The sequence below is a fragment of the Pleuronectes platessa genome, chromosome 11 (genome assembly GCF_947347685.1).
Source record: "Pleuronectes platessa chromosome 11, fPlePla1.1, whole genome shotgun sequence".
NCBI lineage: Eukaryota > Metazoa > Chordata > Actinopteri > Pleuronectiformes > Pleuronectidae > Pleuronectes > Pleuronectes platessa.
Genome location: NC_070636.1, coordinates 12524995 through 12669173, shown reverse-complemented (window position 1 = coordinate 12669173; position 144179 = coordinate 12524995). Strand labels below are relative to the sequence as shown.

General features: G+C 43.8%; 2 protein-coding genes across 2 annotated transcripts; one reads left to right on the top strand and one right to left on the bottom strand.

The window, feature by feature from the left end:
• Positions 1 to 19482: 19482 nt before the first annotated feature.
• Positions 19483 to 39093, top strand: clic4 (chloride intracellular channel 4). Its single transcript, XM_053434712.1, has 6 exons — positions 19483 to 19943; positions 32526 to 32635; positions 34882 to 35007; positions 35870 to 35976; positions 37035 to 37216; positions 38253 to 39093. Exons 1-6 carry the CDS (start codon positions 19875 to 19877, stop codon positions 38415 to 38417), a joined length of 759 nt encoding a protein of 252 aa, XP_053290687.1. The 5' UTR covers positions 19483 to 19874; the 3' UTR covers positions 38418 to 39093.
• A 21580-nt stretch (positions 39094 to 60673) lies between these two features.
• runx3 (RUNX family transcription factor 3) lies at positions 60674 to 109126 on the bottom strand. The gene is made up of 7 exons (XM_053434086.1): positions 108737 to 109126; positions 90468 to 90709; positions 89565 to 89721; positions 88093 to 88197; positions 75042 to 75188; positions 69136 to 69210; positions 60674 to 63835 (listed from the first exon to the last, which is right to left on the bottom strand). The coding sequence occupies exons 1-7, from the start codon at positions 108792 to 108794 to the stop codon at positions 63354 to 63356; spliced, it is 1266 nt and encodes a 421-aa protein (XP_053290061.1). The 5' UTR covers positions 108795 to 109126; the 3' UTR covers positions 60674 to 63353.
• Positions 109127 to 144179: the final 35053 nt, after the last annotated feature.

Genomic DNA, 144179 nt, shown 5'->3' with positions numbered 1-144179 from the left:
ATCGCTAAAGGAATGAGAAAGATCAATAGGCTTTTCATAAAGACTTTTGCCACAGCAGGGACGCTCCAAATCCTGTCACAGGTCGCGAAAAAATTCAATGAGAATCCCAAAGTCACTAGCAGGAAGGCGATACAGTCATTGATTGCTAGTATTGACGCTGTGCTTCTGGAGAAGGAGAAGCCAGGAGGTGGAAATGAAAGTTCTGCATTCCAAACACTGAAAAAGCCTCCATCTAAAAAGGTTATTGTATTAACAAAACGGCTTTCAGATGTCATCTTTTCGCAAATCACACCTGGCAAGAAGTCAGACAAGGGTTCAGGTCCAGTGAAAAAGGGTTTTATTCCTACTTCACAAATGGACATATACGCAGACATTCAGACCAGGGTGTTTTGTTTTCTGTCCTTGATAAGCTGGTGGCTGAACAACCAAGTTAACCGCCACACAACCAGGGTGTCCGACGCTTTAATGACCATCGACTCATCAAAGTCATCATCATTAGAGGTCAACAGCATTGAGGAGAAAAGATCAGAGCAGATTTCATCATCAGAGGTCAGCAGCGGAGGGACGAAAAGATCGAAGCAGTCAACACCCGCAGTGTTCAGCAGCATTGTGGAGAATAGATCGACCAGTGGGAAGAAAAGATCGAAGCAGTCAACACCGGCCGTGGTCAGCAGCATTGAAGAAAAAAGAGTGACGCAGACATCATCAAAGGTCAACAGCATTGAGGAGAAAAGATCAAAGCAGTCAACACCAGCAGTGGTCAGCACCAGAGGGAAGAAAAGATCGGAGCAGACTTCATCATCAGAGGTCAGCAGCGGAGGGAAGAAAAGATCGAAGCAGTCAACACCGGCAGTGGTCAGCAGCATTGAGGAAAAAAGATTGAAGCAGATTTCATCAAAGATCACCAGCATTGAGGTGAAAAGATCGAAGCAGTCAACACCAGCAGTGGTCAGCAGCAGAGGGAAGAAAAGATCAGAGCAGTCAACACCAAAAGTGGTCAGCAGCATTGAGGAAAAAAGATTGAAGCAGATTTCATCAAAGGTCACCAGCATTGAGGTGAAAAGATCGAAGCAGTCAACACCGGCAGTGGTCAGCAGCATTGAGGAAAAAAGATTGAAGCAGATTTCATCAAAGGTCACCAGCATTGAGGTGAAAAGATCGAAGCAGTCAACACCAGCAGTGGTCAACAGCAGAGGGAAGAAAAGATCAGAGCAGTCAACACCAAAAGTGGTCAGCAGCATTGAGGAAAAAAGATTGAAGCAGACATCATTAAAGGTCACCAACATTGAGGAGAAAAGATCGAAGCAGTCAACACCAGCAGTGGTCAGCAGCAGAGGGATCAAAAGTTCTAAGCAGACTTCATCATCAGAAGTCCGCAAAGAACGTGAGAACTCGGCATCATCAGGCAGGAGCGCCAGGGAGAAAACTGAAAAGATCCAGGCAGGGGTCAAATATAAAACGTATGTCAGTGTTCTCTTGGACAAGCTCATCACACAAATCTATAAAAAGGCAAAGGTGACCTGTGCTGATGATGACACAAGGCGGCATTTGCTGGAGAGAATATGGGCCGAGGTCAAAGACATTGACTCAACTTTTATCCCGAAAAGAAGCCCTTACGAGGCCATTTTAAAGGACTTCTGTAAGAAGTGGCCTTGTCCAGATATGCTAATGTGTTCCCTTCTTGGAAAAGATCCAGCACTTGATATATCATTAAGCTCCATTTTGAGAAGACACCTGTGCAAAAAGCCTGGCTTCTTCTCCTCTTTCAGAGCAGGCATCTCGTCCTTCTTCAAGAGAAAATAGGTGGATGATGTTACTCCAATAGCTTCACTTTCAAATGTCAGTGTGGCAGTGGTGCTTGCCACGGGGCTCTCCCAGCCGAAGCCAGAAACAGAATAATTGATTGTGACAGCTCTCACCTGAGCCGATTGATCCTCTGTGGTGCAGGTGAGGGTGCTCTCCCAGCCCCCTCACCTCCACATACCCCCTTCCCCACGGACCAGGAGAGGAAGCCAGCCCGCCCCCCAGAGGCTCTCCGGAGGCCGGGCAGGTGGGCTGCTGTCTACAATTGATATCACATGTTAAAATAATTAGTGCAAATGGAAGTTATCTCAATAAATCTCAAGTTGCCAGTAAAAAGTCCTCAGGAATTCATATATTATTATGTCCTTGTTGGGCATTATTTCCATGTCTGATGTGGAACTGTTTATATTTCACGTTATAAACATGGATGGTCTTGACTTTCAGCTGATCTGAAAGAGACATTATTCTGGTGATTCACACACACACACACACACACACACACACACACACACACACACACACACACACACACACACACACACACACACACACACACACACACACACACACACACACACACACACACACACACACACACACACACACACACACACACACTCCTGAGATGAACTGGACCAACCATTACATTTGCATTACATTACATTTAGCTCGTACAAACCCAGAACAACAAGAATCAAGAAAGTACAATTTCTTCAAAAAATGAAGCAAAACTACAAAGTGCTATAAGTAAATGCCATTTAAGTGCTACTAAATTGTTAGTTTCAAAAATTGTTGGTAAATATTTGTTTTATTCAAGATGTAGAAGGAAGAGGTATGTTGTTAGTTTGCGGCGGAAGATGTGTAAACTTTCTGATGTCCGGATGTCGATGGGGAGCTCATTCCATTATTTAGGAGCAAGGACAGCAAACAGTCGTGATTTTGAAGAGTGTTTAGCTTGCAGTGAAGGAGCAAAGAGTCGATTAGCCGAAGCAGAGCGGAGTGAACGGACTGGGGTGTAACGTTTAACCATGTCCTGGATGTACAGTGCCTTGCATACGTATTCACCCCCATTGGACTTTTTCCCATTATGTACTGTTACTAACTGGAATTCAAATAGACTTAAATAAACTTTTTCCCGTTTGATCAACAAAACATGCTTAGTACTTTGGAGGTGCAAAATAAATTTTATTGTGACACAAACAATAATGAGAACAAAAAAGTTGACATCTGTTGGGTGCATAAGTATTCACCCCCCTGTGTCAATACTTGGTAGAACCCCCTTTCGCTGCAATTACAGCTGCAAGTCTTTTGGGGTATGTCTCTGCCAGCTTTGCACATCTAGAGATGGAAAGGTTTGTCCATTTTTCTTGGCAAAAAAGATGAAGCTCAGTCAGATTGGATGGAGACCGTCTATGAACCGCAATCTTCAAGTCTTGCCATAGATTCTCTATTGGATTGAGGTCTGGGCTTTGACTGGGCCATTTTAAGACATCAACATTCTTTAATCCAAACCATTCCTTTGTAGCTCTGGCTGTATGTTTAGGGTCATTGTCCTGCTGGAAGATGAACCTCCGCCCCGGTCTCAAGTCTTTTGCAGACTGCATCAGATTTTCTTTAAGGATTTCCCTGTATTTGGCTCCATCCATCTTTGCCTCTATTCTGACCAGTTTCCCTGTACCTGCTGAAGAGAAGCATCCCCACACCATGTTTCACTGTTGGGATGGTGTGCTCAGGGTGATGGACAGTGTTGGGTTTTCGCCACACATAGCGTTTTGCATTGAGGCCAAAAAGTTCAATTTTGGTCTCATCTGACCAGAGCACCTTCTTCCACATGTTTGCTGTGTCTCCCACATGGCTTCTGGCAAACTCCAAACGGGATTTTTTATGGATCCCTTTCAACAATGGCTTTCTTCTTGCCACTCTTCCATAAAGGCCAGATTTGTGGAGTAGACGACTAATAGTTGTCCTGTGGACAGATTCTCCCACCTCAGCTGTGGATCTCTGCAACTCCTCCAGAGTAACCATGGGCCTCCTGGTTGCTTCTCTGATTAATTTTCTCCTTGTCCGACTCTTCAGTTTGGGTGGACGGCCTCCTCTTGGTAGGTTTGCGGTTTTGCCATATTCTTTCCATTTTCTTATGATGGATTTGATGGTGCTCAGAGAGATGTTCAAAGCTCTGGATATTTTTTTATAACCTAACCCTGCTTCATATTTCTCCACAACTTTATCCCTGACCTGTTTGGTGAGCTCCTTGGTCTTCATGATGCTGTTTGTTCAGTAATGATCTCCAACAAACTCTGAGTCCGTCACAGAACAGGTGTATTTATACTGAGATTAAATTGCAGACAGGTGGACCCTATTTACTAATTATGTGACTTGCAAATGTGACTTGTGAATGCAATTGGTCGCACCAGATCTTTGTTAGGTGTTTCACAGTAAAGGGGGTGAATACATATGCACTCAACACTTTTCAGATTTTCATTTGTAAATAATTGTGAAATCCATGTAATATTTCCCCCCACTTCCAAATGATGCACTATTTTGTGTTGGTCCATTACATAAACTCATGATGAAATAAATTTTAATCTGTGGTTATACCATGACAAAACGTAGAAAAGTCCAAAGGGGGTGAATACTTATGCAAGGCACTGTAGACTGGACCTGATCCGTTCACAGCATGTTACGCAAGTACTCATATTTTGTAGCGGATGCGGGGCAGCCACTGGTAGCCAGTGAAGGGAGCGGAGGAGCGGAGTAGTGTGAGTGAATTTAGGTTGGTTATGTAATGTAACATGTAAACAAAACTGTAGCCTCACTGTACAAAAATGAATTTGCCTGAAGTTTTCTGTGTGTTTACTATTAAAGCACTTTGAAAAAGCACAACTTTTCAATGACCAAACTATAAAATAACAGTTAAAACGTTTTAAAGATAGATTTTGACACAAGGGTACAAATGTACACAAATTACAGATTTGTAATTATTCAACACAGTAAATATAACTGTAAATTTGGGCCTTTAGCAAACCCAGGCCGGTTGGTGACTTTGCAGAGAGTACGTGTCTGATCAGTCTGACCTCTGACCCTTAGGGTTTTCACATGGACAACTTCTCTGCCTTAAGGTTGTTCTGATGTAAACAGATCTGTTATTTAGTACTGAAATCTTAACGTTTCACTTCTAAAAAACTTCTTAAAACACAATTTTATAGACTTGCTTTCGGACACATCCCCCGAGCTGCTGCCGCTGCTGTAACTCAGGAGGGTCCAGACCAGAGCAGCTCACAACTCAAGAGACAAAGTTCACCTCTTCACTAGAGAGCACATGTCCAGTTATATAACTTCAGAATACACCGATGTCTGAGAGCAGGTATCATGAAGGGAGACCTGTGTTCCTCACTTTGCATCAGACCACCAGGCTGGTGTCGAGTTAGAAAACACAGTTTTACAACGTGTCAGCAGAAGCTGCAGTCGACAAAAGCACATGGACAAAACCTCTGGACAGACAAACGTGTGCGGTAAGGATGGGTTTACTCCAAAGAGAGAATGGCGCTACCTTGTGTTCAGACTAAGTAACTAAAGACACCGATCATCTGGTTTAAAGGATTCGTTCACCTAATGTGATCCATGGCCATGCGTAGACGTCTCTGGCCCTTTCTTCCTCCACTAAGAAGGCCCTATTGTACCCCACATATGTGTCAACACAACAATAAATCATAATCCATAGAAGAAATGATCAGTTTCTTAATCAATCAATTGATTGAAAAAAATGAAGTTGTCAATTGATTTTTAAGCAAACAATTCCCTGGTACCAAAGGCCATTTACCAAATGTGAATATTTGCTAGTTTTGGGGTTTTCTTTGACAGTTAACTCAACAACTTAGTAGTTTTGACTGTTGGTCAGATACTTGTCTCTGTGTTCACTGGGGTTTCAGGGAACGTTGATAGCCATTTATCACTATTTTCTGAGTCATAAGTATAACGTAAATAGTTATGGTACTTGCATTAGAATTTTGTACTAATGTAATTATTTGTCCATCTTTAAATCTAAATTTGGATACTTAGGATACTGAATACCTGGCCAATAGAATGTCAAAAACCATAAAGGTTTATTGTTTAGAATGTACAGGCAGCATAACGTTCCACATGTGTGCAGTGTGAACCTGCTCTTCAGCTTATAGTCGGCTACTGTTTGGTACATTTGCCACTACTGATATTTCTGTGAAGAGCTCATATTGTTAAGGTTTTAACTTCTTGGCGTGTGTGCTGGTGCGCAACTTGCAACACAATCAGAATCAAATTTAGTGTCACTTCTATAATATTCACTCAGCATACACAGGAATGATAAAGAAGAAAATGCCTTTCAGTCATACATAGTAAAAACTGACATTTGGAAAAAAGCAAGAGAAAACAGGACTCAGAGGCCATTTGTTTTTGAAGTTGACAAAGTGCTTTGTTTAATACATGCTTAATACAAACTATAAAACCAAATTGCACATCCCAACATGGTGCCGACACAGATCAGACATTCATCACTTCTCCGAATGAAAAATATGTGAATTTTATCCACAATTTATCTCGAGTCATATGTTTCTCTACTGCAGAACAAATCCCTGACAATGCACAATGTATTATACAATGGACACGAAGGGTAACGTATTACATAAGGAGCTAAGTGAAGCACTTTATTAGGTACACCAAGCTAAAACTCAACACAAACAGCCCTAAAGCAAATCCTACCTTCGTGAAATGTACAATATTTATATAATATATGGCATTTTGTATGGGACTGCATTAGTTCCACTCAGTGTACCTAGGCATTGGTTATTATGAATTGGAATTGAAGATCTCTCACTTAAGATGGAGTACAAAAATAAGGGAGCATCTAAATTCTATGAGTTGGAGGGCCTCAAAATATGTTGAGAAAGGACAATTTGCTTCAATTCCTTTAAACTCCTTGCTTCTATTCCTTTAAACTCCTTTGCTTCAATTCCTTTAAACTCCTTTGCTTCAATTCCTTTAACCCCCTTTGCTTCAATTACTTTAACCCCTTTTGCTTCTATTCCTTTAAACTCCTTTGCTTCAATTCCTTTAAACTCCTTTGCTCCAATTCCTTTAACCCCCTTTGCTTCAATTACTTTAACCCCTTTTGCTTCTATTCCTTTAACCCCCTTTGCTTCAATTCCTTTAATAAGAACTGAAGTGTCAGTCTGCACCAACCAGCCAACTGCTAGAACAAAGCAGATTGTTTCAACACACATTGAAACAAAGAACAGTCGCAATGGAATTCACTCAGAAAGTTAAAGAAATGGACATAAATGCAGAGACTGTCCGCCCGTACTTTAACAACTTTTTTACGAAGCTCACTGCAGAGCAGTGGGAGCTGTTGAAGTCATGCAAACCGGATGAAGCTACAACATTTATGTTGGCAGAACTTCTGCTGAACTTAATGACGTGTGTTTCAAATGCCATTGTAAAGCGACGTCCCCGTTCACCCGTGTCTGAGGATAAAGTTCGGTCCATTCTGGGCGACACTCTCAGCAACAGTCTTTCACCAGGCAGCAAAAGAACGTCTGAGAGTTTGGATAAGCTCACAGACTTGGTTGTAGAGGAGGTGACGGAGACTGTCAACTCCACCTTGTCTGCAAGCTCCATCTGTGTGAGCTCTGACAAGCCCATACCAACCCGCCTCATTAGCCCCGCTAAAGTCCAGAAGATGATCTGTTATGCCTGCGAGTCGTTAAAGACAGACGAACGAATCAAACAATTGGTCAAGTGTCAACCGCGCAAGCAAAGTCGGGCCATTTCCTCAGAGGAACAGGACAATTCAGATGATCCAATTCTGGTGTCTAGGACTTCTTCAAACTCCTCCTTTTCACGATTTAGCACCAAGTCAGGTAGTTCCTCAGAGGGAGGTTCAACAACAAGCAGTGTGGACAGTGTGAAGAGGCTTGTCCAGGAAACAATCAACAAAAGTTTGACTGACATCACAGACTTCTTTAATGAGTTTAATGACAGCCTCTCTCTCAATACATCGTTTTCTCCAGAGATTGATTTGGCTTTAGATGAAATAATTGAGTCAATCAGTGAGGAAGGCACACATGGAAATGAATCTCCAGACACAAACATCCCAATCGCTAAAGGAATGAGAAAGATCAATAGGCTTTTCATAAAGACTTTTGCCACAGCAGGGACGCTCCAAATCCTGTCACAGGTCGCGAAAAAATTCAATGAGAATCCCAAAGTCACTAGCAGGAAGGCGATACAGTCATTGATTGCTAGTATTGACGCTGTGCTTCTGGAGAAGGAGAAGCCAGGAGGTGGAAATGAAAGTTCTGCATTCCAAACACTGAAAAAGCCTCCATCTAAAAAGGTTATTGTATTAACAAAACGGCTTTCAGATGTCATCTTTTCGCAAATCGCACCTGGCAAGAAGTCAGACAAGGGTTCAGGTCCAGTGAAAAAGGGTTTTATTCCTACTTCACAAATGGACATATACGCAGACATTCAGACCAGGGTGTTTTGTTTTCTGTCCTTGATAAGCTGGTGGTTGAACAACCAAGTTAACCGCCACACAACCAGGGTGTCCGACGCTTTAATGACCATCGACTCATCAAAGTCATCATCATTAGAGGTCAACAGCATTGAGGAGAAAAGATCAGAGCAGATTTCATCATCAGAGGTCAGCAGCGGAGGGACGAAAAGATCGAAGCAGTCAACACCCGCAGTGTTCAGCAGCATTGTGGAGAATAGATGGAACAGTGGGAAGAAAAGATCGAAGCAGTCAACACCGGCCGTGGTCAGCAGCATTGAAGAAAAAAGAGTGACGCAGACATCATCAAAGGTCAACAGCATTGAGGAGAAAAGATCAAAGCAGTCAACACCAGCAGTGGTCAGCACCAGAGGGAAGAAAAGATCGGAGCAGACTTCATCATCAGAGGTCAGCAGCGGAGGGAAGAAAAGATCGAAGCAGTCAACACCGGCAGTGGTCAGCAGCATTGAGGAAAAAAGATTGAAGCAGATTTCATCAAAGGTCACCAGCATTGAGGTGAAAAGATCGAAGCAGTCAACACCAGCAGTGGTCAGCAGCAGAGGGAAGAAAAGATCAGAGCAGTCAACACCAAAAGTGGTCAGCAGCATTGAGGAAAAAAGATTGAAGCAGATTTCATCAAAGGTCACCAGCATTGAGGTGAAAAGATCGAAGCAGTCAACACCGGCAGTGGTCAGCAGCATTGAGGAAAAAAGATTGAAGCAGATTTCATCAAAGGTCACCAGCATTGAGGTGAAAAGATCGAAGCAGTCAACACCGGCAGTGGTCAGCAGCATTGAGGAAAAAAGATTGAAGCAGATTTCATCAAAGGTCACCAGCATTGAGGTGAAAAGATCGAAGCAGTCAACACCGGCAGTGGTCAGCAGCATTGAGGAAAAAAGATTGAAGCAGACATCATTAAAGGTCACCAACATTGAGGAGAAAAGATCGAAGCAGTCAACACCAGCAGTGGTCAGCAGCAGAGGGATCAAAAGTTCTAAGCAGACTTCATCATCAGAAGTCCGCAAAGAACGTGAGAACTCGGCATCATCAGGCAGGAGCGCCAGGGAGAAAACTGAAAAGATCCAGGCAGGGGTCAAATATAAAACATATGTCAGTGTTCTCTTGGACAAGCTCATCACACAAATCTATAAAAAGGCAAAGGTGACCTGTGCTGATGATGACACAAGGCGGCATTTGCTGGAGAGAATATGGGCCGAGGTCAAAGACATTGACTCATCTTTTATCCCGAAAAGAAGCCCTTACGAGGCCATTTTAAAGGACTTCTGTAAGAAGTGGCCTTGTCCAGATATGCTAATGTGTTCCCTTCTTGGAAAAGATCCAGCACTTGATATATCATTAAGCTCCATTTTGAGAAGACACCTGTGCAAAAAGCCTGGCTTCTTCTCCTCTTTCAGAGCAGGCATCTCGTCCTTCTTCAAGAGAAAATAGGTGGATGATGTTACTCCAATAGCTTCACTTTCAAATGTCAGTGTGGCAGTGGGGCTTGCCACGGGGCTCTCCCAGCCGAAGCCAGAAACGGAATGATTGATTGTGACAGCTCTCACCTGAGCTGATTGATCCTCTGTGGTGCAGGTGAGGGTGCTCTCCCAGCCCCCTCACCTCCACATACCCCTTTCCCCACGGACCAGGAGAGGAAGCCAGCCCGCCCCCCCGAGGCTCTCCGGAGGCCGGGCAGGTGGGCTGCTGTCTACAATTGATATCACATGTTAAAATAATTAGTGCAAATGGAAGTTATCACAATAAATCTCAAGTTGCAAGTAAAAAGTCCTCAGGAATTCATATATTATTAAGTCCTTGTTGGGCATTATTTCCATGTGTGATGTGGAACTGTTTATGTTTCACGTTATAAACACGGATGGTCTTGACTTTCAGCTGATCTGAAAGAGACCTTATTCTGGTGATTTAAACACACACACACAGACACACACAGACACATACACACAGACACACACATATACTCACACACCCACTGACCCACTTTCCTTAGATGAACTGGACCAACCATTACATTTGCATTACATTACATTACATTTCATTTAGCTCGTACAAACCCAGAACAACAAGAATCAAGAAAGTACAATTTCTTCAAAAAATGAAGCAAAACTACAAAGTGCTATAAGTAAGTGCCATTTAAGTGCTACTAAATTGTTAGTTTCAAAAATTGTTGGTAAATATTTGTTTTATTCAAGATGTAGAAGGAATAGGTATGTTGTTAGTTTGCGGCGGAAGATGTGTAAACTTTCTGATGTCCGGATGTCGATGGGGAGCTCATTCCATCATTTAGGAGCAAGGACAGCAAACAGTCGTGATTTTGAAGAGTGTTTAGCTTGCAGTGAAGGAGCAAAGAGTCGATTAGCCGAAGCAGAGCGGAGTGAACGGACTGGGGTGTAACGTTTAACCATGTCCTGGATGTAGACTGGACCTGATCCGTTCACAGCATGTTACGCAAGTACTCATATTATGCAGGGCAGCCACTGGTAGCCAGTGAAGGGAGCGGAGGAGCGGAGTAGTGTGAGTGAATTTAGGTTGGTTATGTAATGTAACATGTAAACAAAACTGTAGCCTCACTGTACAAAAATGAATTTGCCTGAAGTTTTCTGTGTGTTTACTATTAAAGCCCTTTGAAAAAGCACAACTTTTCAATGACCAAACTATAAAATAACAGTTAAAACGTTTTAAAGATAGATTTTGACACAAGGGTACAAATGTACACAAATTACAGATTTGTAATTATTCAACACAGTAAATATAACTGTAAATTTGGGCCTTTAAAAAACCCAGGCCGGTTGGTGACTTTGCAGAGAGTACGTGTCTGATCAGTCTGACCTCTGACCCTTAGGGTTTTCACATGGACAACTTCTCTGCCTTAAGGTTGTTCTGATGTAAACAGATCTGTTATTTAGGTTATTTATTTAGTACTGAAATCTTAACGGATTTAGAATCTGTGCCCATAGTTCCTCTCACTTTAGACCTCTGTAATTCCTGTTGATGAACTAGGAGCCGTAAGACCGCCTGGTTACCATACTCAGTCAGATCTTGAGGCCAGTGCTTAGGGTCCAGTTTACAAATGGCCATGAGGATTGTGTCTGTTTGATACCTTTCATCAAGGCAGGCCACAATGTCATGGATGAGAGATTCTCTGGAACTCTTCAATCTCTCCTCAGCATCTGCATAAGTGTCATAAAGCTCTACACCTCTGTAGCTACTATACCTACACTCAGTATATTCCCAGAGTCGGGATCGAACCACCAACCTTCTTGCTGGAAAACGTCCACTCCACCAACCAGGCCAATCCTATATTAACAAGTATTGGATTACCCGATAATATCCATGAGAAACTAAAAACAGGAAGAAGATGGACAAATTATTGTGTGAGTGTGTTTGTGTCTATGCTGCTTTTGATATACATTTCAGAGAAAATCATTGTATTTTCTACTTTACTACATATATTTGACAGCCTTACTTAAAATTAACTTTTATATTTTTGGATTTTAGATACTGGATGATTTAACATGCTTTCAAAAACTATAGTTAGAGAATAACCCAGTAGTTTTTCCGGCCTTGGCTTATGACGCCTTACAAGATTCACAGTGTGGGAAACATTTAATTTAATATAATTCAGAAAATTCATGCAAAACCTTCTAGTTTATATTCGGTGATCAAATAAATAACATATTGTTCCCATCAGCTAGCACAAGGAGTAAGGGCACTCATTACTCATTAATCAAATCAAACCTCCGGCCTCCTGAACTTTTACTTTATTTATAATTCTTCAAGTTGATTATTAATTTATAAATGTTTTTAAATGTTGGCAGTTACCGTCCTCCATACATAAAATACAGCTCAGGTCTGTCCCACCATGAAACACAGGAACATATCTGCAGACCTCGCCAAATATAATCCCCCAAAGCTCAGAGCGTTGTGACGTGAGCACACAAACATGGGAGGAGAAACCAATTTCCGAAATTTACCTTACAAAAAACACACACAGCTCCGTGCGGATACATCATGTGATGTGCACCCAAATATATATGTCCTGACCCATACTACATCCTTTTTTCAAAATGTTGTTTTAATGAGTCCAGTAGTTTTGTGTAATCCCGCAGACTAACAAATTAGTTTATATCTGTATTTATTTTTGTAAACCCAACTATAGTGTGAGTAGAAGAACTTCCAGCTCTTTATTACAGATAGAGGATTGTATGGCGAATTCATGTAACTGTACGTAGAGATGACAGAGAGAGAGACGTCCTCATACTCACCCAGGATTCTCTCTTCAGTCCGTCCTCTCCTCTCACTCTCCCTGCCTGCAGCTCTGAAACAGTCACAGCAGCAAAGCAAAACATCGTTCTCATAAACATGGTTAATATCACTGTAGTGTGTTTGGGTTCGTTTCATTGAACATTTGCCTAAAGAAATCGAATGTGGACGAATTTCCACTTCGTCATCCCTTCTTAAATAATATCCTTTATGAGAGAAAGAGAAAACTAGATGATGAGGACAAATAAACGAACCTGGCAGTACAGACAGTACACAAGTTTAGCTTTTATTTCAAGTTATTTATGACGTTTTATAGATTTATATTGTGCCAGCTAATGTCTGCTGAGGTTGACACCTTTAAGGCTTTTATTGTTCTTTACATTTTGAAAATTGGAAGGTTTTAATGTGCTTTATTTAAATGTATCAGGTAGGTGAAACATTTTAATTTAAAAACACTTCCCACCCGAGATTATTCACAACATAACATTGAGTAGGCTAATGCTGTTTGAGGGGGCCCCCTGGGAGATTGTGCTTGGGGCCCCCAAGAACAGCCAAGAAAAACTTCCACAAAGATACTTTATAGTTATTAAATGTTTCACAGCTCCTGGTTTGTGTTTAGGAAGCCGTGTTGTGTTGTGAAATTGATGATGTTTTTTTACTTTGCTGGTGTTTTGTCAACTTGCATGTGTTTTCTTAAGTTGCCGTTCGTTGAGCTTTCAGGGCCACCGTAGAGAACACCTATTTGGGCCCCCGTCTCAAGTCACATGGGTGAAGGGCTGCAGTGGAGGAGCCAAGGCCATTGACTCAGGTGAGGTCACACCACATGACTTTTAAAGCTGTCGGATCACTGTGCAGTTCACACTACATGACCTGCTGCCTTGTGATTGGGAGTCTTGTAGCTGATTAGAGTTAGGATTAAGATTCCTATTAATTAGGATTTGTGATATGTCAAACTTCAGCTCCATGTGTGTTTCCTGCAACCAAATCAGCACAATCAATTGAATTAAGATCTGTGACTGTGTGGCCCAGTAGTACGATGATTTTGCATGATATGACCCAATTGTAAAAATGTAACATTAGCCCCTTTAGAATAAGTTGAATATTATTTTACTGCTGTGTCATTGCCTCCAATGCCAGACCATGTCATCTTTGGAGCAGCCACGTTTTCCCCAGAACTTGTTTCACTGTTCAGTGTGCAGCAGGGCTCCTTGAACAGGGTTCCAGGGCTCCTTGAACTTAGGATGAACCTTTCTATTCTTTTATGTTACGGTCTTCCTGCGGCAGTTTCACACTCGCAACCTCCACAAAAATGTTGACGTAAAAGAAAAAAGTCCCTGTCTGGCTTGTTGAACCTGAAGTTGTCACAGTCACAAAATGTCACAGCTTTTAAACAGATTTATATTTTTTTATTACATTACTTATATGTGAAGAACTGTTAAGTGTAGTTAGTGATACAAATATTACCTTTTGCTGATTGAATTCTGAAGACTGTACTTTTCCTTCTTCCAGATGATGCGCCAGAAGTGCAGCCAGTTGGTGAGATGTCTTCCTCACCTGGGCTTGTGCAGCCTGAAGCCCCCGTGGAGAGACTGGAAGCTCAGCCCACTCCTCCCACAAGTGAACCGGAGCTTCCCCTCCCCTCCAGTCAATGCAGGACAGGCAGACAGAGCAGAAAAGGCAGAAAGCGCAGCGACAAGCCGCGGATCTCTTCGCCGACAACGTCTCTGCATGGTCCATTCACCAGGGGAAAAGGTTCAGAGGAGCTGCTGGAGAGTCCAACCCCACAGAGTGTCACCCAGGACCCACCTGAGCCAGAGCTCAGGTGGGTCCCAGAGCCTGGTGAGACGCAGCTCGCTGCCCAACACCGGACAGACAGGACGATAATACTGACACATTCACTCTCTGCCATTCATCACACTGTTGTGACTGTGTTTGTTTATTTCTCATGTTAAAGGAGATATGACCAGTCAAAGTCACAGTACCCCAAAATAATGAACTTGGAAAGCCCATATCGCCATTAATTAGGAGGCTTGTTGAACTTGAAGTTGTCACAGTCACAAAATCTCACAGCTTGTAAACAGATTTATATTTTTTATTACATTACATTTATATGTGAAGAACTGTTAAGTGTAGTTTGTGATACAAATATTACCTTTTGCTGATTGAATTCTGAAGACATGTATTCATCTGTACTTTTCCTTCTTCCAGATGAAGCGCCCGAAGTGCAGCCATGGTGATAAGTCTTCCTCACCTGGGCTTGTGCAGCCTGAAGCCCCCGTGGAGAGACCGGAAGCTCAGACCACTCCTCCCACAAGGGAACCGGAGCTTCACCTCCCCACCAGTCAATGCAGGACAGGCAGAAAGAGCAGATATCGCAGAAAGCGCAGTGACAAGCCGCGGATCTCTTCGCCGACATCGTCTCCTCCTGGTCCGTTCACCACGGGAAACAGTTCAGAGGAGCTGCTGGAGAGTCCAACCCCACATAGTGTCACCCAGGACCCACCAGAGCCAGAGACTAGCAGAGCTCCAGAGCCTGGTGAGACGCAGCTCGCTGCCAGACACCGGACAGACAGGACGATAATACTGACACATTCACTCTCTGCCATTCATCACACTGTTGTGACTGTGATTGTTTATTTGCATCAACAGTGAAACCTGAGCCTGTTGTCCAGATGACAGAGAAACCTGCTCGGTCTGCTGAGATGATCAAAAGGAAGTCCATCCTCGAGGAGTTCCTGCACATGAACAATTCAAAGGTGCTGAGATCCAGTCAACTGATAACTGATTTTTCATTTCAATTCCATAGAGTAAACCTTCTAAAAGGGAAGAATCAAAGTATTAGTCTTGTTTTCTAATGAATGAACTTTCTAATGTTTTTTTTATTGTTTCCACGCCATCCTTCTCTTTAGTCGGACGCCTGCAGCTCTGAGGCGACTCTGTCCAACAGAAGCTGGTCTCCCGGGGGGCTGACACATCAGATGGAGAGACTCCTGCTGGAGGACATGGCCAGTGAAAAGGAGACCTTCAACTGTGTGAAGGTACGAAAAGTGACATCAATCAGTCTCTGCGAGTTACTTGAGTGCAGTAAAAATCCTGAGGGGCAGACGGAGTGGGGCTGAGTTACACCTCGTTGTAAAGTAACGGAATGTACTTATATTTCGGACCTTGAAGCTAATGTTGGTCCACGACTGTTGGTAAGATCTCATCAATAGAATTCCTGGATCCACCTGGGCTCCAAAACTTTACGGTTTCCTCCGTGGGTCCACAAACGTTCATGGAAATCACTTAAGTAGTTTTTGATGAATCCTGCTGACAAACTAACTAAACAAATTCAAACATAAGCTCCAGTTTAAGACCTGAAATAGGTTCATTGCACATCTACATACTTTGAACTTGCACCAATATCAGGTAATATAAATAATAAATAAAACCAGAAGCACTCAGTAGAGCACGTACCTCCTCCGAGGCCCAACAGTCTCCCTAAATTCAATCAAGCTCAATCAAATTACACATATTTTAACAAACAAACTGATTCTTGTGAATTTGACAGACGCTGTGTTTTTACTCCTCCTCCTCTTTTCTCCGTTTCTCAGGAGAAGCTGGATAGATCCCAGATGAGCTCCTCTCCCTACCTGAGGGAGTTGATGACGGCTGTGTGTAAGGCAGCAGCGAAAGGTAAACTCTCCACCAGCCGGAGCATGACTCCTCTGCTCGGCTCAAATCGCACCGCTGATTACAATATTTACTCTCTGCCGAGCAAATTAATTTACTCTGCCTCCTGCTTCACTGTGCAGAAAACACCAACTGTCGCGTGCACACGGCCCTCATTCAGAAGAGAATGCCTTTATATCTCAACTACTGTAACTCAGAGAGGGAGCGACAGCGGCATGCTCTTCAGGAACTTCAGGCGCTGATGGTCAACCTCGATCAGCCTCCAAGTAAGTTCTGCGTCAGAGTTCACTCCAAATGAAACTCACACATGATCCTTTTTCTTCGTTTCTTAAGAATAAACTGTGTAACAAGTTCTCAGTTGTGATCAAACCAGTTCAATCTCACTACAAGGTCCATTTAGTAGCTTCTCTGGAGCTTTGCTTCTTGTCACATGATTCTCATCAGCAGAAGAACTTCGCCTTGTTATATGGAATTGTAGATTTTCATATTTCCGTTTATATTTTAAGCCCTTTAAGGACATTTGGAACAATTTGGATTTAAACTTTGAATCTCAAATTTGTTCTCATCTCACATTAACTTGATTTGTTCATTTGAGGAACCTCACTCCGAATCCAAATCACTTTTGCAGAACACAATGCCGTCTTCAGTAATTTCAAATCCAACAATTTTTTGTTTCTTATCTAGATACAAATCGCATTAATTGAATTGATAACGTTAGGAATTGGTCTCACCTCCGTTTTGTCACAGCTGAAAAGATGACTGACATGTATTTGTTCTCCAGACCTCCTCCGGATTTTCTTTAACTGTCTGAAACACCAGGACGTCATCTCCGAGGACGCGTCCTGCAAGTGGGGGACGAGCAAAGACCCGGCCGAGCAGCTGGGTACGGGCGTGGCCCTGAAGACCGTCACGGCCTTCTTCACCTGGCTGCGGGAGGTGGAGTCCGAAGATAATTGACGAGTTTGGATTCCAAAAGTGGAAGCACCAAATACCTGTATCAGACATAGAAAATATTTTTGTTTTAAATTTCAACTTTATAAGATGAAACTTAAAAGATACATGGGTTCCGGACTCTTTAATTTATTATTTTTTTAAGGAATGCAAATATTGTTACCGAAAAACATTAAAGACAATACAAATTATTTAAAAATGCTGGTTCTCATGATTTGTTCTTTCAAATGGTTTGGTGCTTAAAGGGGATACGACTCAGTGTGTGTGTGTGTGTCTGTGTGTGATTAACTGAGACAGCTGTGTTGTGTTGGAAGTTGCCATAGCATCGTCAGAAGACCTGTGTGATCAGAGGAGCAGCTGAGAGATGAGCTGCCGTCGCCTCAGGATCAACGACATAGGTTCCACTCGTTTGGTCTGTTTAGTCGAAGCCCAAACAATCAAACAGCACTGTGTCATTAAAAGTGTCTCAGCAGCTTGTCGCCTCATATATTTCTTATTTGTACCATGTTTTGTATGTGTGTATCTAGATTGTGTGTTTATGAAGCTATGACACGTTTGAGTGTTGTCCGGCCCAAAACACACCCACTGTGAACATGGATACCGGAGATGTATTGATTAACTGATGATTCAGTTTATTGGCAATTATTTAGGTCATGTCCAAGCAGTAATATAACTTTATATAATTGTTTGACAGGTATATTCCAGAACTGAAGATTAGACCCAAACCCTGAAATATTCACTTTACAATTAAATACGGCATTGATCAACGTGGATTTAAATAAGCTGAGCCTGTGGATAAGACATTAAACGAACTGATGATGAGACACCTTTATGTGTTCCACCTCCTCCTGTCTCCTTCCTCCAATGCTTTCCTAAATAAAAAATCTCTTTGTTCTGTAGAGTTTCTTATTAAAATCACAGTGACATAAAAAGAGCAGTTTTTATTTGCAACATGTCCCGTTGTATTATTTCCAGCTGTGAGACATGTGATTATCTCTGCCATGAAAGGATGACTCAGCTGATTTCCATGAGATTGCAATATGCAAAAACTAGTTGATGTGCAAAATGGAGGCAGAAAGAAGAGATTTAGTTTTAGCGATTTCTAATTAAGAGATGACAAAAAAATAAAAGATTTGATATGAAATCTGGTACTCAAGAGCTTAGCTTCCTGGTTTCACATTCATCGAAGCTTTATATATATATTTAATCAGGTGATTTAAATAAGCATCTGTTGAATGACACATACACTTTGAGTTGAGTAAAGAAGCATAAATATCAGTATGATATTGTAAAATGGCTCCTCACACTCGCAACGTGTTTTTGAATATATTTTAAACGCTTGAGGGGAAACAGCGCCTCCCGGCGGCCGGCCGGCGCCACGACATTGGCAATCCTGCGACGTGACGTGAAACGCAGCGACGTCACCAACGGTCGTAATGGGGGGGGGCCGCTGGCCAGGAATCTAAATAAAAAGTCGTGTAGACAGTGTTGCCCTGGTGTTGCCAACTTTGCGACTTTGTCGCTAAATCTGGCGACTTTCCAAATCCTCATGGCGACCAAAACATCCAATGGCATAACAACATTCAACATGTCAGAAGTCAGCCCAAAATGTTAAAGGCAAACCCTTTGTATCAGTCAATATAAGTGTCACATTATTTATTTTAGTTTTAAAGAAGGATTAATGCTTGAGGTTGTGTTTTGAAACTTTGAGCAGAGACACACTTACAAAAGATTTTACAAACCTGATGCAGATCAATTGTGTTATACCTCACTGTGCTTGCACAATGCATTATCAATATATATTGAATTTATATTGATGAACATTATATTGCGATTATATGATATTGTTTATTGATCAGTTCTAATCAGCCGAAATTAATACTGATAACATGTCTATTAGAAATAATTTTTCCTCCTGAGAGAAGGTTGAGGTTTAAACACTGATAAACAAAAAACCATTTTACAAATCAGAGGAAGATTCCATTATGTATTGTGTTTATATTAATGAACATTATATTTAGATAATTATTAATATATAATTTGATAACCCAATATCTGAACAAACATGTCCCAGGACTTCCAGAGGAGACACCCGGAGCACTGCTTCAGTGCAGCCGCTGAGTGGCTCCCTGGCCCGGCGTCCTCCTCCTCACCCTCCTCCCAGCACTGCAGCCAGTCTCTCCCTCCTCACACCCTCCCACTCCCACATTCTTCTGTGTTTGCGCTGCGGATGACATCACGGCTTTAAATATTCCCGTCCCTTCTTTTTCCAGCCACAGTTCCTCTCAGTCAGCCCCGCACACAGAGCCTCCTCCCCGGCCTCCCCGCCATGCCCCTGTGGTAGCTGCACGTTTCCACATTAGCGCTGTATAACGGACACACTCTGCCTCCGCATCCCGCTCTGCTAACGACACTCCCGGGCGTCCGACACCGGCTCCTCCACGAGGGAAGAGAAAAGGCGCCTCAGGGGGCTTCAGTGCGGAGAGGAAAGACAGAAAGAAGCGAGAGAGACAGAGAGAGAGAGAGAGAGAGAGAGAGAGGAGGGGAGCTGGAGAAGAAGTGGACCGAGCTGAGTCGGGCGTGGTAGCGAAGGAAAAGCTCTTCTGTGTCAGCTAAAGTTTCAAAAGAAGCAGCATCCACGATGTCTCTGTCGGTGCCGCAGAACGGAGTGAAGGCGGACAACGAGCCCGTTATCGAGCTCTTCGTGAAGGTAAGAGCGCAGGAGAAGTTTCTATTTCTCACCGAACCTCGTTAAACTTTGAATGTAACCGCTTTATTTCTGCTTTGGACACCGGGGATACGCGCTTGTTCTGTTCTCCCTACAAACAAGGGGTTCGTTTGGCTGAAAGCTACTTGAGCTAGCGGGGCGCTAGCTCTCCACTCAACCACAGAGTGGGTCTGATATTTAAATGAAACGCTGTGAGCAGATGTGCTGTGATGTCAGTGAGAAAACCAGGTTCTAGATTGTGGAACCTTCTCTGCCATCGTGGCCGTGTGGAGCCTGCAGTGTCACCCGCAGGGCGGACGCAGCCTCCTCCTTCTTCTCCGTCTCCCATCCCTCCTTCATGCGAAAAGCTGGCCGCTAACTGGTTAACAAAAGCCCGGTAGTGGTCCTCCTCAGCAGCCCATACAGCCACATGACACTAGATCCTCTGCTGCAAATGTAGTGTTATGGCTCTTAATGGAATGATGCAACATGGATTACGGTGGGGGTGCAAACGTCCATTCATTGATGGTCATTTGAGTGCATGTTTGGTGTTTGGGTCATAACTCAGTGTGGCAGCAAAGATCTCTGAGGGATGGACTGGTGTGGTGATGACCTTGAGGGAGACAGATTACCTTCAAGACAAAGACTTGGGGCCTATTGTCCGTGCATGTTGCCGGCATGTGTCAACAGGGATTCCTTACATTGGCTGATATTTATCACAGCATTGTGCTGTCTTTGGGGAATCCATCCCATTGGTATCTATAGACACACCAGGGATCATCATCACACTATGAACACCTCTGCCTACCCTACATCTATACCCGTGCATCAGATTGTCTCTGCCCCAGTGATGACAGCCATGAGGATGATGATGGTTTGTGCTGGTGGTGAAGGAGGCTTGTGAATTTCTTTTCTTCAGCCTGATGCCTTGCCGGGCGGGAAAATGGCAGAGGAGAGAAAAGGGGGAGAATAGGGGGCCAGCAGGGGGAGGGGTGGGAGGTTCTGCATGGCTGAGGGGAGTGTGCGTGTGGTGGTGCTGCAGTGGGGTCTCTCTGACCTGAAACACCTACAAGTGATGGTGGCTGCTAGCACCCCGAGAGACGTTTTGATGACAATGCAATTTAAAAACCTCAGATCTGGTGAAGGGACTTGGGGAGGTGTGCCCTCTGCTGAGTGCCATTCCAGTATGACTTGAATCTGATCATGCATTTGTAACCTGGCCACTGTTGTTGTATATCTTGGGATGCGTCTTTGGACATTTGAATTTGTGGTCTTGAGCTTCGGTAGTTTGAGTTCTGGTGATTCAAACAGAGATCCTGCACTTTACTTGTATTGCTCCCACTTTACTTGTATTGTTCTGTTTGACTCTGTTGAAGAGATTCTTTGTTTTGTGAGGGCGAGGGGAACAAACTTCTCAGAATAACTTCTAGAAGTGTATTTCACAGCCGTCAGGAGTGGTTACATCATCCCCAGGCCTGGACATATGTGTCCAGGCCTGGACACCCCCCCCCCCCCCCCCCAGACCCTCCCTCTTTGGACTGCAAAGCTCGCTGGGTACAGCAGTTTCTTCCATTGTGTGTTTTCTCGATGTGTCTGCGTTGGTGCCATGCTGGCCTGGTCGCTTCTATCCCTCCAGCACGTCTCTGTGTTGGGCACATCTGACATCGTCGTCTGACATGTCCACATCTATTATTGATGCCGTTGTTCTTACTGTTCAGTGTAAAACACGGCCATGGGAGACAATGGCAGGCATGCAGGTTGCTATAGGCACGGGCCTGTGGGAACAGCTGATAAGGAACTGTGTGTGTGCTCTCCTGGCTCAGCAGTGTCAGATCTGTTAGGGCAATGCCACATATCAAGTAGACTAATTATACTCCTGAGTGCATGAGCTGCCTCACTGTCCGTCTGTATTGATTGGTCAGCGACGACCATGTTTACCTACCAACAGAAGCTGACAGACGCAGTTTAGAGACACTCTGATGATTTTGCACTTTTCTATCCGCTGTGTTTACAGCAACAGTTGTCGCACTGCTATGGGAACGCTTTACATAGTCTTCGTCTGTGTGGGCGGTGAGGTGAAGCGCGGAATGGCCACTGTTTATTGCGCCTCGTTGCAAATGAGCACAATATAATGACTGTTTAATGGAGGGCCGACCCATGACCACGTCACACGACAGCAGATTAGATATTGTTTTACACACGAGCAGTGATCAGTGTTGGAGAGCTGGTGTGAATCTCTCATCAGAGCACCCCCTCTGTTTTACTTGGCACTTCCAAACATCATATTGTTAATTTGGCAATATGAAACCATAACTCTGATTTGACTGTGACAATTGTGAGACAAACAACTCTGACATGAAGCGTAAAAAGGATAAAACCATCGCTGTTTATTATTTTGTTGAAACATCATAATGTAAGATGCACTTTGAAATCTCTTCTAAACCAAGGTCCCTGATCACTGCATTGATCATAGCACATCCTGATTCATGTGATTTTTCTTGAAAGCTGTTCTGACTCAACTTAGCTTGTTGTCTTGTGTTAAGTGAGAAATGTGTATAATTCTTGTCAACATAAGACCTTGTCTGCACCACTGATAGATGTTTGAACGTATATTCTCTCAACCTGACCTTTTTAAAAAAAGAAAAAAGATCTCATCCAGACATGATCACAAAAACGACTACAAACGCAAAATCAGGCATGCAGGGCCAGTGGGGGTAATAAGACCTAGCATCGCTAACCAAATGAAGAAAAACAGTATATAGCTGCCATTGTTGTTGTTGTTTTTGGCGCCTTCCCATTACACAAAGAAGTGGGCATGTGCAAAGAAAGCTGTCATTTCCACCATCATCTGACCGTATGGCAGTGAACTGAATATGCATGTGTTACGAGAAACAGCTTGGCTTTATCTGTTTGTGAATGCGTCTCTTGGCTGCTGCTCAGGTCATGCTGTGGCCTGCAAAGCCTTTTGTTGCTTCCGAACCTCGATGTTTTTGCCAGCAGGGATTGCACAGCCAGTGAACGTTTTTGAGAAGTGCTTTTAAGTCTGGCCGGCAGAAGAGCCCATCTGCGTTTGTCCCTCAGGACAGTCCCATAGGAATAGTAGGGTCGGTCTTATTTAAACAGCACTTCTGTCACGACGATGATCAGAATGAATAATGTGAGCCCCCTCGGTGGAAGCAATTAGTAGTCCACACACACTGCACTGTTTACTCAGATTTACCTTATTTTTCAATGCACATTAGAAACAACAATGGCACTGAGTAGAGGGCATATCTCTGCCAAAGCCCAAAAGTCCCCTTAAATTCTGTCGAGCTGCACCATATTGTGCACACACATGGATATCAATCCCCTAAATATTAGGTTTTTTTAATCAAAATCCGTGAACTATTCTCATGTAAATTAATAAAAAAACAATATGCTATCCCACAATACTTGAGAAGTAAATAAAATCCTGGATTCGCCTACTGATCCGGATCCGCACCTAAAGTTATTTCTTGGCCAATCCATTGCTGACAAACAAATGAACCAATCAATAAATAAACTAACAGACGAGGGCCACAACATGACATCTTTGGCGGAGGTTATGCAGTGGTTAATGATCAATACATATCAGCCACGAGGAGTCTGTTCTGCTGAGGTTTACTGAAAAGGCCCAGTTAAGAGCTGCTCATGTCTTATTGTTCTGTCAGTTACACCATGTGACAATCAGAGTTACTCCTCGTGATCTCCTGTTTTTATGGAAACACAATGAGCTTTTTCAGCAGTAACTTTGCTAAATGCAGTTGCATAAAATGGCATGCAAGGCCAAGTGTTACATTTTTGTTTTACTAGTGCACAGTAAACTATAGGCAACCTTTGCTGGATGATGGTAATAATTCTGAGTCTTAAACCGGCTTGGATTACAGAGAGAATATTTGTACTGTTTGCACGGCCCTTTTCAGCTATAACTAGAAGGGCAATCTGAGAGTCTATACCTCTGCCAAGGATAAATGGCCACTTGCATACTTGTATTGAGATCTGGATTCTCACCAAATTGCTTCTGTTTATAGATATTAGCACTCTCTACATGCTTCAGTCTTTCATAGAGATCTTTAATTTTTTGAGAAATTCACAAATGTTTTTCAAGAAGCCATATTTTGCCAGATTAAAGAATGAAAATGTATCAAATCTGATCTAAAAGTTAATGACTTTTTCCTTGACCACCCTTCCACCAAGTTTTGCAAAAATTATTTCACTTGTCTACACAAACCTGCAAAAAGACAAAACTGGATTGGAAATATAACATCCTTTGCCATATAAGTAACAAAGCCTTTCTGTCTCTTGTTTCTAATCCTGGCCACTGAAATGAGTGCTGCTTCTTTTTTCATAGTAAAATCAATAGAACAGTTTATTTTCCCCATGTACAGCAGTGTGCAGTCAGAATCATGAGATAGGGGACAAGAATGAATTGCCTGCTGCTGTTGTAGAGTGCTGTGCTGTGCTGTTACTGTGTTTTTGCTTTTTGCAGCCCCCCTGCCTGTCACCTTTTCTTCTTTGTAACGATGAGATTGACGGACTCTCTGGAAACCGGCCTAATCGGTCTGGCAGTGTGTTATTACACCAATTCCAGGAGGTGCTGTGCAATTACTCTTTGCCTTTTTTATGGAAGATAATTCATGTTCATGTCTAAAAAATTATAGGCTGGCTCATCGCTGCACTTGTGGACATGAACCTAGTTGTGCCTAATTTACTGTCTCCTCTATTATATCATGTTGTGCCGATGCATCCAGAGGAAAAGCTTAATTCAGTCTATTAGAGCAAGAGCTGGTCTCATCTGTGCTGGGAGACCAGGAAGCCTACAACTAATTTATCCTACAAGCTCAAAGACAGGAAGTGAGGTCAACCCCGAAGAACACAGATCTGAGACATTGAGGATTGAATACCAACAGGCACTTGCCAGTTCATGGATTGGTGTGTTTCACTTGTTAGCGAATACGACAGCACGGGTCACTGCAGCAGCTTTAACTTGCAGGGTCAGGGGAGGAAACACAATCCTCTGACTCCACGTCTGCCTCTCTATAACATCATCTTCACTGTAAGAAGAGGTGTGTGTGCGTGAGACCCCTGTAAATAAGAGGAATCCGTCCTGCTCACTACACATGTAACTCATCCAGTCTTAACATGATCCAGACTGCTTGTGTTTCACGTGCAACGTTCTTCATGGCAGAGCCAACTGACATAAATGTAACCCAAAGTGCAGTACCTCTTCCTGGAGGATAGGGTGACAGGGGGAAGATTCTTGGTTGGTTTCTCCCTCCATCAAGGCACAGTGGCAGGTAGCCCAAATCCAATTTGTCATTACAACCCTGAGAGGATACGACTTATGGAGCTCTTTAATAGTTAATGTTACAATTCCAGTCAGCACTACTACACAAACCGCTAATATTAATCATTTCACTCTATGATTATTGGTGAAATGACTTCCAGGTTTGCACGTGAGCTGTTCCTCAACTGCTTTGCTTGTTTGATTTTCCCAATGTGAAAAAAAGATTGTTACTGAAAGACAACTCAGTGGGTCAGAGTGAACTCAACCAGTGAGTTGCGAGAGACAAGAAAAACCGTCTGCTCAGAATTCCAGATGAGGCCAGTGCTTGGTGGCTGTGGTGCAGGCTTTGCTGGCATGTGTGATACTGGCATGCTGGCACTGTGTTTGTGCCCAAGGGTGGTTCACAGCTGCCATTCAAGACATTTATCCGGAGGAAATGGCTACGGAATTTATCTGGGCTTAAATCAAAGTGTTGCAGCCCTGTGCAGGGACATTCATTTTTAAAAGTCTTATTTTTACTATTTCATAGTCAGAGCACACAATTGTGTGCACGATTGCGTTGTAGTCTGGATTGGTGGAAGCAAAGACTTTTAAAAGATGAAGCAGACACCCATGTGTGTCTCTAACAGTCCCACTTTGTCCTCTGTCAATGCAAATATATCCCTGGTCTTCCTTATCGCCTATCACTCATTTGGCGTATTTTCGTCAACCAAATGCAAATTGACAATCTGCCCCTTGTTTACACTGGAATGTACATGACCAGTTGAATGTGTGCCCTCAGGTGTGTTAATGTGGACGGACATTATTTCGTAAATTGGAGCTAAAAAACTGGTCTGAACAGAAGTTGTTTTAAATAATTTAAAAGATTAGGGTGAACGTAGCCAAAGACAAAAGTGGGTTTTATGTGTGGGATTGTATAACCTAGTCTTCAGTCTTTGGTCTACAATGAGTTGGGGCTGACTTCAGTCTGCTGCTTGTTGCTTGTGTGAGACCCTTGAAACAACAAAGCAAGGATGACTGATGTTTCACGCTGATCTCCTACACGGCTGTCTGTTTATTTTTCCATCATGTCGGATCCGTTTTACTCATCAACAGACACTCATCCTGTGTGTAACTCAGTTTGTCTTATACAGGGAGGTCAAATACAGTGGTTCTAACATCACTGGCTTGACTTACATCGTTGCCATAGCATGGATATGCAGCAAACCTTTTTTTAGACCCTTTTCCACATAACCGATGGTGCTTAAGACGGCACTCATGTGCTTGGGCCTCAAGCACAGTAGCCCTGTGTCTGACTGGCCCTGAGGTTTCCACTGAGTGATGTCAGCCTGAGTCAGAGCCACACCAAGGATGTGATGGTGTTTCCATGTTCCTGCAGAGTCTGACTCCTCTGTACACTCATCTCTCTCAGGACTCGGCTCTCATCACCACCCCCCCCTCCAGCCCTAGCCATTCAGACATGAGGGCAAACTTCAACAAAATCGGCCTGTACCACATGTTTAAACTGATTAAGCCGGAGTTTCCATCGATGATTTGATAAACTTAAAGGTCTCACACCCTTTTTTCAGTTGATCTATTGAAAAACATAGTGAAGCTGCAAGTAGAGGATTGGTTGAATTTTTTGCTTTGAATGTTTTTCCAGCGATCACGTTTCCAATTATTTATTTCATGAATGGATTAGTCAAGTTCTGTTTCAGTGCTTTACTCCAACTTCTGTATCCTGGTGGATTTTCTTAAGCCTGATATCATGAATACTTGTTTCTTAAGGCATGTAAATTCTGTAAATAATAGACACTTGACTTTAAATACTCAATCTAGTACTTAATTTAAGCCTAGCACTAAAATATATTATCCAGATTATCCAGTCACCGACAAGTTTCGGAAGTCACAGTTTTAAGCCCTAGATCAGAGCCAAAACTCCATTCAGCAGTCTGCAGTGGTTATGTGAACTCTTAAAAAAATGTGACTTTAAACAGTCTGTAGTTCATGCAAATTACCTGTGTTTTTAACCTCTGTATTTGCAAGAACCTACCCCGCTGACTTGCCCTTAATCTCTGCTGCTGGTCCTGACCTCTGACCCCCTTTTGGAATTGGATGTATGACACAGGGTGTAGATGTCAGGGACCTAATTTACTTTATTCCCCCAACCTGGCTCAGTTTAGCAAGATAATCCTGTCTGAGACAGACAGATTTCGGTCCAGCTCCTCAGTGTAGTCACAGCTCTAACCTCAGCCCAGCGTTTTTTTCTCGTCCAGCTAACGGGGCGAGGCGTTGCCATGACGTTGCTAGGGCTGCCCACTCTCAAACAGACATTCCTGCTGTGTGTCGGAGCAGGAGGAGGAACGCTCGTTGCATCGTCAGTCAATTCCTTATTCGGTCAAAGTGTGGCTGGAAATTGCTGAGCAGCCCACCTAATTTAGAATATGAACTGTGCCGGGGAGGGGAAGGCACAGCCCGTCCATGTTACTAAAATTAAGCCATGAGCAGAGACTGGGAGGACCGTTCCTTGGATGAACAGCATCCATTGTCCCTGACGGCCGGCTGCCGTGACTGTGATCTCACATCAGATGAGTAGAAGTGTCAGAGGGAGAAGTGGAAGAATAAAAGAGGAAGAGTAGTTGAGTTTAACAGCTCTTGAGTTATGGGACTTGTGACTTTTTTCAAAGTGCACATACCTTAAAGTGCATACATGGCCATACTAGTTATGGCCTTGCATCATCCTTATTACTCTTAAGTCAGAGGAAGTGATAAGAGGAGTGATCTCACCATGTTACGGAACATATTGTGTGTTTCAAAGAGAAGACTGTGCCCCTGTCTGACTGAGGCTTATTGTGTTGCTGTGGGGCCACGCTGTCCTCTGCACTGCCTCCGAGATAACATCCGACTTGAGCCCGATTAACAGCCGCCGCTGGGCAGCTGTTTGTTTGGTATTAAATAAGCAAGTGTCTGTTGACTCACGCCCCATCCATTGAGCCTAAATAAAACATACGAGTCAGTTAGCAGTTGTCAGCTTGGGCCAGATGTTGCTGTAGCAGTTCAACATCAGGGGGGACATTTCATTGCCGCTGCTGTGAGGACGGTTCTGGACTTTCTCCGGAGTTTTTCCTGCCATCCTCCTAGTAAAAACTGTGGATAATGTCGAAGTGAACCCATGAGAGAATACTGCAGGAGATTATCTGGAGGATTCACTGAGTGTGGGCATTTTGATGACATCTCGCAACAGACGCAAAATTGAAAAAAAAAGAAAAAAAAGGGGGCATACACGTCAACTTTACAACAAAGATGTTGGCTTGGAAAGGCAATGAGATTCAAGAGCTGTTGTTGATGAGGGCTGCTCTAAAACAAAAACAAGAAATCTCAGCAATAAGTTTTGTTCTCCTGGCTCCTGAAAGCTGCGCCACCCTGAACACTGACTGGATAATCTCCTGCTTAGCTCTCTATTAGGGAAAGATAAACTCTTTGCATCCCATTATCCACACATTTTCCAGAGTTCACAGCTTATGAATCTCAATGTGTCTCCAAGATGTGAGTCATTTTGCCAGACAGGTGGTAGAACAGCAGGCTCCACACAGGGCGCCGCTCTGTGTTCCTGGGAGTGCTGCTTGTATTTGGAACCGATCACTGGTTCACGTCTTGGAAAAAGCTCATCTCTTTCAACTAATGTGCTTTTCCTTAAAAGGGCCTGTTTGAAACAATTTCTTGCCTGGCCTGTGTGTTTTTCATAGGGGTGTTTTTTTTAGCACTTGCTAACTGGCGACTTTCCCAAAACTCTACAAACAAAAACTGCTTTGTGTTGGTTGTGTATAGGATTTTCTCCAGAAGCCCTTTTTCTGAATGTTACGCTATAATAGTTGCTCTGTGGAAAGTGTTAGTCGGGTAGAGGAGACCAATGTTTTCAGGGGTGTCCTCACCTTCTTCAACTTGGGTTTAGACCATAAGCCTCGAATAAAAATCTAGTTTCTAATTTTCATTCATCAGCTGAGGTCATTCTTTTGGTGTTACTCAATTTTGGTTCACCTAAAATGTAGGGCAGCTCTTCCTTAACAACACAGCAGTTTATATGATGGTGGCAGCGGAAATGCAGGCCCCACAGGCATTATCACTTAAACTAAACAAAGCTCCCTCTTTCGCGGGAGTAACAGAACATTTCTGGAATAGTTTGTCTCTCCTCCTCCAAATGCCCAACCCCCTCGGCTGACGCCACAGAGGGGCCCAGGAAAAGGGGACAGGGATAAAGGGGGGGAAAGGGAAGAAGAAAGACGCATGCCAAAGAGTAAAGAGCCACCGAAGCTTGCTGTCTTCCGTCTACCTTTCACTTAAAGCATCTATTATTGCTTATTCTCCCTCATGTCGGTTAGCACTACCCATGATCTGGAATTTCCTCCCTATTTCCTGTAATATCTCTGTCTCTCTTGCTGCATCCCGGCTCTCAGTGTCTTCTGCAGAGTGCTGCAGTCTGCTCTGCTGCAGACTCCGGAGGGTCGGAGCCTTGCAGGACTGAGAGAGAATAGAAAAGTGTCAAATGCTGTGGCCTTCTTCTTCTTCTTCTTGGACACTTGAGACACAGAACATGCATAACGGCTTCAAAGCAGCTCCTTCTGTTCATGTTCCGTAAATATATTTTGATTTAAAAGTATAATTGCATCATGTGGTTTGAATTTTCTATCTGAAAAGAGGGCTCACTCCAGACGGTTTACCTGTGAACTGGTAATCCCCTTAACGCTGTGTGCTCTACTCTCCATGTCATATGTGTCTGGCCATTGCCATGGGAACAGTTGCTGTGCTGCATTGCCACCCTCGATCCAGAACTGAATGGTTCTCACTGGGAGCAGCGCTTTGGGGAAAATCGAGTAATCATCCCATTGATGTGTCCCTGGTCTCCTAAGGATCAGCTAATACTAGTGTTAGTGTGGTGACGGCCGTGAACCATGATACCCCCCAAACACTTCACGGCCAAAGCTTTATATTGGAATTGAATCATGTAAAGTGAAAGAGGACTTTCATTTGCCGAACAAAGGCAGTGATCTAATCCATGCTTTTCAGATATTGAATTCAGAGGGGGGGGAAGAGGCGGCGGGAGTGGACAGCCGCCGTACAATGGGAGCAAGCAGGCAGATCAAAGAGAGCCATCCCACTGGGTGTCACACAGGGGACAACAGCAGCCGGCCTGTCCGCACTAGTAAGGAGCGGCCAGACTGACTCAATGCTCCAAAACAACTCTGCTGTTGAGGACAGTTCAGAACCTGCGTTTCAAATAGGAAACAAATATTCTTCATTCATAGTTGTTAAGCCCAAACTGGTGTGTTTGTCTTATCTTTGTAAATCTGTCGGCAAATTTAGCTGCTTACAGACATGCACTGATGTCGGGATATGTTACTCAAATTTTCTGGAGAGGCTGTTTGTGAGGACACAAACCAGTTGCGCCGGACACTTTCCGGTCCTTCTCCTGCCAGCACCCTAGTAAAGGTGAGCCCATGTGAGAATACAGCAGGGAAAGTTCCAGAAGATTTGCAGCAAGGGAGTGGGTTTGCTCATGGAATTTCTAACATGCAACAGACATGAAACTGTAACAATACATATAGCTGGGGAGGAAAAAGAGGGGTCATGTACCAAATACAAAAACAAAGACATGAACTTGGAAAGATGAGATCTGAGAGCAAAAACACTGCCTCCTACATGCTGTGTCCAGACGTCACACTCCGTCAAGATGATCTCTGAAAACAGTGTTTGTTAATAATTTGCAAAAACACAGTTTATTTGTGTTCGTCCTTTGCATTACACATACACTTGCACCTCTGCAGTTGTAAAATAGCAGGAAATATTCTGGTGAGAATTGAAATGATTGACGACACACGGACGCAGAGAAAGAAGCCATATTCAGTGGTGTCCCACCAAGGCTCTGCTACAGTATCATGCTGAATGAAGAGGTGCATTCCTCAGCGCGGATACTTGAATGACCTCCAAGCATGTCCTTGTGAATAGATGAATACGGTGCATTCTTTCTAGTCTTGCCATGCCTGGAGAATGACATACCTACACAGGCTTGTTATCCGCAGAGCGACGTAACTCTACACCAATCTTCAGTAAAGGCTCTGGTTGTGGTATTTAAGAAGTGAAAGGAAAAAGATTTTACTCTGGGAGCAAATGAGAACAATATCTGATTTCAGTGTCAAAGTGATGGCCCTCAATTTTACCAGTATGCGGTTTAACTGAAAATTGAATAGGACGTCTTGGAAGGGAGAATAACTCTGCCAGTCAGCATGGCAGATCTCATTTAGATACTGGGCAAAGCTAAGTTAATCAAATGAAATGCTTTTTCTGCCCTCTGATGTAGAAGCCAAACCATATTTGTCCCTTTTTACGCTCCCTCCCTACATGGCTGTGACATGAGAATAGAAGTGCTAATGAGGAGAAATGGAGAAGGGCTAGAGTGCATGTCAGAAGAGGTGGATGGATGGTGAGATGAGACGGAGATATCGCAGTTTGCAGCATCCTCCCATAGATTTTCTGATTATTGCTTTGTGTGTGTGTGTGTGTGAAAGGGCAATATAAATCACTGCTATTGCTGCTCTGATCCTGTCAGAATTTCAGCCATCCAAAAAATAATTCAGTTACAATTCTGATTTTAATGCTAAAATGAAATCTCATCTCAAATCTGAGTCCTGTCTGTTGCTTATGGCTTTGGTCATAAATCAGGAGGGCACACGCCGCTCCCATGGCTCTCAGTCCCACCACCACCGGCACTCTTTCTTGTCTTTGTGCAGTCAAGCAAAAAAGGAAACAAGAGGCCATCTTAGTCACTCCGCCACTCCAGAAGGTTCCTCTTACTCTTATTAGACATCAGTTTGGCAGATTAATGGAGGGGAAGTCTGCCGGAGCAGCTGAGACAAGAGGATGGTCCTCATATAGTCTTTTCCCTTCTACTAAAGTGTTTTCAGGGGCCGCCCTTGATGTGTATGAAAGAGTGATTGTCTGAAATGGGCCCTCCTCTGGGTGAAGGCAGTAAAACGCCCCCAGGGCCATAAAGGTTGTGCAACAGAGATGTGATTTTCACCACAGATAATCAGGACCCTTTCTTCAGTTTCAGCCCAAGTTATGAGCCAAGTGCTATCAGTCGAAACTTGTTACAGATGTTTTTTAAGATCTTTGTCTATTGCCTAGTGTTTTTATGTGTGTAATCATTAAACCCAGTACGTCTTGGTTTGTGTACTCGCTGATTCTTCAGAATGATACCTATGACATTGATCTCCTATTCTAACGATAGTTTCTATTTATTTAAGGCGGGAAGTGATGGAGAGAGCATCGGGAACTGCCCCTTCTCCCAGAGGCTCTTCATGATCCTGTGGCTGAAAGGAGTCGTCTTCAATGTCACCACAGTAGATCTCAAGAGGTGAGTCTTGTCCCTCTTCCTCCTGGTCTTATCTTATTCCTCTTGTTCATTTATGCCCAACATAAGATACGTATACAGAAACGTACAGAGCCATCTGTCTGCACTATGCCTTTGTTAGGTGGTTGCCATATTTGTTGTTGTCACAACCCCTCAACTCTGTGCTGCCGTCCAGTGGATGTTTTGCTTAAAATCTGTAGTAGTGAAGTAATTGATCCATGGAAATATGTGGGGAAATTGAGGTTATATCATTTGTAAACATATGTCATTTCATACGTAGAGGCAGAATAAATTAGAGTTTACTCTGTATGATAGCCTCATACCCATTTTTTGGGCATTTCCATGGAAGGCTCAACAGCTCCGTAACACTTTGATCGCACCCCACCGCTCGACACACTCGGCTCCTCGGCTTCCCGGCTACTTATTTGGTTTTCCCATGACCCTTTCCCAGGATGGAGAGAGTCAGAGAAAACAAACACACAGACTCTGGAGGGGCTATTTGAGGTTCTTCGCTCTGCTCGCTTCCTGCCTAGATTTTGGTCGGCAACATGTTATTTTTCATGCCTGGAATCAGAAAACCCTGTGATCCTCTGCATTTTTCCTCCCAGCTGCTGGGGAACGTGCTTTCATATGTGGATTCCAGCCCCAACAAAGTTCATTAAAATGAACCCCACCATGTTCTGTCTGTGTGATTCATCTAAATGGTCTCCTCAATGTTTTTCCACATGCTAAGCCAGGACGGGCGAGTTCCAGATTATGTTCAGCCAAGGCTGTTGGTCAGATGGATGTCTGGTTTCTATGGTTTTTCTTCCTCATGTATGTTTGACTCAGAGAATCAATATTTCTGACATTTTATACCAGAGGCTCCTCCTGTGACACATGTAGATCACTGCATGCTAAAAATAAACAAATGATGTCCAAGACAAATGTGCCCTCTTTATACAACTAAATGGAGGAAAGCAGTGCTAATATGCTTATTTATTAGTTTAGTGTTAGTGCATGCTCAAGATGAGAGCAAAGGTTTGGACACATTTGCATCTATTTTACCTGTGGCTGTGTGACACGAAACAGAGTGTGCTGATATCCTGTTCAAGGCAATGGGGGATGTCCGCCCACTTAGCAGTGTCAGTTTACCCCTTGCGCCTCAAACAAGCCTTTGTTCAGCTAAGGGGAAAACTTAACTACTTTGTTTTTATTCCCCTCTAGAGGCAAAAAACAGCTTTTTGTTTCCCCATAAAGACTAAAGAAGGTGAACATGTTGTTCAGCTTTTTCAGTCTTTAGTCAACATAAAACGAGTGTTGCATAAGGAGGCGTGTGTTTGCTGTATTTATGACTCTTTTAATTGGCGTGTTTGAAATGAAGGACACTTCTTGTTGTCACACCTGCAGAAGGAAGTGAATGTCACACTTCATGTCCCTGAACTGAGATATTTTTTGTATCTCCCGAGTTTGTCTTCTGTTGGCTCAGGGCAGTCGTATTAATATTTGTCTCTGTGATGAAAGCCTCGAGGAAGATTCTTACCCACTCCTCAGTGATATCAGAGGGTGAGGGGAGCCACTTCCCCTTTCACATGCCATAGACATGAAGTCATTTCCCTTTTCTTGTTTTGCCCTCAGATGGCCTGTCCCAAAACACGCCCACATTTATACCCACTGCCACAACACAGACCTCGATTTTGTGGCTAATTATAAGAGAACAACAAAGGATTCACACTGTCAGCTGGCGCACACCCATCTGACGTGTTATGTTGTCTTTATAAGCATCTGGGTTCTGTGGATTTGTGTTCACACCACTCTACTCAACACATGCTCATTTTAGTTTTTGTGTGTCAGTGTCATCTGCCTGCCAGAGACATCTGGTACAAAATGTGCTGGTTCGAAGGCTGCAGAGAGAGAAAGGGACACACAATCACACTCGTGGAGACAGACAAACCCACACATGCACGGTTGAAGACATAGCAGCTGTAAATGGATAAAGAGGAGGGCTGATTCGGTCAAGAAAAGTTGTTTGAAGTGCAGCAGGCTGTCACAGAGCAACTCTGTTACTTGAACCATCAAAATTGAATAAATACATAATGTTCTCATGTATTTACACCAGAATAAATTCAACCAATTATGAATCTTGTTTCATTTACAACCTTTTATCACAAACTCTGTCAGTTTTTAAGGAGATTTTTTTGTTGTTTACACGCCGTGCTTGATTCTGCTAGCTTCAGTCCACTGACGATGCCCCATTATCTGTCATCCAGGAAGCCAGCAGACCTCCAGAATCTGGCCCCCGGCACACACCCGCCCTTCATCACCTACAACGGCGAGGTCAAAACGGACATCAACAAGATTGAGGAGTTCCTGGAGGATGTCCTCTGTCCACCCAAGTGAGTGCTTTCTCATCCCTGTGTAAACAGCCTGCCACACCTATATTCCAAACACACAGTGCAGTTCTGTCCTGTGAGCGGTAGCTTATCAACAAACGAGATGAGAAGACCAAAACAAACAACAACAATTTGTCTATGTCATCATACTTTGTTAGTTTCCTCTGTAGCTTTCAGCCCAAGGCCTTTTCTTCCTCCTGAAGACATGGACAAGGCAATATAATTTGTTCAGTACATCACCAACAAGGCTATTCAAAGTATTTTAAACAAAATATAACGGTTTATATAATTTGTAAAACAACATATGATAATAAAAAAAATGTATGTAGAGAATAGTGAAAGTAACAGTGCCGTGTAAGAAAGTTGTCGTCATATGATTTATTAAAAGCCAGTTGCAAACAGGAAAGTACTTGCTCAGGCAGATATGATAAATTGGAATCGATATAGATAAGATAAGTATTTCCCTGTCTCCATGTTCAGTATTGACTCTGAGGACAGACTCATCACAGACGATCGGGGGGGGGGGCCCTCTTAACGTAGCAGTAGATCAGAAATACATTTAGTCCAACCTTTCAGAGCTTTGTTAAAGGATTTTGAAGTCTTATTATAGTTTTTATTTATTTATAGTATGATTGGTGCACACAACTTGAATTGGTTGTGGACTATTTTCAGAAGTGGATTAATCCACATTTAGGGATTTGGTGAATATTTACAGTAGGTTCGATGTGCGTGGGATTGATTTAAAAAGTAAATTGCACTGCTGTTATTGACTAAACAAAGAATGACAATAATGCACAGTAACCTCATATTCTTCATATTTGTTGACTTTTATGTTTACTTGTACTGAACGTGTGTTTGTATGAAGGTACATCAAGCTTAGTGCAAGACACCCTGAGTCGAACACAGCTGGTATGGACATCTTTGCCAAGTTTTCAGCTTACATCAAGAACTCAAAGCCAGATGCAAATGAGGGTAAGTTGCCTACATCTGTTTGTGACACACAAACACACATACACACACACACGTAGAGTAAAGAGAGTGGATCCAGGAACCTTCCCATTGTTCACGGAGTTATTGGTTGCTAGGTGACATTGGTAGCCCTGCCCTGATTGGTGGATTAGAGCCTCACTCAGTAACACAAAGCCTTTGTTCTGCTTCCTCCTCCTGTCCTCACGCTCTCTCTCTCACCTGGCGGAGCTTTCCAGAAAACAACAGAGCAGCTGTCCTGAGAACGGACCATAGCAACCTCTTAACAATCTCATCTCTCCAGTTCTTGATTTACACACCCTGCTGTCAAAGAGAAAAGCTGTACCATGAAATTACAGATGAGATTATTGGAACAATAAGAAAAATATGTACACTATTGACTTTGAGAATCCTGCGTGAAACCATTTGTGAAATAACTTCCTGCGAAAGATGTGAATAATCTTCACAAACCACCAAGATTTGTTATCATGTTGTCATTGGCTGTTCTCCACCCTGAGAAAATATTGAACCACGAGCAGCTGGATGTGAAAGACAACGCTATGTCAACAGTTGGAGGCCGAATCTCATGTTTCAGTGATAAAGCAACAGGTCCCGTCTGCCTGTGGACAACTGAATCGAGCACAGAGTTACATTCATTTCATATTTTTCAACAGCAGAGTAAAGTATTAATGATCAATTTATAGATGGATAGATAAGATAAAGCAGAAAATCTGTCTAATCAGACCAATGCAACTGTGTGGTCAGGAACAAGCTTCTCAGAGTTTGTATTTATAACAGTGCTCTTGTATTCCACAGCTGTTGTAATGGGTTGGGTCAGCTCGAACAGTTGCTGATGTTACAGCCATGTCTCTTCATGTCAAATATGTGGTGAAATGCTGCCCCCATGTGGTTGCTCAGCAAATAGCTGAAGCAGCTGGGGAAGATGCCTCAGGAAAAGCCAACGCTGACAGAAGTCGATGATCTGCTCATCCTGAACATATAATTAGATTCAAATTAGTTTATTGTTGTTTTTAAATAATATCTTAACATCTTTTGTGGTGCAGCTCTGGAGCGCGGGGTAATGAAGATGCTGCAGAAGCTGGATGAGTACCTCCGATCACCACTGCCCGATGAGATCGACCACAACAGCATCGAGGACATCAAGGTCTCCAGCCGCAAGTTCTTGGACGGCGATGAAATGACTCTGGCCGACTGCAACCTGCTGCCAAAGCTGCACATAGTGAAGGTGAGGGAGGACACACTTTTAACTGTATAATCAGGATCTTAAAAGAATGTGTGTTGTTTTACACTTGGTGAATAATTGTCTCAGTGTAGCTCCACCCACCTTTAGATCTAATGAGCCAGAATAAGCGAAAACACCCATGTACCCGTCAAACAGATTAGTTTGGTGAAATCTCTGCTATTCTCACAATGAACCCGAGATACACTTATAGGTAAAAAAAATGATGATGCTGCTACCAATCTGTGCTAATGGTGATTCCCATTATTAATTAATCTGCCAGTTATCTCCCGCAACACAATGTAAGGAAATTATTTACATTATCAGAAAAATAAAAAATGTTGTCATCTTTTTCCTCTTTATCATCCAAAATCTAAAGAGTTTTAGTTTAGCAGGTTTGGAATTTTGTTTTTAATGAAAATATTTTTGAACTTTTGAATTATTAGGTTCTTTGCGATAAGTGACGTCAACAATTAAATTGGTAACCTTCAAATTAACGCAAATATATTTAATTCTCTTGTTTAAACTGATTGTTCAAACATCTCAAAGGTAAAATGTTTAACCGAAACTGTTGGAGATTTGAAAGTTGCAGTTAGCAGCTGTTATTATTACAGTCATTAGTCTTTTCAAACTTATTTCTACAGCTTTATAATGTAAATTATGGTATCATTTTTCATGAATTAATACAAATAATCCTACATTAGTTGTAGTTTTTAAAATAATAAGTTATTTCTAGGGAAGCAAGGGTAAACATTAGTAAAAAAAAGAGTAAAGTATAGAGAACAATTTGCTGTTTACACAAATTTTCAAAGCAGGTTTTTGTTGGTAAAAAGTGCAATTATTTGACAGATTATTTTTGGATTTTAAATGAGCTCCAAACTAATGAAAAGAAATAAAAGGATTTATCACATTGTATGAAATGAACTGAATACACACCTGAGTAAAAAAACAAACAAAAGAGTACGTAGTTTAATTTGTGAGCTTTATGGTTCAATATTACTTTATTCCATTCAAGGCTTATGACACCTTACTTTCCCTGCAGGTGGTGGCCCAGAAGTACAGAGGCTTCGACATTCCCAAAGAGATGACGGCCATCTGGAAGTATCTGAACATCGCCTACACCCGCGAGGAGTTCACCAACACCTGCCCCAGCGACAAGGAGATCGAGATTGCCTACGGAGACGTAGCCAAGAGGCTGGTGAAATGAGCCTGTGTGTCCTGCCCTCCTCCTTCCCTCCCTCCAAAGCCCAGTAACCACCATCCTCTTCACACTCCCCTGCACCGGGACTGATGTGCTCATTCACGGGAAAGAAAAAAAAACGAACTCTGGACTTCTTTTCCTTCTCTTCTTCATTCATAGCGAATTTATGAACCCTTCATCTCTGTCGCTCCGCCTCTCTGCCTTCCCCTCAGATTTTGATGATCTCTTTATTCGGTACTGCAAAGGTCAGAGTTGTTCCAATGTTTTCCACCGGAAGAGAGCAGCCCAGATGTGTATGAGTGCTTATCGATGTCGGGAGCCTCATCACACACACTCCCTGATAAGTGACCTTCAAGCTGACCTTCTCTCTGTGTTGATGGGGAAAGTTCACAAGCCGTTGTTTGTTTTTCTGTTTGTTTAATATTGAAGATGCTCTTTTTCTAGGTTTGGTATAAGAATGAAACACTGAGAAGCTGTTTATTTTTGTTTCCTTTCTTTTGGCTTATTAAGAGGCGTTGTAAACAGTGTTGAAGCTTTTTTTTTTGTTTTTGTTGCTCAAGTATTTGACAGGTTTAAGTTGAAGGGAATCCAAACCTGAGTGGTTGACATATCAAGGAAGAGATGCTTTATTTTATTGTTGAGCTTGTTTCAAAATAAATAATTGTAAGCACAGGTAAAGCTACCTGGTTTTCATGCTCTGATTTCCTTATTGCCTCAAATGGGCAAATGTCTTGTAGCTCGGCTCAGTAGAATTGTAGGAAGTTTCCTGTAACAGCTGCAGAAGCAACTCAGGAAAAATACAACCTGAGGTTTAAAAAAATATAAACTATGTAGCTTACAGACTTGTTCAAAGGTGTATAGATAGTCCAGCCTGGCCTTTTTTTTTTATTATCACCACATTGCCATAGAAAGTGACGCTAGCATACCTTTACCGCTACAGTAAGTGAGTGTATCACACATTGCAGACCAAAAACGGGCACATTATTCCTGTCTCACTGTGGATAGAATGACAGCTAGAAAAACTAGAAGTCAAAAGAAGGAAGAAACCACAATCCCTCTCTCTCTCTGTCTGTTTCACCAGAGTGAAGAACGCTAATGTGTGGCCAGGTGCCAGGAAAGGCAACACTAAAGATATTTATGATTTAAAAAGCAAAACAAATCAAGGAGAGGGTAGCAATGACATACTGTGTATTTGATTGACTTTCACTTTCTCTTCAGTATGTAGATCGATCTCTTCAGGTAGTAAATGTACGTTATCATACAGTAGCTCCAAAAGTGCTCTAGTGCGGAAAAAAAGCAAAACATGTTTGTTCTTTTGCTTTCTCCCGTTTGCCATGTTTTTGTTATGAAACAAATTTGATAGAGAGAAAAAGAAAAAGATGTGTAAATAATTTTTGTTTTGATTGCTCAGATTTCCACGTGTACATTTTATACACGTCATCGGGACTTTGATGGAAAACGTCACCTGCTTGGATTTTTTAATTCCAGACTAACCCATCTCCTCTTTGCCTTACTCGTTTTCTCTCTGCCGATGTTTTGCAGGGAGGTTTTTTTTTCTTTCTTTCAGAGAACATTTCATTACAACGTGTGTTTTGAAGTTGTACGAAGACAAAACATCCGAGCTATGTCATGGCTTTTTTTTTTTTAACAATATTGACTGAATTGAAATAAACTTCTTATTGGCACTCTGTCTAGTGTTATTGTGAACACATCTTTTCATTTAAATGTCTCTCACAGCCAGTTGGCCAGAGGCATTGTATTTTTGTGTTGTCTTTCCGTCCTTCTCTCATTCTTGTGAACACGATATCTCCACACCTTGAGGGAATTTCCTAAATTTTTTTCCTCGCAGATGCATTTTTGTTTAGCGCTTTTCCAGACTTATGAACCACAAAAAGCGCTTCACAGTACAAGTGACATACAGTGCCTTGCATAAGTATTCACCCCCTTTGGACTTTTCTACATTTTGTCATGGTATAACCACAGATTAAAATTTATTTCATCGTGAGTTTATGTAATGGACCAACACAAAATGGTGCATTATTTGGAAGTGGGGGGAAATATTACATGGATTTCACAATTATTTACAAATAAAAATCTGAAAAGTGTTGAGTGCATATGTATTCACCCCCTTTACTGTGAAACCCCTAACAAAGATCTGGTGCGACCAATTGCATTCACAAGTCACATTTGCAAGTCACATAATTAGTAAATAGGGTCCACCTGTCTGCAATTTAATCTCAGTATAAATACACCTGTTCTGTGACGGACTCAGAGTTTGTTGGAGATCATTACTGAACAAACAGCATCATGAAGACCAAGGAGCTCACCAAACAGGTCAGGGATAAAGTTGTGGAGAAATATGAAGCAGGGTTAGGTTATAAAAAAATATCCAGAGCTTTGAACATCTCTCTGAGCACCATCAAATCCATCATAAGAAAATGGAAAGAATATGGCACAACCGCAAACCTACCAAGAGGAGGCCGTCCACCCAAACTGAAGACTCGGACAAGGAGAAAATTAATCAGAGAAGCAACCAGGAGGCCCATGGTTACTCTGGAGGAGTTGCCGAGATCCACAGCTGAGGTGGGAGAATCTGTCCACAGGACAACTATTAGTCGTCTACTCCACAAATCTGGCCTTTATGGAAGAGTGGCAAGAAGAAAGCCATTGTTGAAAGGGATCCATAAAAAATCCCGTTTGGAGTTTGCCAGAAGCCATGTGGGAGACACAGCAAACATGTGGAAGAAGGTGCTCTGGTCAGATGAGACCAAAATTGAACTTTTTGGCCTCAATGCAAAACGCTATGTGTGGCGAAAACCCAACACTGCCCATCACCCTGGGCACACCATCCCAACAGTGAAACATGGTGGTGGTAGCATCATGCTGTGGGGATGCTTCTCTTCAGCAGGTACAGGGAAACTGGTCAGAATAGAGGGAAAGATGGATGGAGCCAAATACAGGGAAATCCTTGAAGAAAACCTGATGCAGTCTGCAAAAGACTTGAGACTGGGGCGGAGGTTCATCTTCCAGCAGGACAATGACCCTAAACATACAGCCAGAGCTACAAAGGAATGGTTTGGATTAAAGAATGTTAATGTCTTAAAATGGCCCAGTCAAAGCCCAGACCTCAATCCAATAGAGAATCTATGGCAAGACTTGAAGATTGCGGTTCACAGACGGTCTCCATCCAATCTGACTGAGCTTCATCTTTTTTGCCAAGAAGAATGGACAAACCTTTCCATCTCTAGATGTGCAAAGCTGGTAGAGACATACCCCAAAAGACTTGCAGCTGTAATTGCAGCGAAAGGGGGTTCTACCAAGTATTGACACAGGGGGGTGAATACTTATGCACCCAACAGATGTCAACTTTTTTGTTCTCATTATTGTTTGTGTCACAATAAAATGTATTTTGCACCTCCAAAGTACTATGCATGTTTTGTTGATCAAACGGGAAAAAGTTTATTTAAGTCTATTTGAATTCCAGTTAGTAACAGTACATAATGGGGAAAAAGTCCAAGGGGGGTGAATACTTATGCAAGGCACTGTACACCCATTTTACAGCACTTCGATATGCAGCGCACCTTATATGACACACTCACTGCGGCCTTGCAAAATCTGCAAAAATGTTGTTGAATGCAACATCTGAGGAGCACATACATGGAATCTCTTCACATTTATTACAAACATTCACTTGGACTCCAAGATGAACTGATTAGAATCTGGATACATGGCAATAATTCTAGTTTAGAGAAGGTTGAGTTGTCTTTAGCTCTCAACTTTTTTTATCTTCATCTTTTAAGATAAATGCTCAATTTATAATAAGTTCCCAATTGGAGTAAGCACCCCTTCAACTTTAAATTGACAGATTATGTGACATCACCAGGTTTATCATGACTCACTCCAAGAGGCTCCATTACATAAGAAGCCCGACTCCTTATAAAATGAACACGTTATCCAAACTTTTATCTCAACTCCTTTACAGTGAAACTTGAAAGTTCTTTCTTGGCCTCAGGGTGAAGTTATAACAGTTTTCCAAAGTTAGCTCTAACTTGTTGTTCCCAAAACTTCAAACCACATCTTGTGCCCGTCTGCAGTTGTCATGGTGATAACAACTAAATAACCCCATCAGCTGAGGAAGGCCTCAAGAGGTCGGACCTTATCTCTTTGCAGTTGCTTTAAAGGCAACTCAGTTGACTGCCCTGTTTTTATCTTTTACCTAAGGTTGTGTTTTTTCCCTTGTCTGTTTGTGTAATTGAGTTGTATTATTTATTCCAATATTAAAATGTTCCTACTGGAACCAATATCTTCAAAGGAAAAGGCCTATTTCATGTAACATGCTGTCCCACAGTTTGACATGAAAGTTAAAGAAATATCATGTTAAACATTTCTATTAGTTTTATTCCATGTCTGTGCCATGCCACTGCATGTGGCCCATCCTTTGTTACTAGTTGTAATAATTCACAAACACATCTTCTGAAAACAAAAAGAAAGGAAAAACACACACATACACAGAAAATTTTCAAATTGAGGATTCATTGTCACAGCTTTAGAATCAGTTAAATTCAGCAGATTGGGATTTTTTATTAGTTTTTAACAAATTGCACATCGTCATAAATATTAGTCCCCTAAACATGGGTTTTTAATAATTTTCATAACGATCCATGAATGTTTCTCTTTGAAATCAACAAAAAAGGGATGTGGAAAGGGTTTAAAAAAATGTTTTTCCCTGGATTCAAAAGTGAGTGAGTTCTTATCTGACCTATACAACATCACGCTACCAAGTTTTGTGGAAATGTGTAGGTAGTTTTTGAATTTTCTTGGTGTTGTTAAAATAGTTTTTCTTGATCTTGTTTTCAAACAAACAGTTGAAAACATAACCTGTTGGGTGGAGGTAAAAATGACCAAACCATAAGATAAGGTTTCTCATACTGTTTGAGATGATTGCTCATGCTGACGTTCAAACAGATCTCTGTCACTTCCAAAGAGCAAAAACCTCATATTTTCACTGCAGTGTAAAAGCAGCTTGTAATTTTACAGAGCAGCTCCAGGACCTTGAATGTCCCTTGTGAACTCTCGAGCAGAATAAAAAAGCAGGTACATTTCACTGTTATTTGCTTTTTAAATGTTTTATTCGAACAGGATTATAAATGCAGGGGATATTTAGGCAGCTTCTCATTTCTGCACAGTTTAATCCGTATTAAAAACATGTCACATTGAGTTTCTTTCTTTTCTCTGACTCTGTCTGGAGGACACAGAAGTACAGAAACTGTTGGGAACCCATGGGCCTGTTTGTCTACATCTCTCTGTCTCCAAGGAATGTCTCATGTGGGTGTCCACCCACTGCGGGCTCCACCCCCTCGATGACACCCTCTCGCAGTCGACTTGATGATGTTTTTCAGCCTGTTGCCTACTGTTCTGCAGCACACACACATGCACACACATATACACACACGTTGATTTTGCAGGGCTAGTCGGTCGCAGAAAAGTTTTGAAAGAGAAGGGAAAAAAAAGAAGAAAAAGAGGTGTGGGGGCGTACAGTTTTTGGGATATTCTCCAGATCATTAAAGTGTCACATTTCAGCCCCAGACATTCTCTGCTCCCTCATGAGTGAACACTGAGACACAGTCTCCACTTGTAATTCACAGGGAGGAAATCCACCCAGACGCAAACTGACAGACACATGTATGTGTGTGTGTCTGTGCGTGTGGTAAGAGAAGACACAACAAGGCTGGCTATAACCCAGACCACACACTCATTATAAGCGGGGGTGGGTCTATTAGCTTCATTGGTTAATGAGGGTGAGGCCTGGAGGAGCTGACTGTTGTTTTTTAAATATGTGTGCGTGTGTGTGTGTGTGTGTGTGTGTGTGTACCTGCTTTTGTTACCTCAGAAGACCTCATTGAGACCAAAGCCTGGTCATAATGAAACAAAACTTAATTACTGAGGTCCTGGTTAAGGTTTGTTCAGGCCGCACTATTCTGTGTGTTTGGTCCAAGTATTACTTCTAAATCTTTACCTGTGTAGTGTAATGTGACTTCAGTGTAGTCACATTAGGGGACTTGTCTTCCCTATGGTAACAAAAGCCTAGTCCTCATAATATGCTTAATATTGAGGAGAAACATTTTTTTGAGGTTAGATTAATGTTAGGTTTAGGTAAATTACTACTGTAATTACTACTGTAATTACTAAGTTACTACTTACGTAACCCTACCTGGGTTATGTAAGTAGTAACTGTGGTTAAAGTTTGAGTAACTCTCCTTATCAAGTCATTGTAATATCTGGAGTCATGGACACATGACAGACACACAGACTCGTGTGTGTGTGTCTGTGTGTTTGTGTGTGTGTGTGTGTGTGTGTGTCTGTGTGTTTGTGTGTGTGTGTGTGTGTGTGTGTCTGTGTGTTTGTGTGTGTGTGTGTGTGTGTGTGCGTGTGTGAGTGTGTGTGTGTGTGTGTAGGCATACATTACCCACCATGAGAGGGAGCCAACAGATCATCTTAAACACTGAACACATACACACATACAGTATACACACACACACACACACACACACACACACACACACACACACACACACACACACACACACACACAGACCCACACACACAAACACCCACTTGCTTGTAGTTGATGCCTTCGATCTCTCTTTGTGAGAATGAGAACTAAAACCTGTTCCCTGCAAGTGCACGATTGCACTTTCTTTAGCCTTGGTGTACCTTTTGTTTTTCTTTTTGCCGTTACATTATTTTTACCTGAACAGGTAAATCAGTCGACTGTGCGTTTTTACTCCACTGCAGTTGAGCAGCGGAGCCTTTCATGTTTGGCAGCGGCTCTGCAGAGAAAGAGCCGGTGAAAGAGTTTGCAGGTTTTACACAACACCCATTTATCCAGCTGGCTAAATATTTACACGGGTAAAGTAGCTCACTCAAGGGTACACAGTGATATCCCAACTGGGTTTTAAAGCTACAATGTGTGAAAAACCCTCTTTGCATATGAACCCTGTGCACCTGACATTTGATGTGGCTATTGGTCACCTTGTATTTGATTTACGCTCGTGATTGACAGCACAAAGAACTACGTGTAGAAAACTCAAGGCTGCAAGAAGAACACTTTTTCTTCTGAATTTGAAAATAATCGATGTGGTGATATATCTTTTAATTTTTGACCAAGAAATTATATTGATGCAGATTATCATGACAGTTATAAATTGAAAGAAGGATAAATGTTGTTTCCGTAGCCAGTTTGCCAGAGTTCAGAGTTCACTTGGGGCCTACAGGCAGTGCCTGGTGGTTTTAGAAAAGCTGCAAAGTTTATTTTCAAGTAGATGTGAAAATGCATGAATCTTTATTTTTCCAATTATATATAATTTCCATGCAATCGATCGGCACTGTCACTTCACAGAAAGGTTCTTGGTACAAGTCCCAGTTCAGCCATGGTCTTTTTGTGTGGAGTCTGCATGTTCTCCTCGTGTCTGCGTGGGTGATCTCCTGCTTCTTCCCACCGCCCAAACACATGCAAATTGAAGTGAGGTTAAACTTTAAATTGACTGTGGGTTTGAATGTTGTCTCTTTACATTGGCTCTACGATATGTTGGTTACCAGTAATGGCTCCGCTATTCACCCAGGGTCGCCTGGGATGGCTCCTAATTTTATTCATTACAGTTTAAGCAGTATACATACACTACTTTAAGACATGCACTGAACCCCACATAATCTCCGGACATTCTTTGGAGGGGCTGTATGTGAGAACGCATATGTCAGAGTGAGAGTCTATACAGACTTTCTTCAGAGTTTCTCCTGCCAGCTCCCTGGTAAAAACTTCTGAGAATTTCTGAATGAGCATTGTAAGAAAACAGCAGGAGATCATCCGGAGGATTGTTTATGATGTGTCCTTCCAGCTGCCTGTTGCCCCACCCCTCACCTGAACACTCCGGAGATTTGTTGTGAATGCGTCTGAGCAGAGAATCCCTTGCTGCATTGTTCATATGTGAAACTCCAGAGAAATTCCGGACCCAATTGTGCTGACATTCTCTGAAGGTCATGTCTGAAAACACCAATAGTTCTTGAAGGCCACAAAAGGCAGTAGCTCCTAACCACTTTAACCAGTAATTCCTTCAAACTAAGCAGTATACACTTGTGAACTGATGTCCCCAGTTCACTACTGCCCACCCCCGTCCCCACCTCCATTTTGTTTTAACCTTAAAATGCAAAATTATTCTGTTTAGATTTGGTTTGGAACCAAAGCAGTCAACAATAAGTTACCTAATTTTCACCTGAAACATAAGTACATATATATCTTCAGTACAGGAATCAGAAACCAAGCTTCTACTTGTACAAGCTTGTTCTCTTGTGAAACATGGAAATGAACCAGTAGCATTAATCATGACTGCACTCCGGTGTGCCAGTTTTAGTAATGGGCATACTCAGGTGCTGTGTCTCAATTAGGGGCTTCATCCTTCGGAGAACACATTTGAAGATCGTTTGTGTCACAGTGGTTAGAACGCCCTATTCGAATGCTCCTCCAAATGTTTCCCTCTACCCTCGAGCATCGGCGGCTCCACCAGGTGGATCCTTGCCAGTCCAACATATCCCATGATTCATGGCTTCTATGGCGGCGAAAAGCGAGGCAAAAACATTACAAGAATAATACAAAAATGTAAGCAGTCAACCGGCTAACAAAATTCTTTTCACGCTTTTTAATCAACTGTAGCCATTTTTTTGTTCGCCACTTTTTTGCTAGGCGACAGCTGTAAAAACTGGCCAAGCAGGTCATCGAGTAAGAGGACGACGTGTCATATCAGTTCAGCTGATGCAGATTATGCAACCAATAAAGAATGTGACCAACATCGGCTGCTTAGACCGGGTCCTTCGAAGGGAACGCCCCCTGAATTGATACACAGATACTCATTGGCTGGAATTCCTGACGCACCTGAACGCAACACAGTGATAGATCAAAGGTATAAAGATGCCGCCATGTTTACGAACCACGTGGTTACTGAAGAGTGGCCTGTTAGCAGTGAAAACCAACCACAGGTGTGAGCAATCAACATCAGCTTATGAGCCAATCAGAAGCGAGCCAACACAGCCTGGCAGAGACCACATGACCCGCTGCCGCATGTGTGGGGATGTCCCGGCCTCCATCATGCCCTCCCTGCTCTTTATCGTCTGCACAAACGTTGGCCCTCGTTCAGGAAGCGAGTTGGCACCAGCTCCTCTGGGCCTGGGACTGGTTAAACAGCAGCACCCAGCGTGCGTTGATCCTCCCAACAAGGTGTGTTTTTCTTGCCAAACCCCCTCACGTCCCTTCGTTGGACTCGTCATCTGCTCTGTGGCAGTTCTGGCCTCAATAGCCAAGTTTTATTTTTGTGTGTGTGTCTGGTGTCACACAGTTCCTCATGAATACAGGACTATGTTCTGTGATAGCGCTGAGAAAACATGTCAACACTGTGACAGTGATGAGGAGTGGCACACTGAAGGAAACACTGAAACCAGAGAATGTGCTTATATGTTTGGTTTGTTTAATACACGTCTCGGGTTCAATGAGTATCAATAGTTTGGCCAAATATCTGGTATAAATGGTTAACATGTTGAAAGGAGGTCTATTTTAAAGTCACATTCCACCCAAATAAGAATTATGTGTTTTTATTTTAAACCACAGACGCCTTAATATCTTCTCAGAGACAATGGCCTTTGTTCCATACAAGTAACCTCAACTCAATCTAATAGCAAAGACACACTAATCCAAATACAAGATTTACTTTTACAATAAAATTACTTATCTGTTATTAACAAGATGTGGCAAATTTATAATAATCTAGAAAATCATCCCTGTGCCATACTTTCATTTGTCAGTAGCATTTTTATTGTTATAAAGTTGCAGATTTAAAATGTATAGTCTGTTATTCTTGGTTTAATCTTACATATTTTTATAATTCTATCCATGCATACATTAGTTTATTTCTGTGTCATGCCAATGCATTTGGCCCATCCAATCTTGGACTACAAGACACGCCTAATGTAAAAGCACAAAAAAAAATAAAAAAAATGTACACATCTGCAATGTTTTTTTAAGCTTATGACTTATGACAACAGCTTTTACATGTCCATAAATTGAGTTCTAAATTAACAAGTTTCAAACATAAACAACTCAACTCAATCACTGCACATCATCCATATTTACAAAACATTTACTTCTGTCATGAAACAGCATTTTGCAGTTTACATTAAAAGGGACAGTAGCAAATAAAGTTAAACTCATTCTTTTAAACTCTAATCAATAGATTGTCCAATTTTCACAATCAGAGGTAAATAAAAAAAGAAAGTGTATTGGGTAGATTGAGTTAGATATATTAGATATGTTAAAGTTTAGTGTTTTAAGTTGATAGTGAGTGCAGCTCTCATACAAATTTGTGTTATTTTCTTCTGAATTACAGCGGAAATTTTATTTGAGTTACATTCTACTTCCAGTGAATTTCTTCAATATAGCAATAATTTATTCAATTAAAAAAGTAGTTCCAATGAAACCTGTTGACAGCACATTCCTTGGAAAACAGGGACTTTGTTTCTGGTGGCAACTCTCACAGGAAATGAGAGTTTATTTGTAATTTGCGTGACCTCAACCTTAAACTGTAGTTGACCACTCAATGGCGATAGATTAAAAGGAAGGCCTCAGACTGGTCCTCCAAATCCGTACATGGGCTTGGCGACGAACACTGTCGCTCAATATTTTTATTTGAGGACAGTACGGGACTAACGCTTCTATGAATGCTAGAGGAGCTTTTGGTAGAGTTTATAGTGGAGTTCATTGTGGCATCAGCCATCCTGTAGAGTCCCTGACCACCGATTAACAGTCCAGCTTATCTTCTCCGCTCCAGTGCCTGCAGTCAACCAGTCAGGGTGGCTTTTGTGTGCTTGCATTGTTTATTTTAGCTCTCATTAAAATGTGGTGGGGTGGCTTGTATCTCTCCGGGGCTCGGCGGTGGCTGCTGTGGTGGGGAAATGGGGTACTGTGGTGGGACCCCCTTGGGCGCCGAACAATATGCCGCCTCACCCCCTTCCCTCTGCTTGCCACTCATCCCCATCTGGGTCCTGGAGTCACACCCTGTGGCCGAGTTGTGGTTAACTGCCGCTGTCGGTCGGTTGGTTGGTTGGTAAAGAGGGTTCAGGAATACAAAATACAAGTAGGACGAGGTGCCATTCCTGATAATGGCCACTAGAGGGTAGTCATTCCCAGTAAGTTAAAAGAGGGGGTGCCCTGGCCGCTGGCAAACACTGTCCTCTAGGGGTTTAGTTCTTATCTCCTTTGCATAGTCAGCAATTTTTGACAAGAAGCATGAGACGTGTGTGTGAGTAGGGGATAAAAAGAGATGTGGGTCCTAAAGTGAGCACTTTAAAAAAAGAACTGGGAGCTGCGAGTCCCTGTCAGCTGTGAGTGTACTTGAAACACACACTGCTGTCAGGTATTTCATGCCTCCAGGAGCCTCTGTCCAGGTTGTTTAGTCTCATCAGGGAATTACAATAGGGGCCTGTTTTATTTAGTCTGTGAAGGAAAAGCTATTAGGCATAGAAGACTTGACTGTCAGCAGCCACACCCTCACCTTATCGACGCACTAAGGCCGGTTTACCTTGCAGTTTATGTTACGTTATTGTGTCAAAGCCTGCGGCGAGTTATCCGTCTGGTATGTGTTGAATTATTGCTGTGTCTGTGCCATTGTGTATTCTGTGTCTACACGTGTGTTTGCTTCATAACCGAACCTCACTTCTGTCCCTATATATCTTTAAGGAATCAGGGAATATTTGGGCGTGCTGCAGGTGTGTGTGTGTGTGTGTACAACGGTGTGTGTGCACATCTTTGGCCTAAAGTGACCTAGCAGGTTCCCTTTCAGTTCCACATATATGGAAGGAGCGATGAGGTTCCTTTGAAGTTTTGGTTCTGCCATCAGTCTCCAGCCCTCCGGCTTTCTTTTCACGCCAACCTCTGCAGAGACTAGGCCTAGCAGGGAAATGGTCCAGCATGGCTCGTCCTCCTCGCCATGCTAAATGATGACACACCCATTGACCCTTTACTGACAGTGAAGCCGGCGTCTGCTTTGATTTTGGCTTTTGTTTCCTCTCTGCTGTCCTCACACAGAGGTAACAGTTGTCAGACACAGCTGAAGTGCAGAAAGGCCTAGGGCAAAAAGGCAATTAACTCGCAGTCAACGTTAATGGACGTATCTGATCTACCCGGGCTGCAGGTGCCGGCTCTCTCCATCACTGCTTTCTCTCTGATCTAAACCAAAGTGTCTCCTTTACTCGCCAGCAGCTAGGAGGATGCTGTGACACTTAAAGCTTTAACACTGGAGGAGGAAAGCAGCAGTAGCAGGAGGAGAGGAATGAGGGGAGATATATTGATTGCCCTTAGTTGCTCCTGCATAGCCTGCATGCGTGGTATTGTGTTGGCTAAGCCCTCTACAGCCTAATGGCTTTTAGACTTCCATTAGGTAGTAGCAGGCAGCGTGGTTTAAGTAAGTAACAAAAGGCTTTGTAAGAATGCTTTAAGCATTAATAAGACAGTCAGTGTTACTCCTCCGGCCTGTCGGCTCATCAGGAAAGCTCAAGTCAAGATCATGGAGTAAAACGGCTGGTTTACCGATGTCAGAATTGAGACCCTCTTTGGCTTCACCGTTTCTGTTAATCCCCGAGCAGCATCAGCTTTTACACTTTTTGGGGGAATTGGTTTGATTTGAACAGTGAAAGCTGTGACGCTCTCCTACCGTGAACTCGTACAGTGTCCCTGGACTTGTGTGTGGTGGAAGTTCAAACTTGTGAAGAGGGGCCAGCACTGTTGAACATTTTGCATTTCACATAACGAGGAGCGACCTCTGGCTCCATAATGGGGAAGGAGCTCAGGAGGAATGGGGCTAGAAGAAACAAGAACCGCAGGCCTCTACTGGGAGTCAGTTGGGTTTTTGGGGAGTTTTTTTCCTTTTGCTGTTGACGAGCCGCTTACTGGTTCTGCTTCTAAAGCCATCTTGTTTTTATAAAAGTTGTTTATTAGGAGCAAGGTCCCTTTCTTTTGCAGAGAAAGGCGCTGTGGCCTACACTGTTTCAAATCACTGTAATTATTGGGTAGTTCTGTCTTTGATATGCTGAGAGCATGCACACACTGTATCTCATGTGGACATGTATCCACACTGTAATACAAGCAGTTACACATATACTTCTTCAATTGTATTTCATGTGAGTCCAAACCATATTCATTTGATTTTTTCTTAACCAGTCAGTGGGTGTATTCTCCGGCACTGACCCATTCTACCCACACTCCTTTGCTTTTTGGATATTTTGTGGTGTTTCCCCTGGTCTGTCTGTCTGTCTCTAATGCCACTGTGTCCCTGCAGTACCTCAAAGTCCTGGGCTTTAATGCATCGGTTACTGTATTTTTCCACCGAGGCGACTGTCGCTTGCCGGGAAGGCTGCACATTGTGTGTACGTGCTTTCCACTTTTGTGCCATTTTTGGAAGAGTCCCTGTGTTCTCTCCGCACCAGCGCTCAAGCTACGGAAGCCTCCTGGGTCCATTTCTTCTGCGGCCGCACCACATACCCCCGAATCCTGCTTTGGTTGGACGAGTGTCTGTTTTCTTTCCAGCCATCGAAGGGGAAGACAAACTCGTCTTCTGTCTCCCCGTCCTGTTTTAACAGGCTGTGTTTGGCTCCAGACTTCACCATAACAGGTCTTCTCTGGGTTGCTGCTGGTTACAGTAAAACTCAACACCTCCTCTACTCCGTACTGACACTGTTTGGATCCAGTTTCCCCCACGCACACGGTGTTCAGTCATCAGATGGGCTGTGAGTACATTGCTCAATGCTCCCTCACCTCTGATAACCTCGAACTGTAGAGTTAAAACATTATATAGATATATTGGACACTGTTATATAGAGATTTGACAAGTGAAAAGATGCTGTGTTTATTCACACTCAAGTATTTCACCTAGCGTAAAGACGCTGCTTCACTCTGCACCCCCCTCTACTCAGTTGAACTCTGCAACAAGTTCTACCGACTGGGCTGAGAATATTCTAAACAATGAATTTGCTCTACTGGATAAAGTATTTGTCAACATAATGTCATCTTTTACTGCATTATATACTATGAGATATAATGCATATTCTACTGATATGTCATATTGTGGCATATCAGTAGAAGAGGAAGTACTCCAACATTTTAAATGCATTGACAAAAATGTTATAATAGTCCCACATACATTTTTCTTCTTGAGTAAAAGTTAATAAGTACATGCTTTTAAATGTGTACAATTAAGAGTAAAAATGGCCTATACTTGCCAAATGTGTCCACTCAAAATTTTGTTTAATACAAGAAGAGCAGAATTTTATAGTCGGATCCTCTGAATCCATTTCAGGAGGTGGGGCCAAATGTTACGCTCTGTTTAGATGAGGGGATCAATTCGCCCCTTGTTGTTGATTAATTTAAAAAACATAAAAACACAATAAATATATCACAATACTTCATAAAAATCCACCTAGTAGTACAGAAATTAAGTAAAGTATAAAACTATTACATTTTATCTTTAATAGGGTGATTAGGAAATAAGCTGTGGTGGAGGAAGAACTCAAATATTTTTACTTTGGTAAAAGTAGAAATTATAAGACGAAATGTACTTGAGTAAAAGTACTCCTTTAACTTTTGTTAATTTAACATTCTGCACCGATTTAAATCATCAAGGCAGCAGGGGGGTACTGTGGTTATAAGTGTCTCTTCAGAGCCAAAAGGTTCTGGTTTCTCTCTGAATCGGCGTGGGTTTCCTCCAGCTCCCGCCCACAGTCCAAAGACAAGCTCTTTAGGTTAATCTGCTTCTCAAAATGAATGTGACTGTGAATAGCTGTTTGACAATAAACATAAGTCCTACTACACGATTCACTGGGGACCTTTCACCCAACATCAGCTGGAACCTATTCTATACCTGCTAATCTATTTATCTATATTCTTTAATTACACTGATGCATTTGTTTGCAGTAATTTCCAGGACTACTCCTTTGCGGTCAGAGCCACCTGAGGTAAAGGTGCTCCAAGACGAAGACAATTTAAGCTGGCTTCTCATTGGCTGGCTTCTCTCTGATCTGCCGACCAAGCAGGAAACAATAGAGTGCCAGAACAATGGGCTGGCTGCAGATCAGTAGGGGCCCGTTTGGCCTCTCCCAGACGCTACGTCTTATTTCCTTTTTGATTACTCAGGCCTGCGTGGATGGGCGGCACACTCGCACTCCTCTCTGTCAGCCTGCCCACCAGAGGAATCACAAAGAATAGACTTTTTGTAGGAGACTGGTTTTGATTTGGAGGCTGGAATGCCTTTGTGATAATGTCGCAAGATTTGTTGGCAGGGGTGTGATGCGTGTCAGAGAGGAGTGTTGTGTGTGTGGGTGTATTTTTTCATGATTCTGACACATTCAGGTATCATGAGTTTCTTAATATTGTGTGTGGTTTTCTGTGATAATTTATGTCCTAGTTTCCACTGATGGGTTTCCAAGATCTGCTCATAAACAGCCTCTTAAAAGGAGGGAATGACGGCGCTGGCACTGAAGTCCAAACTGTATTGCCACCCAAGCGTGCGGCTCGCCTGCTTCGGGTTGGGTCCCCTTTGCCTGGCCCTCACTATAGCTCCCACTACCACTTGTTAACCCCCCTTCACCACCAGGCCGGAGGTAGGAAATCAAACCAATTACGGTTGTATTTAAAGAAAATTGGAGCAGGGCCGGAAAAGTGGGGGCATTTCCAAAAACCACAAAAGGAAAACTGCAGGACCACAGAGGGACTGTGGAGCAGGAGGGGAATGACACTCCACAGGAAACACAAAGAGAAATCTATTGTTTGATGTAATGTAAAAAATATGATTTCTTTCTTGATCTAAATAACACATTTAGAGTCAGTCATACCTTACCAGCTAAATGTCCTCAATAACATCGCTCAGCATTCGTCTATAAGATTGATGGGTTTTGTTCCCTGTTGGACCCCTTTGATGGATGGTCTTTAAGAATTGACTCTGTTTATATTCAGGTCGGCTGTGTCCTGCTGCGAGCGGCCTGCCTGAGGGCCGCACCTCACGATACGGCTGAATCTGCCAAGACATCCCAGAGACCAAATCCTCCCCAGCTCCCTCTGCTGCTGCAGCCCCTGCTGAGGGACAGTACAGGGCCTCTCTTAAAGCACAAACACCTGTAGGCTTCAAACTGGGTGTGGATAAAGCGTGTGTGTATATATGCACAATCCAGAGTGTGTCACAGTCTGAGGCCATGTTTACAGCCAAAAAGCTTGTCTGGGATCAGTGTTGTAATCGCCGCCCCCTGATCCGATGTGTTCTCTCCGTCTTAACCTCTCTCTCCCTCTGATCCTCCTCCTCACTGTCATCTCTCAGGAAACCCCCTCATTACCCGGCCTTCATTTTTCCACCACCCCCCACAAGACCTCTTTGTTCCATGGCCCATTTGGCTGTTAAATCTCGACGCTTAAAAGCAATTATTCCTAAATATGAATGCTCCCATACAGACGTCTCCAGACACTCAAAATATATTCGTCTACCTTCATCTTCCTCGTGGGGAAAAACAAAGGGAGGGGAAATCAAGGTGTCTGATGTCTGCAGGCCAACACACACACACACACACACACACACACACACACACACACACACACACACACACACACACTCACACACACACACACCAAAAGACACACACACTGTTTACTTCACATGCACACACCATAAGAGTGTAAAATGATCTCCCATTAAGGATGAAAACAAACTAGTGTGTGGGAGGTGTCCCCCGAGGAAGTCCTCAGTCGCTATAGTGGAACCATGGGAACTGGTTAGGAGAGGCCTGCGGGGCAGCTATGGCCAGACACGGGGGTGTGTAACACTGACACACACACACACACACACACACACACACACACACACACACACACACAGCAGAGTGGGATCAAAAGGACAAAGCACAGGCATTTAGCCACATCACCTGTCGAACATCAACAATAGCCAACAATTTATTGGGTGTCAACATTATCTTGAATCATTCAGACCAAGCCTGCAGTGTTTTCATGACAGCGTGCGATGTTCAAAGTGCCAAAACCAACAAACCGGCTGTCATGGACAATGTGATGATATGACGACAGACTTATTTAAAGCTCTTGTGTTCAGTGACACTCCAGAGGATGAGGGAGAAGAGGTTTTTACTGTCAGTTTATGGGTCAGACAAGGCTGTATGTCTGCGCACTCCAGCGGTTCTCACTGATTTCTTCTTTTTTCATATAGCCACACACACCCTCACTGGTGAAAGGATATTACTCATCTACTTAGACGCTCCGTCCCAGAGTGACATCTGCTTTTAGATGCACAGAGGAGACAAAGAAATTGGCTCCTAACCATTGAGCACGTAAATGCATCTGACTTTTCCTAACAAAGCAGATAGTGGGAACAGAAAGGACGAGTGGATGCATGTTGATTTTAATGACCGTCCACGTTCCCACAAGATTCGAAACAGACTTGAGCAATCAAACTCTTTTTACTTGCTGCACGCGCACATGGATGAAAAAAGTAAGGGAGATAAAAAGATAGACAGTGTGTATGTGAACTGCAATTTGGCATGTTCCCCTGCTCCAACAGGAAGTGAACAGAAACCTGGTCCACAGGGATCCCAGTTTCCCTTTCTCGCCTCCTGCCCCCTCCAACGCAGGACCCCACCGTGATGGGGGAGAGCCTGGCAGAGAGCTTGTGTGTGTGTGTGTGTGTGTGTGTGTGTGTGTGTGTGTGTGTGTGTGTGTTAATTTCCTGTTTTATAGAGGAAACACTGTTCACATGTACAGATCGTTATTCAGACTTTCTCTGTGAGAAAGGAAAAAAAAAAAACATGAAAAAAATTGATGGTCAATTCTCATGAATCTTTATGGGAAACAACTAGCATTGTTTCTGGGAATCCGTCTGACTCTCTTAGAAAAAAACATATTGGTTCACTGATAAAAGTGCAGATTTAATATCTAAATCAAGCTTTGAAAGGCTTGTCATCTCATTATTCCAGTCAACAAAATAACCCAAAACACCAGGAGCTATTATCCTCTTATATCATATGTTCTACTTTCTTCCCTTGACTAACTGATCAAATTAAGGGCAAATTGGTTAGACACAGAGAGATGTGGTCATTGTGTAATAACAAGAGTCTAAATCTGAGCCATTAGGACGTCTAAATGAAGGGTAGATGCTGTGGTCCTCACCAGACCCCAGAAACCCTCTAACCGTCGTCCGGGCCACAGGTCCACCATGCAGTGGTGTGCTGGGTTTCCATAAAGGCCGCCTTCTGGTTTGGACTCATTTAAATGTCTTGCTCTCCGATCATGAGAGGAGTGAGGGTTAGAGTTAGACTAGGAAGATGGAGAGTTGTCTCTTCTTATCTCTATGATCAAGAGCGCTTCATTTGATATCGGCAGACCAATACACAGGCTGGGTTTAAAAAAAAACAACTGGAATTACACATATTTTAGAAGTTGTTCTCACAGACTTAAATTATCTCTTTAAACAAACTTTAAATAAACAATCACATTCACTTGTATGAATATGTAAATATTGTTAACTTTAAATGTAACTTCTGGACACATGTATTTCAGTTAAAATCCAATGGATATCAGTGATTGTGACTGACATGGGGACAGCTCTGTGTCTCTTCTTTGCCGCTCTGCTTACAAGAAATGGCCGTCTGACATCTGATCATTAAGTGGTAGCACAGAATGTTTCAGTCATGTGACGTGACGATGACCTTATGGTGGCAGCTCTCAGATCGACCTGATAGTGAGACGCTTTCTGAAAGTGCCTCTTGTGAGCGCTCTGTGACTCTCTGGGTCCGAGCTCCATGGAGAGGTGCTCCACTGTGGGAACTGCGAGCTGCCTGGTGTATCGTAACGCAGAGCGGTCTCTGTAGACCCAGCATGGATGAGAAACTACCTTCGCTGGGATTCCTCTGAACTGGGAGAGCCCACTCTCTCACTCTCTCACTCTCTCCTCCTTTCTTCCATCTCTCCCTCCACATCCCGCTCGCTGTTAGCCAAGCAGCCCGAGTCATCAAGTGTGAGAACGCTTGCATCACAGCTCTCGTGGTTTCATAGCCCCTGGCCCCTGTGTTTCTCGGTCAATCTGTGGGAACCCTGATTTTGGACGGCAGCCTGTGTTCCCACCACCAGTCTGGTTAGAAAATAGACTTCTGGTCATGCACCAGGCACCCAAACCAAGCCGGTTCTAGCCCGCTCCTTCTCACGGGTTTGGGGGGAAGAGAGGTCAGCGGCTGCAGAAGAGGCCCTAATGGGTTTCGTATGCAGGTACCACAGAAGCGACACAGGATACTGCGCTCATGAGAAATGAGAGGGCATTAACGATTCTGCGCTTTTTCCAAAACACTCCCTCTCTCCCTTCCGTGCTCCAGTTGATCTCTCGGTCCCCTGCATCGCTTTCCCGGTCTGTCTTTCATTTGAAACTATAAAGCTCGCTCCCTCTTTCTCTCATTAATTAAAGATAAAGATGTGTCAAGGACAAGGCTTGACTTTTGTTACAAGAAAAATCAAAACACATTGTGATGGTCATCAGACGAAATGATTTTTTTCTATAGTGATTCTCATTGTTTTAGTTTTTCTTTTCTTTCCTGTGACACAACCATGGCTCCAGTTGTCTTTTGTATTTCATCCTCTTTAAAAGCAATTTTCTTTGTCCCCTTATAAACCGATTCATCATGTCATTGACAACAATTACATCCAGACAAGCGGCCTCATCCAGGAAAAAGCTTCACCTCTTTACCCGGAGTGATGTCAAGTTTTCAGGCGAACATCACGGCGGGAACAGAGAGAAGATGAAAAAAGCCGTTTGTCTCGTGTACGTCCATGACAAAGCAGAAGCCCGACGAGGGCTCCTCTGCTCCCCACATGTGGACTAGAGATTTGGGTCTCAGAGTGTGTGAAGACAGCTGGAAAATTCCCTTGAGCTGGGTCTAATTGAAAGCTTATCATCTTCTCTTTGTGCTTCCTGAGCGGTGGGGGAGCGGAGCGGAGCGCAGAGCCACACTGTGATGAGACCTGGAGGAAATAGTCGGGAATGTTTTAAGATGGTGCGGATCTGTCATACGCTCCCACTGAAGTGGAGCTCGGGCTGTCTGGGGTGGAGGCTGGTGTGAGATCTGTCGGCAGGGGATTTTGTGTGTGTATGAGTTTCTTGTGCGTGCATTGAAATGCTTTGAGTGTGCAGAGTTAATTGAATACAGTGTGTATCAAGGCTGCGTGTGTGTGTGTCCTAAGGCTTTGTTGTTCTGCCAGCACTGCCCCCATAGAAGGCTTGACACACACACACACGCACACTAACACATACAAACCATACAGATGGAAAGAAAGGAGGGAAATGAATGGGAAGAAAGGATGAAAGAGCAAAGAGCAGAGATACAGGGAGAATAAAAGAGAGAGAAATTGAGGAAGGCAAAAACAAAGCCTTTAGAAGTGAAATCCCTTTCGTGGTGCATCAACAGGTGGCATTAGTTTAAGAGTGAGGGATTGGGGGTATTGTATTTCAGGTTAACCACATGAGACAACTAAAATCAGACCACCCCAAAAGGTAGCATCTCGAGTGTTTAATCTTGTGGCTCGGCATCAAATGGACCCAACAGATGCCATCAGCGCCAGATAAATTAACGTAGCCAATAAGAAAGAGGGTCGACATTCCAAACTTCTCCTGTATTGTTTTTAACAAGTGACAACTTGCCGACATGCGCTAACATAGAGGCTGCCAGGGCGGTGCTGGATTCCTGAGCCGCGCTTTTATTTACGCTCTGGGTACCATCGTGTTGACAGCTGAGGCATTCAAAAAAAGAACTCTGAGGTGTGGGTTGTTGCCAGGGACAGTCTCACTAATGAGAGAGCGCAGTGTAATTATTATATAGGTTATAGGGAATGAACTACCAATGAACTGCCAGGGTTGTGTGCGATGGAGGTGGCGGCATGTATGGTATTTATTTTATGAAAGGAGACGTTAAAGAGAGAATTTGCTGGCATGAAATTATGTCCCATGAACATTTATGCTGTTTTTTTCTCGCCTCCTCCGCTCGTATGTCAGCTGATGTGACAGTGTCTGGGTTTCTGAGGATGAATTATACCCTGCGTCTCCTTATTTAACGTTTTCACTCTCGCCACCTCCCCCTGTTCACCCATAAAAGACCTTCACAATCCAGACTTTTGAGCATTGAGTTACAAATTGAGGGAGCTCTTATGGTAAAGAGCTGTTTTTATTGTAAAGTAAACAATGTTTTAGAGAGTGACCATAAATATTGAACCTAAATCTAATGTGGGTGGGATTTTCTCCTCAGAGCAGGTGGGACGTTTTAAGCTGAAATAATAAAGAAAGGTATTACCTCCACTGAGGATATGTTTTCGTCTGCGTATCAAAAAAATACTGAACCGATTTCCATGACATTTTGTGGATGGTGGGAGCGTGAGACCAGAGGAAGACATTATATTTTAGAGCAGATCCACATTAATTGGCCTTTTTTCACCTTTAATGTGAGTTATGGCGTTAACCTTGAGGGAGGCATGTGCCCTTATAGTTGGTTTAACTGTTTGCAGGATTACTCAATAACCACTAAACCAATGTCCACCAGCTGTGAGGGACGGGGCCAGGGCCAAAGCCATTACATTTTGGTGCGGAAGCAGATCAAGAGGCTGATTTTTTTTCAACGATGTGTGATTTATGTGAGGGTTAGGGTTAAATCCATTAGGTTCGATTTCTGTTTAAAGAATTGCACAATCATGTGTAGAATTGTTCGACCTTAGTTGGTGGTATATGCTCCTCTGAGGGCTCTTCTAGTTTACTGGTGTGTTTTTTAGCAGGACTACACAAAAACTGCTCCGTGGATTACTACAAAACTTGGTGGTATGGGTCAGGGAAGGTGCGAATCTGGATCAGAGGGCAGATCTGTGTGTATCTTTAACAATGTGAGATAGGAATTTAACATTTTCAAAGATTTCTCAGATCATAATTCATGTGTCGTGATGAGAAGAATCTGATGGTTATGGGACTGATATTTATGAGTGGGGAAAATTTGCTGATGATCCAAGTAAAATCCAGATCTAGTGAATTTAATGTTTTTTAAAGTGAGTGTTGGGCCTTGGCAGAGGTATTCAAGTTTTAATTAAAAACTTATATATAAAATAAAAACAATCCTTTCTATGAAATGAAAAGCAAGGTTGAAGGCAAAGGTGAGACACATGTTTTTTAATTAAAATGATTAAAAACTACATTATCCGCAGATTGTACAAGCACTCGGTATGGAAGCATTAACGATATTATTACATACGTAGATGAGATTCTTAAATTAACATATCAGTTTCAGATGTACATGCTTTGAGCATAAAAGAGAAATGAAGAGAGGGAGGATGATGTAACAGTTTGGTAAACAAAAAGGGGTCCTTTAAAAAAGAAGTAAAAGAAAATGTAACATTGTGCTCTTTAATCCAATATACAATTAAATACAATCCAGTTGTTTTGCATAAAGAATGATATTAGAGGTCAATGAAGACTCGCCACACATCTTTCCCATCATTAACTTCCAACCAACTGGACTACAGGCAGTTGTGAAGATCTTTGGTTTTTTTGATAAGGAACCACACAAATACAACATGTGGTTTCTCTAGCTGCATGATTTTTGTCCATAGTAAAAAAAAAGAAGAGGTCTTCTACCATATAAAGGCCCCAGAGGAATTAGGAATGAGACATTGTTTCTGATTGTTTTTAAAAGTAGGAATAAGGCATATAATGAGTCTTTGATTATTACCTGAGCGGCAAATGCCAGCTTTTTTATTCACTTTGAAATTAAATCTCACTTGCGGCTCAACCAAATACCCATCTCACTGAGTCACGCTAATCATCTTCCTTCTTGTGGAGGACTTTCCGGGTGAATGTTCGACACCTGACACCTGTCGTTAACGCCTCGGTGATACTGAGATAATCTGTGCAGGTGTATGAATTATTGGCAGAGCGCTGAGCCCCTGGCACTGATGATCAGTAAATTAGACCAGCAAAGACAGAACCGGTGCCATAAAGGCTTCAAAGCACACACTGATTATTCAGAACAAAGGGACCTGTGCACAAGGAGAGTTTTTTTTTTTTTTTTGCATTACTGTGCTAGGTGTTGGTAAGAAGATCACTCTGACCCCACTGCCTCCTTCTATCCCTTCATCCTCACCCTCCTCCAGCCATAGAGGGATCACATGCAACTGCAGTGGCCTCAGGACAGGAGGGGGGGGGGGGGGGGGTGCACACACACATCTGTGGGAGAGGAATTGTGTGTGTGTGTGTGTGTGTAATCATGAAATCCTTTTTAATGTAGGATTTATAAAAAGGCCACTTTAACTGTATTCATGTGTGGGGATTTCTCTTTTTTGAATGTTTAGCCCTGCATCCTCTTTTTAAATGCAAAACCATATGAGATAAAATAATTCAAACATAGTGCAATAGTAATGCAAATGACTCATTTAGCAGAGGAAGGCAATTTGGAAATTTAAAAGATTGCGGCTCTGGATACACCATCTGACTCGCTGAATCTGCGTGGTTCATAAGGAATAAAGGTTTTTAGTGCATCAAAGCTACATTGGAAGACAAAATAATTACATTAAAGATTTTGTTTTTCATAATTTAACAATATATTACACAAATTCCAAATTTATACTTAACAACAAAACGGTATATATACTGTATGCATTTATATTCATATATATGTATAAAAGGAAAGGTAGCGAGAAATGCTCAAGGATTTGTTGGGGTTTATGCGCACATTTCCTCACAATTTGGCTCAAATAAATATCAAAAGTAAACCGTGTCATCCGGCTGCAAAAACCAGACGGACTTTTCTTTGCAGAGAAAATGGGGATTGGAAAATACATTTTAAAGAAAAAATAAAGAGAAGACACAACAGGACTATAAATATACCTGCAGAAAAAGAAACCCAATAAAGACTCCTCTGCTTTTTGCCTTTTACATTCCTGTTAATATCAGCCAGTGTCCTGTTGAAACGTGATGCGCTGATGACACAGCAGAGGAGAATTTATGTCCTTAAACGTGTAAGTCCTGACACATTAAAATGCTTTTCTCTCAAATATGCAGCGATCGTGTTGACACATCCACCGACTGTTATACTGTAGCACCAATGGCTGTTAATGTTCGTATGGATGATGAATTAGGCGATAAGGCACTGCATAGACGCACTGTACGCTTGTGAGGATGTTTTCACAACTGACAATGTTTTTTGCAATGTTTAAATGTTGCAGAAACTAAACCTTAAAAGAAACGATCGCTACAGCAGTGCAGCTATGCCGTGGAAGGATGTCGGAGTCACTCCTGGAGGAAAAGTTCAGTGTGACTGCTCCTGGCCAGTGTCCATGTAAGTTGGATCAGTCTGACCGGTCGGCTTGATGAGTGTCTGCTGCAGTTTTTCAGTTCATCCACCGCACTGATGGATTTTATCCTTTCGTTGTCTCTTGTTCTTTTGTCTTTGGTTTAATGTCAGAAAAATCTTCCTGAAACGTTACTATGGCTTTTTCTTACCCTCACGTCTACTTACAGTCTCCGCTGAGCATTATCTCCGTTTAAAAGGCTTTCATAGTCTCTTAGGAATACATGTTTCAGCACGGTGCAGGAGTTCAATCAAAATGTACAAAATACATGGAAGTCTTGGGAGAGTTGTAAAACCCAGTCTTTAAAACGAGTGCTGGAGAAATAAAAGACAAACATGCAGCTTTTCTGTTATTTTTGTTTGATTTTCTTTCTTTTCTTTCAGTGTTCAGCATTTTTTTCTTTTTTTCTTTTTTTTTGTTAATCATCGTCGTTCCTTTTCCTTCCTCACTCTCTCCCGCACCATCTTGATTGTCTAGCTGTCTGTCAGTCAGTAAGGCCTCCAGACGGACTCATCCAGTCGGCCCGAGGCACTCATGGCCGTGGGGGAGTTGCTGTGGCTGCCGTCGGCCTCCACGCCCTCGCTCTGGTTGTTCAAGCCGGGATTCATCAGGCTGTTGGTCCCTCCGGGGCCACCGGCCCCCGAGCAGGACAGCAGGCGGGTGGGGGAGCGCTCCCCTCCGGTGTTCCCCGGCGCAACCATGGAGAACTGGTAGGATCCAGAGCCTGCGCCGTAATACAGGTAGGAATTGGACTGGAAGTTTTGGGTCTGGTTGTTCGAGTAGGGTGGCGGCAGGTAGGTGTGGTATCTAGAGGAGGCTGACATGCTGAGGCCGCTGATGCCGCTGCTGGAGGTGTTGGCGGAGTAGGGGAAGGCCCCAGGGTAATGCATCCGAGGGTCTGAGAAGCGGGGGTCAGTCAGCGGCGAGAGAGAAGGGAAGCTGCTCCTCTGTTGGAAGATATCTGTTGACCCTGTTGGCAGAAAGAAAGAAACAAAAGGGTGGAATTAGTCAACAAATGAAAACTGATATTGTGATTACGAAATAAGGGATTAAGGGATTTCTCTATTTCTATTACTTTAAAAAACAACCCACATCTCCAGGACAACAACTCTCCCATATCCCCCTCCCTGAGCTCAGATTTCTTTACGATGTGTCTGTCCATGGAAACGTCTGCTCAAAGTAATGAACTGAGACATTTTTTGCTTAATAAGAGTCATCAAGCACTGACAGCACATCATCCCACAGCCCCGTGCACAAGACTGAAGTTATGAAAAGGCCCCCTCGCCACAGACCTCCTACCACTCTCACAAAATGAGCAATGCACAGTGTTCTGTCTTTCTCGGAGAAATGAAAAGACGTTTTGTCAGTGGCGAGGGGTGCTCTGCATAAACACCGAGGGCTTGTTGTGCAACTCATCGTAAATCATACTCAGGCGACAGGGGCGGACTGTCACAGAGGCAGACAGAGAGACGGAAAAGGAAAATGAAAGGAACGAGGGGAAGGAGAGGAAGTGGGGGTGTGTTTCTATGTGAATATCCTCTTAATGTGTATCACAGTCTTGACCTGTCAGACTTAACTGCTATGTGTAATCTCACAGGTAACAGAGCGCAGCTGAGCCCAGCTGTTAGGACTTCAGTTTCACCACACACCTTCTAATTTATTCAGCTGACAAAAGGGAAATAGAAGTATTGCTCAAGGGTTCGACTTGGCAGTTAGCTTTTCTGAGATTTGGGGCCGCTACTGTCACCAGCTCAGTTCCTTAAGTCAAACACCATATTGCCCCTCTCACTTAACCGAGGAATATTATTGGCTGATCTTACATCCTGAGCTTCGGATATGAATCTGTGCACAGACCTAAAGTCATCTAGAGCTTCTGAATGCTGCATGCTGCCATAGCATTTGAGGTTGGACCATAGCATAGTGACAAATACTACTGCAGTATACCTTCTAAACCTGCCTGTACTGAATTAATTTTCCTGAGCTACTTCAGACTTATTCCTTGTCATTAGTTAGTACTTCTAAAACAGTTCTACAATATACTGACAATGTTGTTGTTTGTGTACTGGAAGATGTGTGCAAATCTTTTTATAAACTGTCTATGTTGCACTGGCAGTGTCAGGGTGCTGTAACACTGATCCCGTTTTCTACGAAGCACAGTTAATACGTCACTTCCTGTCTCTGTCTGCTGCACCTGGCTGCTTCAGGATTCGATGCTGTTGTGAACGTGTCTGTGCAGAGAACCTCCCGTAGTGTTGTGCATGTGTGAAAGCCTCTGTAAACTCCGTAGCCAATTTTCTGGATTTGACCTAGATGTCATGTCTGAAAATGGCTATAGTAGATTTATACAGTATTTAACTTTCCTACTTATATAAATATCACAAAATAATGTTACAGTCATAGAAAATGCACACGAGCGTCCACAAAAAATCCACAACCATTCCATTATCATACTCGGGTAGATTCATGGCTGACGAGTTAAGCATGTCGAGTCTTTGTGCTCATGGTAATCAGATAATTTGGAAGAAGGTCAGGTGGCCAGGCCGAAATATTCTGCAACCTGAACACGCCCTTCACCTGCTTGTGCTTCACAATGACAAGGAAAAGTTCCTCATACCTGATGTCAACATACAGACACTCCATCCACACCTGCCACTTGTAGACACACACCTACACACTCAAACAGCTACACGCACGCACACCTCGATCCGTGCTTATTTGTTTGTCCGCATGTGGCTTTCACGGGTCCAATGTGCCCACATGACTGCAAGTGTAAAATGTGGATTTGGATGGCAGAGAAAAGAGAGCTTGTATTTGCAAAATAGCAAGCGCTTGCACGCCACAGCCCTGAGGGGGGAGAATGCCAAACTTGCGTGCCACAGTCTTGTTGAAATGTCTTTTCCCTATGTCTGGTGAACTGGGTCCATTTTCAGCTACAAAAAAATCTGTTCCTTTGCAATTTCCATGGCCCCTGCTAGACTCTCTCTTTTTTTAACAGTGCACTTCTGCAGTTGAATTTCCTCTTATTTTCGGGACGAGGGAGTTTGATGGTGGGGGGGCTGTTTCTTTTTCCAGAGTCTACCAGGCTCCGTATCTGATTTCACGCGAGGAAAATCCAAGCCTTCAGCTGCTGTTGATTCGGGTGAAGTGGAGTCGGCCCACTAATTCCTACCGGACTCCCAAAAAGTCGCTCTCAGTCTATCCCCCCTCCTCTCTCTGTCTCACTCTCTCTTTTTCTCTCTGTGGCTCTGTGTCTTCATCTCTCTCTGTCCGTGCTAAATTTAGGCTTCAGGGTGAAGCCGGGGAGGGGATGTATGGCGTGGGGACTTGATGACTCTGGCTGCTGCGGCCCACCCTGCTCAGGATCTCCATATAATTGGAGTTGGTGGAAACGTGTTGGCTAAACTGCGGTGGGGATCGACTCCTGTGTTCTGTCAACGGAAACGGGACTGGACACTTATCACAACACCTTAATGGGCTTGTGCAGCACCAGGCTCTTGGCTGTGAGCCAGAGGAAGCCACCCGAAACTCTCTGCAGTACAGTAGCTCCCTCTGGAGGAGAGGGCTAAACAAACTGTTCGGTAATTGAGAAGCAAAGTTTTGCAGTCTGCTTTTTCTCCCCATTAACCGTATTGCATACCTTTCGGCATCCCCACCCTCCCCCACCCACTGTAAGTACAGGCCTCACTGTTATGGCTGTGGTAACAGCGGTGTATCTTTGGCAAAGAGGGTCTTCCTAGCTGAGCCTAGTAGTAGCTGCCTGTAACCTCTGCGGCCCAAAACCACACATGATCTCCATTAGGCTCATCTGAAACGTGTTGACTAAATTGCAGGGACAGGAGAGGGGATGGACCCCAGAGGGCGAGCTGGCACAGTCTACCGTCTGTGATGTTCCCAGTCTACGAAGCGGGTAGCTAGGAATGAGGGTTTTTATAGAGAACATAGTGTTCCAAAGCTCTCTCCTTTACTTTTCTCTTTCGGCTCTGAAGCACAGCACCACACACTTAACCCTGCAGCACCAAGGCTCCTGTCCCTCTCCACCTTTTTGCCTAGCTCAAGAAGTCCACTACTCCACAGTCAAGCGTGTAACCCAGATATGACAGGAGGTTTGCCTGATTTGCCTATGGGAGAAACTGATTTTGGTTGTCAACACGAGGGCAAGTTTCAGGCGGCCATGTAAGTGTAAATGTGCAAAGATGTGTGTGTGTGTGTCCAAGTGTGTGTCCAAGTGTGGTGGCTGGCAATGGGGAGATGCAAATCCAGGCGCTCACCTGTGAAATGTTTACTCAAGCTTGATGCAAACTGTGACGGCCAGCGCCCAGGGAATGGTGTCTCAGGCAAATAAGTGGAGGGAAGGAAAAAGTGGCTAGAAACCCCTGCAGGCTGGTCCAGCTCCACGTAAAGACACACTGCGCTGTGCCGTGAGATTATTTACTATAATCCTCTCCCTCATCCCATCCCTAAAGAGACTCGACTGCGATGTATTATGGATTGTATGTCTGTTTGATTTACTGAATGGATTGGGTGGTTCGAATGGATGGCATGGGATGAGTATACGCTATACGCTATAACAAGGCAGCATAATGCCGGGGGCAGAGCTGCTGCTGTTGTGCAGGCCAAAGAACAGGAGATCCAAATGAACACAAATGATCTCCAGGTGTTTATTTAGGTGCCAAGGCTTTGGATGCAAATGATAATCAACTCTGTACTGCGACACCATGGTCACCAGCCCTTTATCATGCGCGCGGGAGGATTTTGCATGTCCCCAACTTGTGACATGCAATACAAACAAAGGTGAAGGATGTGTTGGATTTACAAAAACCTGAGATTTTCCTAATGCATCAACAAACAAGTATACATGATTAATATGTTAAGTAAATCTGTGTTTGTGGGAGGTAATATACTTCCTTCCCTGAAAAACTATAGACTATTGACTGTACACTGTTATTGTTTTTGTATTGTGTTTTCTTGCATCTCAGGCTTTAAGATCTCAAACATACCCTTTTACTAACCACCACTTTCATTGACAATCACACCATCAGAAACGTTTTTCTCTGGTGAGGAAAGGCTGAGAGTAACATGTAAATAATTAATTCCTGATCTCACAATGAAAACAAATCACTTTTCTGTTTCCAGCTTCTGAGATTGTATCATACCTAATGAATAAAAGGAGATAGAACGAGATCAGTCAAGCAAATCTAAGGTTTCATTTGTCTAGATGTCTGTCCTCACCACAGAGTGAGTCTATGACTCAGCTTGTCTGGTGTGGTGATTCCTGGGTAGGGGACGAATTGAAGACTAAGGGTGCTGTTTGATACCAGAGATACAAATGACAGAGGGAGAGTCAGGGGAGGAGGAAGAAGAGGAGGAAGAAGACGAAGGTTGGCAGAGTGGTGACGTGCTAGGAATGTTCTGGGATGTAACAGGGCCCTGCGGGCAAAACGAAGCGCACTCCAAAACTGTCACGACGAGTGACACACCCTGAGCCATGCCTGCCATTCTAGCTGATCCACTTCTGTATTGTTTGTTTGAAAGGGTGTTAGAGTGTCTACTAATTAAAATGAATTAGTTTGGAAATCTTCAGTTTGTTCTGAGATGTTCTTATAGATGTACCATTTTGAAGGTGTGAACTGTCTTCGTCAGTCCAAAGTGCACCAATTATCTCCTCTGTATTTATCCGGGCCGGTTTGCTCATACTTAACAATTTAGGCCATTGCGTATCGTTACCTCAACTCAACTCTCCTGCTACTGGTTAATTGAGCCTCATAATATAGAAACTATTTTCTCATTAACACACACAAATGCACAGGTATGCAAATACTCAAATTCACATCAGATCTGGGGTAAAGCTTTAAAGCTAGGGTTGGCAATCCTGGAAAAGCTAGCAAGAGCAGGCCACACATTGGAAATATGTAACTGATACACCCCCCCCCCCCCCCCCCCCCACATTGACCCTCTTGTCAAAGATGCGCCCCCAAAAAACACATCAACGTGCCCTGCCTGACCACTGCTCACAAATTTCTGGCTAGCGTCTCTGCTTCTCAGTCCGAATGAAATGATTGGTAGTGCTTATTAAAGTCCTGCGAGGGCCACAAACACTGGCCTTTTTTGTTTTTTTTCCCCAGACAACTTTATTTATCAGGATGTGAAGGGGATTTCCACAAATTAAACATTAAAGGTGTTCCTTAAACAACTAACCAAGTCTCCCTTGTTTGGTAGAGTTCCACAAAAATAAATTGCACAGAGACGTTAGAAGAAGATTGCATGTCTAACCTGGCCATGGTCTCAGGTCCTCCTCCACCTTGCATGTCTTCAGAGCGGGGGTGTCCATTTGCTCCTGCCACAGGGCTGTTTTAACACACAATATGAACAGCAGGTGAACATGACATCAGTGGAGGTGTCCTGCTACTTTAAATATGGCAATTCCGGTAAGAGAAACGTATGGGTTGTGTATGTGTGGGCGTGAAGACGTGTCTGCCTGTGCCATAGCACGTTCCAAAAAACACCCTCCACAACAGACTTGTCAAAAATGTCTTGACATCTGGAGGTTTGGAGTCTGTGTCTTCCTGTCACAGGTTGGTCTCTGCTGACTGAGCAGTGAAGACTGGGAAGAGGAGGGGTGGATTTCTCACCAGTGTGAGACCAGGCTCGGAAAACATGCCTGATGGGTGCATGGGAGATATTTTTGGGTCTTTCAGTCGAGACACCACAGAGGCAGCGGATACCTGTGAAGCACAGGACACTTGCTCGCCTGTCCAGTAGAGCTGTCAGGAAGCGAAGGAGGGTCACGGACCTGCTGGCCCAACGCGTGGGACCCAGCTTCACACTCAACGGCCACACCGCAAGAGGCCTGACGCAAACAGGGCGCTGTTTGCTCTAGGTCTGAGACGGTGCAGTTGTGACAAGACAAGCTGTTCGGAGATCCGTGAACATGGGTTGTACTGAAATCTAGTCACCATACCTTTGAACAAGTGTTTTAAGAATTTTCCTCAAATGCGCATTCATGTTTCCATCATAAAGACAGAAACGTACGTAGTTTTTCACCACAGTTTTTTCTCATGGTGCTCTACTTTCAATGGCAGCAGCAGACGACCATGTGTTATCACTATGACTCTGCCCACCGCTGTTGAGACACCGCAATATAGTAAACTCCTAACCTCCTGTCGTGGCAATTAGGACCGCGATGGATGCCAGAGGCAGGGAGGGGGCTGGTGCTGGGCTGCATAGCCCAACTGGGGCTCGGCATATGTAAGATCTTTGCTTCCCCTGGAGCTCCTTTGCTTCCTTTGCAAATGCCCAAATCAGCACTCAGTCAACGAGAGGTCCTGCACTATGCCTCACAATGGCAAATTCTTACGCATAAATGGCCTTATTCAGAAAGGCTTGCAAGCAGCTGGTACGATTCGCTCAAGAAAATAAACATTTCCTTCAAATATTTTGATTGGCCGGCAGACAACGTCAATACCAGAGGCACAGATTACCTCTGTTAATAAGAGGACCAGCCCCCTGGGTGGAGCCGAGGAGTGGGGAAGGAAGGGGCTGAAATGGGAAGAAGTGGCAACTGCGTCACTAATAAGTAGCTTTGGGGTGCTGCCACTGTCAGTTTTTGGAGGACACAAATAAACACACGCGCTGCTTTTTAAAGTGCATGTTTAGATCAAAGGGACGGCTGAGAAGAAGTTTGAGCCAAAATGGCGCCCATCCTCGTGACTCCGGATCCAGCAACGCCTCTGAGACATGTAATGCGCCTGCCATAATGAAGCGTGTCATTGAGACACAGTGAATGCCAGTCCTTGTGCTGGCTTCCTGCTTCGCTCAGGCCTTAAGGCGTCGCAACGGGGAGAGAATGTGAGAGAGCAAGCAAGAGAGAAAGAAAGACGCCAGCGAGGGAGAGGAGAGAGAAAGAGAGCGTGTTAGAGAGGGGAGGAACACGGCCTTGGCTCAGCTATGTGGGACATTTGATATGTCTTTTGAGCCCTCACTTATAACATGAGCGAAAACAAACACATGGGCTGAAAAATCCTATGTTCTCTTTGAGAGCTCGTCGTCCTGCTGCCCTTCCCCTCTCCCCAGACTCAATAGAGACTGTTCATGGCACACATGTAGTTTCTGTAATTGCTGAAATGTAAAACTCAGCCCGACTCTGATGTGAAATTATAACTTACACAAACAGTTGAGTCTGGTAAAAAACAACTTGCTCTCACTTCTCTTTTTTTCCTCCTTTTTTTCTACTAAGCAGGCAGCTTCAAAGATTCGGTGTTTTTTTCGTTGGAGAACAGAAACATTTTCAGTTTGAATTATTCATCTCAGGGTCACAAAAAGCGAGTAACCACAAGTGAAGCTTTCAGGCACCATAACAAATAAACTCCGTGGCGGTCATTGACATATTATGTAAATAGTGGAGTGTAGAAGTAAAACAGAGTGTCTAAAGGACTGGTCCAGATTCCTGCTCCTTTTGGTTGTGTTGGCCTCAGAGGAACAGTTTCCTGCTCGGGTTTGGCAGAATTCAGCAAGAAACCCAACTAGTGTGACAGCTACACTCAATGGTCCATACCACAGCTACCTGACGGCGCTAATTTCCTGTCTCGCTCCCGCTTCTAATTGGCTGATCATGTCATTCTGGATGTGTAAATTTGTGCGAGCGCCAGTAGCGGAGTGCTGCCTCGAACCTGGGGGGCCGGCCGGCTTGTTTATGTGGAGTCAACAGTGTGGTCAGTGTGGACGAGGCGGGCGGGGGCACGGCTGCATCGGGGCTGCTCCTCCCTCAAACAGGACTTTTTCTCGAGTCCAGTCCAAAGGCCACAGGCTGAACGTACTGAGCGAGACGGCCACAGCTGCAGCACATGTTTGCCAGTTGTGCAGGACGACGCCAGAGGTACCAGCATTTGTCAAAGTGTCATTACTTTTTTTGCTCCTTTTTAAATAAACGTTGAGTATATTTAAAACTGAAAAGTGTAATTTATTATTTCTGCAAGATTTCACTGTCATTTTGAATAACATCACCACATGGGTCACACGTTCAGAAAGACAGGCACACACATTTCCAACTACACACACACTTTTTTGGGCCGTCATCAAAGCGCTGGGCACTTGACTTGATGGCGGAACGTTATGCTAGTATCTGATATTCATCTTCAGAGAGGACCTCGCAGGTGTTGGAACAAATAACATGTTAAATGATACCACCTCAAAAGTGCCAGGACTTTTCTTTTCGCGCTCGCTCTCCCTCTATCCCTCTCTGGCTGTCTCTCTCACTATTAAAACACATTTAAGTTGAAAGAGCCGCTTTCGTCTCGGCGCTCTGTTAGAGGCTGTGCCAGGGGCTTGTTGAGCTTTGTCTGCATTTAAAATTCAACAAGGTACAATTGGAAATCTGTTGGAAAAAAGATTCTCTGCCGAATGTTTGCAGTTTTTTGAAGACTGGAAAGAAATGTGTATAAATGATCAATTTAACGCTGCAGCCAGATGTTGGGGGACAAACTATATTCTGTATCTGAGAAAAGGGGATGAAAGGAAGAAGCTGCCACCCACAGACACACAAAGTATACACAGGTACCTCACTTGAGGTTTCAAAAACCAGAATAACAATTTAGTACTTGATTGTCTGAGTGTCAGATTTGCTCGACTGCAGTAGTTGAGCCACGCATTTTTAACCACACACACACACCAACACACGGTGCCTCCGCCCTCTCTGAGAATCATTCCACATGTCTAGCAGGCTTACCTGTGGCCAACGAAGAACAAAAACAAGCAGCCAGTGCAGCGTCTGCCAGCGTGCAGGAATCCTGTCACTGCATGCACTGTAATGAGCTCTTAATTACCCTGTCTGTCTGGGGCACTAACAGGGAAGCTTGCAACACTATCACGGAACAGTGTACACTGTGTGTGTGTGTGTGTGTTTTGTATTTTCAATGTGCCTATGTTGCAATCATCGCTCTGTGTGTGTTTGTGTGTTTGAAGAATCCAGGGTAACGTTGAGCAGATGTCTGAAGACGTGTCCTGTTGACAACAAAACTGAGACAGTATTTCATGGCTCAGACAACAAAATTAAGCAAGGAGGCTTTGGGAGGAGATGACACTGTATATTCTTATTTAGTCGTCTTCAAGGGAAGCAAACGCAAAGGTTCCAGCCCTGGATAATGGAAAACATCTTTTGAAACAGCCAGACGGGAATCCACTTAATTATAACATGTTGATGGGCGATCTATCACCCGGCAATACTCGAACAAACAGGCCCCGGGATTTAAAGTATCTGCAAAATACAACAGCGTCTGGCAGGGCTTCCAAAAGGCACAGGCGTGTGTGCTGTTGATATGTAAACATCTCGCTGCGTCTCTGAATGGGATTTATTACGAGTCTGTTATTGTTTGAGCTTTGATTGTAATACTGCAGCGCTGTTGTGTGTGCACGATTCCCTACACATACAGGAGCGCTCTGTGTGATCCGCGGGATGACATACATCCCCAGCCGGGCCGCTCATCCGACAGATCGACGAGGTGGGAGGGAGAAGGGCCCTCCGCTCTGTTATTTAATTATTTTACCACTCTTGCCCTGCGGTATGCCGTCATGATGGTAATACCACACATTAAGGTGTGCGGTTTTTGCAGCCCTTCCCCTCCTGTCTCGCTCGCGCACACACACACTTCTTGTAGACGGCCTCCAGTCACCGGCGGCTGTAACGTGAAGCCCAAGGTCTTTACACTCTCTGACAGTTCCGACTGATGTTAATGTGTTGTGTCTGCTCGCTGTGTATGTCCTGTACATGTGCGCGTTGCAACATCGCGGCCCTTTGAAGCCTGACGGGGCAATGACGCTCTAATTCCTGCTCTAATCCAGTGCGAGGCAGACGAGAGCGGAGCAAAGGGCTGCTCTTCGTCTGCTGTCTGGACCCAAGTCTGTACACCTCCCCCCCCCCCCCCCCCTCCGTATGCAAGTCAGAAACCTAAAGCTCCCAGTAAAAGCTTAGCTGCAGGGGGCTTTTTGTTGGCAGACATCGTAGAGAGCTCACGCCAAACTCTATATCATCAGAAAATTATCATCACAGTGGCTGTATTGTGTTTTCAGCGCAACCGGTCCGCCGTGTTTCTAAAATGGCTGACATGTTTTCTGCTCGGTACGAAATGTGCGAGGGCAACAAAGTCAACACCAACAGTATAAGTAAGGACAAGGGGGAGTCAGGGGGTAAAAGACCCTGTGTTCTCCACAGTCAGCTGTTAGATGGGACCACACTATGGTGACTCAGTGCTGGCTGAGCTGTGCACAAGGCCAAACACTGGTGGACGGCTGCGATACACACTGATAGAGATCCACCCACACATGGCGCAGTGCTCCCAAATAAGCCCTCCTGTACACAGCAACATGCTGATACAAAGGTAATGAGATTCATTAGCTATGAGAACTAGAGAGTAGGCATTTCAGGGAAGCGTATTCGCTCTATCTCCTGTGTGTGTGTTTAGTCTGCATGCTTCCTGACATGGCATCCTGTTGCAGAGGCAGTGACATACGATGAAGAACACTCATCTTCCCTCCTGCCATCACCCACGCAGCTGTCCACAGCACACACACACACACACACACACACATGCCCGAAACAACCCCCTCCCCTCAGTCGCACCACCTCAGTCTCAGCCTTGCCCCCCCCCACACACACACACACATGCCCCCGCACATTCGGCCAGTCTGAGAGTGACGTGATTGCCAAGGTAACGGGCGGCTGTTACATTCCTGAGGCTGTAGTGTGCGGCGTGTGGAGGCCAGCCTGAGCGCCCTGGGCCAAGCTCGGTTGGCAGCACCCGCCACGCCACCTTGCCACAGACTCAACCCTGCGCGCTGTGGGGCCCGGGACCCACCAACGCAGGGCATCCGGGGACAGAGCTTGACATGAACTTCCCCTCGGATGGCCAGCATGTATAACAGCTCCCAGATTAGTGGAGCAGAACTCAAAAGCCCCGGTAGTGAGAGGGGGCACTTGGCTTAGTTCAGTTCTGTGTGAAAGGCTTCTCCTGTGTTGATGTGCAGCAGATATGCTGTGCAGAAAACGTACCCACTGGCCAAATAAAACTAAATCTGTTTATTTTATTTAAGCAGGTATTTATTTCTAAGTAATGGCGATTAATAGAGTGACAGAGCTGTGGTGACTAAAGGGATGTTGGTTGGATGTGGTTGTCTGTGGTCCTCACCTTGTGTGGTGCTGAGGTGGGTTTGGTGCATGGGGCGGGGATTGTTGTTCACCGGGCCTATTCGCATAGTCCGCTGGTAGCGCTCGATCTCTGACAACCTGTCGGAGAACTGCATCTTCTGGGGGTCTTCCATCTTCACTCTGTGCCCTGGAAAAAGCAACAGAAACGGGGCCGAGTGAGGAGAGAAAATTAAGGACTTGCCAATCTACCACCTACGTGAGAGCGGCACAAAATGGCACTTTGTATTTCCAAAAACAATAAGAGTCCTTTTCGGAAAACTCCTTCCCGCTCCCTTCTTAATGGAGCCGGGGCAGTTTGTCCTGACAGAAACAACCTCTCTTTGTCTGTCTGAAGTGCAAGTGATGTGAAATTGACTCAAACTGTGATGACCATCAATATCCATTGTAATTCAGGCACGTTCACACAGGATGGAATTATATAAGGGGAAAGACCGAGACGCTGTCACCATGTTTTTAGCTTCCAAATACAAAAATATTATTAGGATGTTAACAGACCTTGAAATACATTGGCTAGACACTAAGTGTTACCCAAGCTGCACCTGCTGCAGTGTCATCCACAGATAACAACGGCATAAGTGGTTGAGAATAATTGCAGGAGGAATGTTGTTTTCCCTGAAGTCTAACAAATAATAGAACTCTGAATTGTTACCGCAGGCATTTCTGTGACCTGATGAATTTAGGTGATGTTTGCCTTTTCATACACACACACACACATACACACACACACACACACACACACACACACAGGTCTGACTGACACAGCACTTAGTCAGAAGGAAACACCCAGACAAGGCTACCAAACCATATAGTCATCAGTCTTAAACATAATAGACAGAAAGAGAGAGACTGAAAGAGCTTTTGTAGATGTGAGTGTGTGTGAGAGTGTATGTGTATGTGTGTGCATGTGTGTGTGTGTGCGTGTGTGTGTGCAGGAGGTGAGAATTAACTGCGAGGTTGAGAAGCCCATCTACTGCACCTCTTTTATCCCGACCCGGAAAATAAACCAACACACTTAGCGCCCTTATCACTCTGATGTCCCCTCTGATCATGCCTTTCATGTAAACACTTGCATGTACACTTAAATGTACAAATACACATGTTCACACACGCACACATATGTGCGCGTGTTCCACATGTCAACACACCTTTAAATGTCAAGACGTGAGTCCGGATGAGGGCTTTGCCTCTAATGGGAGGAAGAGATTTTAATGTAACTATCAATGCACCAAAACTGTGTGCGAACCAGCATGTATACATTCTGTGGTTTTCTCCCTGGCATCTCTACAGAGTGGCCTAATGTGAAGTAATGGCTGGATTTGAATATTTTATCACTATATAAAGGGGGCAAGGCAGACGGACCAATATGGATTTTGCCCGTCCTTTCTCTCCACTGACCCATGGGCAATATATCTTCCCTCAGAGGCTGACCCATGGGTAAAGTTTCCTCTCGTTTACCGCTCTGTCCATTTGTTCGTGCCCACCACCACCTCCCCTCCATCCTCTCTTTACGAACTATATAGAAATATCTAGCTTTGACGGCCCCCTGACACACACAGCCACACACACACACGCACGCACGCACACACACACACACACACACACACACACATCCATACATAGGCACACATTGATGCACAGACACGATGTCTGAACGCAGACAGGCGCTGAGATCAAACTCCCTGACGTCCAAAGTCAAAGTGCCGCATAGAATATTTAGTTTTATTCACCCACTGATCGTCAGTGTCGTGGCACTTAACTTGTGTGAGAAAGTGAGAGACTGGGTCGTGACTAATCTGTCTGAGCAGACGCAGCAGCTCGGTTGCTCTCCAGCTGTTTGTTTTCCCCAGCGCTAGGACGTGGGATGCCAAGGGAAAGGATGGTGTGGTCGTCTGTGTGTGATTCAACTCTCCGGCCCAACAGTTTGCTCAGTACCGTTTCTCCGGAACTTATACTGGCTAGGCAGACACACACACACACCCTTACACACTCTGTAATATCTTTTTTATTCATGCTCACATGCATGTGGCCAGTCCGCCCTCTTTATAAACCATGATGGAAGGAATGAAGGCCAGGGTTTTCTCTTGCTCTTAACTCTCTCTTTCACACACACACACACACACACACACACACACACACACACACACACAGCGCCAGGTCCAGGCTCCATCACCCACATAGACACTGTGGCTACTGTCTGTTCCAGGCCAGGGCTGGGGCGGCCAGGGGAAGCAGCCCTCCAAATATAGCCCCTATATGTGTCCTTGTGTAGTTATTAGGAGATTTACACCACCTCAAACGGCTGAGGTCAGGGAAATGATACATCCCATCGCTCTCTGGTTGGAAAAAAAAAAGACAGACAGTCGGGGGGGAAAAAAACGATAATTGGTCAGTTTTTCTGTGGCCAATGGTCGTCGAGATGAATTGGCTGGCTCTTCAGTGATGAAAGTGATCATTCAGCTGCACGCACACACACACACAAACACACACAGACACACACACTTGAGCCTAGCTGTAGATCCAGTGGCCCAGTTCCAGCTGGCAAAGTCCCACTCCTTTTGGCGACACACTGTTCATAGCGTCCAGCAGGGGGTTTAGTGGGCTGTGAGAGGGTGATTTTTTTTTTTTAAGGGGAGCAGGGGCCTAGTTAGAACAAAGACTGGAGCTCATTATCCCCGGACCCACAGTTGCTGCTTTCCCCTCTGCCTTTGTCACTTGGACACTAATAAACAAATCAGGAGAGCAGCACTTACTCTGATTTCCTCTATCTTGTTTAGTTTTGTCTTTACCTACAATTGATAAGTGATATAGTGGATGGATGAAGTTTATTATTCTTTATTTATTCTCACAGAAAAGTTTGGTTTCCAGCAGTGGTCAGGTGGGGAACGTACATGTGTTATGGGGGCGTGGCTTTGACAAGAGGGCCAATGGAAGTGGTTGGGATGTATCCGTTGCAATGGAGTCTGTTCCTGCCATCTTTCCCAGGATTACCAATCCTAGTTTAAACTGAAATCCTTAACATATAACGATACCTGAATGTTTTGTTTTAAATAAATGCCTCATCCCTACTTTAAACTTTATTTCTTTATCCACAAAAAAAAAAAGGAATTAACATCTACCCTAAACCCTTTGTCTCTGCCAGTGAACCAGAACCTGCATCATCCAGTTAAACCTCGTCTTAATACGCTCTCTTTGGCCAGTTGACCCTGACTGTAGCCGCAACCCGTCTGCTCAGACCGCCAACATTTGACTTCTATCCACTCGACGAGGGCCAGGGGCCAGAGGGGTGCGAGAGCTCCACACCAGCCCCATTTCAGAGGGGTTTCTGTGGTCGGATGAATATTTAATGTGTCAGGGTGCACTTAGGAGAGAGAATGCCCTTTGTTTTTTTCTCTCTATGATATCATAACCACAAGATAGGGCTGGGAGATGGGGCCCAATGCACACATGAGGCCTAAACAGCAGCGCTCAATACGCACCCAGAGTCGAAATGGATGCTAAAGGTTGTAGATTTACTAGCTTCCTCTCAAAGTAGCGACCGCATCATCTGAAAGCATTATGGAAGTCTATGAAGAACAAATAAAATGCTTGATAAAAAAATGTCTGGTATTAACGACGTATGAAAGGCGATGGCTGTGTTTTCAAGCGATGGGTTGTGTAGTTCGCTGCCCCGCTTTGTTTTCTGAGTGAGTGTGTGTGTGTGTGTGTGTGTGTGTGCACGTCAGTCTTTTTATTTCCCGATTGTGTTTAATCTTTGCTGCAGAAGAAACGTTGGTGCTGTGCCTTCAAGCAAATATGTTCAAGTGATTTGAGGAGTGCAAAAGTATAAAAGTTTTTGTTTTCACGCGACTGCACCCGAGACGAGAGCACATGGACGGCAAACTGCGCCGAGCCTCGCCCAGCCTTCCATCCACAAAGCCCGTATCAGCTCCACACAGAGACGCTGTTTGTTCAGTAAGGTGACAGCCAGGCCTTAAACACCGACGCCACGGCTAAGTGATCACCCAATATGACCCGTTTCCTTCCTTCATCCCACACGTTTTTCTCCACTTCACTTCCCTTCCTCTGTGTCTGCGTGTGTCTGTCTCCATTGAAAGAAAGAAACATATGTTCCCGTCCAAAGGGAGACACATTAGACACAAGCTCTTTTTAGTGGAGGGCCGGGTGCTTTTTCAGGGGCAAAGTGAAACTCTATCTGGATGGCAAAGGGCAATACGTGCTTTGGCTGCAGCTCAAGTCTGCTCTGAATATATTTGAAGTGTAAATATTTGTATTTGACGTATAAATGGACTTGATAGGCCCCTGATAACATACTTGAATTGATTTGGAGTGAGCGGTACCACAGAACGACGCTGAAAACTATGTCTTGACTGTTAAGTCTATGCAAGTATGATATAGGATTACATCGGAAAAATGTCCGGGCATCGGATGAAGCATTTCTGATTCTAACATGAGGTCTACAAAATGGCAGCTGATTGTGATATTTTTCTTTCAGAGTTTTTTCCTGTGCTGTTTGCCACAGTTTGAAATGCATTTAACTTTCTGTTTAGGTCAGCGAAGCTCAGGCTGTATTTGTAGCGTGTTGATGTGAAGTTCAGATTGTCGTCCCCGCAGAGCGATGTAGGGCGACAGTTGAACATGTGTTGCAGCGAGGCCTACTTGCTTGCTACTTCCGTTCACCCTCAACAGACACTGGGGACGTTGCAACATCTGTTGAGCAAAGTCTTGTACACCTGTCTTCCTCTTCCTCCTCTCTAGCGGACCTGCACCCCCCCCTATATGTGCTTGTTACCACCCTGCGTCTTTTCAACACACTCTTTGTTACTTCCTTTTTAATTCTATAAGTAGCATCACAGAAAGCAGCAGTGTATTTGGCACCATGGCACCAATCACACAGTTGGATATTTAGAGTGGGGCGAATCAGAGTTCTTGTTTTGAGGCTGACCCTGTCGGATGTGGGTTTTACCCTTGGCTGATGATTGTGGCTGTCTCGTCTGGGCCAAACTGAGTCGATGCTAGCCACACACAGACATTGCACTACTTTATGTTCATTTACATATCACTCTCGTAACACTTTCAGTATGAACGTGTTCAGTTTTTACGACCATATCATTACCACAGATTGGAAGCTCAGTTTGTTTTTCTTGGATGCAAACTAGGTGTGAGTCAAAGTGTTTGTCACTACTATAGCATCACTCGCATATACATTGCCAATTTTTTTTTTTTTTTTAAACGGAAACATTATTTGAACTCAGGCTGTTCAGGAGGAGCTGAGCAAACGCTTTTTGGCACGGTCGTGTCTGCAGTTCACCCTCTGAGGCAACAGCTGCGGGATCATCTGGTCCCTGAGGCTGATGCATCGGCCGCTCTCTGGGGACATCAGCAGTGTGAAAATCCCCCTCTCGCAGGCCCGAAAACAAGCTGCTCACAGCGGAAGTTGCTACATGAGGCTGTTTGAGCAAAGAGCGCAGCCTTCCTTTTCTGATAAGGGGATAAAGCTCTTTGCATTTCTCTCTGTGTGTGTGTGTGTGTGTGTGTGTGTGTGTGCTTGTGTGTGTGCAACAGAAGCAGTGGCACACAAGGGCAGCCCTCAAGCCCGGCAGGTTGAGGCAGGCAAGCAGAGTGGGGGGGGGGGCAAAATGAGGCCCAATGCACCCGGATTGTCTAACAATACTACAAGGCCCGTAGCACGTTGAGAGCAATCATCTCTCTTTTGTCCGATCATTGTAGACTTTGTGTGTGTGTGTGTGTCTGTGTGTGTGTGTGTGTGTGTGAGTGAGTGAGTGAGTAGCTCGGGAGTTTAGGCATGTTGGGGGTGATATGAGCAGGGTTGTTTTCAGGCCTTTTTTGGCAGCTTGCCCACAGACGTCGTAGATTTCCCAGTGCTGCTGCCACTGGTTTATCCTCGCCGAGCACAGAAGGCCTATTTGGCTGCGGTGGCCGATCATATTAAAGCAATAAGCTGCTTTGAGTGTGTTATTTTAGCTCTAATGGTGAATGGGGTTGTGTGTGTGTGTGTGTGTGTGTGTGTGTGTGTGTGTTGGTGCGTGTGCGTGCAGCAGTCAGGTTGTTCTAAGCATCGAGATGCTGGGGGAAAAGGTGGGGGCTCTCACAACACTGTGGGAAAGGAAGGCGAGCTGCTGCTGTCACATACATCAATGCAGCGCCAGCAGATGTGTCAAACGGCTTCACGTTCACACCTCCCCGCATACTAGCTTACACACAATAATGTGCAACAAGTGAACAATTACCCCTAAACACACACACACACACACACGTACGCACACAGTTCCACAGAATGACAAATTATTATTCAGGTGGGTCAAAGTAAATGTTTTTGAATTTTCCACTGTGAGGGCATGCACATATTTTTACTTTCAGCCCTCTCTGTTATCATGCTGTTATGGGTCTGCTGCAGTGGTGTTGAGGTTATAAAGATTACCCTCCTCTTTTCTGCGAGGTTTTCCAGCCTGTTTTGAGGAGCCAAGGCTTCCCTCCGTGTTTACCCAGAGGATTACAACCTTCCCCGCTCCTGGAAGCAAAAGAAAGGTCCTGCTACACCTATTATTTGCTCACTGTTCCTAACCATTAAGGACTGAAGAAATAAATATCCAAACCGCAGGGTGGTGGTACATAGCGTATTTTTCCAGTAACCAGCAGGTGCCTTCTTCCCACAAATCGGCCCCCACCCCGCCCCCCAGGCCCCGCTGCCCCAACGCAGAAAACGGTTTATTGTCATAATGCAGTGGGGGATAAAATATTCCTCCACTCATGGGCCATTTATTTTTTCTAAATGCAGATCGGAACTTTTATTGAATTACGGCTGAAAGGTCGTAATGGCTCCCTCCTCCATGGGTCCGTGTAAATAAGGAAGAGTGAGCACACACAGAGTGAGCATTCTACTTCCGTTCATAGGTAGGTAAACAGGAAGGACGTTTGGCCGCTGACTTTAGGGGCGGGTAGGTATAAGCAGATGGAGAGACATGGCAGGTTAAACCCCAGTGTAGGGACGCTGGCTGAGCTTCTTGGCCGAGTCGGAGAAAACAGTGTTCTACTTGCATCATCAGAGTGAATTAAGCGCTGTCTGGGGCCTCTGTAAATAATTTGGCGATTCCTGCTGATGTTCTTTCTGGCGTCAGCAAATAAGGGGGGGGATTTTTGTCTGAGTGGATAAAGAGAGGCCATTTCACCCCAAGGCAATTGTGAGTCTGTCTCCGACAGTCATCAACTGGCCCGAGGAGTTGGCATTGCACTGTTAGACAATGTTTTTCTTTTTCCCTATTTTTAGCTTAATCTTGTGCATTGATGTTGCAGCAAGATGACGAGCAGGAAACAGAGAGGGTGAGGGGAGGAGTAAGAAAAAAGGAGACAAACAGGGGCATTTTCTTATATATCTCAGTTTAATCTAGGTATTTTGTCTCACTAGCTTTTACATGAAAGCTTCAGTACAAAGTCTGTATGTGTATTTGTGGGTGCGTGTGCTTGCAGCAGTCAGGTTGTTCTAAGCGTTGAGATGCTGCAGGAAAAGGTGGGGTATCTCACCACGCTGAAGGAAAGGAAGGAGAGCTGCTGTGTGTCTGTGTGTGTGGCCCTCAAAGGGAGTTGGCCTCAAAGCTTCTAGGTGTGGTTAAGGTGGCAACAGTGGTCAAAGAGCTTCGATTCTCATCTTTATTTCCCCTCCCACGACAAAAAAACGACGCTTTCATGTCTGTGCAATCACACTTTCATGACTCTGACAGCAACGGTCCTGCAATCGCTCATATCTGAGATAAAAAGATGTCAAACTAAAATGATCACTCGTGGAGACATCCTCCATGACTGCTGTAGGATACTGTCCTCATCTGTCACCAATCACAAGCCTCTGAATGTGTTTTGTCCTGATACAGGTTCCGCTCGGAAATCAGCCCAAACCCATTCAATATGCACTGCTGCATTCCAGTGGATTTATCAGTTGACCAATATTTGCTCTTCTTCTAATCACCGAAGCCAAGTATGACGCGTCTGGATTGACCCCGGGGAGGAGGCGGCCTCCAGTCACTGCAGACGCCAGAGTGCCATTTCTCTGAAGAACATATAAATATCCCTTTTATCTGCTCCCATCAGTCTGTGAGTGGTGATGAAAATACAAAATATCCTCTCTGACGAATCAGAAATGAGGTGGTCATGAGTTGGATTGTTGAGGCTAGCCACTATTTGTATGTGTGTGTGGGTGTGTGGGGGGGGAGTATGTGCGTAGGCTACTATGTCTCCAGGTTATACATCTAGGAGTCATGGTGAGCCATTAGCAGTTCAAGAAAGCACCCAGTGTCAGACATGCCACTGGTTTTCCCCTCCCCTGGCACTGATACACCTGTAGGCCTTTCTTTCAAAGACGCCCATCTCCATTTTCAAACATCAAAGTTGCCTTTGAGAGAGCAATTCGCATCCCGGGTGAGCCTTTCATGTGATTTGTGGAGCGCGGGCGGGGCCGTGGGGTCGACTTAAAGAGATGGACGCACCTGGCAGGTGCATGGGCCGAGCAGCCGCACACGCAAATATACACACAACAACGTGCATGCAATCTTTTTTTTTGTTGTTTACTTTGCAGAGAGACTGCAATATCACTGGAAAAATAACACAGCAAATGGCATTGTTTGTCTGTTTGCATACTTTGTACAGTCTGTGTGCCAAATGCAAATAAAATCAACCCGCCAACTCCAACAAGCACCCCCCACTGCCGCGACTACCCTCCCCCCCCAGCCTCAACACCCCCACCACATCCACCTCCACGCCTGCCATTCTCCTCCCTCCTCCTCGAGCTGTGTGAACACACCCAGCCGAACAAACAGAGGCAACAAAACACGAAGGCACTTGTGCGCTTTCCAGTGGATGCGTGGGCCCGTGGGTGGTAAAGTCTGCGGGCTCCATCTGAATCTATGCAGCTATTAGGTGAACGCTGTGTAATCATGTTTATAGTGGTGAATTCGTGTGTGACAATTTGTCTAGTCAGACAAATTGTCACTTTGACCTCGCTGCGGTACAACCAGCTTCCTCATCCTACAACACTCAGCAAACAACTGTCTCCCCTCTCCATTTCCTCTGACTTTCTTATCAGCCCGCACACCTCTGGGTAGGAACGAGAAGTGGCTGAAAGATTCAAATTTTGGTTTCAGGAAAAGAAGAATAAATGATAAATACCTACTAGAACAATAAGCTGATTTGTCTGGACAGTTTACCTTGAACAGTAACTTCAGCGGCACATATACCCTTAAACTTTGTTGAGTTAATAACTCAATTTAATGATAACAGCTTGGAGTGTGTCGTCAGATATTCACAAAATTATACCTCAAAATACCAAACTTTGGAAGTTATCAAAACACAAATACTTTCTTAATCTCCTGTTTTTAGCTTAAATTATTTTCTGCAACTTTGTACAGTACAAATTAATAATTAATCTGTTTGTACAAATCTTTTTTAAATAAACCTGACTTTCAGGGAAAATGATTAAATTATTAACTTTTTCTTTATACATTTCTTATTAATAAAAACAAAATTCAGGCTCAAAAAAGTGACATATTTCCTAAAAGTACTTCACAAGCACAAATATTTTCCACTATATTGACCTGATGTGGCAGCAGAAATACAACTGACCCCTCCCTCGTGGGTAAATAGATAGTGGCTGATGTCATGTATAAGTGAGGCAGTGAGAATGACACCATAAATAAAGATGTGGGATTAATTGAGAATAACCCAGCAGGGTGCCTGGAGTATGAGCGGCGCTGCGGAGGCATCTGATACCAGCAACAAACAGCGAGGGTCTCAACACCCAAGTCACCTGCTTTTTTTTTATTGTCATTTCTAACTCCTAATGCTCTCTCTTGTTATTTGCGGATTACAAAAGCTGTGGCTTATGTAGAAGTTGTTGTTGCAACGACATTTATGACAGTTGTGTTTCCAGTTTTGGCTTTGACAGAAGTTTGATAATAAATAATGAAAAGACAGAACGGGGGGGGGGGGGGGGGATGTGGGGTGACGAATGCCGGATGTGTGATGAGGAAATCAGCAGAGCGGGGGACAAAAATACATTCTGTTCAGGAACTGAACGCTGTCTTGTGTGTTTATATACATTTACTTGCGTGTGAGTGTGGACGTCTAAATACACGTTATTGTGCGTATGCTTGCTCCTCTATGTGTCTATTTTATGGCTCAAGTGTTGTCAGAAAGCACCCTGTTCTTTGTTACATTGCCAAAGGCGGGCTGCCACTGCAGTCCTGTCCATCAGGTTCTCCCGACTGGATCAGTAAACATTAATAACCCCCGTCCCCACCACACCCCCTCGGTGCCAGCTCCTCGGCTGCCAGCCATGCAAATGCAGGCCCTGCACAAAACAGCCGGTAAAGCCACCGGGCAGGCCGGGGCCCTGCAGCCTTGCCAACCTGCGGACAGGTGAAGACAGCAGCCAAAGCTGGCTTCAACCTATAAGAAAGCTAACGCATCGGCGTGCGGGCGGCATTGTGGTGGCATTGTCAGTGAAACATGGAATGGGATCAAAGCAGGGTGGGAATAAATATGTCTCTGAGAATGAGGTTCCTAATGAATAAATGCTGTTAGTTTTATGCGTTGGCAGCCGGGCGTCCCTGCTCCGACTCCAAACGTCGTACAGTCGATATAATGTGGTGCCTTGTGGTAAGAGAAGAATCTGAATGTTTTTATGGTCCTAATAATGTCTGAATGGTAGTGTGTGTTGCTGTGCTTTGACTGTGCCGGGCCACGACTGATATTATTCTTTCTTATTCTTCAGAATGTGCCTCTTGTTAAAATGTGAGAGGTCCATTACCTCGTCACACAAGTTATTTTCTATTTTGAGGCTAGGAGTCCTTCGATACACTAAATTTGACCGAAAACTCATCTCGGCCTCAGATCTGACTGCTCCTTCAAACCAACAAAATAAATTATACATACACCGTATTTCACAATGCTTATTCAATTCACTGTGATCAGCTGGATCTGTTTTCACTGCAGATTAACAGGATTTATTATTCATATTTCAAATAAGCTTTGACTGTTAAAGACATTTTAACATTTTCTCATATCAAACAATCTTTGTTTCCTGGAGGTTCTAGTAACTGCATATCCAACACTTTATCATATTCAGACTTATTCTTACAAATCGGCCTTTGCAGAAGATTATACTCTGTCATTCTATGAAGTCCCCCTCAGTAACCGTGTAATAGAGTTTAATGGAGCCCTAAATTCCTCCTGCCCTATATTAAACAGTGTCACTTTATAGCACCCAGCGCCAGTGTAAAAGTAGCGCGGCCACTCTGACGCCTCAGCTGAAGCCGTAACATGTTCACAGACAGACAGGAGACCATCTTAATGTATACAGTTATTTCAGGCAGAGAAATTCACAGATGCACACGAGACACATTTACGCACAGGCACACATGTTCCTTTTTTTTCTTTAAACAAAGGACAGTCAAATTGAAACCATCCACACACACACACACATACACACACAGACACACACACACACGCACACACATACGGTGTTTATTATTATCTTGTCCCTCACTCCTTTGCTGTACTCTTTTCTACCCCTGCAAATAGATTGGCAGTGAGGGTGGCGGGGTTGTGCCCCTTCCTCTGTGCCCCTTGGCTCGCTCTCTGTCAGCCATGTATCCCTCCTCATGTGGCACTCGTTCCCACTCTCTTTTCCCCTGCTGTGGTCTGTTTTGACTGGGCTAAATCCTCCCTGAACCCCCCCTCCCGACCACCAGCTATCCACTCATTCAGAGACCTCGAAAAACCCTGCCCACCATAAACACCATCCCTCCATAGGTAGATCACGAAATCCTATCCATCTCACCTACGCTCATGAAAAACTCATGCACGTCCGCGGCCCTGCAGCAACTGACTCCTCCTGGTAATGCAACACTGCTCCTCGCCATCCCTCACACCAGCGGAGGCCACAGCAGCATCAAACCATATGAGAATGTAGCTGCGGCTGGATAGTGGCGCTAACAGCTCTAACGTGTGAGGCCTCCCTGCCAGGGCCAACAGGGGCCAGACCCTGCCCTGTGTTAAATCAACGAGCCACTTATGTGGTCGCCAGGTACGACCCCTCTGACCAGCACTGGGGGAAGGCAGGGGGTTGGGGGGGGGGGGGGGGGGGTTCCACTGAGCTGAGCCACCTGCGGCTTGGAGACTCACTCAGCTCCTCTTAGTGGTCTTGGGTTATGCCTGAATTATGCTTTAGCAGTTTCCTCTGACTATGATCCGTCCCAGTGCCCATGCTGAGCACACATACACAAACACACACACATGCACACACACACCTTGACAGACATATACAAACCTACACAACCATACTTGTGAGGACAATGCACTGTGCTGCGTTTCATCCCTGGAGGTTTACCATAACCACAACGTGCCTAACCCCAGTCTTCACCTATTCTTAATTCTAATCTTAACCCCAAAACCAAGTCTTAACCTCACAATTAATCTAGCACACACACACACGCACACACACCCTCACACAGATTCGCACACTCTGTCACGACTGTCATAAGACATAACATTGACCTACATTGATTTCCTGGAGACCTATTCGAACCTTAACCAAAGTTGACCCTGACCTTGACCTTAACTTGAACTTAACCTAAACTTAACCTTAACCTTAACTTTAAAACATGTCTTCACCTTAAAATAATTAATTATTTAATTCATGGGGACTCACTTCTTTTCCCCATCAGGAAGACAAGTCTCCAATTGTAGACAACAGATTTAAGTCCTCACAATAAAGTAATACTTGGAACACACAAACAGACACACAAACACAAATAAAGACAACACCCCCAATCTTCCTCTGCACACTTCACAAGATAGGCAATTTTAGCAATAGCAAGAGTCATGTGTGTGTCTGTGTGTGCGTGCGTGCGTGCGTGCGTGCGTGCGTGCGTGCGTGTGTGTGTGTGTGTGTGTGTGTGTGTGTGTGTTTGTGTGTGTTCGTGCGTGCGTGCGTGCGTGCTAGCGCGCATTGATCTAGTACTCACTGCGTGGTTCCCGGGGTCCATCCACGGTGACCTTGATGGCGCGGTGGTACGTGGCCACTTGCGGGGGTCCGGTGAACACGGTGATGGTCAGAGTGAAGCTCTTCCCTACGGCAGATTTATGGAATTACAGTTTGAATTAGTGATGTGAAAAACAGTTTCCCCTCTTTTTCATATAACAATACTTCGCTTGTTCCGCCTCAGATCATCACCGGCTTTTTATTTTCTTTCGTCCCGCTCCGGCCTTTAGAATTCAAGAGCTTTTTATTATTATTTTTATTTTAAAGGGGGCCGGGGAGTGGACCACCTCGTTTGATGGCCTGACTGTGGTATATGATTTAGATTATTAGGGGAATGTGTTCCAGATTGTTCCAGAGAAGGCTTACAGCGATCGTTTATTGTTCAACAAGACAGGATCTTGCTCCCATCTGCATCAAAGTCCGCGCACAGAGGAGGAAGAGGAGGGGAGGGGAGGAGGAGGAGGGGGCGGAGGAGGAGGGCGGCTGCATTGTGCAAAGGGTCCGATGCTCGTGCTCCAGCTCAGAGAAAGGCACGTCTCGTTAAAAAGAGACTGCGTGGGAAGAAAAGAAAAAAGAAAAGAAAGAAAGGAAAAGAAGAATCCTCGGGTAGGATAATTGACTTCAGAAATGAGAGGTATGGCTCCGTTTTTAATTTGAAGAAAAGACACATTTTCCATTCATCAAGTCACGGCCATTTTTAACATTAAAGAGAGATCAAATAGATCAGAGAAGGACCTTAGGGGAATGTAACGCATCTAATAGACGGAGATGACTGTTGAATATTTTTTTTATTTTTTATTTAAGGCTTTTGTTATTTAGTCTTAAAATTGAGAGGTTTTGATTTCCTCAACATAAACAAACGCAGCATGTCGACCCGTCCAGTAAATACAAGACCCTGCAAAGAGACCTGTCAATGCGTAATTTCCCAATTATTATTTTAGCCAAAATAAATTGCACAATATCCAAAGAAATAATTTCGACTTTGACATTTTGTCCGATGGTGAATGGTTTCTCCTCCTTCCCTCAGATTTACACCATCATGCCGGTAATTATTGTAATACCTTGTATTAGGGAATATTAAGCGCTATGGTCACATCGCCACTTGCAGCGCCCCGTGACGCACGCCAGATGTTTCAGATGACACCCGCGGACGTCAGTTGGCACAGTGAGGGCACTCGCCGTACCCGCACATAAATGATCCCACATTTGCGGTTTTAACTTTGTTACAGAGAGCAGGCCAACACCACTGACATACAATAATTTAGAAGCGTAATGGATGGCACTTTACTGAGGGTGCGTCTGTGCCACATAGAGAACTGTTTGTTGATCTATTTAACATTTGAACTTTCAGAATAAAATAAAGTAATGTGCCCTGTTGTTGTTAGGCGCGATTTTGTCATTTTCTTATATTGTGCATGTGTGAGTCTGTGTGTGTGTGTGCGCGTCTGAGCTCACCTCGTCCGCTCCTGCCCACGAAACGCAGGTCGTTGAAGCGTGCCACCTGGTTCTTCATCACGGCCGAGGCGTTCCTCAGCTCGGCCGAGTAGTTCTCGTCGTTCCCGGCCATCACGGTGACCAGCGTCCCGTCGGGCACGTCCCCGAGAGCCACGACCTGCGCGCACACACACGGGAGGAGGTGAGAAGCGAACGGCCGCCCCGGGTCACCCAACCAAAATGTACACAACTGCGCGCGTAAAAACCGCATCCGGCTCCCATAATATTAAACATGAATATATCGGTAGAGTTTCACCACATTGTCAACAATAAACCAAATTGTGTATATTCCCTGAGAGCTGACACCCCCCAGGTTGCCTGTTCAGATTTAAATCAAAATTTTACAAAAATTGTGTGTGGCATGCGTTCCATGACCTGACCTGTTACTGCTGATTATTTTTCTTTGATCCAAAGACAAGATTTACGCAAAACAAGACTTATTTTGACACAAGCCACAAATCTTATCTAAATAATTTATAGTAGGCTCCATACAAATATAGTAATACGCTAATAAAAGTAGAGTTCATATCAAGCTTCCTCTCAGACATTTTGTAATTTCCCTTTGCATGCTTTGCAATTTCTGAGGTAATATTGACATTCGGGACTTTGCCGTTTGCAGCTAATGAACGCAAATTCTAAATATACTTTATGGTAATTTAACGCGAAATAAAACTGCAAGTTGCATCAACTAAAAAGCTAATCTTCCAGTCCCCATGTATAAATTCAATTAAATGACATCTGTAAAATGTAAAATCAGCCTCTTTCCTTTGCCTTTTCTCCTGCACTCACTATAAAGAAGAAAACACTGTGTGCGTCATTACAATGGAAATAAAATTAATGATATGTAGAAGTCATGTATCTTGCCTTGAAAGCCACGGGCAGCGTCTTGTTGCACCTCCAGTGAGACGGCAGCACGGAGCAGAGGAAGTTTGGGCTGTCGGTGCGCACCAGCTCGCCGGCGTGGTCCGCCAGGACGTCCACCACGTTCCTGGTGTCCGGTCGTGACCTGAGGGGCCCCGGGGTGGCCATGGCCCCGTTGACGTCTACGATCTTACTGCAGGGGAAGGACGTGGAGGGCGGCGTGAACCGTCTGGTGGTGGGCGGCTCTACGGGAATATGCATCACAACAGCTTGGGTCAGTGCCACCTGACTGGGTTGTTTGAGAAGAGCAGGACACTTTGGGAGAATGAAAATATCTTTCTCCAAACGCCGCTGGTCTCAGAGTCCACGGTGTGAGAGCGCAGAGGATGGAGGCGAGTGCGCACGAAGTGTCGGTGAAGAGAGCCTCAGTGTGAGCAGTGCATAGGATGTGTCAGCCTGAGGAACATCAGGGTCGCTCGGTCTCTCACTGACTTCAGACAAAATTACGCACAAACAAGAACCTCTAAAAGTCTCAGTGCTCAGTCTGTCTTCGGTCGTATCTGACGTACACTTGATGGACAACCCCAGCCGCGTGTTAACTATATATCAACACCGCAAACTACTGAACTTACTCAGTCAATCGATGCTAATAAAATAATTATTGGCGATCAATGATCTGCTGGCACAGGTCAGATAATCCAGACGTGATGCGAAGACTTTTGCCTTTCTCGTCTTTAAAGTTTTTTTTCCCTGTGAAAGATGATCGCGACTAAAAGAGCGACCGCCCTTCAAACCTCACTAAACTTCACTTTGTAAAATAAAACAGCCAAATAGTTAAAAGTATCTGACTGAAGCACATCTGGGTCCTTTTCGTGCGTAAAAGTTCTCGCAACTTTTATCCTCGCTGGATCTTCCCAGAAAAAATAAAAAAAAGTCTCTGTGGGAGAAAAGGAAGTGTCCCGTGGCTCCAGCTGGATTTCCTTTTTTAAAGTTTAGGTTATCCTTCTTTTTTTAAATCGCAGGGTTGTGGGGCGCGAGAAGGAGCCGTGAGGCTGAACGGAGTGCAGAGTGCTGCGATATTATTTTACCCGAGTCATTTTAGTGTTTAGTGGTTGGGAGTGTGGAGACGAATTCCGCCAATGAATGTGCAGGGCTGGGCTTTCATCGGACCAATCAGAGCCTCCCGCTGTTCCTTCTGCAACTGTTGTCACACACACACACACACATACACACGAGCTGTGCTGTTGATACATATCTGTGCCTTTCTATCTGCTTGGCTTTTTATATATGATTTATATATATAAATAGAGAGAAACATTACACGACTGGGTTTGGTTGGAGGGATGTTTGGTTTAAAAGAACTGCTGAATAATGAATGAAAATAATATCAATTGATTTGACATTGTAGCCAATAATCATTACGCGCTGTTGGGGAGATTAAACGCAACTATAGACGTGTTGGCTTTTAAATGCAATGGCTTTAACATGTAAAAAAGAAATGATAATATTGCTTAAGTTCAGAACAACCTCTTTCATGAGAGTTTGACTAGTTTTTCTTACATGAAACTGTCTTTAACTGTGTAATTACAACATGAAATGCAATTGATCCAAAGCAGGATTTTGACTGCACATTAATTCATTTTGAAAAGCTGTTATGCATCTGATGGTTTCACACCTCCACAGGTAAATGCGTTAATTTCCTAAAGGGGAGAGATTATGGGTTTATGAGACAGATTGGTATCGCTTTAATTGGCTGAAGTGGTTGAAATAAGATAATTAAAGCGAACAGGCAAATGTCTTTTTATTTTTTCCACATCAAACGACGCAACGGATTAATAAACTGCGTGTGCCAAAGGCAGAATTCATCAGGAGCCATGAAGTGCTGAGGGTTACGTCAAATGACGGCACACCCTGCTCTCCTCCGCCGTGCTGCTTCCTGACACTAGTTGGCGCATTTGCCTTTTCAATCGCTGTCAGCTCCGAGTGTGAGGCAGAAATTTCACCTCTGCACAAAGAGAGAGGAGGAAACTTCCATCTGTGGCTCTAACCCTCCGATTACATTTCTGCTGAAAGTCAATTGAACGACAGTTATGTGAGTGATGCAGCTCTTGTCGCTGAGAGAAATGGAGACGTTTTTTTATGCCTGAATCATTATCAAGTTACTTATTATTGGGAAATGAAATTATTTTAAAATTCAAAGACAGTTATTCGTTTATTGACAGCACACTGATGCCGTGTGAAGGACGAGACTTAACATTTTCATCTTTAAATTCTACATTTCGAAATTTTATTTATTTATTCCTCTCTTTTAATAATAAATGCACGAGTCGTTTTGTGAAACAGTGAAAGTACTGATAGTGTTTGATTATGATCCTTTTTGAAATTATTTAGAAAAAAAAGGAAATGGAAAGATATAAGTTTATAAACAATGAATAAAAAAATAAACTTAAAACCAAAATGAAATTAGATCCGACTCAGTATAATAAATGCAAACATGAAATTCACAATAAAATAAATATTGATCAGGATTCTCGTTCAGGCGCATTTTAAAACGCCTTCAATCAATCAATCGACGTGTCATCCTAATAACAGGATAACGTGTTTAATTTCTGCATGCGGTGGTTTTTATGCCGTTTACTCGCACGAGGATAAATGAGGTGCTGTTAAGTGGCGCGAGGAGTCATCGGAGTGGCTTCAGATTTGAACGTTATGATCCCAGACAGAGAGAGTTTCAGAGGAGAGATTCGGAAAGTTGAAAAAATGTATAATCATAAATCATAAAAACGGAGAATTCCTATTATTGTGTAAGTGTGAAAATAAGATCTGGATTCTAAATCTTTATTTCACTGTAGCTGTTAGTGTGGGATCCAATTTGGCCTAATAAAATCACACTGTCAGTGGTGCTTTGTCAGAATGCTCCACCAATCCTCAGAGAATCATTCACACAAGTAGAAAACAAAATGCAAAAAGTGCCAATAAATATTAGTTCTACAGATCTCTCTTGAGGTCACATGAATATAAACCTTGTCTAACACTGAATCGCATTGCTTGTGATGTGGACATCACAATATTATTTAATTTAATTTAATTTCAGGCGTTAAAATATTCGAATTAAAGAAATAAAGATGCGTATGAAATATTTAATTCATGAAAGTAAGGCCATCACTATTATCCTTTGGGTTTAGAATCAGATTCATCTAACAATGACAACACAAACAAGTCGGTGGAAATATTGTTTGGCACAGCATGGTAAAGCTCATCTCAACATGAAAAATGACATGGACATAGGTGGTGACACTACACACAATGACCCTACCATATATGGACAGAACAATATCACATAGAGCAACATCAGAGCGGATGACAACAGACCTTCCTCCATTACAATCCAAGGAAAAGAAAAAGCCTCATGTGAGTCAGTTCTGGGGTTTTTGATTGGAAACTGATGGAAACTCTTAAAAAAAATCATAGAACCTTGTTTCACAATCCGATCAATGTGTTACAGCAGCAGTGAAATTTCTTACAATCCTCACTACAATTTTTTTTCCAAAAATCATGACTGATCAGATCAGCTATCATACGGCCTCTATTTTGGGTAAAGCTCGACTGGGACAATGACAATGCCGGTGATATTTTAGTCGTCCTCCTGCCCTGGTTCATTATTAATATGTGACCACATGCCTCGACTAGATACCCTGCCCGGCTGTAATGTGCGCTCCGGGCGCCTGTCACATTTAGACCTCTGCATTTCAACATGCAGTTTCTACAGTTTCAGCCGCACAGCCTTTGAGGACAGAGGCCGTCGTGGCCCTGAACGATTTTTAATGATCCGGGGTGGGCTGAGCCTGAAATCAAGACAGAACTCCTGGAGGATATGTGAAACCTGGACCCACCTCAAATAGGCCTCAGACCTACTCCATTCTAATACCATTCAAGAGTGAAAAGAATACAGAGCCTTCCGATGTAAATCAAGAAATCACATTGTTGTTCACTGATCGTTGACTACGTGAAAAATAAGGACTGAGCGAAACCAGGAAGTCTTACAGCACCACGGTCAAACACAGTGTCAATTGGGACTCTGGTGAGACCTGAATACATGTACAGAATGAGTTCTGAATATAAATCATAAGGTTCCTCAGAGTGCAAAGATCAATCATATTTGTGCATAAAACCAATCCCCATTAACTTCAGGTTTAATGTGTGAAGAGTCAGATTGTAAAGACTAAAAGGGAGAGTATGATCCCAATGAGCGGAGGGACCAGTGGAAGCCTCTGGGCTCTGTAAACGTATACCTGCCCCTAAGTGCCACCCACACAGCTTTCAGTGCCACTTAAAAGTCACTTTGAAGATGGGCACAGGCTCAGATACGTGGAGATCCCTTCTTTTCTTTTTTTTTGCTGAATATGATCTATTAGCCTGTGTAAACTCCCAGGCTATTTTCAGCCGTGCACACATAAGCCATCGGATGGGTAGCTATTCATTTGGAAATGGGGGCTCTATGGGGGCAATTAGAAATAGTTTGAGGTTCGGCGATGACATAAGACAAAGATTTCTATCTTTAGAGAAGCTGTGGCGGTCACACATTTCTGTACATTCACAAATTACAGGGCGAGCGCTGGCCCTCAATCCGCCGAATGCATTCCTTCCGAAAAGTGTCTGCTCGGATTTCAGCCGGGGGTTTTCTGCTCAGTGGAAATATGAGTGTTCTGAATGGACGACTTCTATGAAATGGAGTTTTATTCCTCTCGGATTAAATTAGCTCTACTTTGGGGCTTGGGGTATTTTTTTGTATGAATGATGAATTCTGCGGTGGCTGTGGAACGCCAGGCTTGTTTACCGTTCCCTCCCTTTTTTTTGAACCATAGCTCCCTATGAAATGGACTTTTTCTGCTTGATATGACAAGAGTGTCTGTGATTAGACTTTCAAGCATGATGTAAGTCACCAAAACCATTTGTGCCAGTCCCCTCAAAGCCAAATCATATTCTAGCGTCTAGCGAGTGTTTATATACACAAGTATATGGAGAAACTTTTAAACAACAGTGAGTGGGTACAGACTGTTTGGGTTTCGGGCTCTCGCTGCTCTGATGGCTGATTCGCTCTCAAATTTTGATTACATAATGTGTCAGCACATCACAATCGGTGGTCAGTTTTGTCCATTTTGATGTTCAGACAAGAAAATAGGAAACACATTGAACAGTTTTGATCACATCAATTCTTGTGTTATGTTTCTGTCCACCAAGACTGTCTGTGTTAGTTTTAATGATCTCTGGAATTCATTTGTGCAATCAAGCTTTTGGTTTTAGCTCCTTCTGATCCTTACCAAACTGTATTTCAATTTCCGTACTTCTATAGTTTGCCCTTTATAATGCTTAATAATGTATCCAGTGGTCAGGTCCTAATCTCAGATCCTTGAAGGCATTTAGAGTATGCACTAAAGTGATTAGGAGGATGGTGACACCTCCAAACCCAGCAGCTAATTACTATGTGAGCACTATGAGCTGAAATGCAGCAGTCACCATGCTGAGGAGTCAATGAGAGCATTCATTTCATGCATCTTTAATACTCTGCTTACATTTATAAAAGGTGCAGAGCGGAGCCAGGGGCTTATTAAAGCCCTACGAATCAATTGAGCAGCATAATGGCTGCTGGGGGACGACTCCGACTATGTTTTTATTTCTGTCTGCTGAATGTAAATGGGCTTCTTAAAGGCTGCATTCATTTTTCAGGCACGTATTTGTCTATCAGACACTTCATTTCATACTGAACACATTATGGGAGTGGGTTTGGTAATGGTGCCACTATGTTTCCCAATCTACTGAAAGCACTTTGCTTGAGTATTCCCTTTATATGATACTTTACACTTAAAGCCAGGGTTGGTAATCCTGGAAAAGCGAGTAAGGGCAGGCTACACTTTGAAAACACGCCTCTGATGCTTCTTGTCCCCTCCCATCGGCCCTCTAATGAAGAGGCGCCTAAAAAACACACAAACTAAAGCCCCTTTTCCACTTGTCCAAAAACCTACTGACATCTGGCTTTTGTCTGTAAAGAGAATGGATTATATCGTCAATCTCTCCCGTGACAAATTAATCTGCTGTAGAAGAAGTTTTTTCTGGAAATGTGAAACGAGTTTTGTGGCTTTTTTGAGCAAATATTGTATTCTCAACTTTACAACGTTTTGTTTGACCACTATTACAACTAGTTATTTTCCAGCTGTTACATTTAGAAAATACATGGGATAAGCCTTAAATATAACTTATCAGATGGTTTTATGCCGATAACCACTCAAGGTCCAAATAATTTAAACGAGCCAATATTTTAAGCACAGATCATCACAGAATAGTCGAAAATGATGAAGACAGAAGCAAACTGCAGCTTTTTCTTTCCCTTCTTCTTAGGCCTTTTAATTATCTCATAACCCACAAATTTATCTCGTGACCCTGTGGAGGGTGACAGATCACCAGGTCAGGAACCACTTGACTAAACTCGCTGGAACACAGTTAGAACTGGTTCCAAATCAAAAAGCCACAGCTGATACTACTTGGGCATCAATGTATTGGTAGTGACAATGTAATGATAACATGTGGTTCATTTGTGTTTGTTAGTGACATAAGCATTCTCTCCGCTAAAAGACTATATTATAATTTTTTTTCAAAATCCATAAAAATATCACTGCTTCCTGCAACAATTCATATTATAGGAATAGAGATTTCTTAATATATCATTCATTTTAAACACAAAGATGCACATCCATATACAGACACAAAATTTAAAGGAAAACGCCAAATATTTCCCTGAGGTGGCCTGGGGATTATCATTGCTGTGTAACTTTGCTGTTATCTTTAACCTTCCTCTTTTTGTCTAGTTACACAACATTTCATATTTAATTTTATCCTGTTCATTCGCCTATTGTGCATTTAGTAATTTACTTTAAATGTATTTTGCTGATAATAATCTTGTGCTTATGTGTACAATTTGAACAGCAGGGCTTTTTATTCTAATGGGGTATTTTTACACTGTGGCATTTGTACTTTTACTCAAGAGAAGGATCTGAACATTGCTGCAGGGGGGGTGGGTGCTGCACATCAGATTGGCTGTGTGAGCACAATGCAACCAAACATACCTGAGTTTTTGATACCAAGAACAATCCTGACTCACTTCTGTCTTGTTAACCATGGCCCCAAAGGTCGGGAAAGTCACAGTCGAGACCCTGCGATGGTTTCACTGTGATTGGGGCATGAATGTGGTCGGGGGCCCCCTCCCTATCCCCCCGGTGGCAGCTCAATGGTAAACACCACACCCGAGGCAGGCAGGCAGGGAGGGTGGGGGGGAAGTCGCCGTAAACCCCAGTGTCACGGTCGCTCCGCCCTCACATCATCCGTCGGGTACACTTACCCAACGATGACAGTCAGCAGCCTGTGATGTGGTTGGCGGGCCTGTTTATTCTTTGGAAACCCACTAAAAGTAGCGTTGGATGGTAAGCTCACCAAAAGGAACCCAGTGCTATTATAGGAGCACTTTGGGTTGAGTTTTGATCTGGTGGGATTGTAAATAGGGCCCTGCCTTGCTGCGGAGCACCATGGCCAGGCTCATATTGTTTAGTGTGACCTGAAGGAAGCTGCTTGATACTCGGGCTGATTTGTAACCTGGTACCAAACGTCAAGTCAGAAGTTGAAATGACTTGTGGAGTTCAGGCTCATGAGGACGTCAGTGTATGTTTTTCATAACGTTGACGATGATGGACAAAGGGCCACAGAATGTGCCCTGTTCCACTTTTCTTCGTTTCACTGAAGGAAAGAGTGTGTTTTTTTTTCCAGGGTCTTTATTTACCCCTGAAAGTCAGTATAACTTTTAAATCTAAATGAGTCCCATAAATACGTCAACTCCCCCATTTTTTTTCAGTTGTGGTTTTTAGTGTGAGCTATAATCATTTCTCATCTTTCTTTGTCTCTGACCCTGACTGTCTATTTGTGTGTAACGACACACACTCACACACACAGATCCACGTACACACAAATGCACAGTGTTTCTCTTTTTCTGGCGAGTGCTTCTGATGCAAGGACGGCAATCTGTAATCTGTAGTAATTGCATGTTGCAGAAAAACATTTTTCCGCTGTGGTAATCGCTGCAATATGTGCAGTTGCATTGCCAAAGTGACAGCACCCCCACCCCCTACAGACACACACACACACACACACACACACACACACACACACACACACACAGACTGCCTCCTGACTCACTCTGACTTTTCCAGATTTTGAAGACTGCTCCTCAGGGACAATTCACAAGAGAAACTTGTGAATTGTGACAAACCTTACGACCTCTAAGCAGTGCACACTTTCACTCTCACACCTGTGCGGCTGTCACGCTGCATTCACACTGGGCAAAAAAATGTACAGTTCCTGCCAGTGACAGTTTAACTGCCACGCAGCCCCGGAGCCAGAGCCCTGCCAAAGCGCAGCTGCCACACACAGATCAGGAGGCGAATCTCTCACAGGAGCCACATCAGTTCACTCTCCGTGCTTATTCTGAACGGATATCACATATTGCAAACAGGTGATGAAATTACCCTGAGCGTGTCTAATTCTCTAATAATGTTCGAAAAATTCTCTCTGTGGAGGTCGAATGCACATTAGATGTCGGGGAGTGTTATTGGTGCATATTTATTAAACCAACGATGATTATTTCATCCCTCTGACACCAGTGTTGACTCTACTCTGCTGGACTGTGGCGCGGGTTTGTGAGGTCATCACCACGGTGCGACCGAGGGCAACCTATGAAGAAAAACATGTTTTACCAGGTCTCTCTCACTCTCACTCGTCCACTCTCTCGGTCACTGCAGCTATGCAGTTATGATATCATTACCCAGTGCGTCATCACCCCCGGTGCTCAACAGAGCCCCAAAAGCATGTCAGCGTCATTTGGGGCGGTCTTAAGTTACACTCGTCTACGTGTAACCACACGCACCTAGAATAAGGACAAGTAATGCTCCGAGACATTTATAGATACACAGCACAGACACCAAGATTGCAACCAGACTGTGTGTCCAAACCTTTTCCTCTCTGGGCTGCTACTCTGACTGCTGAAGCCATCCAACCTCCCAGCAGTTGAACTTCCCTGTGTCTCTAATGGAGTCTCTCTGTCAGATCAAACAGCTCCCACTGACGAGGAGGGGAGACAGATCGCAGCGCTGGAAGCCGTTCAGTCTGACAGCCCGAACACATTTGACTGGCAACGCAGTCTGTGTGTACTCTGCCATCGCTAGAGATCCCACACAAATATAGTAGCGCCACCAGAGAGGGGAAGAGTGGGTGAGGAGCGGGGAGGGGGGGGGTGAGGGAGCCCGTCGGCTTTAGAAAAGAAGTTGTGAGGCGTCCCTCTCACACAAAAGCAAAGCCCCACAGTCAGTCTTTTCTCAAAATGAAATCGCATGTGAGCCGAATATTAGGAAGTGCGCATGGCTTCCAGCAACCACCAGGCCATTATAGCAGAGCCTGTAAACCACATTTTCACCAGCAGACAATGCTCCTTTGTGCTTGTTGTGTGGCTGTCCCCTCTCGCTGGGACCCCAAAGAGAACCCCCCGCGCGTCTCAAAACCGTGGAGAGCACAGTGACGATGTGAGGATGAGTGATGCAGAGAGGAAGTGTCAGTTTTTTTTTTTTTATCTCTGGTTAATTAGTGGCAGTCGTGTCAGGAGGGCCGAGCAGGACAGTCTGCCCTCATTTAGCCCCATGGCGTGCAGCAGCTTTGATGTGGTTGCGTATGGAATGCTGTTGTTCATTCCTCCCTGCAACAAAAGCCACATGTTTTTATTTTTTGAGACGAGGTTCCTGTTACTGCGAAAGAACACGGTGAGGTATGTATGAAATGAATGACATGAACGTAACCAACAAAACACAAGTCAGTGGGGACGCTGCCAAGAGGGCACCGGGCCAGATGTATTGTTCTCGGCTGCATTATGGATTCATGTTCAAATTTCTATTTGTTTGTGCCTGCATGATGCTACGGCACATTCAAGCATGGCCTAAAATGAACGCACACGTATGCACACACACACACACACGTACACTTTTTCCGACTTTTAAACTATTGTCATAATTTCTTGTCCCTTTCAACCTCTTTCATCACTATTAAAGGACTCTTCCAACAGGGGTCATTCCAGGTTCTGTCACACTCGTTCAAGTGCAAATGGACTTCAAAGAGCCCCCAAATAATATAATTTGCATTTCTTTCCCCCTTCAGAGGGGTTCGGCCTCCCGAGCACCATCTGACTCACCGCTAAATCCGACCAGATTCGAGCAGGAACCCGGTGCTGGTTTCCTGACAAGCGTCCGTGCCACTTTCCTCCACAGACGTGAAACAACTCTTGGAAAGTCCACCGCCGGCCCTCAGGCCTTTTCACTGAAAGGAGTCATGGGTGTGGCGACTCTCGGCCCCGTGAGCCAAGGAGCTCTGGAGACCACTTAGACACATAACATTGTCATCTCTCATACATCAAAATGTTTTGCTCAATAAGTGCAATCATTCCAATTGATTTCAAATGAAATCAAAAGAGAATTAATCATCTCCAAATGTCACCGAGCCTCTCCGCAGCAGCACAGAGTCACTGTGTTTCTGTGATGTCTTTGGGCTCAGGTCCCAGCTCTGGATTAACCAAACCTAATTGGAGGCTGAAACTTATTTTCAATGGAGTCCCTCCATTCAAAATCAGTGCTTGAGTCAAGGACTTGGCTTAATTGGAGTCCGGGAAACCACCCGCGTGTCCGAAAGTGCCTGAATGTTTCCTCTCATCATCTCCAGCGCTAATCAGCAGTGGCGTTGCCCATGTACATAGTTAGCACCCGGGGGCCACGTGGAGCTCGCGTAGTGAGGCAGGACTTTTCCCTCCTCGACACGAGCCCGAGGCGTCCGGGCTGTGCTGTAACTGCACACTAATCCCCAAGATTGCTGTGTTTAGGCGCGGCACGTCGCTGCTCCACGTCAAGGCGGCTGCGGCTAACAACGAGCTAATGACACCACGATGACAAGTGTGTGTTTGTAAACCCAATCAGAAGCCTGGAGTCTGGCTGCCTGGCGATGAGGTTAATCAAACTGGGCTCGGACTGAATGACTGGCTGGCTGTCTGCTTCTTATGTCATCACGCTGATTAAAGGGGTAAGGTCCTGCTAAGGCACTTTGGACACAAGTGTTTCTGTGCCAGGTTGGCAGTGTTGGCACAGCTAGCTGTCCTGGTAAAACGTGACTGGAGGGAACTCCCAGGTTAATTAAGGTCGAACTAGATTTCTTTAACGTGACAGGATGTTTAAGGATCCTCTTTAGTTCTTGTTGCCCTCCCTGCCTACAAATACATAGTATTATGAGTAAAAGGTCCCATTTAGCTTCTTAGTGCGATAACTCTCCCTTGTCATGCAAAGAGCCTTTCTTGGTCAGACAGTGAATTCAACAACGTAGTATCTCACTGGACAGAACCTCAGCTCAGTCAATATGAGGGTAACCACAGTACACAGAAGTCGGCTCAATATTTTTTCAAGCACCAGATACAAATTTTGTACTTTATACAAATCTAGAAAAGCAGGCATTGATATTTTCCCAGTGGAGTTCGCTGCTGTTCAGTCACCGTGTGGATCATTCTGCTGGGCTTAGGCATCCGGAGACCATATGTTAGTCCTGACCGGCTATTACGGTGAGGTCACACAGCATTTAGAGGGGAGAAACGTCAAGGTCATCATGTTGACATGCACTGCTCCTCTCTGACTCAGCATGGGGAGAAACTCACAAGGCAGAGTTGTGTGTGTGTGTGTGTGTGTGTGTGTATACCATAAAGCTGTGCCGTGCGTTTGTGCTCGTGACGGCAGCATCTGCAACCCTGAGAACGGTACTCGAGGCAGACAGAGTGACCTCACAGCAGACAGACTGTGGAGGAGAGGTGGAAGGGACACTTCTGCTGCACAGCTGAGGGGGAATCCCTGGCATTATGTTTCCTACTGAGCCAATACAGAAGTGAGCAGCTGTGGTGAGAACTCATTAAAGTTTACATCAGGGCAAAGCCTGTTGCACTACAGGGTTGATAGATCAATTTAATTTAATAGAAATATATATTTTATTACTTCCTACCAGGGAGGTTACGTTTTCACACCAGTACATTCGTTTGTTGGTTGAATAAAAACAATAAAAATCAGTCGCCTTCTTTGATTCACATAATTTAACCTGTTCATAGATATTAGCACTCTTCTAATGTTCGATTTTTTTCCTTTAGTTCTCTGCATTATCGCTTGAGAAATCCACAAACGTTGAAACTCTATCTCGTTGCAAGAGAGCATATTTCTCAGACAATGATAAAACTCCTCATTCACTTTTCTTTTAGTCAAAACATTAGTGATGATGACGCGGAGCTCTCACTGCAGTGCTGAGCAGAAAAGCACAATTAGGTGGCCCATTACAGCCAGTTACTGGTGCCCCCCCATGAATAGTCTAAAGAGAAAACTAAAAATCCCATTTTTTAAACGCTGCCTCCACAAAAATCAATTCCCTGTGGTTAAAGTTGTGTTTGAGGGGAGGAAAGAAGCGACCCGAAAACATGTTTTATTGTAGCAACAACAATTAACTGTATGTAAACAAGTTGAGGAGGGAAACAAATCTGGGAAAATAGAGGAAAATAGAGAATAAGAAAACATTTCATAGCCTGAAGCCTCTCTCATCCTATCATTATCTGCATTTTTTCCTCCACCGTAATTAAGTTTTTTTCTTTATTGCTTATGGGAAAAGGGGCAGACTATAAGGATGTTTTGAGCGTGATTAAAGTTGCTCATAATGAAGTGAAGATTCAGTCTGGAGGATGGATTCTTTTTTCTGTCTGCGAAAAACATTCCTTCTAGGGCTTTGATGGTGACAGAATGAGTTCCTCTGGGCCTTAGATCTTTGCTAAACTTTCACACATGATAATATAAAACCCACCATTCCTCATGCGTTCCATCTCATGTGTTTAAAGAGAGAGAAAAATATGAAGAAGAAGAGATTTTGCCTGCTGATATGTTTCTGGACATGTGGGATCTCCATAAGTTTGAGTCAGTTTTATGTGCTGCACGGCCAGACCCATGCCCGCCCATTAAAGTAATTTGTGGTTTAGAAATGCAACTGTAATGTTAAAAACAAAAGTGCAAGGCAGAGCGATGGACGATGTGCTTAGTCACCGGCGTTCTTTTTTGTTGTTGTGCTTTTTACCTCCCCTCTCTTGCTGCAACAGAAAGGATGTTGTTGAGGACATCAGTTTAACGATACAGGGAGGGGTCTCAACAACAACTCGTCTTCATCTGAGTCAATGTCAGGTCACACTCACCGGAAGCAATCGAGATGAAGTCAAACTTTTATTTCTACAAATCCCATTTACAGCTTAAACTGCAAGCAAACTCCAAATATGAGTGTTATTGCTGCATAAATGTAGCGTAATAATACATAGATTAGCTCCCAATAATACTTGTGTGTGTTTTTTTTCTAGCATCCCAGCCTCACCATGTAATAAGCTGTGGGGCCGGACTGTGGTTTAGGGCGTAGGCTTAAAACAAAATTAAGAAACAGAAAATTGCGAGGAAGGCTTTTCCTTCATTTAATGGTCCGTCATGCAGGATGCATGAGATCATGAAGAGGCTAATAACAGTGATGTGGATTTAATCATTTTAACGGAAGGCCTTATATGAAATATTATCAGCTCGTATGTGAAGCCAATGAACGGTCGAGAAATGAGTCATAGAGCCTCATCCGGTATGAGCATTACTTTATTTCAAAGTAAAAAAAGAATTTTATATTGTGATCATTTCCACCTCATTATCCAATTACATTTTCACCGTCTGCCTATTTTAGTGCCAACGTCTTGTTTTGGATTTCTTCTTCATGTCAGATGGTGCCGGTTAGAGAAGCTGGTCTAGACATAAGGAATTCCTTTCACATCATATCTGGCCATTTGTGTTTCTCATCCCAATTATTTTTGACCACCAGCAGTTTATGATCATGAAGGGACTATAGTATTGTAGTAGTGTTCACGTGAGGATGACCTCAGCGAATGTGTTCAGCACGCATCCACTGAGCTCACTGCTCTCACAGCTGTCGTGCACGATCATATCACGGAGTCCAACATGCAGTGTAACTCAGGATGAACCGTACCAGACGGGTATATTCTCTCCTGCCCGCTTGGCTTGACCCCCCCCCCCAGCCTCCGATCCCACTTCACATGCTCCAGACAGGATGCTGCTGCTTCAGAGCCGACGCATCTCCAGTTTACTTTCACAAAATCCCCTCCAGGAACGTTTGTTGATACAAGCTGCTCAGCCTTTCAGAACACGTTTTCCTTTCCCCCCTCTTTGACAGAGAAAACTTTACGGCATAAATCCATATTATCAGATCGGCTGAAAAGAATATGGCCACTGTGGTTGCTTGCCGACCACCAGAAAATTGTATTTACTACTACACTTAGCGCGACTTTAACCTTGACCAACGCAGGGCAGAGCACGGCGGTTTGAACCCCCGAAAAGTGTGCATGGGCGAATGCAGGTTTAGGATTAGTCAACCACATAATCAGCATGCCCCTTTGCATGCTTTACCTGGAAGCTATTTCGCTGGCAACCCCTGAAAGTGTGCCCCATCAAGTCGTGTTGACAGACGGTGAAAACGGCGAGACGGACCAAAAAGTAAATAAGTACCTCCCAAAAACGTTTACATCCCTAATCAAGTCCAGAGCGCTCCCTCTATCCAATATGCCCTCAGAGTTTTATAAATAGATATTATACTCAACTAAATTGGAGACAGGATTTCACCGCTCCGTGGCTGTCATGCGTTTTCTATTATTTGCTTTCACTTTAGAATATTGGAACTCTTGATATCTGGTTACAGATTTCCAGCCCGCTCAGCCACTTCTTCATGTTTTGGCGTCACTGTGGGGCCTCACACTGAGCAGGATTTTGAATGAGCTCCAATCAAGCATGTTAATTTAAGAGAGGAGGAAAAAAATCTTTGCCATATGACTTTGTTATTAATAAATTCACCAGAGGCCAGCCATGTGTTCTATTAAATTTATAGTCTTTTTCTTTTTTCAGCTACCGTATAGTGCCTGTTTTATTTGTCAGTGGTATCGAGCTTGAGGTTCATCTTGAGTTTTATCCCCTGTGAATGATTCATTTTAGCACTGCATTCATTTAAGTCTCTTTTTTTTTCCTCACAGCATGCATGTGTCTCTCTGGGCTTTTTCCCCCTCCCCAACACTTGTAGAACAAACCAGACCACCTCCCAGAATCCTCCAAAATAACCTCGCTACAACTGTGGTGCAGAGGCATGGCGCTAACTCACACACAAGCCCTCACTTCCATTCATGCAGTGCAATAAGCCAAACATATAAAACCATTCCCACCCTAATAAAGTGGGGCCTTTCTCTCTGCCACAAAGGGAGCTGGCTCCCAAGAGTGTAGCACTCTGAAAAAAAATACTGACCCCCATGTAAAACTGCAACACGTTGGAGGTAGAGTAGAGGATGTGACCCACCAAACAGCCTCAATAAAGCAGGTACCCCACCTGACGCCAACACTGCCAATATTTCAGGAACGGAAAACTCAGTGAACTTCAAACTGTTCAGTTTTTTACTTGCTACCCTTTCAGTTTTTTTTATAAGCGCTTCACAAATGGTGCTCTCTGAATAAATAGTGGCGCTTCTGTGTGAGGGTTAACAGGTGTAGCCTCATTGTGGTTATTATCAGCGAAGTGCAGCAGCACTGCTTGTCTGCATCAGATAAACGCCTCGCGATGGAAAACTCTCCATCTCCATCTCTCTGCTTTTTCTCGTCCTGAGGTAGTCGCCATGACGAAGACCTTCGCTCTGTCTGTCTACTCTCTTTGTGACTAGCTGTGCATGTGTCATATGTTTTACGTGTGTGTGTGTGTGTGTGTGTGTGTGTGTGTTTGTGTGTGTGTGTGTGTGTATGTGTGCGTGTGTGTGTGTGCCTGTGTGTGTGTGTGTGTTTCTGAGGTTTCTGAGGTGAGGCGTCCTCTCGCTTCTCACGCGAAGTGCATCTGATGTTGCACATCACATGCTTACATGTGTTCTCAGTCTGCACAGTGAGATAGGCAGGCATGTATACGAGTTATAAAGTAACACCTACACACTACATAAACTATACAAGTTTTTGTTGCCGATGAAAATACACAGCGCTGTTTTTTGCCCCATTTTATCCTGCATCTCAAATGCTTGGACAAGAAAAGATATTAAAGATTTAAAACTTTTTTTTTTTTTTTTTTCCAATTTAGAAAATGTTATGAGTGTACTTTCTGTCACGTCTCAGACAACTGAGGTTGAAGCAGCATTTCCTGACCTATGAGGAGAGGATAGCATTATTTCCATAAGCTGCATGTCACACAGCATTTAAGTCAGTGATCAGGAAGCCAGACATTTAACAGTCTCCTTGATTTTCTCTAGCCGTTCCTCTTAATTTCAGTTTGATTTGAGTTTTTTTTCTAAAGAGACCCTCGGCCAAAAAGCTTTCCCTGTGTAACGCAAGTTGTTAAACGAACCGCCGTGGTATTTTGCTTACATGAGGTAGTCCCAATTTAAAATGCTTTCGGATTGAACCGGAGGATTTAATGACTTGTTGGCCTTTGTTCTCTCAAAGTTAACTTTCAGTCTCCTGACAGAATGAATTGTAAAAGGATATTACATTTTCACTAATGATTTCCAATGGATGACTACTGCTTTGAATGCTTGTCTCCTTTTTTTATGCTCCCCTTTTGACCTACTGTCTCACATGGTGCCTCACTGCTGGGCTCAGAGTCAAGATCAGGCACCCCAGAAATCACATAACGTTAGAGGTTAGTGTCTCAAAAGCATAATGGATGGCATGCATGAAACCTGAGGTCGCTGACACTCTGATCTGTAAACATCGAGGAGATAAAGGGATGTAGATCCAGCGGTTGTGGAGAAGAAGAAAGAAGGGCGAGGGGGGCGAGGGGGCGGGGGGGCTCAGCCTTGTCAGAAGGAAAATATAAATGCCTGGGTGTCTGTAGAAGCTGTGAGAACACTGGAACATCATCCGCTGTCACTGCGGTTCCACAGGGGATATCAGAGGACTGTTCTCATGTGAGACGCAGATGTACTGGGCATGTTTGTGTGCGACTGTGTGTGTGCGCGCGTGTTTGACTTTGCGCGCGCGTGTGTGTGTGTGTGTATCTGTGTGTGTGTGTGTGTGTGTGTGTGAGAGAGAGAAAGAGGCTCCAGAGATTTTAAGATATCCTCTGCAAACAATTAGGAGCTGGTAGTGCTTCTCCTGTGGCTGTCTCTAATTAACACGGCAACGAGGCCTTAATTGGGAAGCAGATTTAGTTTTCCTCTTTTTTTTTCTCTTTCTGCCTTATGGTGGCTGTCTCAGCGGTTAGTTGTGCGAGGAACAGTGGGAACAGCTGATTTCCCCCGGCTGTCCGATTTAACAAATCCTGTGTCAACACTGACTACTTCATCTCTGTGTTGTCTTCCTCATCACTTCACAGGGATAAACAGAAACATTCAATTTCCAATCAGGTGAAACTTTGCCACCTTCCTCGACCTCTCGTGCTCTCAAGAGCTGTTTGCGAGTAAAAGCCATCTGATTGGAATCACCATGGCAACAAATGGCTTCCTCGTTGAGGCTAACGTTTAGCGTCTCCAAGTATAGTGCACTCACCTCACCACACAGACCAAAAGTACCTCCTGGAAGTAAAGCAGAGTGAGAGACCGACTAATATGTTTTCTTTTTCCTTTTTTTTTGCTTTGCTCTTTTATTGTATTGCCGTCTTCCAGTAAAGGGCCCGATCACGTGGAGCCCTGAGCTCGTGTTCTCACAGAGAGGGCGCAGACTTTCACTTGATAATGAATGTCTGTGGTGAGAATCCCATTATGGCGCCGCTCCATCAAGCCTACAGAAAACAACAGGAGTCGAGAGGCAGAGGCCTTTAAGGGCCATATCAGTCAACTGGATGAGGGCTGCTGTGCAAATCAGATCCTCCTTTGTAAACCTCCTTCAGTGTGTGTGTGTGTGTGTGTGTGTGTGTGTGTGTGTGTGTGTGTGTGTGTTGACAGAGAGATAAATGCATTCACACACATCAAGAAGCACCCGGCGCTCACATTTGAACACACTTTTTTTTGTTTAAAAAAACACATTGTCACACTGAAATGTCAATTGGTCAGAAAGAGGGATGCTGGTGGTGGGAGGGAGGTGGATAAAGGGGGGAGAGAGAGAGGGGGGAGGATCTGCACTCACCTCTGAGCAGATTGCTGCTGTAGTTGGAGAAGGAGTCAAAGATGCTGTTGGATGCCATGACAGTCACGCCAGGAAGGGAGCGGAGCCTACGTTTCAGTCGATCACCGCCGGCCTTGCAGGGGCAAAGAAAGGAGGGTTGAGAACGAGGGAGTGGGAGCAAAAGGAAGAGAGCACGAGAAGACAAAACTCCTGGAGCTCGAAGCCCGTTTGCAACCAAGAATCTCGGGTTTGTGACCACCGCAGGAATCCCAAGCCACAAGCCTGCTGAGAGAGCAGCAGCGGGAGATGTTTGAGGGAGAAGTGGAGAGGAAAAGGGTCAGAGGGAGAAAGAGAAGAAAAGGCAGAAATTAATAATTTCACAAATGAAGCAACAGGAGAGTTTGTGGCTCCAGGTGTGGAGGTGGACTCACCAGGGCTGGAGATGAGAGGGGGCCCAACCAACGAAGCCTGGGTGGTGGGAGTGGGCCGGCGTGGAGGGCTGGGTTTGTGGTCCTCTGTCACGCCGCGGGGCTGAGGGTCTGAGGTTAGCCAGCTAGCCTGATATCGTGGTCTGTCTCTCTCTTTCCTCTCCTACGATGGTGGCGGCCTGACTGGAACGCCAGCGCTAGTAAAAAAGGCTAAAAGCCACAGTCTTTCTGCATCCTCCTCGCCATCCTCCACACAGAGACATACACACACTCCCCTCCGTGAGTGGTGGAGCCCACGTCACATGTCACGTGAGGTCACCGGGCCTCTCTCCCTCCCTCCCACCCTCTCACCCTCCCTTCCTCTCTTCTCCTATCGTCTTTGCTTCTTCTCTGGTTTCTGTAATTTTTTTTTTTTTTACTTTCCATGCTTCCCCTTCTCTCTGACTCGCCGTCTTCACTCTCACTTTTCATTAGTCGTCCAAGTTTTGGAAACATTCTATTTCTTTTGAGTTCAAACCAGGCAGCGGCCCTTCGCCACTGCGGCTCCCTGTTTAGTGAGAGAGAGAAAGCGTTGAAACCGCTGCAGAAGAAGTGCAGAGGCTGTAATGTATCAAGTCCCTGAACAAACACACGAGGAGAGAAAAAGGGCGAACAAGACGATGAGAAAGAGAAAGAGAGATAGCTGTGGCTTTGTGCCGCTGACGGGAGACAGGAAAGTGTTGTCTGTAACTGACGAGCAACACTGAGCGGTTTGTTCTTGCCTGTGTATGTTCTGTGCTCGTTCTATGTTTGTCTGACTCACAGCACATCTGTGTTTGTAAGAACCGGTGGTTTTGGGCCTGTGAACCCCCCACCCTCACTTACCACTTGATAGTATCATAATCTTAGTCTCATTAGAAGCAGCGCGGCCAGTTGCTCGGCTCCGCTCGAGTCCTCCACTGGTGCTTATCTTTCCTCATCCATCCCTCACTCAACTTATCTGTTTTTCTTTTCATTCTTTTTTTATGCTACATTATGCCACATGAGCATAAACACTAAGGCATGTAATTTTAGTTCACCTCACTACTGAGTGTTTCTACTGAAAAGAGAGTGTTTGTGGGCTCATTGAGCGGTGTCGCCTCTTTCCTGCTCTGAAACTGCAGAAGCGTTTTAACCTGATTGTGGTTTTCACACTTTTTTCATTTTCTAGGTTGAATTAAAGAACGGAAAAGTTGCCAGTGATGTGGCCACCTGTGCTATTTGTACAGTATCGGCCTCAGAAGTGATTTGAGGCCAGAATCCAATATAGTTTTTATTTTCTTTTTGTTTATGGTTTATTTTAAAGTTGCTGCAGCAGTTGTGTGAAAAACAGGAAATGATTCATGTTGCCTGGAGTTAGTGCAGAAATGAAGTGCAGAGCAGAGTGACAACTGGCAGACAGAGAGAGAGACTGTGGTGCTGTCCACCTGACAATCTTGTAGGACTACATGTGTACATGTGTGTTTCTGCGTGTTTGTGTGTGTCTGTGATTGAATAAATCACTGGCATTTGCAAACCTGTGGTATCCACACTTCCTCTCTCCTTTCTCCTGTGCGTCGATGACACACAGACCATGTCTGGCCAAGGGACAACGGACCCAAACCACCGTCTGGTCACTCATGTGACCCCATCGCTTTCCCTGGAGACCCTTGTGTGTGTGTGTGTGTGTGTGTGTGTGTGTGTGTGTGTGTGTGTGTTTGTTTGTGCGTGTAGCTGCAGGAATATTTCTGTCCTGTTTCGATTTCCCTCTGCTTTGTGTGTGGAAGCCCATGTTGTCCTCTACTAATTGTTGGACAAAAACTGATGCATGGACCACATGATGTATGTTTGTATGTGTATATAATACCATGTTATCTATGTGTATGTTTGTATGAGAGAGAGAGAGAGAGAGAGAGAGAGAGAGAGAGAGAGAGAGAGAGAGAGAGAGAGAGAGAGAGAGAGAGAGAGAGAGAGAGAGAGAGCTTGCCGGTCTTCCTGGTAGCCCGCACTGCCCTGTAAATGAGCAGTTGCCGTTGAGTTAGGCGGCAGCGCGGGCTAAATAACACGGCGTGTCAGCAAGTGTGGCCGAAAGCTGAGGCCACAGCCGCGGCCCCAGGGCTTTTATCAGTCCGTCCACGCGGCCACTACAGGCCTCTGACTTAACCTCACACACAGCAAAGCTTCCTCTTCTAACACCTCTGCTGCCTCCCGACATGGCCCGGGCTCCGGCCTGCCAGCCCAGGGACAGATTACAGCTGTGTGTGTCGCTGCTGAACAAGAGGTACTGCTGTCGTACAGGCCCACAGGGAAACACCACTCTCTGCCAGGCCAGAGCCTGAGTAGCTGAATAATTCTTCAGCTTAAGAATAATTCTTCAGTTTATGAAAAAAAAAAAGGAAGCTGTTAACATTTGAAGCTTTGTTTTTTCTTGCTTTTCTTCAGGTCTGGTGCATTTGAGGTGGAAAGTCTCTGCAGTGTCTGGTCTCATCTGTGTTTGTTTAGAAAAAGGGGGATGCTCAAGAGTGCAGAGCACTGGCTTCATAGCACAGGGCTTTGTGGTTGTTTCAGTTTATAATCATTTTACGTGCGCGTACTTGTGCAAGTGAGACATGTTGCTGGTAATAATTCATGTTGTCTTGTTTTTGTTTTTTTCCGTTTAAGTGAGAAATACATTTTTTCCTCTGTTTGTTTTCACAAGGAGGGACTGTTTCACATTATTGTCAATTTCCCTATTTTTGTATTGCATCTGGATTTTCAATGAGCAATGGAGGAAAAGCAAAACAAATATAGAAGTCGTCCCACTGCGTTGTGCAAGAGCGGGAACTGGCTCTATTGTAGTGCAGTCCAAACTTGACATTTGAAGAAAGCTCCGAAGTCGAGGCCTTTTCTTTAGTCCTCGGGCCGCACTGTGTTTTTTCTTCTTTGTCTAGGTAAACATCTGCTTCATGTTTTGAAATCTATCTCATGGCTGTGCACTGGCCATGACCATGAGGGGAAAAATAGTCTGAGGATCATTGTGGCTGTCTTTCACTCAATTCTTTTTTCTCCTGCCCAGGCCTTGTTTATCAAGCCCCTGTATTTAAGCTTAATATAACTCCTGTTTTGCTGAGAAAACTGTGGTGGTTTAATCACTGTCAGTGGTCCTACGCCTCTCGGGTGTGGCTCGCGAGGCAAAAAGGACCCAGTGCGGTCGTGCGTCCAGCTGCAAAGGGGCTTATTTTGTGGTCTAAAAATTGCAGGCTTCCCCATATGTTCCCCATAAACGTGGAATGCAGCGTGGGACTTGAGGAGGCTTTTATAATGAAGTGGCCGTCATTGCATCAAACACCATGGTCCTGTTTTCCTCTGGGATCGGCCATGGGAGCCCGTTTTAGGTCCGCATACACAGGTCCAGTGTCTCGACTGCTCATTCACACCATACTGGGCATTTTCTTCCGATATCCCTGTCAGAATACCTTAGGCATATTCATATCATGTCATATCAGATTTGATGTAGGAACATATTAAAAGAGAGTCCTCAACCACTTTACATGGTTCTTTTATTTGTTTCACAAAGTAGAGCAGGAACCTTTTAACAAAGAAGGTTCCTCTGAAAGTTCTCACGCTAATTCAAACTATTTTTAGAGAGAGAAAAGTGGCACAAGAGAGCATAAAAACCCAAATATAAAAGATGTGTGAAAATTCTTAATTGAAGGACTGCTGTTAAAGCGCAACAGCAGCCAAACAGTGGAAACAACGGAGAGCAGAGTTCTAGGAAAGTTGCAGTTGTATGAGAAATTAGTTCACGATACCAGCTCAGCATTAATCTGTGCATGTGTGTGTCTCTGCACGTGCGCGTCCTGTGTTGTTGTCATTGTAAAAGAGGCACTCCCAGATGCAGTGGTTTTAGCGTGCAGTATCACGGTTGGAAGTGATCACCGGGCCCATTATTTATTTATTGGCTCCAGCAGACATGGAGACTCTGGTAACCACAGAGAAAGCAGGATAGTGAGGAGGGGGGGGGGGGGGCGCCACACACCGAGCAGACCGTATCCCACAGTTCCTGGGGAGCGATGCGTGTATACAGTAACCTGTGGCAGGACTTAGACAATGGAAAGTCGACGATGGGACATGGCAGAAGGGGAGGGCCAAAGCTGCAACTTCGATATTCATGGAGAAAGTCACTGTGGACCACTGATCCCCAAGATGGTGGAAGAACATGATTTAAAGGCACAAAATCATTAGGAGGTGTTGTGCATGTTGTGGAAGACAGATAGTTGTGTTCCTTCAGTGCAGTTTTGTGGGTGTGGCACCTGCTGCGGCGCTGTCGGTTTACAGTTTGAATGTTTACAGGTAGTAAACCCTCCATTCCACCTCCCCTCTTCAGTCCAGCTCTTCCTGTTATTCTGAAACTGTGCCAACACAAAGACCCCAGCATCCAGCGTCCTTCACAGCAGGTTGATTCAAAACCCCCCTGGCAGGGAGCGGTGTAGACTAATTCTATAATTTATTGCTGCCTTCCTGTTTACCTGGTGAAATACAACACAAAATAAATACTGTCACGTCACATCCTCAGTGGTAATTTTTACATGTTCATATTAAAGAGGAATATGGGAAGTTAAGTGTGATGTTGTAACCTGTGCTTTCTGGATTAGGTTTGTCACAGTGATGTGGTAGATGAAAAGTAGATATAATAGATTGATACAATGTATGTGTGTGTGTGTGTGGGGGGGGGGGGGGCAGTTTTTTAAAGTTCTTTTATTTTGGGGGTCAAACCAACTAAAGAAAGACTCAACAAAAAGAACGCAACACACAATAGGCCAATGCTATATATAGGTTAATGGTATGCTCAGCCTGCTGCAAAAATGTAGCCTCACTGTGTATGTAATTGAGGAAACTTTCATGCTGTTTGCATTTTTCAGAGAGATGTTTTTGGTCTCGCACCCACGTTGTTAGAAATCACCATATTAACCACAGTTCCACCTGAAACCAGTCCCCACTCAGCGGAAGTAACTCAGTGACGTTGGACTTGAGACGGGGTCGGGGGTCGACCTATCACATTAGATTAAAGAAACATAAATCAATACCTATTGGCTGGAAATAAGAGTTGTAGTGTCTAGGGCGTAGAGAGCTGCGTCCCCTGGGAAATCTGCAACAACCAATGAGAGAGCAGCCTGAGGTCCCATGGTTGACAAAAGTATAAGGACCCACATTCACATCCATTTGGCCCGCGCCCCACGGTAGTATGTATATGTATTAAGACAGAAATGAACCAAATACAATTTGAAAACAACTTCTATTGAATGGTCACAAGTGTTATGGTCTTCCAGGAGCATTGTATGAGTAAACTAATATTATATAATTATGTTAGGTTTAACATTTCTACACAGGCTTTTTTGTCTCAGGATGTAGGAGGGCCCCATCGCCTTTTCTCCATTAAAGGTTAGGGTGGTCATTTGTTTTGTTTTTTTATCCAATTTCTAATGATATCACTTTTTGTTTATAATAATAACAAAAAAAGCCATCGTGTGTGGCCCTCGCAAGACTGTAATAAACAGGAACAAACATTTAATTAGAAGTGTATGAAAGTATTGGCTGATATACAAGACCAAAGTCTTCATCAGCCGAAGCAGAAATGATTACGAGGATTCCAGGATTACCAACCCTAGCTTTAATGGGGATAACATGGGTGCATAAGAATTAAGTTTCCTAAAAGCCTTTTAAAAGAGAAGAATCTTTGCAAGGCTCTATATGCCACCATAGTGTGTCACCCACTAAAACCATACAAACTGATTATGATGATTACCAACAACATTACCGTCCAACAAAATGTTTTCACCCCTGTAAAAAACAACGGAAAAGATTTTCATGAAACTTGGTGGTAGGATGTTCAATAATTAATTTCTATCCCTTTTTTTCTTTTTCCTTTTTACGTTTTCACAAATTTCCCAGGGTACAATGCATGAATCTTGATTTAAGAAGTCAGGTATATTTAGGGGACTTGATATCCATGAGTGTGTGCACATTGCTGCAGATCCACATAATAATTTCGATCTAAAAGATTTAAATGTGGTTTTAATCGAAAGCAATATATTTTGTCTTTTGATTGTGGCATCTTAAATTAGTCAGGGTGACGTAGCTGAAGGAAACACTGAAAGAAACACATCACGATCATAGATTAGAAATTCAATTCTTTATAGTTTTAGCAACAAAGCTGATCGAAATTCATCTTAGTGAGCTCATCCCAAAACAGACAAGAAAAAAATATACACACACACAAAACACAACACAAAGGTTAAAACACAGGCTTTTATACTTTGAAAATCATCTCAAGAAGACGAACAGTACAACAAACTCAACGCTCCACTGAGCGCCTTCATCCTGTTTTGGTTCACAATGCTTATCACGTCGTGCCTGTGTGTTTTGCGAACCCCCCGTCTTCACCAGAGTGGTAAATTTACACTCGGCTTTGAGGTACGCACAGGCACCACATCACGGCAACAGAGCAGCTGGAGGCTGAAGTGCTGCAGCCTCACATAAAAGCACCCGTAAACCCGAGACCTCAGTTACCCCAAATGCCCCAACGCACAACAGAGCTCAGCCCCAGCCAGACCAGAATAGAGCAGACCATGGTCTTGCCACAAACACCAACAGATCCCATTGACTTCAGTGCATCATCAGGATCTTCTGAGCTAACACAGGTGGAATGCTGCAATGTTGTAGAGTCTTTTGTATGGTTTTTCTTTTCGTCAGATTTGATCTATAGAACACACACAGAAATGCGCAGCTCCTACGTAGCCTGAGGTTTCGCTTCTCAGAGATGCAGCGAGTACGTCAGCGTCGCACTCGTTCTTGCATGGAGCTATTGTGACAAACACAATTTCTCCCTGTAATCAATAAAGTATTCCGATTCCGATGCTTATTCTGATCATTACCTGTACATGCACTTGTGCATGTGTTTATGCATGTGCATACATATTTCCTGTGGTCCAGACATCGTTTTTTGGGATGTGACAGACGAGCTTGCAGATATGCTAATTTGTGTGAGGCAGGATGTTTCTCTATAGCAGATGCAGAGTGGTTTATTTAGACGCTGTGTACGTGTGAGCTTGTTTCACTACACTGCTGCGTGAAACAGTCAGTGCAGTCTGACACATTGTTAAAGGTGCAGTGTATGGAAAGGCCTTCATTGACAGCAAGTGACACATATTTATATATAATCTCACCTAAATTAAATTATTATTAAAAGAAATGTAGTCAGTGTATCAAAACAAAATTTTCATTATGCAGGCAGGACTACCACTTTAATTTTAAAGTTTTTATATATAATAAAATATAATTGTTATTACTGATGGTTGTATGTATAGGCATCATTTTATTGTTGTAGCTGTATACAACCCTAACAATATATAGGGTTTATATGTGAGCTGATCAAATCTTTTCAACTTTACAAAATTTGTAAAACCACAGTAAATTTGTTAATATCTGCATCATAAAGAGTTTGATAATTTGTATCTTATGTGATGTTTGTTATTTAGTCCTATTTGACTCCAGCATGTGAGAGATAACGCGAGTGTTAGCAGCATGATAACACATGACTGTGTGTGTGTGTGTGTGTGTGTGTGTGTGTGTGTGTGTGTGTGCGTGCGTGTGTGTGTGCTTGTAAGAGGGAGACAACTAAATCCAGCTGATTTAAACAAACTAGGTTTATCATCTGCTTGCATTCAAAACAAAAAACGAATGATCTTCAATGTTTGTATTGTTTGAACTTTCTAGTAAATTTTTAAGACGACAGGCAGTGAACTGAAAAGTTTGTTATTTTGTGGCAAAGTTCACGTGATCTTGACATGATGCAACATGATCAAATTGTAAGAAAACGCCAAAGACTTATTTTTTACTTAATCTGCATCATAAACAGGAACAGATCATTTATTTTTTATTCCAACTCAAGTGTGCAAATCCATTCAGGCAAAATAACCACTGCTACCTTTCAAAAAATTGAATAAAATAAACATCCATCATATGAAGTAAACAAGTGAATTGATGCATCAAGACATTATCCACTTGATTAATGGCAGATGGAAAAAAAAATCTAAAAGGGCAACACAACCGTTTGCCTCGCATCACTCTGTGTTTGTGTGTTTGTGTGTGTGTGTTTGTTAGTGTGTGTCTGACCTGCTTTCATATAACAGTTCTCACATTTCAGTACCTCGGTAGGTTTTACTGACCTAGAAAGAGTGATGGGGGCTCAGGAAATCCATGGCTGTGTTAGTGTGTGTGTGTCCCCATGTTACTGTAAATGCAGGCATATGTGCATAAGCCTTTTATAGTCTTTTGAAAACCAGTAACATAATAGCGCACACCATTTTTCTTCAGAATGTCGTTCTCACTTTCTCTTTCTCCCGTCCCTCGTGTTGCCTCTCTTTCATTTGTCTCCCTCTTTGACAAATAGGAGCGGCGTTCATTAGGATGCTTTATGAGGTGATGGTGACACAGGGCACTCCTGATGGCCCCTTACACGGTCTCAACTCCAAACACACAGCTCTGAAGTCTCCCTCTCTCTCGCTGCCTCCCCGTTCATCCTCTGTGCGCTTTAATAACAGAGCTCATTGCTCTTTGTCATCCATTGCAATGCATGCCTGCACTGTCTCTGCTCTGTTTGTGTGTGTGTGTATGTGTGTGTGTGTGTGTGTGTGTGTGTAAGAATCACTCAGCTCTGGCGAACCCTCCTCGGTCTAAAACCAGGCTCAGCAGGCGCTACACATGTCTGATCTATGATTCAGGGCTGGCTTTTATTCTGTGGGAGACGTACAGTGTTTCCTTTGTGGCTGGAGAGTGTGCATGTATGTGTGTGTGTGTGTATGTGTGTGTGTGTACGTGGGTTCCTAATGAAGGCCACTCAGGCGGCCTCTCCCCTGGCGTCTAATGCATCCCAGGCCCCCCGGACTGGCTGGCAGTGACTGTTGGGGCTCGATGGAGCAGACCAGAGGAGCAGGTATAATCTTGATAACCTTGCCTCCCTCCTCAGCCCCCTCACACACCTCTGTTCCAAGGAAACCAAGGAAGTTTTGGAGGACGAATATGAACCAAATAGAAGAGCGTTTGGCAGAAGAGGTCTGAAAGTATGACCACTTGTATAACCCGTCATTGACGGAATACAAGGACGCGCAGATGGCCTGCGATTCCTGGAAGGAGATCTCGGCTAACGTCGGTTTACAGGTCGACGAGTGTACGAAGCTGTGGAGAAAGATCAGGGACAAATTTGTCCACCAGAAAAGGCTATGAGGAGCAGCAGTGGCGATGTAAATAAACAGTCGACGATGACTGCCACACACAGAGAAGGCGTCTCTAAGGTCGTCTTCGACAAAAAACATTACTCCACCTTGTGTTCTGGCGGTGAATTGCTTTGCAACACGTGCAACCCTTTGGAGAACCATAAATTAAAACGAGTCCATCGACACAACTGCGTGAAAAGCCGCAGCCACAGTTGCAGAACCATGCGCCGGTCTTTATGCTATATAGTGCCTGGGGTGTCAACGAGCACCTTGAGACCACCTCCAATGAATCTCCTGCTCAAACCGAGGTTTGATATGGAAGAGACTTCATCGAACATAAAAGGATATGCAAACTGAATGGTGACAGGTCTGGGCCAAGTCCAGTATTTCTCAAAAGATATTAAGAAAGGTTAGTTATATAAGAAAATAGTTATTTTTTAAATATGGAATTGCCAAATAGACCGGGCGGATGGGTGTGTTGTTAACTCATAATATCAAGTCTAACATTATCAGACCATGCCATTTGACCTCAACCCCCCCAATGTTAACCCAAAGTTATGCCGTTGCCATCACCTAATAACACTTTAAGGTCACAAACTTTACCAATGAAATTGGCAAGAAATGTCGCTGTACTTAATAGATTCAGACATCTGACAAATGCTAAAAAAAATATACAGGCTTAAATTATTCTTTATAATTCAAACAATACTCTTAGTGCTGAAATCCTACATATCTAATTCTTTAGCTGCATATAAAAAAACAGGTCAGTGTTCCTTCATTACGATGAAAATACAGCTGTAATTTATTTCTAAATAAATAACTGCTTACTCTCTTAATCCACAGCTGACAATTGTCCTAAACTAATTCACTTCACTCCTGTTTGAGTAAGTTATAATATGAACAGAGGGCCCAGATGTTTTTGTGAAGTACCGTATGGCCAGAATATATAGGAGCTTGATTGCAAGACGACTTCCCCTTTTTCCAACAGCTGTTTTTAAGACAAATACTTTTTGAGGACATGAAACACACATGCACTTGTTCTGTCGAAAGTATCCCTGAGATAATATTTATCTAAAATGAAGAATGTCTTCATCATTGAAGCTCTTTCTCTCACATATGTAAAACATGAAATGTGGTAAAACTACGTAAAAATGTATGTATGTTGTCACAGACTTGCACTCTCTCCTGTCAGGGTGTGGAAGCGGTCAGAATTATTTCCTCTGACATATTCCAGACTGTAGTTTTGAAACCTTCATCTGTGACGACCTTAATTTTTGGCTGTTTGACAGATTTACACCCTGGTTCGTTTCTGTAAAAGACGTCAGCAGACACAATGATTTAGTTTTCAGTGGTAATTCCAACTTTCCTGTAGAATCACTATCAGGGCTTAATACACATGTACTACTCGCTATTGTAGCAAGAATAAATGTGCAAACAACCCATTATGCAACACTCTGTAATAGGACATGTACGCAGGTTCTCTCCATTCAACAAAACTATCTATAAATCTCTTATTCTTTAATACAGTCCAACTTTTTCAAACACAAATCTATAATACAAATTTGTATGAATTAATGTTTGTGACCATGTTTTACCTAAGTAGTTGTTGGTTTTCATGGGATTCATTGACAAATACTGCATATTGCCAGTTTAGTCTTTAAAGGACAAATCAGAAGTTTGAAATACTGTCCCTGTTAATATGTAGAACTTAGACACTACGAAACCGATTAAATATATATATATATAGTTTAGTTATTGTTATTATATGTTAATTATATAGTAATTGTAATTAGTATTCAGCAATTTAATGGACAATTAAACACCATATCTATTACTGTAACTTTGGATTACAAGTAACAATTAGCACTTTTGTATTTTGTTATGGCACACACCCACGCACACATACGCGCTACATCTCTAGCTGCCCCATTATGTAGGCTAAAGGTGTATACATATCTCAATGTATCCTAAGACATACATAGAGGAAGATGGCAAGAGAAAGATTATATATAAATATAAACTCACATATATATGTATGTTTGTGTTTTATATGCAGTACATGTAGTGCTAACACATGGTAGTGCTTTAGTACAGGCTCTTCGTTTGGAAGACAACACTTCTAAAGTTGTTTCCCACGCTTGTTGCTGAAAATAGGTCTAGAGTTGGGTTCATCATTAACACACATACACACACACACACACACACACACACACACACACACACAAACACACACACACACAAAACAACTCTGCACAGAAACTGTGTGACTCTGTCTGTAATCCATGCACTATTCCCTCTATATAGATCTTATGGCGCAGTGTTGCAAGATGCAGGTGCTCTTTTATACCTTCTTCCTCAGAAGACACATTAAAAGCCTGTGTGCATCTTTTGCTGCTCATATGCAGATTTTTTTTTTGGCGTGCATGCGTGTCTGTCTGTCTGTCTGGGAGCGGGTGTATAGCCAGGTGCTTGCTGACATACTGGGGCTTTGTGGTTGTGGTCGGTGGCTTGCTTGCTGTGCAGACAACCGAAAAGGAACTGTCTCCTTTCTTTGTATTTCTGTGTGTGTCTGTGTGCATGTGTGAGAATATAGCCTTAATGTGAATTCCGTATCATTTAGTGATCCGTGACAACGTTGGGGGTTTGGTTTCCGCTGCAGTGCTACTTGAGTGCATGTTAGTTTGGTGCAGTCTGACACTTTGTGTTTGCAATTTTGTTAATGTGACTCTTTGTTTGTAGATATTTTTGATACATGTGAAACCGTGAATGTGTCCGATGCAACACAACAGACACAAGACAACATTATCTGTCTCACTCCTCAGCGAGTTTATCAAATTAAACTGAAGCAGCAGGAGGTTTGGCAGCAGGTAATAGATCAGCAGCATTGTAACATTCAGCGTGATCAAAGGTCCTTTCTTTTTGTAGTGAGAGACAATGGTTGGAGCGGGGGTAGAGAGCGCTCTGCCCTCGCCGCAGCCTCGGCTCAGCCCTCATGGTGGCACCGCGTCACATGATGCCCTGGGTCTAGTGTGATTGTGGCCTCAAGGGCTTGAAGGCAGCAGCCCAGGTCTGTGGGCACATGACACGAGTGTGATATGGTAAAACTTGGGCTAACCAAACTCACGCTCTAAAGGGCAAAGAGCTGCTTCTATCATGTGGTGGAACTTTTTCACTGGAATATATTGATTTGACTAATCTGGAATTACTCTGAGTCACATATGTTTGATAAGTGGCTCCGCCTCCGATTTGGATTTCCCTCTTTCTTCGTCCTTTGGTAAATTTAGGGTTTCAACTCATGAGTGATGCACGACCACACCCAGGACAACATGTAATTACATCTCGCCCGAATCCTTTGATTTAATACGAGGCTTGTTTTTATATGAGTTTTGCATAAACAACTTTGATCCTTATATGTTCATAAATTATTTATACAGCAGTGTAACACCTTTGTGTACAGAGAGAGACCTAGAACGAGGCTGATGTCGCCACATGAGTTCCCACATTCTCACGGTGTTGGTTAGCCAAACCTCTTTACCCAGAACTCTTGGCTAAGGTTCTTCTAAGTTGAGTCATCTCGTCACAGCTGAAAGCTTCAGCTTCACCCACACACAAACCACTCCGCACTATCTGAGTCAAAGAGATGAAGCCCTAAAACCTGCACACACACATACACACTCACACACACACGCACACACACTCACACACACGCACACTCTCTCGAACACACACACTCAATACACAGATTTAGCCATTGTAAAGGTCCTGATTTGACCTCACGCAGTTGTTCACAGGTTGATTGGAAAATACCATCTTCCTGTTCAGTTAAAAACCATAACTCCCCCCCCCGCACATATACACTTTTCCACTGCAGCGTCAACCTGTTTGACATCACATGATATCTCAGTGAGGCGCTGCTGTAATGATTCATATGCGCATGGACATGACATTCCCTGTTGCATAATTAGCAGCGTGTGTTCTTCACAGAAAAGATAAACATTAAAGCTATCTTCAAAATATCTGCAGTGTTCGATCTTTTTTAAGAAACAAGACTTCCTTGCGTGTGTACAGCTGTGAATCATTTCTTAGTTTTTGTGCTTCAGCCAGTAAAGCAATGAGTATAGTCTAATAAATAAAGCCAATGAAGTCAAGAGATTGCCTTCTCGCTATTACTAGTATGTAAGTAAAAGTAATTGCCTCCACTGAGGAGGCATGTGCCAAGGATGCATGTTTTTGTTTATGTTTGTTTGTTAGCATAATAAAAAAAAATGATTTAGATACTGACAAAGTTCAGTTTTTTTCTTTTGCATCACTTTCTTCAACGTTCAACAAAAAAATATTTTTCCATAACTTCTGGTGCCAGAACAAAAACAAAGCACAAAAGGACAGTCGACAAAATCAATGGCTTTTTTATTGTTCCCATTACACAGAATTGTTTTCTGGTTTCGGAATCCTTTCACATGAAATACTACAAAACTACACTTCCAACCTTATTTAGGCCTTTTGTTGTCATGTCGACCTGAGTTGGAAGTAGCTTCTAGATAACTGTTGGCCAATGTTACTTGGTGCAACAGCCACGTTGAGGGTGTGTAAAAGTTAAGTGTTATGTTAACCAGACACATGTGATAAATGGTTATGTTTCCTGTAACAGATTAAATATTTAAATACAAAGCTCAGGCAATGAAATGAGGCACACAATCTGCATTGTGTTTCAATCTGACAGGAACCTGCTGTGTAGGCATTGCCATTCTAGTATCTTAGTAATTTAACACATTGATGGTTAAGGATAAGATGCTATACATGTCCATATCTTGATATCTCTAGATAAGGAGACATCATGGATTTCTTGAATTTAAATGTTTCTGTTTGACTGGAGACATTCATCATTTGAAACCTGAATCCTCTTCCCAAATATTGTGCTGAAGGATATTGTCTCTGTTCAGAAGTGATTTTAAAGTTTGGGTTTCGGTGTGTGCGAATGTGTTTAAGGTTTGTTTGTTATGTGGAGAGTGCCGACCTGCCGGCTGTAGCTGAGTGAAATTAGAGACAGGTTGGCATGGGGAAGACTTGCCTTGGCACAGCGCAGGCCGCAGACGGGTTCCGGTATGAGTTTACAGTATAGTTTGCTTCTCTGTGGCTTGACAACTCTGTGCTCTGAGAGAGACTAAACCTTGTGACAGACATGCTATGCACTTTCCCACAGCCACTGAGAAGCTAAGGCCACTTTTATGGTTGCTTAACATTTACATTTCGCTACCTTGGCTGGTATTGTAGCAACTTTGTCTTTCCTCCTTCACTTACGAGGAGCAGAACCCTTATCATGCATGTGCTGAAGCCCTCTCATCTATTTGGCAACCACTTTTGACACTTAAAGGTCAAAGTAGAACAGTATTTGAGATGGTCTTATCCTGCAGAACCCTTTTCATATTCAACATATAAGCTCCCTCCTCTTGGAACCTGTGGCCCTTGAAATGATTCGAAAAGAAATCGGACCCAATGTTTTTTTTTGTTTGGATCTTTCAGGCAGCACAAGAATAGTTGGTTGAGTCAGGACTTACATAAGCCAATGGTCAACAGCCTGGAGATGAGAAGCAGATATGAATCACTTGTGGTTGTCACAACGTCTCACTCGTTTGTTCGATGTTTCCATTATGCTATGAATTTATACCTGCTTCCAAAACCACTTCAAGCTAAGCAGCAAGCTCCCCTGCACCCACACAAGGAGCAATTCGAGTGGTATCACAAAAGTATGTGATGCTGTTTTATATGATATTTACATAATTAAAAAATTAATATATTTGCATTGTGTTTGAAACAGGGTTTTTCAAACTGTGAAATTTCCCTGTCTTAAGTTAACTGAAAGTTGTTTGTTTCAGTTTGGTCAGGAGTGAACCGTCACAATTACACATCACACTGGCCTGTATCAGCATAATATCATATTTTCTAGACTAACCTTTTTTTTTTTTTTTTTTGCTGTTCATGGTCGCTTTGTTGTGTGTGTGTGTGTGTGTGTACGTGTCTGTGTGTTGTGTCTGCGCGACTCCCCACAGCCTTCCCTAAATCGAGAAGGCAGAAGTGAGAAACGGCTGAAAAGAAAAAAAAATTAGGCCTGCGTCTTCCTGTTATGTGTGCGTGAAACCCCAGACGTCTGTCTAGGTTGCTCGCACGCAAACGCCGTCCCGAGAGCCATGGCAACGGCAGGTCCCCACACACAGAAAAACGGAAGTGAGCCGGCACGCTGAGGAAGTTATTGGTTTTTCAATGGCCAGGACAGCGGTTTCATGAGAAATTCTGTGACTCTGCCCTTGTGCTGCGCCGACGGACAGCCGGCGTGGGAATGTAGGCTTTTTCAAATTATGACAGAGAAGACACCTATGACCAGACGTCTGCCTGACTGATTGTCCTCAAGCATGTGAGACAGAAAAGAAATCAGCATCAGAAATGACATCAGTGCATTCATGCAAACATTAATGCTGCAAACTGCTAAGCCTTCCTACATCGTGTGAAATTATTTCCACGTCATTCCCCGTGACGTTAGACAATCCAGCCAACAGCGCTCCCGTCACTGTGTCCGTCTGCCGCCATGGAAACGGTGACGTGGGGCTCACCTGGTCTTAACAAAACCCAGCGACATCACCCTGTCTTTTACTCTCAAGTTGTCACCCTGTAGTTTTGTGTGTGTGTTGAGGTTAGAATTGCAGGGGTAGGCGTTTAGAACCACACATATTGAGAAGAAGTCGTGTTTCTTTGATGAATTCTACAGAACTCTCCTCAGCCAGGAAGAAACTCTCACAACCACTAAAGCTTTAACTCTCCCCGAGAGGCCTCCCGGAGTGGTTTGTGTCATGCTGCAATGACTCCTTATCTCCTGTTACTCAGACCTTCGATGAGGTTTTAACCATCACCTTTCCCTTGCTCAATACAAGGTTGCCTAATGCCAGATGATTATCGGTTATTGGGCAACTCCTGTGAGTTCTCATGGTTGTCTGGCTGTTTGACTGTGACAGAAGAATTTACAACACGGATGAAAATTCATCTGCAGATCTGCATTTTCCCTTGTTTCACTTTTCTTTAGATATTAAAGACCCATTGTGGTCTTGTACTCCTGAGGTAAGCTACTTGGTATAGTTTTTGAGTGTTGAATGCCACTCTTGTTGTCTCGCATTTCATCTGAGAGACAAATCTTTATGCCTGCATGAGTCAACAGCAGCATCCCGACTTTCTGTCTATTTCTATATTGCCGTTTTCAGACAGAACTCCAAACAATCTGGTGCAGACTTTCTCTGGAGCAGGTGATTCTCCTCTCAGACACGTGCACAACAACAAAGACATCTCTGGGGGGTGGTGAGACAGATGCGTATAAACTCTGCTGCAGAGATCACATCTTTGTCAGTGTCTTCTACATGTATGGATACGCTTAACCATCTGGAAATATATGTATTCTTTTTCCGTCTTTCGCACATTTGAAAAGTCATCAACACGCCCACTCACTCGCGGTGAATCATCCAGAAGATCTCCTGCTGTGTTCTCACATGGGCTCATTTGGATATTCTGCAGAGTTTTTACCTGGGGGCTGTCAGAAGAAACTCTGCAGAAAGTCCTGAGCCCCTCGCCTGGGACATTTGCATCCTCACATACAGCCCCTCTGGAGAATGTCAGGAGATTATCAGCAGTTCAGTGCATGTCTGAAAGCAGTTTAGATGTTATAATTGTATCAATGTTTTATCTCGCATTGCATAGGAGGCATTGCAACTTGCAGCGGCAGTGTGGCTGTGCATGTTGCTGTTTCCTCCCATATCCCACAGCCACACCTGCCACAGCCTGGCTTCTGCTTGGCCTCAAGCCTCTTGTGAACTGTGCCTAGGTTGACCAAGCATGCCACCAAGCACACTTGGAGGCAGGGCTCCCCACAGCCAGAACCCCACAACACCCCCCCAGCCCTCAGCCTCCTAAAGAGCCGAAGAAGCAGTCGGTTTGAGGCAACTGGGGGGAAAACCACCCTTGCCTCTAACTCGATTCTGTGGTGCTCAGACACTAGTGGCTGAGAGCCGTGCCTGAACGAGGACGAAACTGGAAACGGGCCACGTGGAAACAAGCACCTGACGCTAACTGCCGTGCGTTTGTGTTAGTGTGTGTGTGTGCACTGCTGAGCAAGAGCAAAAGAGAGAAAGGAGTGGAGAAGGAGAGACCGGAGGGGGGTTTATGGGCTGCTAAATGCCAGAGTCACCACAGGTGGGAGCTCCTCTGTCGACGCCATTAAAACCAAGCAACATGGAGGGTCTGTTCACTCTGTGTGACTTGACGTCCAACAATGTTGCAGGCAGTGGCCACAACAGGCAGGGAACAAGCTGTGTGCAATGAGAAAGTACACTTCATCAGTTTCCTTTCAATGTGTTGACACAGTTGTAAATGCCACGCGGTTTGGTTAGAGGGGGACAGGCTGCACAGGGTCTTCTGGAAAGTCCCCTTCTGTAAGAGATGTGAATGTGCTCATGAAGGTTACTTGCAGGGACATCTTCCAACCTTATATATTACAGGTGACTCACTTATTCGCATTTAAAGGGAAAACCAAGGTTGCTGACCTTAATCAGCGATACGTTTTTCTTGGACCTTTGGAGTTAGAAAATCCCCTTGAAAAGTGCAACTGTGCTGTACCAGACAAACGCCTGTCGACAGCTCTAGCTTTAACTGACGCTCGCAGATTTAAATTTGGTTAAACTATTTGTTTTGAAAGATCTTACTTTTGCTACTTCTTAACTACAGTTCCTTATTTATCATATATTTCATAGAATTCTTCATACACATTGCGCCTGAATCTTTTCAATACCTGTGATTTTGTGGTGACCGATCCTATTGAGATCCATTACATTGTCCAGTAAAAGACTTCTCCTGTGTGGCTTGGTTTTAGGGCCCTGGTTAAAAACACAAAACCAAGCCAGGCTTTTAGGGTTGCTGCAGAGGAAAACCACCACTCCTCGACAATGAATATTTTACCTTACTACCGGCAGTCCAGCAGCATTTAGTGACCACAGGCAGTGTTAAGTGATCCTGACCAGAGGCGAAAGGGGCACTTAACAAATGATGATGCCCACTATCTATCAGTGCTCTGGGCTGCCACTGCTGCCTGAGAGCTGCATGGTGGCTGGAGCCAGACCACTCTACGGCCACCACTGACCTGCCAGCTAACCACAAACTCCACAGCCTACAGCAAACACACCTCCACTTCCTGCTGGAGGAGGGACTCTCGTCGTCAATCAAACGACAGCTGCCACTCTGATGGCTAGGCTGAACCTCTGACCCCAACCATCAGTACAGCAATGACCCATGCCTGACCTATTTATGAGGCCTTGTACAGTATAGATAAGCAGAAGTGTTTTCAGACATTAAAGCCCAATTCATGCTTCTCCTTCAAAGCCATGCCGTAGCCTTCACGTAGACGTGTACCCTTCACAGAGCTCCACGCCGTACCCTGACGTGCACGTCCCTAAATGTTTAACTACAGGCCGAGGCGACGCAGACCGCAAGAGGGGTGATTGTTCCACTTGGTAGCGTTGCATCGCTGGCAGACTCCATTTTTTAATTACGTTGAAGGAACGAACACGGACGATGTCTTTCTTTTCTTCGTTGCAGTTCTTTGAGAAAAAATAATGGCTCTTCAACATCAGTTCCAACTCCAACACAAGTCGCTGAGTAACACTCACCATTGTACCAAGGTAAACAGAGACGACAGAGACTTTGTAAATAAGCGGACCAGAAACCGGAAGACACCCTACATCAGCTAAGAAACTCTATGCTCTATCGCATCTCACACACACCTACCTCCACAAAACGATCAGGCTGGTCTCATCACAATTTCGTAGGAAATGCTACTAAAAGTAATGCACCAGAATTCGTATGAATTCCACTAAATTGTGAATCAGGAGACTGGGGACACGTGACCTATGCGCTTCTCTCTCTTCGTGAAAACAAAAAACATGGCGGACATTCATCTAACCCTAACCCTAATTTGAAAAATACATATGAAGTCTGCACCACGGTGATTCAGCAGAGTGACAGCCGCATGAATGAGCTGTTCCTGAACGTACTGGTCCGGGAACGGAGGACCCTGTAGCGCCTACCAGAGGGGAGGAGGGAAAACAGTCTGAGACATGGTTGTGAGAAATTGGGTTGTTAATGAACAAAGCTGTCTCTTACTTGGTCCTAAGTGAAACATATGATTGTGTATAAAGCAAACATACATATTTTGACCATATCTGCCCATTAAATACCTCTTAAAACCGATTTGCCAGATTTGATCCAGCTTGGACCTCAAAGGGGTCTGAGAAAGTACACCTGAGAGGGCCTGTGTTTGGAGCAAGATGAAATGTAAACTTTGTCGTAGAACAAAAGCAAAGACATCATAGTAAAGGTCTCGGGAGTAGCATTATGTCAGGGATGATCTTTGAACCTTGCACCTGAGTCAGTTTTGATGGCTTACAGGATGGAAACTAAATATGCAACAGACGTGTTATGAACTGTTTTGGAAAGGTCTTGAACTCCACTACCATAGCCCAATGCAAAACTATGGGGGGCGCCACTGAGTAGGGCCAAAACCTTGAAAAAACTATATTTTACCGTTTTAATAGTGAGAAAAATTAAATCTGACTAAACAGATGTTTTTCTTACACCAAAAAACAGAAAATACCATGCAAGGTTCCCGGTAGCAACCTCACATAATAGTGAAAACACATTAGAACTACAAAAGATGGGAACAACACACACACGTACGGGAACGCCATACAAGTTGTAGTTCTCTGTATGGTTCTCCCTGGTTGAGATTAGGGTTTCTGAAAATAGGGTTTATAAAAATTATTAGCAGTTTGTTTTTTTAACCATGAATGAAAATATTGAAACTGAAACACACATATCTCAACATTTTTATTAAGAAACATTGCTAAAATATAGCGTTTTCCACCAGGAATACAGCAATCTCCGCCATCTTGCTTTATCAGAGCGCTGCGGAGGTCTGCGCAGGCGCATTTCGTAAGATTCTTTACGAAAATTTGGACGTAACTTTTAGTACGATATCTTACGAACCGATTCATGAGACCACGTTGAAACGATGAATCCTCTGCCCTGAATGTAGGATACGTGTACACATATGGCCTAGCTTCGACACAGAAGCATGAATCACCTTTGCTCTGCAAAATGTCAGGAAAAAATCTGATTAGACGTGGTTACAACAACAGGAGAATATTTCAGAACATTTAGACGAGGGGTGGCGCCTGGCTACAGGATGGTGGAGGATGAACATGACATATAGATTGGGTTTTTGTTTACAGCACTAGCATTGGCCCTTACTTCAAAGGATCTCAATGTTGTTTTCTTTCCAAGTTGACAACTTCATCTGTGTATTCAGTTGCTTGATCTTCATGTGTTAGAAGTTCCCACTCGGTCACTGGGAATCTTCCTGCCCTATTCTCACAAGGGCTCACGTGGACATTTTACTTTGGGGATGGAAACTGACTTGTACAATTGAGTTCTCATAAAGTGTCCTTTCAGAACATTTTCCTCATGGGTTATCTTCACACCCAAAAAATAAAGGTTGATTTGAGGTTACCTTAGCCACCAACCACTACCGCCACCCTTTGCACGACAGCAGCAAATAAACTCTGGACATACAGTAATTCCTCAATTTGTAGAAAATTCAGCTTGTCAAGCCGACATGATTAAAGCAGAGGCAAATCAAATCTGTTGCGCGTGGTTGCGTCGTACAATATCGGCCTGTGTGATGCTGAACAGACAGGACAGCCAGTGATAACTCTTGGCTGATGGATTTTCCACCCAGTGGGACTTCCAGTGGGAGCTAATTGTTGATTGGGAGTGTGCTAGATGCCCTCAGACCACTCTGATGGTTTCACATGACACTATAACAGTCAGGGGTCCCCTGGGGCCCCAGGTGCGGTGGGTGCAGTGTACATGGGAAATGATGCTTATCACCGATAGGCCTCAGAAATAGCTTAATGTTTTGAATGCTCCGTTTTGTTTCTATGCACAGAGCTGTACAGTTGTGTAGATACACTAGATTTCCTGCTGAATTCTGAAAACAGCATTTGACATCATCTATGCTGTTGTATGAAGTATGAGTCCAAGAAAAGGGAACCAAATAAACAGAATAAGAGTAATTTTACTGGAAATAAAACAGAGCGAATAGAGAAGGAAGGAAGACGGCAACAACACACCTCACTTTTCCTCTAGCCCTGGCCTGAGTAGCAGCCAAAGACGCAGCATGAGCAGACCAAGTAGTGAGTGAGGGGAAAAGGGAAGAAAAAAAAGGGAGAAAGTAGCCAGCAGGCCCTCTGTGTGGTCCTTCTTGTGAGCGTGTTCTGTTTAACTCTCACCAAAGGGTTTAAAGTGTTACAAGTGCATTAGTGCCGTGGGTCACGCCTTTGCTTGGCTAACCTCTGACCCCCAGCCTCTCCAGCAGCTCCAAGCGGGAGAGTGAGCTCATGTTGAGGGGTAAGGCCCCAGTGTTTAGAAAGGGGAAGTGTGTGTGTGTGTGTGTGTGTGTGTGTGTGTGTGTGTGTGTGTGTGTGTGTGTGTGTGTGTGTGTGTGTGTGTGCGTGTGCGAGTGCAGGAGAGAAGGCTGGGCGGCGGATTGTAATGATCTCCTCATGGATCTTTAATGGCTCCGCTCCGTTAGTGTTAGTGTTCGCACCAGGGGGACACTGAATGATTCAGTAGCCTAAAACTGTGATCACACAGAGACATGCTCACACACGCACACAAAGAATTTACAAGAGTGCACTTGTGTACACATCAGTGTCACCTGGAAACTGAACCATGCATTCATCAATTATCTAATCAGCCAATCAGGTAGAAGCAGCGCAGTGCATCAAATGCAGATACACTATGCAGTCACATGATTCTCGGAAAGTCCCATTTACCAAGCTGTTGTTTCGACTTCTGTGTGTTCATGTGCTTTGAAGTCGGAATGTTAATACAACATGTACTCTGTAAATTAAATGAAATGTACTAATGTGTTTAGATCATTTAAACAACACTGTGATGGCTCTTTAGAATATATGCATAAAAACAAAGAGGATCAGGTGGGACAGGATTATAAATTATTTAAAAATTATTTAAAAAGTACTTACGTTAATCATGCACGTGAAACATGAATCATACAGTTTGCGAGTGAAAAGACATTTCACAAGTTCATATTAGAAGCTAGATTGTAAAATTATGTTCATTCATTTATAATAGATGACATCAAGTTTGTTCCAATTTAAAAGGACAGTTCACTCCAAAATGAAAACTTGGATGGTCCTTTTTTTTTCCTTGTTTTTCTCTACGTTTGAAGAGCTGGTCTAGCCTGGATGCCAGATGAACTTAGCTCCGCCCACAACATTTGAGGTCGGGAAGTTCGGTCTGGCATTGCTCCGTTGGGGAGAAACTATGCCCGAACAGAAGCTGTTCGGACCAATCTAATTGTCAGGGCGGGCTTTATACGATGATGGACAGATGATCAACAGTAACGTAATCAACCGCGTCACCAAAGAGCGCTTGGGCCCCCGGTCTCTTTTTCTCTGATGCCTCAGATGAACACGCTTCTTCAGCCTGGTCTCCTTCGTCTTCGTGAACCCGGCGTTACTGTTTCTCTCAAAAATGCTGATCGTGTTGGTAAGTTCTCTGTGTATCCCTAAATTATTTTTACAACACCGCCAAAAATCGTTTTTTACTGATCTTCTTCTTCTACTTCTTCCGGCGTTCAGTTGAGTTCTTTTGACAACAACTATGCGTCGCTTAACATACGTCACATACTACATTGCTCTGACTGGTTGTAGGTCTATCCAATTGAGCGAAGAGGCATTTTTTTTCCTGGTTCTATTGAAACAGGCCCCATAATCACAGCCCAATGGAGTGGTATCAGACTCACATTCTGACTAGAATTATGAGTATGACAACGTCAGACCAGAGCTGGTCACCATTTACTTCAATTATAAAACTCCTAAAGTGTTTTGTGGTCTTAAACAATTCACCCATCCCTCCAGGGCCATAGTGGTGAGCAGATAATGAGTGAATTTTAATGTTGGGGTGAACTATCCCTTTCTGCTGACGTTCAGTTGAATCTTACCTCTCAGTTCAACTTCAGTAAATGTTTAATATTAGAATGCGGCTAAATGTGATCTCAGTGACTTTTACAGTGACATGATTGTCCCAGATGAGCTGGTTTGAGTATTAATCGCCTGTGATTTTCACTCAATCTGTACAATTTACTCAGGATTTTCAGAAAAAAAAACAACATCCAGTGATCATCAGTTTTAAGAATTTCAACATGTTGATTTGAGAGATCAGAGGAGAATGGACATGCATATACTTGGAACAAGAGCAGACATTTGAGACTGATGTTTTCACAGACTCACTATAGTGGACATTTGAATGATGCCCGGTCTGATGAATCTGGATTTCTGCTGTGGATGGAGATGGCAGGGGCAGAATTTGGTGTCAACAACTGAAAAATAGCCAAACTTTAAAGTTTATACTTATAGTAAAACAAAATTGTAATGCTACATTACATTATAAATAATTCAGCAAAAAGTTTCTATTAAACATACAAGTCAATGTCATTTTGCATTCAAGACCATTAGGCAATTGTATAATCCTGTAAGTATATATCTAAAAATCAATAATTTCCCCTGACATAAATTTACGCACCTTACTACTACCTATGACTAAGAAGTTATTTACTGTATTTTTGTTAAGTATTCAAACTTACTTTAGGAAAAATATTTTAGGAAATATTTTGTTTTAACAGTGTTCAGGGGACTCAACATGGAGCCGAATGTAAAAGGGATGTTTCCAACATAGTGTGTGTCCTTATCTAAGGCTGTTTTGAAAGCAACGTGATTTGATGTTTCTAATAAAGAGCTCTATGAGTGAGTACTATACAAAATAATTTCACACTGTGGACCTTTATCTTTTTTATTTATCATTCATTTCATGTGATTTCGGAATGTGCAACTGACAGTAACACGATGAGCAACGTTTGAAGACACAACATCTTTAGATGACTAAATCATGCTGCTTGTACAAAGGCCAGAAATAGTCAACCTGCATATCTCTGTGTTATCTTTCAACATCTCATTGATCAGCAGTTACCTCCCAGATAAAGCTCTGGAACTTCAGTTTCTGTGCTGACTTTATTTTGTACATCTCACATGTTGTCAGCCGTCATCACGTACAAAAACCTTTTCATAAGATATGAACATGATGAAGTGTCACAGTTTGTCACATTGTTTTTCAGTGGTTTACTACATGTATGTGTGCATGTGTGAGTGTGTGTTCAAAGTGACCATGCCATCTAGTGGTACTGCAGCCACAGGTCTATCTTATCATGGGATATGCTTACACTTACCCTTCACACAAAGTCCCTATCAAACGGCACAACATTCACTATAGATGAAGGTACAGTCCTCTGACAGGCCTCAGAGTTGATAGCAGGCGTTTCAATGCTTGAGCAAAGTTTACAACGGGAGCAATCAGAGCTGTGACGATCCCGCTTGTTTCCTCCTCTGCCCTTGATCCCCAAAACAAAACGTCTCACACATATGAAAACACTGTCGGGACTCACAGACCATAACCCCCCTTGTAAAAAGCACAGTTTGAACACTCCAGGCCTGCGCTTTAGTATGAAGTAGACAGTCACGACTACTTGGGGCTTTTCGGTTGCGACCTCTCTGATTCGTTAGGCTCATTCCACATGAACCCTGTCTGCAATATGGATAATCAATAACAAGCGTTGCTGTGCCTGTTGCACTTTACAATGATACAAGTGTTTACATGTGTAGCAGACACTCATGCCTTCCTTTTTACATCGGCATACACATGCCCAGTGTACATGAGTGATCACATGGTCTGTGTTTCAGGCCTTTTAGTGTGGATCTAGATTAAAATTGATACGGAGCCAAAACTTTCTGTTGCTTTATTTTGAAAACCCTATTTTCAAACTAAAACGTCGCCAGCAGCATTTCCAAACTTCTCAGTTTTAGCGTAGTAGTATGGATGAAGCATTGCAGCTTCTTATGCGACGCTGGACTACCTGAGTTAACTGTGGACAGTATGGGGACGCAGGTTATCCCCATTGTCTGGGCCTCACGACCTGCACCAGATGCCTGACCTTTATTAGTCAGGCCGCAGCGGACTCACAGCTGCTAATTCTGCCGTGCTCACCAGAGAGGTGACCCACCATTATTTTTAATGAGCAAGCTGTCGGGATGTTGAGAGCCCTGAATATCTCTCTCTCTCTCTCTCTCTCTCTCTCTCTCTCTCTCTATCACTCAGCGTGTTTCCAGCTACACCAACACAATATATAGATGAAACCATATGTTTCAGAGTTTCATAACTTGCATATCTCGCAGGTTAATATGTGCGGTAAAGCCTTGAGTCTACTCTGCATGGTTTTAAGTATAAGGCTGCTTTCATGACGCAGCTCACTGTAGCATAGATGCAGCATTGTCTCCCTACAGTGCTGTCTGTGTTGAGGCAGCCCTCACTGTTCAGTATCAGCAGCCCAAGCAGTGGGGAAGTGTATGTTTTTCTGTGTATAACACTATAAGCCCTGATTGGACGTGTCACTGATGGCTGATGGGGGGTCCCCGGGTACTAAATGACCCATCACCTCCCCGGGTGAGCTTCATCTGTCTCTCTCTCTCTCGTTCACTCCCTTGTTCCCTCTTCTTCTCCTTCTTCAGCCCCTTAAGAGGCCTGCTGCAGTTTTCGCTGTAGACCCAGGGGTCAGATGGAAAACATACACTCATAAACAGCATCTATTATTCATGCCTTACAGCCTCAGCGATCCACTCACAGCACGCACTGGCTACAACAGCTGTCCAGCCACTCTGGTCGCTGACAAACAGATCGGATCAGTCTGAACGCAACATGTTCACAAGTACATTCAAGTTAATATATGGCTGCTTTTAACCAACTGCAGTAATCGCTTCAGCTCACTGAGATAAACACATCTGCGTTGCATCTGTGTTCAATACGAGGCGGTCCTCCACGCTCCTGTCAGGGAGCACATTTTCATAGAGCTGATGATCATCACTTCTTGTAAATACACTGTTTGTACTGTTGCCTTTTTCTAATCAACTGGCTCAAAACATTGGTCACAAAAAATGAGTCATTTGAGTATTATGAAGTCCTCTGTTGATAACTAACAGGGCAATTAGGACTTTTCCTGCACAGTGATTGTGTCATTTGACGATCTTTAGTAGTTTTGTGTGGGCCCGACTTGGCCCAGAGTTGACAGTGTGTTAGTGTACTAATCCATTAGGGCCCCCAAAGGCCCTGTGATTGCAAACACGGCTAATACACACATTGGTGCTTTTCTTTAGAGAGTTTTGCTGATGGTATCCATGGCAGCTTGGGTGGGTTTGGTGTGTGCGTGCGTGTGTGACTGCTAGAGGTGGACGGGTGTGGCAGATGGATATTTGTGCGTGTTTGTGCACTTGGGGTCTGGCAGCTCGTAATGCTTTCGTTGTGGTCAGAGAAGAGAGAGAGGGATGCTCGTCGCTCCTTTGACACCCCCCTCCCTCACCGGCCTCCGCAGGCTCCTGCAGCATCCCCCCTGTTTCTTCTCCCAACCTTCACAGCGAGCTCAGCGGTAAGCGACTGCCGCTAACGACCTCTAATGATTTTAATCGTCGCAATCAGGCACATGGAGTCATGAATCTGTGGACGAGAGACAAGACAGACAGAAAGGGAGAAGAGTTTTCTTTGGTGGGGCGGTGGAGCAAGAGAAGGGTGGTCATGTGGAGTGTAGGAGCCTGGCACAATTACCTCCAGAGTCCATGGGAACATGACTCCCAACTCGAAAGCAGAGAGACGCAGAATGGGAGCGCCATTCTGGCTCAAGTGGGCTTGATTTGTTGGCTGCCTGCTACAGCATCTGTAAGAGGAGAAACTTTAGTCTTCATGGTGTAATTTGACAGCCAGTTTCCAACTCATCGCTGTAACCCAGCTTGGGGACTGGTGAGGATTTCACTGCCTTGATGATGATTTCAAGGTTTGGGCCATGGTTCGTTGACAGAGGGAGAGATAGAGGATGGAGATAGAAACAGAAGGAGGCTGAGTTTGAAGTCTGCAGATGTAAATTAAGCAAGACGACTTATTTGCTTCTGTCTGTGAACCATCAGTAACACCTTCATCCCAAAAAATAACTAAATATACTCATCCCTGCCTACAGACATTCTTCTTTCACTTTTCACTTCTCCCAAAACCCTCAAAATAACAGTACATCCACATCCTCCCTTATGATAAAAATATAACTTGCAACATTGACTGAATCTCAGTGGAGCTCCACGTTGGGAACACAGTGAGGTTGTTTGCGGCCGCCAATGGAGCCAAAGACGAGGGGGAGTTGAGGGAGGGAGGGGTGATTCGAGCAGGGCCCTGCCAGAGCCGCATGAAGCAGGACCACCCAGGGTGGCGTCAGGAGCTTGGCAGGGGTTCAGGGAGGTTGGTCGGCGGGCCGGCTGGCAGCCCGTACCCGAGGCTGAGGCAGCAGGCGGCAGCAGGCACTCTGAGGCCCTGCCAGAGTGGACGGAGATATTCAGCTGAGCCCACAAAGGCCACTTCAGCCTCCCACAGCAGAGCCACAGTGATAGGGAGTGTGTGTGTGTGTGTGTGGGTGTGTGTTTGTACGTCCGTCCATGTAGGTCGGGTAGAGTCTGGGGCAAGTTAGGGAGATATTTTTAGGATCTAGTTTCCCCGAGTTATGAGAGACCTCCCATATGGAAATGAAGAGGTTAAACCCGAAAATGTTTATTCATGAGAAGTCCGCACATCAGCAGTCTAGTATCTATCTTAAGATGTTCTGGCTCAACTAAAGAGTACAGTACATTACTTGAACATATACTTTAGAGAACGCTGTGCTTCATTTCTGTGCACAACTCCAGTTCCTCTCCACCGGCCTCAATGGAGCACAGGCTGCAAAACAAAGACTTTCCCCTCGTGTTTATCTCTTCCATTGGGGCTGGGCATTTCATCACAGCACTTACAGCCTATAAACTCCTTGACAAATCAAATCAGTATTTAGCTTCTCTCAGCAGTTTACTACCTTGCTGCCAAAGTATCGTTTATCAGCCTGTAATTCACTTTACTAGGTAAATTCACTATGGCAGGTCTGCTGCATCTGTTTGCCGCAGAGGATGTTGGAGGAGAGGGGATGCACGGCTTTTAAATTCCTCTTTTAAATTATTTCTTTATTTAATTTTAATTGTTGTTCAAATCACAACTCACAAAAACTGCAAACAAACAGAGAGCGAAGAGTGTTGCTGTTCTCAAGTCATCACTGTGAATTTTCCCTTCTCCTCTTCCTGTCTTTTTCCCATGGGAGGAACCAGTGTGCATCAGGCCTGATTCCATTTAAAGCTTATAAAACTTTCTCTAAAACAGAATAATATTTGCTGTCAAGCTTTTATTAAATTATGCCAGCAGAGTGGGAAAAAAGGAGGGTGTGTAGGCCCCAGAAGGACTTATCTTTGTTTACAGGATTCACTTCCCTCACTGTGTTACTCAAATGTTTTCGGCTGCTTACAGATAAAACAATTATTGTTCAGATACAGAGTATCAGTATAACCAGTGTTATTCATCCATATCAGTAAGAACGTATCCTTCATGTTCTTCATTATTCTAACACTAACTTGATCAAAAACATTTTGCTCCACTGAGACATATAAATCCTTTGGAATCTGTGTAAATGTCACACAAACCATAATGTCAGAACCATTAGTGTCACATACACTCATGGGAGGTGATTTATTGTTTTTTATAAAGATCAGCATTTTCTTGTTTGTTCAAATCAATTATTTATTTTATTGGGGGGTTGGGGGGTATAAGACTTCATGGAACACAAAAGAACTGAAGATGAATGAATGTAGAATTTATTTTCTCTTGATGCACCACAGTTAACAGTAATATAAAATTTAAGTTACAAATACATTAATATTATATATTTGAATTAAGCAATATTCTTGATATAATTTATATTTACAGATGTTTATTATATATAATATTTATTAGAATAAATCTTCATTAGCCTTTGAATTAATGAACATAATTATTAAGAGCAAGCACATTTTATATTGTTTTCTTTTAGCTTATATTATACTTATACTTGTCTTACATACAGTAACTAAACAGTGATTTTACATTATAAAGTTTAAAAGTATTAATAATGGCCACCGTTGGTGTTTTGTGTGTCTGTATTTTTTTTTTACACCATAGTTTAACACATTCTGTCAGTTTGTTCTTAGAGATGTACCATGTAGCGTATTCCACTAAAACACACAGCTCCTCTGTAGGTGCTGATTAACCTGCTCTGTGTGCATTCATGGCTGTGGAAGAACAAAGGGAGAAAGTGGCAGTGGGCAGTCTCCTCCTCCCTGAGCTGGCACACGGCTCTTCCTGCTCCCGCATCTTGTTTGAGTTTGAGTGCAGCTCATGCGGGGCATGGCAGGTGTTTGACTGATCTCCATAGCTTATTTCCCCAGGCCGTTTATCACTGTCATGACCACTGCCCCGAATCAAACTCCCCCCCCCCCCAGTCTCTCAGCCTCCAGCAGCCAGCTTCTCTCTTAAAGATTAACAGATCTGCCTCAGCTTTCAGACACACTCAAACATAGCTGCCCGTGTCACACCCCACTGCTCCCTGCTTTCTATTTTTCCTATGCCCATCTTTCACTTGGTTGAATCTGTGCACCTCATCACTTGTGTTGCTCTTCACTTGCCTCATGCTGTTCCCCATTCTCTCCCTGTCAGCTTACCGGTTCCGTCCCCCGTCCGTCAGCGCAGATAAATCGCCTCAATCTTTCCCCTTTGCCCCCCTCTACGACACATTTGCAATTAATTTATTTTGCCTTGGCTTCCTCTAGCCGTGCCTCTCCTTCCCCTTGATCCAGAGTGGAGCGGTCTGGAAGTGATTTTGACGCTTTAGTTGTAGCGTGCAGCTGCCTATTGGGGACATTTTGCACTCCCTGACTTTTTATTACAAGGGAAATGCTATAATAGGTTGTGAGGGAAGGATCGTTTGGAAGTAAATTGCAAAAGGATTTCTTTTTCTACAACTGCAAAGCTTGTAAGTAGTGCCGTTGTAAACACAGCAGCTGCTTGGAAAGGAAATATTGCTCTGTTTATTTGTCTTAATCGACGATATAATCAGGTAGTGGGAAAATCCAAACGAATATTGCAGAAATGTATGTTTTTGCTTCCTATGATGCGGAAGTGGTCAGTTAAGGAAGCTGCGAAGCTGTTTAGGCGTGAGCTCTGAGGTTTTACTTTACAGGCCCTCCACCCTGACGCTTCTCCCCACCCTGCTCATCTCCCGCTGGCACTTCTACCAAAACACACACTGACCCTCGCGACTGCTGCCAACGTTCAGCTGAGCAGGCAAATCTCTTCTGGCACCTCTGAAGAAACGCTAACAGCCGCGGCAACCACAGGTCAAAGATAATATAGCAGATCTCCACATCATCGTTTTTTCTGAATAATTATGCTTGTGTCAGATCGAAGCCATGTGTCTAATATCTTAAGAAACAAACCGCATGCTGTTTAAAAGAAAATGGTCTGTTATTTTAATGTACGATTTAAATAATTGCGTTACTATCGTCATATGTTTTTATAATTGTTAATAATTAAACTTATTTAATTGCACATTCCATGACATATTGTGTATGTGGCTTTGAAACAGTCTCAACATTTTTGGTAAATTCCTTTGCAGCAAAGACTTTTATTTTACTTCTCTCTGAAAATTACCAACTGTGTCAGTAGACTTTATTCTCACTTGGCCCAACAGTCTTCTTCAATTATAGGAAACTGCACCAAATTTCACACATGCACAGATATCTGTCTCCTAGATATGTCAGATTTTTTTTTATCAAGATTCAAACATGACGAGAAGTTGACAAAAATGTTCCTAGAAAGAACGTTTTATTTCACAATGTTGATGAAAGAAAGAAAGTAGTCAGACCTTCTTCACTTGTCACCAGTTTTACTTATACAGTTTAGCTTACTCATCACTAGGAGGACTCAATTATATAACATCTCCTGTGCTTCTGGATGAAGAATCATGTCATCAAGGTTTACTTGGCTTGGGTTCAAGACTGAAAAGCTTGCGTGAACATGACCCTTATGAGAAATACAAATTTAGGGCATGTCTACACAATCTTCTATTTAGAATTTCTCCCTTTTGTGATTTTCAGGAGCAGAATTTAAATGGTAGTGCAACAGCAAACCATGAACCTTTTCCTGAAACTCTCATCATATCAGAAATCAGGAAAATGCCGGACAGCATACTTTTAATTTATTTTGGAAGACTGGTTGTGCAGTCTCTTGCCTGCTCTACCTCAAATACACCTGGGCATATTTCCCGTCAGTGTCCAGTGACCCTGCGGGTTGTGTTGTTTGCCCTTCAGATGTTTAATCTGCACTCAGCGGCAGCACCTAAGCTGTTTGCTGGTAATCTGTCAAACTAAGTGAAAACCATAATTAACCTTCAGAGAAAGGCCAGACACACAGACATCAAGTTTAACACTCTTGTGCTCTGGAGTGCAACCCCTGGTTACTGACTGGATTACAAAAAAATTGATTTGAAAATAGAGCTATGTACCATTGAAACATTTTTGAGAGCCGAAAACGTTGAAATTTGCACACAGGGAACAATGCTGTGTAGAAGAAGCCCTGCAGACATTAGAAACCTCCAGCTTTGGAGACGGCGATGTGGCCATTGGTCAAACAGTTGTTTATATCGCCACCACTTTGGTCGATTTGTTACCCTCCCTCCATATTTCAAGTGCATGTGTGTGTGTTATGCGGGTGTGTGCGCCATCCCACAGGCCCACAGCCCAGTGGTCGTCTGGCGGTTTTCGGGGGGGAATCTCCACCTCAAGTACAAAGTTGGCTAATTGCCCCCAACAGCCACACCACACACACACACACACACACACACACATACACACACACACACACACACACACACACACACACACACACACACACACACACACCAGTATTCTCTGTTGTTATGATGGTCGGAGGGAGGAGGGGAGGGTTAATCCTAATTGCAGTGTGTGGGAGCCTGGAGAGAAGCCAGGATTACTGGGGGCTTCTCCTTGATCCACAGAGATGCTGATGGTAATGCTCCCTGCCCATACCAACCCCACGCAGCTGCCGGCACCATATACGCATATATGCATCAGCAGCAATGCCACTCCCATGCACACATGCAGCGGAGTACAGTTTCACGAACACAGCAGCCCATAAGTATAGGTTCTGTGTGCTGAATCACCAGGGCTGGTGATTCACTTCTCCCTGTGCAACCTTAGCCTTGCTCTCCGAGTGTGTGTGAGGCCGGGGCCCTTACGTCAGGGCTGCTGCGCTGCTGTTTATGTCTGCCGCCATGTGCGCAGGCTGCGCCCCCAGCTGACGCACTACCACCTCAGTGGGGTTAACCCAGTCAACAATGGGAGACGCTTTTGGCCCTCAAAACACTGTCTGCTCATTCATTGTGACATTGCAGGCTAATATCTTAACATTGAGAGCAGCCAAAATGTGTATTTCTACTTATATTGTAAAGTATGATATGTAGGCCATGAAATAAACTGTTTGTAGTAGTTATACTTTTTCTTTGATTAATTGATTTCTTGCCAACAGCTAGATCATACAATTGAAGCAGTGGAGATAAGTGCCTCAGATTGCATAAGGACTGGAGCTATAGGTCGTTGGGACCATGCCTTGACTGTAGGTTATACAAATATGCATGTCCACTTCCTCCCAGTATCCAGAAATAAGGATAAAGTACCCTGCATACAAACACAGACATCTTGCATATTAAGTGCCAGAGTCTACACAAAAGCAAAATGGAGGATATTTATGGATACCCACGCTCGACCAATTATGAGTCAGTCTCAGCTGCCAATCATGATATTTCATCTCGTTTTTATTGTTTAAAATAACTAAATAAAAGAACTACTTAAAGTGACAGAAACCATCTTTGAGAATTTGATTTAAAATTACTATTCACACCGCCATACATGTGTATGGAAACAGGTATGTCTGGAGAGGTTTCTCCCTCATAGCACGGAGCCTCAAGCCAGATCTCTTATGCCGTGTCAGGCCTCTCCACCACTACAATGGCTGTTGTGTGAGAAGCCGCAGGCCTGCCCTCCTCCCTTAACAAAATCATGTCAAAAAGCAATTAATATCTTAATACCTCCATCAGCGCCAACCACCAAGCCGCCAAAAGGCCTGGACTCTTTTGTTTTTTCCGCCTCGGTGTCGGCTGCCGCGCCGCTCTTGCCTGGCCCGTGGTTTCCTCGGTTTCATTTCCCAGTGCCCCGGTGGTCAGCTGTGGTTTTCCAGGGGGCACAGGGTAGGACGTTGTGGGCAGGAAGGTCCTCCACTCTTCCCGAGCATTAAGTACTATACTCTCCAGGCCTGAGAGCTCCAGTGGTCACAGCCCTGGACTCATCTAATGCAGCGGCCTACGGATCAGACCTGACCAGACACACTCATCCACTCATTCCATCCATTAAGGACACACCAGGGTAATGGTGGACACCTCTGATTATTCGATCTCTGGGGATATTTACTGTCTTCAACTGGGTGTTTTCATATTTATTTGCATGCTGAACCAGTTTTTAAAGACTTTGCCCAGCAGCGCTGCTCTGTGATTTATAGTTGTTGTGTCTAGAGCAAGAAATACTTTTGTATGTTTTTCTTGCAGCTCAAGGCATGTCCTAAAATGATTAATGATGTTGTTTCTTATGTTCTTAAGCCACGTAAATGTTAAAAATGCTTACACAGGCATTTGTTTTGTCTTTGCATAGCTTATACAAGCTTATATTGCACAAGCATTGGCCAGGTAATATTAACCACACGTTTTCTTCTCATAACACTGAACCTGACATAAGTGTCTCTCATCCAGACACACTGCGAACACAATACCTGGTCCCAGTTAGGTGTTTCTTTCATGGCTCTCACTCATCAAAGGGAAGGAAAAAAAGATGGGTTTTGACTTCTGAGCCATGGCTCCACAATATTTGGTTTCTCTACATTTTCATTCATTTCTCTTGGCAGGCACGACCAGTAACTGGTGGAAGGTCTTGGCAGAACATGCGATAAAAGCTCATGATTAAAGGGTCTAAAATAAGTACTGTATATAAGTCATGTATCCATTAACCACTGAGAGGAGAAACAGAGAGGGCAAAAAAAAAAAAATCTTTTCAAGCCCTGCCTGGCCAGTTAGTCTATATTATGAACCTATAATATATTCATTCTCATCTCTCTCTGTCCCCTCTCTGTTTCTCTTTGCTCGATTGCACCTTCTCATTGAGAGGCTATATGTGTCCTCTCTGGGTTATGACTTTTTGTGATGCATGTGCTATATGATCAGAATGGTCGACTTGCTTCACTCATACACACAGTTTATGTAGTGCGTGCACATTTACACGCCGAACTGTCCAGGGTCATCGTTTCCCAGCCAGCAAGCCCACACACCTTGGCCGGCAGGGTGGTGGGGCCTTTGAGTACACTGTAGTGGTTTGGCCCCGGGCCCCTGCCTGGCTCGACTGCCAGCATCTGTGCTTTCGCTCCTCTGTGATTTTCGCTCCTCTGGACGGTCTGCCTCGCAGTGCTGTCAGGGACCTGACTCTACAGCTTTCCTCTACCTCCACACAGCAGCTCAATAGCAGCTGTACAAACACATATACATTAAACCAGGCCTGTATTAATGACTTTATGTTGGAGCCC

What these genes read in the sequence shown, in the direction of transcription:
- clic4 (XM_053434712.1), top strand. Translation starts at nt 19,875, where the DNA reads ATGTCTCTGTCGGTGCCGCAGAACGGAGTGAAGGCGGACAACGAGCCC. An exon ending in TTATCGAGCTCTTCGTGAAG is followed by an intron (nt 19,944 to 32,525) that starts GTAAGAGCGCAG and finishes TATTTATTTAAG; the next exon opens with GCGGGAAGTGATGGAGAGAG. An exon ending in AAAGCCAGATGCAAATGAGG is followed by an intron (nt 35,977 to 37,034) that starts GTAAGTTGCCTA and finishes TTTGTGGTGCAG; the next exon opens with CTCTGGAGCGCGGGGTAATG.
- runx3 (XM_053434086.1), bottom strand. Translation starts at nt 108,794, where the DNA reads ATGGCATCCAACAGCATCTTTGACTCCTTCTCCAACTACAGCAGCAAT. An exon ending in CGCTGCCCGTGGCTTTCAAG is followed by an intron (nt 89,722 to 90,467) that starts GCAAGATACATG and finishes GTGTGCGCGCAG; the next exon opens with GTCGTGGCTCTCGGGGACGT. An exon ending in CCACCTCAGCACCACACAAG is followed by an intron (nt 69,211 to 75,041) that starts GTGAGGACCACA and finishes GTGTTAAAACAG; the next exon opens with CCCTGTGGCAGGAGCAAATG.